This window comes from Crocodylus siamensis, chromosome 8 (assembly GCF_052110815.1).
Source record: "Crocodylus siamensis isolate JL-2025a chromosome 8, ASM5211081v1, whole genome shotgun sequence".
Taxonomy (NCBI): Eukaryota; Metazoa; Chordata; order Crocodylia; family Crocodylidae; genus Crocodylus; species Crocodylus siamensis.
Window position 1 is genome coordinate 78,039,509 of NC_143402.1, and position 114,003 is coordinate 78,153,511.

General features: G+C 62.2%; 10 protein-coding genes across 19 annotated transcripts; 8 read left to right on the forward strand and 2 right to left on the reverse strand.

Annotated features, from left to right (window-relative positions):
* The first annotated feature begins 31,495 nt into the window (after positions 1 to 31,495).
* On the forward strand, positions 31,496 to 35,788 carry RPL38 (ribosomal protein L38). Of its 2 annotated transcripts, none has more exons than XM_090061056.1 (5): positions 31,496 to 31,602; positions 31,771 to 31,807; positions 32,091 to 32,151; positions 34,420 to 34,542; positions 35,698 to 35,788. In XM_090061056.1, the coding sequence occupies exons 1-5, from the start codon at positions 31,511 to 31,513 to the stop codon at positions 35,721 to 35,723; spliced, it is 339 nt and encodes a 112-aa protein (XP_089917182.1). In that variant the 5' UTR covers positions 31,496 to 31,510; the 3' UTR covers positions 35,724 to 35,788. The 2 variants fall into 2 exon arrangements, with proteins under 2 accessions (XP_089917182.1, XP_089917183.1); XM_090061057.1 differs by having other exon boundaries at positions 31,774 to 31,807.
* A 5,193-nt stretch (positions 35,789 to 40,981) lies between these two features.
* On the forward strand, positions 40,982 to 54,177 carry TTYH2 (tweety family member 2). 2 transcript variants are annotated; one of them, XM_090061766.1, is made up of 14 exons: positions 40,982 to 41,332; positions 43,240 to 43,412; positions 46,747 to 46,858; positions 47,723 to 47,943; positions 48,029 to 48,124; positions 48,550 to 48,622; positions 48,930 to 48,999; positions 49,384 to 49,439; positions 49,631 to 49,723; positions 49,922 to 50,014; positions 50,100 to 50,242; positions 50,563 to 50,748; positions 50,922 to 51,000; positions 52,381 to 54,177. In XM_090061766.1, exons 1-14 carry the CDS (start codon positions 41,075 to 41,077, stop codon positions 52,459 to 52,461), a joined length of 1,734 nt encoding a protein of 577 aa, XP_089917892.1. In that variant the 5' UTR covers positions 40,982 to 41,074; the 3' UTR covers positions 52,462 to 54,177. The 2 variants fall into 2 exon arrangements, with proteins under 2 accessions (XP_089917892.1, XP_089917893.1); XM_090061767.1 differs by lacking the exons at positions 40,982 to 41,332; positions 47,723 to 47,943 and having other exon boundaries at positions 43,272 to 43,412.
* A 951-nt stretch (positions 54,178 to 55,128) lies between these two features.
* Positions 55,129 to 66,741, forward strand: DNAI2 (dynein axonemal intermediate chain 2). Of its 3 annotated transcripts, none has more exons than XM_090061763.1 (14): positions 55,135 to 56,881; positions 57,572 to 57,759; positions 58,719 to 58,880; positions 58,975 to 59,096; positions 59,709 to 59,851; positions 61,005 to 61,118; positions 62,205 to 62,344; positions 62,650 to 62,772; positions 63,824 to 64,047; positions 64,432 to 64,567; positions 64,868 to 65,014; positions 65,329 to 65,556; positions 66,122 to 66,163; positions 66,604 to 66,741. In XM_090061763.1, the coding sequence occupies exons 2-14, from the start codon at positions 57,577 to 57,579 to the stop codon at positions 66,607 to 66,609; spliced, it is 1,770 nt and encodes a 589-aa protein (XP_089917889.1). In that variant the 5' UTR covers positions 55,135 to 56,881; positions 57,572 to 57,576; the 3' UTR covers positions 66,610 to 66,741. The 3 variants fall into 3 exon arrangements, with proteins under 3 accessions (XP_089917891.1, XP_089917889.1, XP_089917890.1); XM_090061764.1 differs by lacking the exon at positions 55,135 to 56,881 and adding an exon at positions 56,914 to 57,400; XM_090061765.1 differs by lacking the exon at positions 64,868 to 65,014 and having other exon boundaries at positions 55,129 to 56,881.
* Positions 66,742 to 68,943: 2,202 nt separating this feature from the next.
* Positions 68,944 to 82,022, forward strand: KIF19 (kinesin family member 19). 5 transcript variants are annotated; one of them, XM_090061759.1, is made up of 20 exons: positions 68,944 to 69,079; positions 70,728 to 70,808; positions 72,667 to 72,777; positions 73,266 to 73,353; positions 73,453 to 73,589; positions 74,185 to 74,310; positions 74,472 to 74,666; positions 74,823 to 74,969; positions 75,092 to 75,214; positions 75,954 to 76,128; positions 76,203 to 76,377; positions 76,603 to 76,792; positions 77,491 to 77,731; positions 78,773 to 78,876; positions 79,074 to 79,207; positions 79,425 to 79,530; positions 79,663 to 79,759; positions 80,319 to 80,728; positions 80,943 to 81,102; positions 81,444 to 82,022. In XM_090061759.1, exons 1-20 carry the CDS (start codon positions 69,041 to 69,043, stop codon positions 81,584 to 81,586), a joined length of 2,982 nt encoding a protein of 993 aa, XP_089917885.1. In that variant the 5' UTR covers positions 68,944 to 69,040; the 3' UTR covers positions 81,587 to 82,022. The 5 variants fall into 5 exon arrangements, with proteins under 5 accessions (XP_089917885.1, XP_089917886.1, XP_089917882.1 ...); XM_090061760.1 differs by having other exon boundaries at positions 80,322 to 80,728; XM_090061756.1 differs by lacking the exon at positions 68,944 to 69,079 and having other exon boundaries at positions 70,155 to 70,808.
* Positions 82,023 to 82,863: 841 nt separating this feature from the next.
* BTBD17 (BTB domain containing 17) lies at positions 82,864 to 86,423 on the reverse strand. Its single transcript, XM_090061762.1, has 3 exons — positions 85,260 to 86,423; positions 84,184 to 84,460; positions 82,864 to 84,085 (listed from the first exon to the last, which is right to left on the reverse strand). The coding sequence occupies exons 1-3, from the start codon at positions 85,546 to 85,548 to the stop codon at positions 83,005 to 83,007; spliced, it is 1,647 nt and encodes a 548-aa protein (XP_089917888.1). The 5' UTR covers positions 85,549 to 86,423; the 3' UTR covers positions 82,864 to 83,004.
* A 2,275-nt stretch (positions 86,424 to 88,698) lies between these two features.
* Positions 88,699 to 90,097, forward strand: GPR142 (G protein-coupled receptor 142). The gene is made up of 2 exons (XM_090061768.1): positions 88,699 to 88,900; positions 89,093 to 90,097. Exons 1-2 carry the CDS (start codon positions 88,777 to 88,779, stop codon positions 89,968 to 89,970), a joined length of 1,002 nt encoding a protein of 333 aa, XP_089917894.1. The 5' UTR covers positions 88,699 to 88,776; the 3' UTR covers positions 89,971 to 90,097.
* A 4,438-nt stretch (positions 90,098 to 94,535) lies between these two features.
* Positions 94,536 to 98,027, forward strand: GPRC5C (G protein-coupled receptor class C group 5 member C). Of its 2 annotated transcripts, XM_090061667.1 has the most exons (5): positions 94,536 to 94,671; positions 95,116 to 96,108; positions 96,573 to 96,667; positions 96,797 to 96,943; positions 97,033 to 98,027. In XM_090061667.1, exons 2-5 carry the CDS (start codon positions 95,154 to 95,156, stop codon positions 97,063 to 97,065), a joined length of 1,230 nt encoding a protein of 409 aa, XP_089917793.1. In that variant the 5' UTR covers positions 94,536 to 94,671; positions 95,116 to 95,153; the 3' UTR covers positions 97,066 to 98,027. The 2 variants fall into 2 exon arrangements, with proteins under 2 accessions (XP_089917793.1, XP_089917791.1); XM_090061665.1 differs by lacking the exon at positions 94,536 to 94,671 and having other exon boundaries at positions 95,023 to 96,108.
* A 4,438-nt stretch (positions 98,028 to 102,465) lies between these two features.
* Positions 102,466 to 104,904, reverse strand: CCDC137 (coiled-coil domain containing 137). Its single transcript, XM_090060649.1, has 5 exons — positions 104,669 to 104,904; positions 104,288 to 104,483; positions 103,800 to 103,882; positions 103,451 to 103,524; positions 102,466 to 103,104 (listed from the first exon to the last, which is right to left on the reverse strand). Exons 1-5 carry the CDS (start codon positions 104,865 to 104,867, stop codon positions 102,880 to 102,882), a joined length of 777 nt encoding a protein of 258 aa, XP_089916775.1. The 5' UTR covers positions 104,868 to 104,904; the 3' UTR covers positions 102,466 to 102,879.
* A 114-nt stretch (positions 104,905 to 105,018) lies between these two features.
* OXLD1 (oxidoreductase like domain containing 1) lies at positions 105,019 to 106,055 on the forward strand. The gene is made up of 2 exons (XM_090060650.1): positions 105,019 to 105,096; positions 105,445 to 106,055. The coding sequence occupies exons 1-2, from the start codon at positions 105,043 to 105,045 to the stop codon at positions 105,874 to 105,876; spliced, it is 486 nt and encodes a 161-aa protein (XP_089916776.1). The 5' UTR covers positions 105,019 to 105,042; the 3' UTR covers positions 105,877 to 106,055.
* A 5,558-nt stretch (positions 106,056 to 111,613) lies between these two features.
* Positions 111,614 to 112,948, forward strand: PDE6G (phosphodiesterase 6G). The gene is made up of 3 exons (XM_090060651.1): positions 111,614 to 111,768; positions 112,223 to 112,263; positions 112,654 to 112,948. The coding sequence occupies exons 1-3, from the start codon at positions 111,614 to 111,616 to the stop codon at positions 112,728 to 112,730; spliced, it is 273 nt and encodes a 90-aa protein (XP_089916777.1). The 3' UTR covers positions 112,731 to 112,948.
* Positions 112,949 to 114,003: the final 1,055 nt, after the last annotated feature.

Below are 114,003 nucleotides of genomic sequence, written 5' to 3' on the forward strand. Positions count from 1 at the left end.
GGAAGGGAAGGGAAGGTAGCTCCAGGGGCAGGGTCCAAGCCAGGCACCAGCCTGTCTGCGGGCAGCGTACCAAAACTACGACGGTGCCACGGGAAAGGGCAACAAAGCCCAGGCACCGGGGCACTAGCTGACCTGCAGCTTCTCCAGGGGCCAGACGGTCTGATGGAGACCGAGCACTGATGAGCCGGGTCTCTCCATCTGCTTTGAGCTGGAGGAGAATCGCTCTCAACCAGAGCATCATTCACTACCACCAGTCGGGCTCGCTGTCCCGCTCCACCTCGGCGACACGCGCACACACGCGTGTCAGGACCGCCATTCCTCGGAGACGGTGCCTTCGCTCCCCAGAGGTTGCCTCTCCCCGGCTAGCTCTGACGGAGAGCGAGCGAGCGCCCTCCCGGACACGAGAGCATCGAGGCAGCCGCGGCCGGTAATCGGATTTGTCGCCAGGCCCCACGGCCCGCCTGGCTGCCCCCCTCGCAGCAGCTCCGGGCGACCTGAGTTCACCAGCCGCGGTCCCCAGGTCTCTGAGCGTGGAATCGTAATTACCAGGTTTCATTCGGTCTCTCTCTTCCCTCTCCTCTCGCCTGACTTGAAATGATTTTCCAAGGCAGCCGGCAGCCGGGGAGTACAGCTGCTGCTAAGTTATCCAAACGATTTATCTTAAGATTCATACAGAATTCATGGTGCGGGGAGCCCGGGCAGGGCTGGCTTTTAATATTCATGCCGGTGCCGACGCCGTGTTAATCACGGGGTTTGATCGTTTGCACTTCCCTTAATCGCCCTTACAGTGGGCTCCACTTGGCCTCTCTCCATCCCACGCCCCCGCAGCTCCCCCCAACACCGGGGATCCTTAGACAGCAGACAGGCCCCGGCGGCTTGGTGCCAGGAGATGGGGAGGCCGTCGCAGCCCCACGTGCCACGGTGAGGGGCATCTGCAGAGGCACTTTCCTGCTCCACCCCAGCCCTGCTGCAGTTTGGCCTCCATCCACCCCGCCGGCTCTCCTCCTGCTCCAACACCGGAGCGCCGTGGAGGGGAAGAAAGGGCCTTCAAACACCCTCTCCCTCCGGCCTCATTTGTGCCAGGCTCTTGGAGCCGGCTCAGATCCAGCCACTGCCTTTACAAGCAGCATGTGCTTTCTTGGCAGGACGGCGAGTCCCCGAGCCCCCGCCGGGCGGGAGCGAGAGCCCCGCGGAGCGTGTATTTACATGTCCGCCCATTCATGCATGCAGCATGCATGCACCGTGATCGCTTCACGGCTGGCTGGGTGCTTTTCCACTCCGCTGGCGCGCCGCGCGGAAGAGCCCCCCGCCCTCGCCCCCCAATGGCACCGGAGCTGGGGTCCCCAGGCCCGGGGCCCGACAGCTCTGTTCGTGCTTCGATGCCACGCCGGCTGCCAGGGCTGGGCACAGATGCAGAGCAAGCTCCCAGCTGGCCCAGCACAGGCCGGGTGCAGGAGAGGACAGGTCACTTTGGGATGGGACAAGAGGCTGGATGAGCTGTAGTCAACGCTGGCTTGCTTCAGTAACGAGGAGTTACAGAGGGCATTAATTAAAAGCTCCCAGCGAGCAGCGATGATATTCATGGATTTGCAGCAGGCGCTGGTCTCTGAAGTGGAAAGGACCGTGGAGCCCATCGCTGGAGGGCCAGGGGGTGCTTTCGAGCAGCTTTCTGCAGCTGGGTTGGGTGGGCTGCCCGTTCCCCCGGCTGTTGCCTCTCTGTCCTCAGAGCCTTTCCTTGTGCCCTCGGCCCAGCGCCCTCCAGAAGCAGCCCCGTCCGGCGCCGGAGATCCCATGGAGGACGTGCCCGTTCCTCTCCGCTTTCCTCACCACAGCCGTCAGCGCCTTTCACCGCCGAGGGTTTTGCAAGCATTTGCTGCCATCACCGGGCTCTTCCCATCTCAGCGGCTAGAATCTGCAGCACCGAGACCAGCGCCTTGCCCCAAAACCCTGGACCAGGACCCAGATGCACCTCCTCACGCCGCTGTGCTCCTGCTCCGCTTGAGCATCCCGAAGCAGCCCGTGCTGGGCCCACTCCTTTCGGCCAGGCGGAGATGGGGCTGCCACCCCAGGGCCCCCGAGGGCACTGGAGAGAGGGAGTCTTGCTCTTTAGCTCGCCGGCTGCTTCCCGGGTGGCAGCAAGGCCTGGCGCTTGGCAGGGAGCCCAGGATCAGCTGCTTTCTCCTGTCCTGCTAAATCTTTGCAAACAGCATGAAAAAAAAAAAAATGATTTTCTCCTTGGAAGCGGGAGAGACCGGCGCGGTTCCAGCGGCGCAGCACAGAGAGGCACCGCTGCCCTGCTTGCCCCTGCCCCAGCGTGTCCCCGTCCCCACCGCAACGAGCCGCGGGCTGCCCCGGAGGGGCCGGGTCTCAACCGTCAGCTGGACCCCGGGCTCTCCCCTGCCTCAGAGCCCTGGGCTGGGCTCTCCTTTATGCCAGGACTGTCCCTGGCACGAGTCCGAGCACCTTCCCCCCGGGCAACGGGCATGGCGAGGGGGGCGCTCCCCGGACACCCCCGTGCAGCTCAGGTGCTCGGGGTGGGCACGTCCGGCAAGTTCCCCTGAGCACGCGTGTCTGCAGCACGGCGGCACAGGCGTGTGCCCGCGCGCGCACGTGCGCGTGGCGGAAAGCTCCAGTGCAGACGGCTTCCTCCGCTCCCCCTCACCTCTCTCCCAGCCTCCTGCTGGGACTCAGCCTGCCTCAATCACGGTGACTGGTGTTACCTGTCACCGCCTGTCACTCTGCCTCCCCTCCAACCAGCTGCCACGGCGCGGGGATGGAATAATAAGCAGGTGCTGCGAGACGCTGCAGGGGCTGGCATGTCTGTGGGGCGCTAAGTGGCACCTTCCTCCCTCGCTGCCTCCCCCACGCCTGCTCCTTGCCTCCGCCGGTGCGGGGGGAAGCTGTCAGGCCCCTCTGCCCGGTCCAGCCACAGCACAGAGAGCCCGTGGGCTTTTGCACCGTGCAGCTCGCAGCCTTGCACTGAGGGAGCCGGCTCTGGGTTTGCAATTTGGTGGAAATGTGCGGGTGATGTCTCCTCCGCTCTTCCTAAGGAGCTTCCCTGCCCGCTGGAAGCGTGGCTGCAGACATGGCAGAAGCCTTTGCACCCACCAGGCTCGTCTCCGGCACGCGTGGGCTGATGTGAAACCCCTCCACCAAATGCCCGCGGTTGCAGTACGGGTGCCTGGGGTGCCAGCTTCCCGGGGCTGGCATGGCCAAGGCAAGCCCATTTCTGCACCCACGGGAGCGATGTGGCCAGCGCCACGTTATGCTGCCCCTGGTGCCCAGCTCCATGGCCAGGTGCCACGCGTGGCTGGTCGGGTGTGGCACGAGTCTCCAGCCAAAGTGCCGTGGGAGGCAGCAGGGAGACACAGAGGTCAGCAGACCTGCCCCGTCCTAGAGCCCCGGGCACCTCTGGGTCAGGTCTGTTCCCGCTGGAGGCTGAAACTTGTGTCAGCCTTGGTGCCGAGTCCCTTTTACACGCATGCAGGGTTTGCCTCCGGCCCACGCGCACCCAGGCCCCCGCTGTGCACACCCACGCAGACGAGCTCACTAACGAGCACGAGGCACAGCTGCAACAGCCGGACAAGGCTACGTCACGACCGCCCAGCACCACGGTCTCCTCCCCTCGTCTTGCCTGGCTGCCGACGGCAGCAGAAAATAAAAACCTGCTTCTCATTTTTGGAGCATCCGAGTTTTAATCAGGCTTTTTTTTTTTTTTTTTGGGACCCTGCACTGTCATTGTCCTAATTAGATATACATATTTTGATGAAGGCTTTATGGAAAAAAAGAGGCAGGGGAGCGACTCGGTTGGCACGTGACGTTCCCAGCACCCGGCTCAGCTGCAGACGAGTCAGCCTGGGGAGGGGGGATATTACCATAATCTCCCTCTGCAGAATGACACCAATTTTGACTTGCGCTGCATCTGGTGGCTGGGAGCCAGGTGGCAAGGCAGGTTCCTCTCAGGAGCTGCACCCCCCATGCAGAGCTGTCAGCAGGGCCCAAGCCTTTGCGAGTTAATGCAGCAAGGGGTGAGAGGGGAAACTGAGGCACAGAGCAGGCTCGGTAATGCCCCATTGCCCCATACAACCCAGCCCGCCTCCGGTCTCCACGCACCCATGTGTATCCCTGTCCATGTGGTGCCCTCGGAGTCAGTGTCCTTCAGACCTGGTGAGTAGACAGCAGGGGGCGGGGAGGATATTTTCCGGGTCAGATCCTGCTAATGGGAGTCACAATTCCAGTTCCCCGCACCCCATCCTCATCCAACGGGGGCACTCGAGAAGAACAACCCAGCTGGCCCCCGGGAGCTGGGGGATCAGGCAGCCACGAAACCTGGATTTGAACCCAGCTCCGGGCAGGAGGAACTAGGCACTATTCTCTGACGGCCTATGAGCGTCATAAGTCTGTGTTTCCTGCCCTGAAAGCGGTGTAAAGAAGGAGCAGACACGTGTCATCTAGCTCTACCCTGGGGTAACTTACAGCAACCGGGTGCAGAGTTACCCTGGGGAAAACAGCGGTAAAAAAGGTACACTGGGATAAGTCTTCTTATCCTGGGACAGCCATTGGTGTGATGTGACAAGGCTTCCTTACAGCAGCTATGCCGCGATAGCCACATGTCAGTCCACGCCAGAGCCTGGCCTGTTTTACATCCATGTATAAAACGAGCAGATGTGTTCATGTTCCCACCTGAGATCAGGCTGTATTGTATTAATTTGTGTTGATGCAAACTAAAATACATCGGGATGTGGTTTATTTTGCACCATAATTAGCACGTTTAAATTGCAAAAAAAAACCCCAAAACCCTGTGCATGTAAAGTGTGGTGTAATTAAACCACAAAAAAGCGTAATTTTCGGCACATGTACAAGCGCCCCTAGTGATCTAGTACCCGCATCACAGGAGACAGCCTGTCCCTTCCAGCTGGGTTTGGATAATAATATAAAGAGATGGGCCGGCATAGGGATAAGTGCATTAGAGAGACAGGGGCAGACAGAGTTGGAGGCAGACGGCTGGCACAAACCAGCCCCAGTATTGGCAGGTAGCAAAGGGGTCAGGGACTGAAGGGGTCACGGAGAAGGAGCTAAACTCTCTCTTCTGCTCAATGCTGCCGGGGAGATTTTCACGGCCTCTGCAGCTAACCAGGGGTCCCCGGAGCGATCAGATCAGCCCTGGGCTCCCAGGGCAGCGGTGAGGCAAAGGAAGGAACCAGTGGTGTTTAGGACCTGAACCCGCAACAGAGGCTGGGGATGGTGGTAGGGGCCTGCAAGCAAGCGAGGTGCAGGCGGAGCTTCTCCAACCTGCTTTCGCCCGTCGACCTCTAACGAAGACGAAGCGCTCCAATTCCCCTGCCTGCCCCCGGGAGGCCGAAAGCGTGAGCAGGAGAGATCGTCGCGGCCGGGGTTTATTGGATATGTGCAGGACGCCGTTGCAAGGAGAGGCCAGAAGGCACCTTCCTCATGGAGCTGGAAGGAGGCATCTCTTTATGGTGTCCTTTTGCATGCCTTGCAGATGAGACTTGCACATGTATCACACGCACACGTGCATGCACAGGGGATGAGCAGCCACCCTCAGAAGCACGCCCCTGCACAGAGCCCTGCCTCTCTGCAAATGTACTTCATGGCCCCAGCTCAGCTCCCTTTCTTTGCTCCTGCTCCACCGGAGCTAAGTGGCCCTTGGCAGCTCCCTTCTGAACCACAACCAGAAGCTGTGGAGGGAAGACTGAGGCAGGCAGCGGGGAGGTGGGTCCCGGGTAGTCAGAGGATGAGCCGCTTGCTGGGGGAGATGTGCTGCAGTTGCTCCTTGGGGTCACAGCGGTGCCAGCTGTGCCCGTCTCCAGCCCCAGCTGTGCGAAACATCTGTGCCTGATCCTGCCACGGAAGAAAGGGCTTGCTCATGACTGGTGCCGTCTCCAAAAGGGCCAGGCTTAGCCCCGGGGATTTAAGCTCCAGCTTGTCAGTCTGCTAGCGAGCTGGAGCCAGCAGAAAGCCTGTGTTCGGGGCAGCCCGTGGGGAAATTGTTTCAGAAAGGAACAGGTCTGGGTCCCTGAAGGAAAACCCTGCTCCCTCCTGGAGTCATAGGTGTGGGGGCTCTCACATGCCCCATCCCAGCCCCCCCTTGCTGTCCTGGGGACAGCGAGGACGTTCCCATGCTGAGGCTGCCTTCTTTTGCAGACCTGGCTCAAACCCCCCAGGCCCCAAAGCCTGTCTCCTCTGACAGGGGCACCATTAAAGGGCTTGAGGCCGCCTGCCTTCATGACACTCTCCGAGCCCCCAAGCCGTGGCAACGCCATCAACTATGAGCCTTGGTGCCTGTCGACGCACACAGCCATACATCACCGCACAGCCTCGGCTGCTGCCTGGGAGGTCTGCTCAGCAGGAGGAAGATGCATCTCCGCGGCCATATATCATAGCCGGGGCCCGGCTGGCAGGGAGCAGAGTCCCTATGAGCAGAGCTGCTGGCTTTGCTGCTGAGTTGCACCGTGGGGAGGGAGACAGACACCCCCGGGCACCCCCGAGAGCTCCCTGGTCCAGGGGCAAAGCAGTGCCTACTCTAGAGCAGCATACAGGCTGCTCTACCCCAGCCCCACAAGGCAGCCTGGAGCCTGGCTGCTGGCTCTGACGGTGCTAGACACCCCCCAGGCCCTCGAGCTCTGGTCCAGAGAGGGGTCTGCAATGCCGCGTGGATGCATGGGACCCTAAGAAAGCAAAGCGTGAGAGAGGCTGGGCTGGGCAGGAGCTCCTTTTATCTCTCCAGCTGCAGAAGGGAATCCCAGAGCCGGGCTCCGAGCAGGTTCCTCTGGGGCTGAGCAAGGCAGGCGCTGAAGAGACTTTCCCAGCCGAGCGTGCTGTAATGAAATGCAATTAAGCCGGAGCGCTCTAATCTGCCTTGTTCTCCAGCGCTCTCTCTTGACTTCAAGAGGCGCCTCTTTGGAGAGCCGGCTTTTGTCTCGGTGCCTTTGCAGATCAAGTGTTTGCAGAGCACCTGGCTCCTGATCCCACTTCACCAGCATGTTGGCGCAGGCACACGTGCACACGCGCGCACCAGCTTGCACACTCGTGCTCCTCCTCTGCCCCGTCTCCATCCCCGCCTGGCTTCCAGCAGGCATCCATGGCCCAGCAGATGGCCGGAGAGTGCCAATCGTTTGGTGAAGTGCTCTGCTAATTGCCTTTCCGCCATCCCCTTTACATCCCCCCTTCCCTCCGCACCGGGGCCGGGGGGAGTTATATCGAGGTCGGTCATTTTGCGCCTCCAGGTTGATGGGGTCATAAATCTGCCAGCCGAAGGCTTCCCATCTGGCCTGTTGCAAAGCCAATGGCTCTTGCTGGACCGTGCGTGCCTGCCTGCTTCTGATCCTGCTGCTAGACCCAAGAAGAGCTGGGCCGCATCAACACCCGCCAACTTCGACACCAGTTTCCCAAGCCCTGAGCCCACCCAGGCCCTCCGCACTGCCTTGCTGGGAGCCTGGCACCCAGCAGTGCCACGAGCTATACAGAGCCAGCTCTTGAACCCAGGGCTTGCAAGCTCCATGTGAGAGAGTCCGGGGGAGACACCGGAGACTCGACCATGAGACTTGACTGGCTGGTGTAGGAAGCCGCGGCTGTTGAATTGTCCTTCGATAGCTACCAAGGGAAATTTTAAGTAAGGCTTGAAGAGGTTCCTTCCAGGCCTGCAGGAAGAGAGCACAAGTTGCTGGAAAATCCTGGGCGTGGGCAGCAAGCCTTATATCCTGGGATATTTCAGACCCAGGGGATGGTGAGCCATCAAATGCCTGGACTGCTGGGTTTAGGAGGCCGTGAAATGTCTCACCAGGGGCCAGATGTTACAGATGACTTTGGCCAGCGCTATGGGGGTGCCGGTTCCGGGGTCCCCCCACTGCCTCCCCACGGGGCCTCCTTCCAGGAGGACGAAGTGGCTGAGCAGCTGTGCATGGCCCAGGATGGAGCTGCCAAGTAAAGGTGAGTCCGAACTCTTCCCACCCTCGGCTGGTGGTGTTACCCAGAAACGTTCATTTCTCGGGACCAGAAAGAGCCAGGTGTGGGCGTGCGCATGAGCTCCAGGGGGCAATCAGCGGTCTTGGAGCTGTCTCCCCTTCGCTTAACAAGACTTGATTCTCACTGAGCTCATCCTGCTTCCAGCTTCGGGCCGTGCAAAGAGAAAGCCCCTTGCAGCCGCCAGCTCCCAGCCCCGGCTGCACGGCGTGCCAGCTTCGGCTCAGCGCTGGCAGCCGCCGGCTGACAGCAGCCAGCAGGACCGGGCCTGCCTCCCCTGCTTCCCGTGCTGCTGGTTTCTAAAGCAGGTCGTGCTCTGCTGCTCTCGTGCTGCGCATGCGTTTGCTGAGCAGGATTCCCAGCTGAAGAGAGAGAGCTCTCTACCTGAGCCCGCCAGCCCAGCGGAGCCCACTGTAGGTCTTTCTAGAGCATCTGGAGTATTAATAATCCCCTCTGAGACCCCCACACGGCTCCTCTTCTCCTCCCCTATTTTCCCTGGGTGGCAGAAACTTCCCCAGGTAACTCAGAGCAGAGCTTTGGGTAGCACCTTTTGGCTACTGCCCAGTGCAGTGTCTTCACTACAAAGCCATCTGTCTTCTGCAAGTGGAGCCCCTCCAGGGATCCAGCCGTGGAAGCTGAATAGACCGTGGAGCAAAGAGCAATAGACCGCTGAGCGAAGCAGCCAGCCCAGATGTGCCCTTGCATGCTCACTAGTGGTGCATGTGTGCACACGCGCGCCCACACATACACACACGTACATATATACATGCATGTAGGCATGCAGTGGTACCTGGCTACACCATCTTGATACAGAAATACAGATAGTTGTACATGGTTCATAGGCACTTCGATGTGAGAGAGAGAGAAAGAGAGAGATGCTTTTGATTTAAAAAAATAAGACGAAAAACGAGCCTGGATTGGGTCAATTCGGTTCTAAAATAAGAAATGGAGGAGAAGCGAAGGCAATGAGACCCACAATACCCCCAGCAGACAAAGCCCCTAATAGCCAGAGATTTATAGACAACTGTTGTCATCGTCCTACTTCTTTTCCCTGATTTGGTGGCAGTAATTTGCTAGCAACGAGGGAACCGTGATAGAAAACCTGACTCCCCTGCTCCCCCGGAGAAATGACTTTCCCATTATCTGGTGAGCTGCAGGCTTTGTTCCTGCTGCTGCTGCCTGCATCACTTTTATGCTTAAAGGGATGCTGCGGTATTGATTTTGGTCAGAAGAGGCTGCGGGGGGGATCACAGGGTATTAAATGCCTGTGTGGTCTCAGACAATTTCCTTGCATGGACAATGCGCTTGCATCAGGATGGGGAGAAAGGCTGGGGGGGAGGCCTCTTCCCCCCCACCTGCCCACACTTCCCCTAATCTCTAAGAAGCAACAAGCTCTTCAAAGTTTCCCTTTGCCCGGCTCCCAGCGCCTCTGTCATGTTCAGAGCAAAGCTGACCTCTAAATGCACAAGCTGGAACAAAGCCCGCGGCGCGGCACCAGTCAGCGGCAAGCCTGCCGTCCCTGGGAGATGAAGGCTGACCCGGTCCCACCCCAGTGCAGCGCGCTCCCCAATTACCGCAGCCTCGGTGGCATCAATCAGTGCCGCTCTTCGGTCGCGCCCGAGGCTGTTCTCCCCGCCTGAGGTGCCGTGGCCCCTGCCGTGCCTTGCGGTGGCCTTGGGGGCAGCCTGCGTCTGGCCCCCGGTGACTTTAGGTCCGTCTTGACTCCAGCTGAGCGGGTCAAAGACGGTGCCTGGGAGCCTTCGACAGCTGGCAGGAGGCTGAGCAGGTGGTCTCATGCCAGTCATCGTCTCCCAAATCCCAGCCCAAAAGCTCTGCTGGCTCCCACCGAAACGAGACCCCGGTCTCCCCTTTCCCCTTGCCTTCCCCACCTGGGTTTCTTCCCCATGGATGGTTCTCGCTGCCATGGACCTAGGCACACACTAGGGCCCAGTTGTGCTTATTGTACATTTTATAATTACTGGGTGAAAAAAAGTAATATAGAAGTCTCCTCTTCAGCTGGGAGCCATGAGTTCGTTTGCCACTAAAGGGTTAATCCGGCCCTGCATGGCCCCCCTCTCTCTACACCCCACTATCCGGGTCCCTGCTGAGACCGGCACACTTCATAGCACGCGTGGCACACCCGCACAGCTGCCATCACCCCGTCAGACAGTCAGAGGAGCTGGAGGAGGCCGAGAAGCCGGTGCCGCTTTCATTGGTTTTGCTTTTTTCCCTTGGCTTTTTGTCACTTAGGGGCTTTGTGTGTGTGTGTATTATTATTGGTTTTTAACACCTGCACTGACTTGGCCCAGGTGAAAAAAGCAGGCTGAGCTATTTCATGTCTACAATGAGAGTGAGAAAGAAACCCTGCGCCCGAACATGGCCCGATAATGGAGTATCCGAGTATTAAGTGGCTTATCGGGGAGAATGACACTCCAGATGAAGCCCTCTCAATACAGGCCTCTCGGCACTCCTGGAAACGGTTAAAAAAAATAAATTAAAAAAAGCCACTTCACGGCTAGATCCGGATCTCGGCTTCTCCGGAGACGGGGTGGGGGGCTCTGCTGCCTTCAGGGACGCGATCCTCCCAGCAGAATCCAACCCAGCTCCAGCCCTAATTCAAAATAATATTCAAGTTCTTCAAACAGCTTCTGATGCCTGCGGGGAAAACTGTGAACAGCGTTTATGCTCCTTTTATCGTGGCAAGGGACGGATCCTGACATGCAGGCAGACCCAGGAAAGGGGAATCTGCCCCCCCACAATTTGTTCTCACTTTCGGGGCATTTGCATGAATACAGGGGTCTTTGTTTCAGAGGTTTCAACGGTTCCCCTTACCTTAGAGCCTGAATCTTCCTTTGTCCTCAGCAAATAAAGAAGAAAAGGGAAAGAGACAGAGAAAATATGGTCTAGGCTCAGAGAGTGATTTTTTTTTTCTCCCCAAGTCCTCCGTGAAGCATCAGCTGCTCTTTAAGAATCTCGCTGATGAATGATAGGGCATCCGACTTGACATTAGGAATGAATTGATCGCCTCTTTGCCAGCCTTGCCTGCTAGGGCAGTTGTCTTTGGGGGGGGTGGGGGGAAGAAGGCAGAAAAGAAAAGAGGAGAGAAAGAAAGAAAGACAATATCAAGCGATTGTGAATAGGTTTCAGTCTTGGTAATAATAAACACATTCAGCAAATTGCACTCTCACTTTGGAGCAACTAATCTTGATGCAAAGCCTTTCTTCGCTGCACCAGAGGGGGAAGAAGCACAGTAAACAGGGGGGAAAAAATCAATTTCTAATGCACTTTGTTCATTGAATAGGGGAATCTCAATCCAAACCTGTCCTTTCATGTCTTCTGTTAACTCTGTCAATTTTTCACCTCACCCGCTTTGCCTTCGCTTCCTGGACGAATGCATTTACACAGCAACGAAGGGCCCATAATTTGGGAAGAACAAAACAAGGACTGCCTGGAAACGTTGGCGCCAAGGCAGCCGGCTTTTCTCTCGTGCGGTGGGTGGCTGAATGGAGGCGCTTCCTCCATGTACTCCAGGGGGCCGTGCTTCAAAAAGACAGGAGCAATTTTGGATCTCTCTGTTCGTGTGCAGAGCACCTGCGCTGCAAAAATGACCCCTCTTGAAAGCCTCTCAAGTCGAGTCCCCCCCACAAAAACCAAAACCCCTGGCCACTCTGCAGCACTTAGTCCGAATCCCTGCTCGCGTGGGTTCCTAAATCAGTGGCATCAGTCGGGGAAGCATGCCTAGTGCCAGGAGACTCACCACCACCGCAAGCGTTGGCAGAGAAACCCATCCAGACCTGTGGCACCATTGGCAGACCATGGAGATGTGCCGAGGGAGAAGCAAAGGGAATGGGGAGACGGTATTTCCACTGCCACTCGTACGGCAACTGCAACAGGCTTGGCTAAGTTGAGGGGGGCAATAACTGGAGTCCTTTGCAAAAGAAATTACTCGTGGCATTTCAAAGGCTCCTAAAATAAGCGCAGGGGGAAAAAATCAAACTCCACAACTTTTATTTTTGCAAAAGTAGAGCTGGGGTTGGGGGAGGGGGGTTTTGCCATTTCAAGGGGTTGGAAAGCAGGTGGACAAAGGCTCCAGTTCCCTTCGAGGGAACCTGCTTTGCAACCCCCTGAAATGGTAAAAATAAACCCCCCAAACCCAGCTCTGACCTGGGTAGGGGTCCTCGGGAATTGCCGCTCAGAGGGCGCTTGTACACATGATGAGAGAGGCAGCTTCTGGCGCGTAGAGCACTGCTCTAGTGCCAGCATTGCTGCTTGCACAGTACCACTAATACTGCTAAGGAGGAAGGTGTGCTGCTGTTATCCATTGGCACGAGGAGCCTGAGTCACAGACCGAGCCCGGGCTGTGCTCGGTGCTGTGCAAACCCAGAGCTCTGCAGCCTAAATCAGTCTCGAGGCTTTTGGGACTCTGGCTGGATTATGGAGTTGGTAGGAGCAGGGGGTAGGAGCAGTCTCCCCTGGCTGCCGTCCTACAGTCCCACCTCAAGCACGTTTCCCCCCCGCATCGAGACCAATTGAGGGCTGCGCTATGGACAGGAAGGATGGGGTGAGTTTGCACTGGCAGTGGCAAGCAAAATCTGTCCCCGAGCATTTTCCCTCCAGTGTAGCGTGGCCAGAAAGATCCCAGGTCCCCTGGATGGAAAAAGAGCTTTGCTTTGGCGATAGGCACCGAGGCGGCTCTTGACAAATACGCACTCGCGCACGTGGACATGCGCGCAGACACGTAAAGGAAAGCTTTCTGCGGCTTGCAGTGAATACGAAGATAAGCAGCCATTCGCCTTTCTGTGCCATGGCCCCCTCCCACCACTGGAAAAAAAAATGGCTTGCGACCACATTAAGGATAGTATAATTATGCGTAATAAAAATACGCCTGCCCTTGTGTATGTAAACACAGCTTTGACTGAGTACCCTTTTGCAAACAGCCCTTCTGGCTCGCACGGCGCTACAATAAACCATGCTAAGCATATGGCCTGTTTCCAAGGAGTGAGGGTGACTCTTTCACTCGCGATGCCTGGAAGCAGAAGGCCTGGGAGGCTGCAGAGAGCCTGGCAGATTATCTCTGGCTGCTGTTTAACATTGAATCAGACCTTTGAAGAGGGGAAAAAATAATCACAGGGCCTTTTTTTTTTTTTTGGTGGTTATTTCCCCTCTCTTGCAAAATGCCCTCGGTGCTGCTGCCTCTGATAAGGTGATATTATCTAATCACCGGGGCGACACACGCATTGCACGGGCTGTTAACGCTGCGCTGAGGCTGGCTGTTGCAAATAAAGTCTCAAGTGATGGAGGCTTTTGGACGTCTTCTGGGTTTGCTTTGCACACGCATGCACATGCGTGTGCGCCTTCTGAACACAAGCCGCTCACGTTGGTGAGAACGGCTTTGAGGTCTAGGCTTCTTAACCAACAGGACAGCGCAGGGCTCGCACCTTCAAGAAGGGGCGGGGCTCACACTATTGGGAATGAAACGGGAGGGGCTCGCACTATTGGGAATGAAAGGGGAGGGGCTTGCACTATCCGGGAATCGGAGGGCGGAGCTTGCACAGGCCCCTGTAATGCAGCAAATGGGAGGAGAGCCCTGGTCAGCATCAGCAAGAGCGGGAGGGGAGAGGGAAGCTTCCCGTGAGACGCCTCTGCCTGTTGGAGCGTGAGCCCCCCCTGCCCTCCCTCATCAGCGCAGCTGCCTTGCCTGATTGTTAATTATCCCTCTTCTAACGAGCAAGAAGACCCGCACATGTGCTTGCACCGGCGATTTCCTCTGCCTGGCAATTAGAAGCCTGCTCCCTCCCCGCAAGACCGGAGTTGGGGCCTTCAAGGCACCGGCAGGTTGCGCTTAGAGCTAATCAAGGAGGCCAGTCGCATGTCATGCCCCCCGGTTTCATTGCTGCTCTGCTCTGCAGTCGCCTAGGAAAGCTCATGCGTCAAGCCACAGGGAAGGCTTTTAATATGCCGTTGCACTGCTGCCCTTCGCAGGCGCTGGTGCGGGGAGAAGGGGGCTTCCACCAGGCCGTTGCATGGGGCCGTCTGCTGCCTTCGGCTGGATGGATGCAAGTGGCCTCTTTGCACCACCTGAGGGTCCCTGGGCAGCCCCCAGTGCAGTTTGGGCAAGGACCGCGACCCACTGCCCCCAGCCATGAGTTGGGTGCAGGCCTCTGGCAGCAGCAAGGGATGCCGCGGTCCTCTGCGCCCTGCCTCCGGGTGCCTGGCACTGGCTCCCAGGGCGCTTGTGCATGTAATGCGTTGTTTAGATACACGTCACGAAACGGCGCCAGCGATTACCCACGTGGCTCTGGCTTTGGCTGGCAGGGCCTTGCGGGAGCACATTGAGATTCTGCAGCTGGCTGCGTATTTATCATCATCCCCATGAAAGACATCCAGGGGTGACCAGGCGTTGGAAGGCGTTCAGCAAGTTACCAGCAAACTTAGCGAGCCGGGGAGAGCGGCAGGTTGGAACAGCCGCCACCGTGACTCTCTTCCCCCTCCAAGACCTCCATCTCTCTCTCCCAGTCTCCTTGGAGCAGAGCACGGTGTCCCAGCAAAGGCATATATGGGCTCGGGGGTGCCATGCTGCCAAGAGGCTGGGTGCCCCTGGCTGGTGCAGAGGGTTGTGCTTCAGCCCCGCGCGGGCTGGGGCGCCAGGCGGACAGATGCCTGCGCATGGAGGCGGGAGAAGGGAGCCTGCCGCGGGCAGCGTCATGCTAATCAGAGCTCTTTGCGTGCAGGCAGTGCTAGGCAAACATTAATTAAGCCTCCGGCCCCCTGCGAGCTGGGGAAGCTTTGCAAGATATCCAGGGCCGCTGAGGATTTTGCAGCTGTCTCTGCCACGCTCCATGTATGCTAAGGGCCAGAACTGCCATCCTCCTGCCCCAGAGGTGCAGGCCCCGTTGATCCAGTGCCAGACTTTCAGCAGGTCCCCATTTACAACGCAAAGGCAGGCAGAGGGGATAGCAGCCATGGGAGGGTGGTGGGGCCCCTCCAGCCAGTGCACTGCATCAGCAGGGATCATCATCCTCCAGACCCTGTGTACCAGGCAGATCTGAGGTGCAGAGACAGAGACAGTCAAGATGCTCATGGTCCCAGTGTGGATGCACCACTCCAGGCCAGTTAGAGCCCATAAACTCAGCCTTCGCTGGCGCCAAGGTCTCATATCTCCTGCAGACCCACAGCCAGGCCCAGGAGACACCAGCCTTCAATCACCCCCCTGAAGATGGGCCCAAGTCTCCATGCCAAGCAGAGGGCTTGGGAAGTGTTTGTGACCCAGGAAGGACTGAATCTTGGTCCCCAGAAGCGATTTGCAGAGGCCAAGACTTGACACGTAGGATGCATGAAGGAGGCACGTAGGATGCATGAAGAAGACATAGGATGCATGAAGGAGACACATGGGATGCATGAAGAAGACACGTAGGATGCATGAAGGAGACACAGGGGATGCATGAAGAAGACATAGGATGCATGAAGAAGACACGTAAGATGCATGAAGAAGACATAGGATGCATGAAGGAGACACGTGGGATGCATGAAGGACCTGTTCTCCCCAAGGCAGCAGCTGGAGGGAGGAAGTGCATCGGGGTGTCCCGGCCTTGGCTGAGGTTAACAGCTCTGTGATGGCAGTAGGACCAGCGAGCCTTTGGAACAGCAACCCGGTAGCCAGGGGGTGAATTAAAGATGCTAATTGAATTGCATTAGCGAGCCGGCATCGTGGAGAGGCAGCCAGGGAATGTGTTTGATGTGTGCTAAAAGTCCCAGGCTTCCTTCTTCTCCTTTTTTTTAAATTTAATGCTGGTCGTAAAAGAAATGCTGCCGTCTTTGAGGAGCTAACGACTCGCGTGAATTATTTCTGCTGATTTACACACCCGCTCCAGCTATCGATACTCTCAACGAGGAGCGGACTAATCCTGCCCTGGGTGGGCGCTGGGCGCAGCCCCTCAGAGCTGATCTCAGCTCGGAGGGTGGGAAAGAAACTCCCTGCCTGGACAGAGCTTGTTGTATAGCTGGGTAACAGCAGGGCCTGTCCCCTTAGGAAGGGGCAGGCAGCCCTGTTAAGGACATTCAGGGCTTTTGGGGAACTTATTAAACTCCAGAGGAGAGAGCAAAGAGGAGCTTGCAGAGCAGGAGGTGAAGGGAGGGCATGGCAGTGACCCTCACATCCCCACCTCTGCAGGGCTCTGTACCACCCCTGAAGGCAGGAGAGCGCTCCCAGCAGACGCTGGGCCAGGAACAGGAGCTGAGTCCTTCCAAGTCCCTCCCTGCTGCTTGCCACAGGGGATGTCCCGGGCCCTCGGGACCCTCCGGCTGTCGCGGCTTTGGGGGCACACGAGATACAAGCCACCAGACAGCAGAGAGGGACCTGCCTCTGGAGAAGCCATGGGAAGCGGGGTGAAATCCAGCCTCAGCTTTGAGGAAGGGGACCTGCTGCAGCTCGGTCATGGGCAGGAGAACTCAGGATGTGGCTGAACTGGGGCTGCGGCCAGTTCTCTGCAGACCAGGGGGTCTCGGCAAAGGCCCTCCTTATCCTTCGTGTTCAGGGGCTGCAAATATCATGCTGGCTGGCTGTACACAGGGCTACACTCCCCAGGAGGGGACCCACGCACCTCCTGGAAAGGGCTCGGCGAGTGCTTGTACACAATGTATGGAGAGCAGACGTGGTTTTGGCCACTGGGCCTGAGCTTCTGAGCGTTACGGTCATCAGAGCCGCCCCCAGATCAGACGTCCTGTGCACCCAGGCTGGGGCACCAGTGACCAGGGACTATGGACGCTTGCCATGGGGGAGGACCTCCAACCCCCATTACCTGGGTGGCAGGGACCACAGATATGTCTGCTGCGGGCAGTGGTGGCCTTGGGGTTGTTGGGGCCCTGGGCAAGAGGGTAAATATTAACCCACCACAGTGGTATCGTGGATCTTTTTAATATTCTTTGGGGGAATTAGATAAATAGTCGAGTGTTCAAAGGCAAATAGAGCCACTTCCTTGCAAAAACTTTACTCCCCACAAAGATTTGTTGCAAAATTTTGGAGCTCCTAAAGTGTGGGGCCCCAGGCGGTCACCCAGTTTGCCCTTCCCTAAGGCTGTGGGGTAGAGTGGGGGCAGCTTTTAGAGCAACAGGTCCTGATCCCCATACAGGATCCCCATCCTACCAGGCTCCGGCATCGCCCATCAGCAAGCAGTGGCTTTGCCCACCCATCGCCCCTGGAGATGCATCTCTTCCCACTGCCCCCGCGGGCCGGCAGGTTCCCGTCTCCAGAGGGACAAGCCAGGCTGGGAGTCCTTCAGGGCCCCAGCCACATTCCCGCAGCTGCTGCAATTACAACGGCTTGATAATCAATGGCAACAGATTTTTATGCCTATGCATCAGCGCACGGGCTCGTGCGCTCTCAGCGTGCCTCCATGAGGCTAGTTATGCTCCCTCTGGACGGAGACAATCGATACCGGTTATCGCTGCCCATGCAGAAGACAGAGGGGAAGGGGAAGGAGCTGCCTAGGAAACTCATCCTGGCCGGCCCCCCAGAGCGGGCAGCCGCCATGACTTATTACTTCTTAATAATAGGATTGCGCAAACATTATAAAGTCCTTATTGATCCTCCATCTTTACACCATCTATCATGGGGCAAGGGAGGAGGGGGCGTTATAAATATGCAAAATAAGAGGGCGCTGACCCAAGTAGCCGCAATACACTGCAAAGCCAAGCCCGGTGGTGCAGGATGGGCCTAGCGGTGCCCTTATCCGGGGGGGTGCAGCTCATTTTGAGCAAAGCCTGGCTTGTCAGGCTCCCAGGAGCAGTCTCCACTGCCAGAAGACGGTCTCGTGCCGTGCCCAGCTCACCAGGAGGCACCAGCAAGCCCACAGGGCACTTGTGCCTGCGAGATTTCCACAGCAGTGAGACCAAGGGGACCATAACTGACCGGGCCCCAGCTCCCTCCACCGCTGGCGCAGCTGTGACAGCCGTGACATCCGGTGCCAGCAGCATGAACCCCACGTTGCTCTGCCCTGTGGCTGCAGGGCAGGCTCGGCCGAAGAGCCCTGGGCAGCCACGGCCACCCCGATCCAATCTGCAGCAGCATCTGGTCCCAGCCTGCCACTCCCGCGCCTGAAAGCGAGCCCTAATTAAAAGCAATTTTGGTGTCACATCCTGTTCGCCGCCATATGCCAGAGCCAGTTGCTGCCTCTCACAACTAATAATCCTCTTAGGCTGGGCTCCGCCGCACACCCCGGCTGCTCATTACCTAGCCGTGATGGGGAGCGGAGAGGGGGTCTCCAGGACCGCTCTCTTCCCTTCCCCCTCCCCGCAAACTCAGGGACATTAGTATTCTGCGCCGGCTCCGTAATGGGCACTGTTCATGCCGGTTTGGTTTTATGATTATGCCAAGACGCTGGCTTAATTCTCTGCTGTCTTTCTTCTGCACTGTTGATTTACACTGTTAGTGTTTTAATTATACAATTCAGCGCTCCTTAAAACATGAAAAACTGCACAACTTTTCCAGCAATTAAAAAGCAGCGGAGGAGAGCAGCCCATTGGGGGCCAAGGGAGTAAATCAAGCAATTAAAAAAAATAAAAATCCCGTTCAGGGAAGGGTGGGAGGGAGTCGTGTCCCACCACAACAGTCTCCTCTCCGACCTGGCCCGGCTTCTCCTTCTCGCTGCCTCTTGCCACCGGCAGGATTTGAAGCCTGGAGCCCACCAGTGTGGCATTGCACACCTGCTTGCACGCCTGCTTGCACTTGCAGTCAGCCTTGCAGGTGGGTGCATTAATTCTTGCACATGCAGTCATGTGTGGGGCCCTTGGCTGATGCATTCACTAAGTGAAGTCACACTGCACACAAGAGTCATGCACACTTGCGGCGCGTGTTCAGCCATGTGCTCAGAGGCTCACGCTTGGGTTCATAGCACCGATGTGTCCACTGTGCCCCCTCACCCATGCTTGCTCTCACACCCAGGTTTGCACACGCATTCCCACGCCTGTGCCTTCACGGATACTCCCTCCCTCTCATGGACACTCACGTTCTCATCACGTGGGCACGCAGCTCCGTTGAGCCCTGACACCTGTCTCACCCTCCACGCCTGCCCTCTGCACTTTGCTTTGCTCGCTGGATTTATTTCCCCCCTCTGCACTTTTGCTGATTGCTCAGGTCAGGAGCGTGCCCAGCCTGGAGGAGCTGATGGATTTCCAATGAACGTCTGAGCTGGGAGGGGGGCAAGCCGGGAGCAGGGTCCCCCACCAACACCAGCTGGGGTGTGATGCTAAGCGCAGCCATCCATCATGCCGCCAGCACGAAAGGTCGGCTGTGCCACGCGCGGCTCTGACAGGCCGCGGCCAAATGAAGATCAAGTGCTTGCCCCTGCTGGGAAGGGGGAGAGCCCGGAGAGGCGGGCAGCCACCGTCAGCAGAATCGTGCCCAGGACGGCGCCGCAGCCCAGCTGACAGCATGGTAAATGGGGCGGCCGGCCTGGCGCATCTCAATGAGCAGGGCTGGGGAAGGGGTTTCTGGGGGAGGCTGGCTGGGTTTGCTGGTGCTCAGCTCCAGCATGTTGGCAACAGGGGGAAAAAGCAAGCAGGGGCTTTGCAGGCTGCATCGAGGGGCTGGGGGTCGCTCTGCGAGGCCACGTTGCACGTTTTGCTCCCCCGTGCACGATGCCGGATGCCAAGCGAACCCCCCGCCGTTCTCCTCCGCACCACGCGATGAATCAGCCCCGTCCGGAGGGGAAGGAGCAACCCCAGCAGCTCAGCGCCCCCCTGCATCCCCTGGTTCCCGAGCTGGAAGTCGGGGTGCCTCCGGAGCTGGCGGTTCGGCTGGAGGCGGTTGCTAGGCGACACCAGGTTTCCGACGGAGGCGGCCGCGGCATCTCCATCACTTCGCATCTTGGAGACAGAAGCCGGTGCATCTCTCTCAAAAACGTGCCCCCAGCTCAAGCCCTGGATGGGGTGTGAGGGTGGGGATCCCGCCCTACGGGACACGCCGGATCAGGCCATCGTGCTGGTCCTCTCCGGGTGGAGGCGGCGGCTGGGGGACCCCGGAGACGCTGTGATGTCCCAGCTGCAAGAGGCCGTGGCCTCTGCCCTCGTTGAGCCTGACATCATGTGCGTCCTACGTCCGGGAGCCGAGCGAGGCTGCGTAGCAGGGCTGGGATTTCACGGAAGGGAAGAAGCAGCCCCAGAAGGGGTCACGGCAATGGTAACCCGTGTGCAATGACATGGTCCCTGGAGCTGGCAGCTTGGTCCCCTGCAAGGTCCCGGCCTAATCTTATTAGCCATGATGGGTCTTATTAGCATCATATAGGCCACGTTTGTGGCCACGGACCTTTCCCCCAGATGCCCAATGGTTGGGGGAACAGGGGGAGACCGGGGGCCTGGCTGCACCCAGCACAGGACTGGGTCCTGGAGCGCTGAGGCCCTTTTCTCTCCTTCTCCCCTGGGCTGAGGCCCCTGTCCCCAGGAGATATCGAGGTACGATTGAATCCATCTGAGTTCAGCCCCAGCATCAGGATGGCACAGAGACAACATGGGGCATGACCCCCGCAGTCCCCACCCTTGGGTCTCCCTGCTTCTCTCCATCCTCAGAGGCTCTGCCAGGGGCATCGACGCGGACAGAGCTGCCCCTTGCCCTAGGGACGGGGCTGGCGCCCAGCCGGACAGTCTGTTGGGTGGGCATTTGTGCAGCACCTGGTGCCACGGGGTACAATCATCACCTTCATCTTCATCCTCTCCCTCTGTTTGCCTGAAGGCTGAGAAATCCTGACCTAAAGGAGACTGACCAGCTCTCGGCTGTCTCGAGGCATGGAGGGACAGGCGTGCTTGTGTGCACGTGTGTGTGTGCATGTGTATATGCATCTTGCCGTGCGCCACGCTGGAAAGGGGGCACAAGGCCTCTCTGGTATCCACAGGACACGGCTTCCACCAAGGCTGCTCCAGCCTGGGGAGACCCGATCCCCTGACCTTCCCGCCTCTCCGCAGCCACATTACCTAATGCCAGCCGCATCGTCCTGTCAGTGGTAATTAAAGCAGAGGATAATTAATTGTCTGTCTCCAAAACCACCATCATTGCAAGATCCACAACCAGCAGGCAATTAATCTTGGAAGGACTGAGCACCTGCGGGTGCAAGCACCAAGCCATCCATGGGAGCAGGTCATTCATGTGCTGTGATGCCCCCACAGCCGCCCTGCACCGTGACAGGCTACACCGGGCTGGGCTGGGCTGGGCTGGGCTGGGCTGGGAGACCGAGGGATCTTCCTTTCCAGCCGGGCATTGCCCACAGCTTGAGGTTGCAAGCACCACGTGCCTGAGCTACAAGGTCAGCCAGGTGGGTCGCCCTGAAATGGGGTGGGCAGTGTGGGAGGTCACAGGCCCCTCCATTCCCAGCTGCTTGTCCCAGACAAACCAGTGGGGAGTGAGATGTCCTGGGGGCAGGGAGCTGGAGGCTGGGCACGTGGCACAGGAGGCCCCGTTCCCTTTGCAGCTTCACCCAGGCTGGCTTGGGAAGCAAGCAGCGACCCCCAGCCCAGCACGACAACGAACAAGCGCAGCCCAAACAGTGCCATGCAGAAGCTCATTGCATTAACCCAGGCTGGGCACAGCGGCTCGTGGCCCCCAGGACTGCACAGCTGGGCCACGTGCCCGGCACTGGGGCTCCTTGCAGCCTGTTGGACTCCCTGGAGGCTGGGATTCAGCCCCCACCGGCCCAGCCCTGGCTGGGTCCCCGGAGTCGGAAAGCCGCTGGCCAGGCTAGCAGCCACAGGGCCATGAGACAGCAAAGGCCCCTTGGTCTTATCCATCATGCAAGAAGTCCCAGTCCTTGCTACTGAGCTCTGTTCAATGCCAGAGCCTGAGACCCTGCCACCCCCCGCCCGTCCTCCCCAGCTCCATACATCTGAGCTCTGCCCTGTTTTCTTAGCGGGTCCTGCCTCTCCCCAGCGGGGCTGCTTGGCTGCAGGGGCCCCGTCCTAGCAGCCCCGCGGCTGGCAGAGGGCCTTGTATGCATGCTGCCTGGCCGGGAGCGTGGGTCACCTGGGCATGATCCGTGCCCACGCTGGGCTCTGATGCCACCTCCCTTCTGTGCAGTGAGAGCCGGGGGGGCTGGGAAGGTGCCAGGCAGCACAGGAGGGCTCAGTGCACCTGCTCCTTCCCAGCCTGGCCCCGAGCGGGCTGGGAGCTGGGGCAGGAGGATGTGCCTGGGAGCACAGCGAGATAGCGGGACATCACATCTGGGCAGGAGATCCACCCCGAATTCATCCGCCTCCACCCCAAAAGCACCCGCGTACCACATCCACGCCACGGCAGCGCAGCCCTCCCCATCCACTAACACCCACTGACATCTAGTGGCCAGTCCGGCGCCAGCACGGGCCAGACCAGGGCCGGGACACGTCCATCTGGCCGACTCGGTCAGCGGGAGAGAAGACCCTGGGGTGTCTCATCCCCCGAACCGCCCAATCCCCTCTGCAGTGCAACCCACCCCGCTGTTCTCCCATGCGCAGTCTTCAAGCCGTGACCCCAGCGCTGTCTGAGCATCCCTGCTCGGGGTCCTCCGGCCACAGCCCCTGTCCAGCTCGGACAGGGGCCCGGGAGGGAGCTGTGATCCCACCTTAGCTTTGCTCTCAGAGAGCAGCATCCAGCATGGGATGCACCCCAGCCCAAGCTGCCAGCACCAGCACGGAGACCTTCGTCTGGACCCTTTTCCTAAGCATGCTGCCTAGACCGGCTCACGGCGTTCAGCCAAGGCGCCGTTGCGTAGATGGGGCGGGGGGGATCTCAGAGGGCCTTGCCCAGCTGAGTCAGCATCCTCCTACTAGGCACAGGTGAGGCCGGACTCCCCAGAGGCCACAGACCCTGTCTGTAGCACCCACGGTTTTAAGGACACAAGGGCTAGGGGCAGACATTACACATAAACCGGTTTAAGTGATCAGAAACTGGTTTAAGCCTGTAACAGAACAGATGTTCAGTGCACATACACCAGTCTGAAAAGGGCTGAACCCATTTTGAGATAAACTTGGTTGAATGTAGTATCAGACTTAACTGATTTAAGCCAAACCAGTTTATGCAATGTCTGTCCCAGGGAGTCCGACTCCCACTTAACTGATTTTGGTCAAACTGGTTTATGCAACGTCTGTCCCAGGGGTCCCAATACCAACCAGCCCCGTGTGCGCTGGAGCTTTGTGATCATCACACTGCCGTTCCCCTGGCTCCTGGCCACCAGCCCCAGCCTCCTCTGCAAAGCTTCTGCTCAGTCTCCCTCACTGTTTCATGTCAGACGGGCCTTGATCAGGAGGATGCAAAGCCCCAGCCCAGTGCAAATGCCGCTGTCACGGAGCCTGCCCCCGAGCCATACACGGTGCGTGGCAGAAGACAGCCCTGGGGCCTGGCTCGCCGGCTCCCGTCAATCAGAAGGGCTTGCAGCAGGGAGCACGGCACGTGCGTGAGTATGGACGTGCAGGGCAAGCCCCTGGCACTCCTGGCATTGCAGGGCTCGCCCGGCACAGCCTGCGCTAAGTGACACACGGATCCCACCGGGGCTGGACAGGGGATTGTTTCAGAGCCGGCAGCTCTGAGATGTCAAAGCCACAGCTGCAGCAAGACATTCGCCTGGAGCTAGAGAGCAGCCTGTGATCTCCGGGCATGGCTGGATCCTCCCAGCCAGAGCAAAAGGCCCCACTGGCGTTTGTGCGCCGGGCCCTGAAGCAAATGATTGCCAAGGGGCCAGGGCTGCAGCCAGCCCACGCCGCCCGCGGCACCCAGAACCAGTGCAGGCCCACTGGGGAACTGGTTCCAGCTGCAGCTGCAGGACAGACCTCCAGCGCTGTGCCACTGCAAGGTGCAGTGCCCAGCACCCCAGCCCAAGCTGCCGGCACCAGCACAGGGACCTTTATCTGGACTGTCTTCCTAAGCGTGCTGCCTAGACCGGCTCACGGTGTTCAGCCGAGGTGCCGTTGCGTGGATGCTCGGTCCCTTTGAGCATCAGCGCGTGGATCCAAGCTCATTTCTGCCCAGAGATGAGTCCTGGGCTCTCCTGCCTCTGCTGAGGAATGACACTGGGGCAAGCCAGCACACCCAGTGCCTCGCTGCACCCTCACGCCCCGGGGCAACAGCATCCCCAGACTGCGGGGAACGGTGCTGGGCCCCTGGGACCCACCACTGCCTCCCATGGCAAAAGGGACCGGGCATGGGGGGGTCCTGTTCATCACCTGAGTCCTGCGGTCATGCTCCAGGAGCGTGATATCCAGGGATTTCCAAGGGAACTCTGTAAATTATGTCAAATTGAAACAGCAATTGTGATTTTTTAGATGGGGTGAGTGACGTCTGATACACGGGGCCACGGCTGCAGGGAGAACCAGGGAGCCAGAGCCCCTCTGTGACCCTCCCTGATCACATGCGTGTGCAACACACTCGTCAACTCCCCATGGGCATGCATTGGCCTGCCTGCAGGCCCCTGTGCACTGCAGATGAACACGCGTCCACACCCAGACACACAGCGGGCTCTCTGCCTCCCATGCCCACCTCCCCTGCCTCTGCCCCGTGGCTCCATCCCTGCAGCCTGTGCTCTGATTCAGCCCATTTTATAGCAAACCACCCTCAGCAAGATGATTGCAGTGAGGACAGGATGGGTGCCAAAATCCAGCAAGGGTCAGTGATGGGGGTGACACGGCAAGTCCTACCCCCATCCAGCGCACAAAGGCACCTGCATGGAGCCACTTCGGGGGCTGGCAGGTGGGATGGGGGCTCTCTTTGCTGTCCCTTCCCCTACCCCCAGCCCCAGGCACAGGGATGGGAGTGGCATGTTCCACCTCATCATCAGGAAATTTCCAGGCATTAAAATACAATCAGAGGGATATCCAAGGGAACCGCTCCATAAATTATGTCTAATTGAAACATCAATTATCATTTTTTATGATCCGCAGGCAGGGTGAGCAATGTCTGGCGTGCAAGGCCACGGGTGCAGGGAGAACTAGGCAGCCAGAGCCCCTCTGCAACTCTCCTCCCCCGCAATCACACATGTGTGCAACACACGTATCAATCCCCCACAGGCACACACTGACCTGCCTGCAGGCCCCTGTGCAGATGCAGGAACACACATGCATACCCAGACACACACCTGGGCACACACAAGCACATGCATGGGCCTACAGAGACACATGCACGCTGACACCCCAAGACCTCTCCCCACCCCAGGTTCATGGGACAGGGAGAGGTGGAGACCCAGGGGGCTCCTCCTTGGCTGGCCATAACCTGGAAGCATCTCTGTGGAGCTGTAACTCTTCACCCTCGTTACATGTCATTGTTTAATTGGCTGGCAACAAAAATCCAGTTTTTGCTGGGTTATGTACGTCTCCCCTGTGCACATGCCCGTAATTACTGCAGCGTTGGCAATCTCTTTAATAGTGCCAATCAATCAAGGGGTGTGTGTGTGTGTGTGTCTCCATACATTGCTGCTGGCATGGGTCTGTGCAGAGCTCTAGGCGTGTGCACACATGTATATTCAGCAAGAGCATGTAGTGTGCAGGATGGCACGTCCCTGTGCTCCCCTGGCTGCACTTGTGTCTGCCTCTGCACGTGCAATGCGCGGCAACATACACATGTGCCCTGCAGCACATCTGGGCGTGCCCACTGTTGCGAGCGTATAGGTGTCAGCATTCACAGCACTGCATGTGCGTGTGCGCATGTGCCCGCGAAGGGGCTTGCACTGTGCTCGGAGGTGAACTCCTGTCCCTTCCCGTGTGTAGTGCTGTGCATGTGAGTCCTTTCACATGCGTGTGCGGGAGCAGCCCCAGCGTGCATCTCACTCCCAGGTCCTGCTCTCAGATGCTGTCCCCTGTCACTGGCTCCCTGTAGGACTGAACGGGCATTACCTTCCGGCCATCTCCATGCCCCGGGCTGGGAGCTGACATTGCAGGGGCGAGCCCTCATCTCCCCTGCTCTCAGACTGCTGCTTTCAGGGTCTGGGTCTTTTCCCCAGCAGTCGGGGGCTCTGTGGGGGGATGCAGCCATTCCTGTGGGCACTGCTGGACTTGCCGTCCCTGGCATGGTTGCGTGCAGTTGCTATAGACCCAGTGCTCCAGGGGCTCCTTCCCAATCCCGCATCCCCAAACCAGCTGAGCTCAGCCTGCCCTCCGCCCTCGCTCCCCACGAGCTGGCATTAGATCCCGGTTGCAATTACTGCGGGGTTTATTTATCTATTCCCAGGCTCTGTGGAGGTGGCCGGCACGCTCTTTTCTGAGAGGGGAAGCCATTCCCTTGCAAGAGAGAGAGCCCGTGTGTAATTACCCGATAAGCGAGGTTCTGCGGAGGTAATCGATCCGTGGGAACTGGAGCGCCGCTGCGGGCAGAGATGACGTTAAAGGAATTATCCTCTCTCCTCTGCCACCCACCCCATGCGCTGCAGGAGCTGGGACCCCAGGCCCAGGCCTGGGCAAGGCAAGAGGCCTCCAAGGATGTGGATGAGGCCACATCCTCCCAAAGCATCTGGGCCTCTTGCTCCGCAGCAGTGGAGCCTCTCCAGGGCTCGGCCCTGGTTAGAAGCCGGTGTCTGCACCGGGGCCCAGGCCCTGGGTAGCCCCCTCCAGCACATCCACTCTGCAAGGCTCCATGCAGCAATGACCCTGGCCCTGTATTTGTGGACAGGACTAAGACACAGCGGGGTTGAGGGAGACGATGCCTTGCGGACGGGTGCATGGGAGCACCTTTCCACGGGTGCCTATATTGTAACGGGTGTTTTTCCACTGGTGGGTTAAGGAGGTAATGAACAGTGACTAGAAGGTGTGCGTGTATATATATATATATGACCCTTATATAAATATAAAGACATATCTTTTTACAAAAAAAAAATTAAAAAAGCAAGAAAACCTTGGTTCTGCACTGCATCCCCTGAGCAGCCGGCGACTGTTACGTTCCTCGTTAACGGGGGTGAGATGAGGGTGGCAGTGCTGCAGACACCCAGGTGGGTCCCCTACAGCCCTCCTCATCCCCTCGGGCTCCTGCCTGGAGGCAGAAGTGCAGGGGCCTGGGCAGGGTCGGGTGGCGGCCAGGCGGAGGGGGACCAGGAGAACGAGCCTTGGCACCAGACGGACGCTGGCCTTGGCTGAAGCCAGCCTCCTCCCACCCCAAAGGGCTCGTCTTTGCCCCCCAGCTTGTGGGTGCAGCCAGGCAGGGCAAGGCTGGGCTGCTGCAGACCCTGCCAGGCTCAGCTCCACCCTCGCCATGTTGCAGCCCTCCCGGGTGCGAACCCCGCACCCAGCCCCATGGCCGAGCCGCCCCCAAAGCTGCATTTAAGGGACAGGCCTGTCTGCAAGGCTTTGCGCTGGCCCTCGTGATTTATGAAATGTAATTCTCCCCCTCCTCAGCCCTGCTTCCACTTCCCCTTAGGCCTGTCAGATGTTTATCTCCCTCTTTTTTTCCCCATCTTTAATCTGAGTCCTCCCTCTGGAGAGCCCGGGATGGGCGAGCTCGCAGTGCCGCGCGCTTGAAGGCCCTGACAGCTCCATCGATTTCCTCTCTCTGGCTGCGTCATGCACGATCCCTAGCAGCAGATAGCCGGGCCCCCTGGCCCTCGGGCAGCCGTGAATAGAGCTGAGATGCTCCGTCTCCTCCTTCTCCCCTGCGGGAAGACGGGCTCTGCAGCCGAACCGCCCTGCGCCCGCAGGAACGCAGGTTTCATTCATCTCCACAGGGCCACACGTGGGAAGGGGCTGGGGGTCCCGGTGGGGGCTCAGGCTGAGCCTGACTTGGGGAGCAAGGATGCTATCCAGTGTCTCGGAGCAGGTCAGGGGTGGGAACGGGCAGAGTCTAGGGCTTTGCAGGGGACTCCCGTCCCTCTAGCCCCGAGTGCTGGGGACAGTCTGTGCCGGGTGCCGCAGGCTCCTGGCCAGCTCGAGGCATCTCGCTGTTGCAGTGCCGTGGTCCCGGCCAAGGGGAGGTTGTGCTGCCAGGGTCCAATGTGCCTGCCCCTGCCCCTGCCCCTGCCCCAGCCCAGCCCAGGATACTTCAGTAGCTGGGTCCAGCATTTTGAGTGCTGCTGCCTGGGTTTGGGGGGAGGAAACTGGCTGCCTTGGCCTGGGCTCCCGTCTCACCTCTCCGCACATGCACGTACACCCCCCGCACTCACACACAGACGCACATACACCCCCCATGCACACACGTGCCCCTCTGCACTCACACACACATACTCGCATCCCCATGCATGCACACACCTCTCTGCACTCATATACACATACACGCACTCCCATGCAAACACACACCTCTCTGCACTTACATACACACACATACTCACACCCCCATGCACACACACACACCTGTCTGCACTCACATACACACACTCCCGTGTGCACACACACCCCTCTGTACTCCCATGCACAACCCCCCCTCCCTGCACGCACACTCACATATGCACACGAGATGCCATGCCTCCTGCTTCTCCTCTCCATCCACCCCACTCCCCTCAGAGCCAAGGGCACCTGCTCCGGCCTGGGCGCCTCTGGATTCGGACGTTCCCAGACACCGAATTGGAGAGAGGGAGCTCGCCCCAGCTCACTGCCATGCAAACCCCCTGTCCCCTTGCCCGGAGGAGGGTGCCACCTTTCAGAACAAGGCAGACGGCGCCAGCAAACACCCCCCGGCTGGCACCCCCTGACCCCGGACTCCCAGCCAAGCTGAGCCGGATCCACGACCCAATTCTGCGCCACTGCCTTTGGGAAATGGCCAGCTCCCCTCAAACGCCGGCTCTGCTGCAGTCCCCGCTTGCAGGTGACGGAGATGGGAACGCGGCCGCAGGAGGCAGGGAGCTGTCTGGGCTGGTGCTGTCGGCCCAGGGGGGCAGGTGCTAGCTTCTCCCAGGAGGACACCTGGGAGGAAAGGGAAGGACTTTGCAGGAGTTGTAGAAGCTGAGGCAAAAGCTCTCTCTTGTGGCCAAACATTTCCATTACAGCAGTAACGGGGACAGATTTATTTATTTTTTTTAATGGAAAATTTTTTCCTGTCCCAAGTCAAATCAATTCAAAATCCATGTGAATCATTCAAGAACCATGTGTGGCCCTGCTACTGGCAAGCATCCTCCACCCCCAGCCTGGGGCTTCAGATACATCCAAATCCTTCGGTGGGCATCCTGTGTGCAGGCCCCAGCCTGGAGGCTCGGGATTCAGATGCCCCCGAGTTTCGCCTGCCCTCAGCCGTACAGCCGCAGGAGCAAGCTCGGGAGGAGTCTCCCATTTCCATCGGGTCGGCGTATAGCCGAGATCCTCCCGCTGGAAGTCGGGGACAGATCTGCAGCACTTCTGGGGAGGACCTGGAAAGGATGGCCTGGAGGGGAGCGAGGCTGAGCGCACACCTTCTGCAACCCATAGGGAGGCTGAGGAAAAGTCTGCTTATTTTTGCAGCAGTGAGATAAAGGAGAGCACACAGGTAAGGCAGGAACCCTAACAGAGGGTTGGCCCCCCGCCCTTATTTCCTCCCCCTGGGCTCTCCCTCCCTGCTCCAGCCTTTTAAATTGTCCGGTGTCTGCACCAGGGCCCCCTGCTCAGTGTTTGTACGGTGCCTAGCACAACACAGACGTATCCCCAGGTGCCCCCAGGCACCACCAGTTTATTATTTAGTAACAGCCTATTGGCAACTATAACTATAAACAATCTGTTCCAATGTATTGACCTGTTGTTAAAACTGACACACTTTGTTCTTCATATGTCCCTGCCATCCACAAGTTGAGCCCCTTCCCAGCCCCTGTGGGAAGTATCATCACCCCATTGTACAGACAGAAACACTGAGGCAGAGAAGAAGGGTGCTTTGAGCTGCTTCCAGTGATGCAAGCAGTGACTGAGGAATGGCTTTGAGCCAGGAGAGAGGTAGTTAGTTGTATTTGTCTGCTGTCAAACAGCAGGCAAGTTAGATTTGCATCATACACTCAATCAGAGGTGTATAGGGTAAGCTTTTGTAAGCAGAGAGCATAGCAAAACCCTCCACTTAGGAAACTTTATGCTACGCGGCTCTGATGCCCTTAGCCTATAAGGTGCAAATCTACCCTGGCTTCCAACCAGGACTTTCCAACCTTGTGTGGGTCTTTCCTCGCTGTGTCTCAGCACTGGGACACATTGACAGGCGCTGTGCAAGCCAGCAAGTGTGACACAACGTTCCTGGAGAGCAGAAATAACCTCACCCCTCAATAGGGTTGCCAACTTGGTTTGAGTCTATTCCGGGAGGTTTCATCCCATGACATAATGACATTAATTAGCCATTGGGTGCGTCTACATGAGACACTAATGGAGCAGTAGCCTAATAACACGGTGCAGCAGTGTGCAGGGTGAAACCCATGCTAATAAGCTACTGTGCCAGTATTAGGCTACTGTGCAGTTAGTGTCCGTAAAACCCCATGGGCCAGCAGCACCGGTTACTGTGCATTGGTTATGCAAGTACTAAGCTTCATGCGCCTTAACTATGGCAGAAAGGTTCTTTGGGTAGATGCGATCTCTTCTATTAGACCCACTAAATAGTTGGGGAAATTGTTCTTTGCAAGCTTTCAGGCACAAACGCTCTTCTTCAGCCATAGAGAGAGTCTGCTGGTGTTTGTGGGCTCTCCTAGTTACCACCTATAACTATGGCGTGTTAACGACAGTGTAGACGCGCCCATTACATGAGTATTTTAAAAGCCCACTGGACAGCGGTACAAATCAGTTTCAACACTGAAGATTTATTTTAATGAATGCCCTAGCATAGATCTCCCTGGTGACTCTCAGCCGCCTCCTGGAGATTCAGCTCTCACTCCTGGAGACTCCAGGGTTGGCAACTCTACCCCTAAAGGGGCCTGGGGCGCAGGGCAGCACCAGCAAAACCAGCCTCAAGGGCAACAGCAATGCCACCCCTGCCCGGCTGGGGCGGGCTCCCACTTTCTTTATCATTGGGAACTGCCATGCTCATCACCAGGGATCCTGGTTTTCTCTGATAAAAAAATCTCCAATCTTCGATTTAAAAAAAATAACCCCAAATCTACCTATTTCCATGATTAAAAATGAAACACCATTACGTATATATAGAGGATATATATATATAGAGAGAGGAATATAGAGATATCTATATAGATGTAACTATATGTTTATATATATCTACATACCTATATCTACAATGTAACTCTATATATAGCTATATACATATCTATATAGATAGATATATTTATAGGTATCTACATAACTATACAGATATAACTACGGACATCTATATTTACAGATATAGATCTATAAAGAGGAGGTTAGATGAGCATCTGACTGGGGCCATCTGAATCCAGCACTCTTTCCTGCCTGTGAATCCCTTCCGACCCTAACATCTATGAATCGATAAATATAGAGCTATATTAGGGGGGGTTCACTTTTATCATGGAAAGATGTGCATTTGAGGCTACGTTTTTTAAACCGAAAATTGGGGCTGTTTTTAATCAAACAAGCCCAGCACCCCCAACCCCCTCCACCTCCCGCCTAGGACCCGCCACTGCGCAAGCGCAGGGCTGAGAACGCCTTCCCACGCTAGGTGTCCGTAGCGACCGCCGGCGGGTTAAGTGCCCGGATGCGGAAGTACGTGCCCTCTTCTGCCATCTACGCTGCGGCTGCTCGTGTGAGTGCCGGCGGGAGCACGGGGCGTATCCACCGGCATCCTCGGTGGGGATGAGCCGTGGAGCTGGAGGAGGGGGCGGAGGACGTGGGGCGGGCGGCGGAGAGCCGGGCGGGAGCCCTATGGAGCGGCGGCTGGAAGCGGGAGGAGAGTTCGGGGGCTCGAAATACGCTCCCCCCTCCCCTGGTGACGCCATCTTGGTTTCTCTTCCCCAGCAGGTCACAGCCGCCCGGAGCCCGGCCCGTCACTATGGTAACTAGTTGGGGGGCTGGTGGGGGGAGTCATGGGGTGCGCAGTGTGGGGACCACTTCCGGGTCAGGGGGTGCTGGGGTCCTGTCTGGGCATCTAGGGCCATAGAGACGTGGGAGCTGCAGGGGCACGTGGGTAACAGGTGTGGAAAGCAGCCTTTCGATGGGGGGTCCTGGGCTGTAGGGTGGCCAGGAGTGAAGGGCAGTCGCTGTCGTGGGGGGGAGGAGTGGGGCTCTTTTGCCTTGAGGAAGAACAGGTCCCGAACGCTTTTCTCCTTTGCTTTCAGCCTCGAAAAATTGAAGAGATCAAAGACTTCCTGCTGACAGCCAGGAGGAAAGACGCCAAGTGTGAGTGATGCTGCAGCTCTTGAGAGGACTTGCCCCAGCAGAGGCTGCAGAGAACAAGTGCATTCCCCTGCCACCCTTGTGGGTTGGCCCCCAAGGGTGCTGGCTTCAGTGTCTGGCAGGAGCCCCAGCTTTCAGGGTTTGGCATGAATGGTGCTGCTCTGCCCACATACAACTGCGTGGTTGCACCCACGTGTGCAGTGCTCGCCGGGACTGCTGCACATACACCAGCAGGAGTTGTATGGAGCATCCCATTGGCTGACAAATAGCTCTGTCCTGGTCCCAGCGGGGGAACCCAACCCTGATTTTGGGTGTGAGTATGGTTCTGTGCTGCCAGCCCCATGTAAATGAGCTCTGGGGCATTTCTGGTGTGAGTGTGTGGGGCAATAGCGCATATAGTGAAGAGAGGCTGTTCCCTTATGCTCCACGTAGTGATTTCGCAGCGGGTCAGTTGTAAGCTCGACTGCTCGGCTTTGTCAGCAAGCTGAGAGTGTGAGTCGAGCCCACTGCTTGCGGCGGTCTGGCTCGGATATGGCTCTCCAGGCTAACCCAAATGCTTGTTTGAAGGAAAGCCAGAGGGCTGCGAGCTCTTTGCCGAGGACACGTGTAGCCTTTAGGATGTGCACTCTTAAAAACGGAGTTGCTTTTATCATGTTGTTCACTTGCAGGAATCAATGTCAACAGCGCGGTGTGATTGCTGCTGCTTTCTGGTTTGGGGTTGGGTGGATAGCGAAGGATAAAAGTAATTCACAAATGTGGCTTTACCTTCCATCGAAGCTTTAAGTGTTGCAGGCAGGGTTTGGGTTTTTTAACTGCTAACTGGATTGCACTTTGTCTGAATTTTGCTGTCTTAAGTGCCACCTGTAGCTGTAAGACGATTGTAATTGGAGAAAATTTACATTTCTCCTCATCTTACGTGTGTCCAGTGCTGTGAGTGTTGTGCATCTTGGCATAGTCAGAGGAGAGAAGTATCTTAATAGGAAGATGAAGTGTGTTTGTACCACCACTGGTGCTGGGCAGGGGGTGGGCATAGTACTTGAAATGCCTTCAAAGCTGACAGTATCTTTTGGGGAAAAAAGCACATCTTTGCTTTCAGCCCATTCTGAGTTTTCTGAAGCTCCACCAGACAGCTGAATGGCTTGGACCATCCAGGCTCCCAGGCAGGAAGCTGAGATCTGCCGTGGTCTGAAGGAGTAATCTAGCTAAGCTGGTCGCAGTGTAGATTTAAAGCATCCCCCGTGTCCTTGCAGGGCTCCAGGGGCCGCATGTAAAACATGCTTAAAGCTCTAGCACTATTATTGATGTGCAGGGGAGCTCGTAACAGTAAATACGCCTTCCCAACCCAGTTGTTGTCCTCCACTGGGATTTGTGGCATCATAAATTGCGGCTATTTGTTAGTGTAAGTTTGGCGTTGAAGAGAAAATTGCCTGAAATATATGGCTGTTGTTTCAGTGCAAGCCTCTTGCGGATAAGCCCAGCGAGTGGCTTTGGCTGCAGCCTTTGCTATCCGCAGGTGTCTTTGTGGTGCAGTGGGGTAGGGTCATAAGGGTGAGATGAGGCTTAAATTCTGATCTGCCCTAGTACATAGATCATAGAAATTAAGGGCTGCAAGGGACCTCAAAAGATCATCAAGTCCAACCCCTCTGCTCTGGACAGGAATACTGTTGAATTCAGATGATCTCAGCAAGGTGTCTGTCCAGTCTCTGAAGACTTCCAGGGTTGGAGACTCTTGTCACCGCCTTGGGAAGTCTAGTCCAGATTCTGGTCACTCTTACTGTAACAAAGTTCTGCCATCCAACATGAACCATCTTCTAGCAGTTTATGGCCATTGCTCCTTGTCCTCCCCTGGGGCGCCCTAGTGAGCAGTTTTTCTCCCAGCTCCCGATACTCACCGCTTACATACAGTATTACTGTATGTAATTACACCCCTTACATACTTTGTATTACTTACAGACAACCACCAAGTCCTCCCTCAGTCTTGTCTTCCCCAGGCTGAACAATCCCAGATCCCTTCGTAATCTTTCTTTATAAAGTTTGTCCTCCAGGCCCTTAATCAGTCTTGTGGCCCTTCTCTGTACCCTTTCAAGGTTCTCCAAGTCTCTTCTGAAGTGTGGCGCCCAGAACTGGTCACAGTAGTCCAGTACTGGTATTGCTGGGGTATCACTTCCTTGCCCCTGAATGATGGGGAAGGGAGGCCTGGTTAAAGGCTGCCTCGGAGTATGTGCGCGTGTTACCCCAGTGATGAAAAACCTCAATTTCTTCCCACTGCAGCCGTCAAGATCAAGAAGAATAAGGACAATGTGAAGTTCAAGGTGCGTTGCAGCCGGTACCTGTACACCCTGGTTATCACAGACAAAGAGAAGGCTGAGAAGCTCAAGCAGTCCCTGCCCCCAGGTAACTAAGGCTGAGGGAGTACCATACTCTTTAAGAGAAGAATGTGGGAAGGAGTTTGCTCTGTGGCAGCTGAATCAAGGGTGTCTTTCAGTGAGGCTCTGGAGGACTTTGCTGGGGCTGGGGAGAATACGGCTTGAAGCTCTCCGTGATCAATGCTAGCACCTTCCTGGGCTGATGAAGTTGCCCAGGAGCATGGGTGGGCTGTCAGGCAGTGTTAGTGTGGAGCTTGTAATGGGTGGCTTCTTAGTCACTCCCCTGCTCTTATGCATCCATAGGTTGTGAGCATTCAAAGCACTCCCAGTCATGAAGTGTTCCCTGCCACAGCCTGTTGTCGTAGCTGCTTACTGCTACATCATCCAGTATCCCTGACACCTTGTGAACCTGCTGCTCCAGCCCATCTTCCTGGAAAGTTCTCCAGGGCAAAGAGCTATGGGTCTACAGTTAGCCAAAGAGCAATGCTGTTGGGGGTGTCCTTGTCACGGTATCGTAGAAAAGCAGGTCTGGCAGGGCAGGGCACTGAAGAGACTATTTTGTCTGGGTCCTTGCTTGGGGCAGGAGCAGCCAGCCTCAAACTGATCTTGAAGACCTGGGACCCTGTGTGCGGCTAGAAGCAGTGCACTGAGCTGCAACCTTGCCCAGTAGGGAGCAGCAGCAGCCTCCCCTTCCCTCTTGGTAGGAAGGAGGTCTCAAAATGATGGAGGAGGATCTGAGGAGGAGCATGATTTCCTTCTTGACCCAGCCTGTGCCCTGCCCTGAGATGTTGCTTAGCAGTGGAGCTGTAGAGAGCATTGAAATACCCTTGGCTTGACAACAGAATCAGCACTGAGTGTCACAGGCCTGGGGCTGCACATTGGGCAGGGGGTGGTACATAGACCTGTCTCTTATGGCCAGGGAACAGAGATGGATGTACAGTGCCCTGGAGCCAGTACTGCTGCATTGAATGCTATTTGTGGGTGTGCGGCTGCAGTCTTTGTGACCCTGGAATCTTGAGAAGATGGAGAAACCCACTCCCGTCCTCACTCTGGACTGCTAATAGCCTCAGCAGCCTGCCTCCAGGGTGCAGGGTACTGTTCCTTTCGCAGCCAGCCAGGCAGCAGTAATGAGAGCTGAATTTGTCCCTTGAGCGTCTCACCCTTTCCCTCTCCCCCTCTGCAGGTCTGGCTGTGAAGGAGCTGAAGTGAACTGGATGCGCCCGGCCTTTTCATATGTGTTAATTAAAAAAAAAAAAAAAAAAAAGCAAACTCTTCTTGCATGTCAGGCTGGTCTTTCTTGCCAGATGCCTGAACGATAGCTATACTCCTGTCCTCTACCCTGCTACCAATGGCATGGCACATTATGGCTCCCTGGAGTCTTCCTGGCCTGTGGTTCTGCAAAGTGGCAGCAGCAGTGGAAGAGCTGGTATTGCAGGGCTGCTGACCCAAGAGGCATGGGTCAGACTGGCGTGGCCCCTCTGTCCAGTCAGATGACGTTCTGATCTGCTGCCATGTGTCTTGGGACTTGCTGTTCAGTAGAGCGGTGGTCTCCAAAGTGGCGTGCGCAAGACGATCCATTGGGCTGTGGAAAGAAAATATTAGAACTTCTATTTATATAGTGGGGGTGCGTGCTCAAAAATTTTTTACTGATAGGGGTGCACGATCAAAAACATTTAGACACCACTGCAGTAGAGCATCCTAGTGGGCCTAGCTTCTGCATCCCACCTGGCAGGTGTGGTGGAAACAAATAGGAATGGGGAAGGTAGTTGAGCTACTGACTTGGGTTCTGCTAGGACTAGTTACGCTCCCTCCTAGTCAGATTGCACCTTTACTAGCCACAGGCTCTGCACGCCTGTGTGGAGGGGAGGGAAGCGTGACTGCCCAGGCCCCTACTATAGATCAGTGGGAAGTATGTGGCAGGCCGATGTTTGGCCTGGCCATGCAGCAGTAGGGTCCCAGTCTGCAAGCTGGGTGCTGCTGCAGCACTGCTTCAGTAGTCCCAGTTGTCTCACCCATTTGGAGGCTAACTGCTCCTTAGAAAGCAGCATATAAAGGACCTACAGCTCCATGAAACTTGAGCCAAGGTCCTTCTGCATCACAGGTAACATTCTGCCTTAACACGGCACTAAGCACAGGGACAAAGCCTGCAGACCCACTTACCCTGTACCTAGCTCTGTCTTAGAGCTGCAATCCTGCTTTTGGTGGTGAGAGGTGGATCTGAACAGGAGAAGCATCTGGGCACAGTCCTGCCCACCTGCCTCATGCAGACAGGCAATCTCTCAACATCCCTGTACAGCTGATGGCATGGCCAAGTAATGGAAGTGTCTGGGACTCGGAAGCAGGACACCAGCAAGAGCAAAGTGAGCAGGGATTTTCAGGGTCACAACTCAGCAAGGTGCCTCCAGTCCCCTGCTAAGCAAAGTTTAGAAGAAGAAAGCAGATATGCTAGCAAGGTCTGTGTTGAGGGGCTTTTAAACAAAGGTCCTGTAAGTAGTAGCACCTGCCCTGGGCTGAGCCCCACCTGTCATGGAGGGAGTACAAACATGTCCATGTTCAGCCAGCAAAGCCTCTTCATCTGTGCTGGTCTGGTTCCAGGCAAACAGGCAACAGAGCCCAGTCAAGTAGCTCTGCTGCCCTGGAGAGTCCCCTGCAGCAGTGAAGTAGCTGTGCCATGCTGGTACTAGGTTTGGTCAAGCCACCGAACCTCGTGTAATGTGATCTACAGGTCAGCTTTGAGCTTCTCATCTCCCACCCACATGTTGCCTTGCAGCAAGGAGGATTGCAGGGTGCTTATCACAGCCAGTGCTGCAGCTGCTGGGGCTTGGACATCGTTCCTGACATGGAATCAGCTGGGCATCGATTGGCAGCACTGGGCAAACCCTGTGTGCAGCACACAAGCGTACATGGCAGTAATGCACATAATAGCACACAACTGGGGCAGGTAACGGAGAGCTGTGCTTTCCTCTTAACAGCCCTGCTTCAAGAGTTGGCTGCATCCATATCTGCAGAGGCCTGGCTATATCCTTCCCTACTCAGCACATAATTAACCAACATGGGCTGGTTTGAGAGGCCCTAAACAGGTGTTTTTCAAAGAGCAGTAAGCGAGCACAAGAGGCATGCATGCACTTGCTAGGGGCAGGAGGGGCAGAGCTCTGCCATTAGACCTTTCTGTCCTGCTTGGCTGTTCACTAAGTACAGAAGCTGCATCTAGATGATTGGCACAAATTGAGCGCAGATCTCAGGCTGTCCCAAGCTTCTGCTCAACCTCTGCGCTAAATCTGTACGCAAGTAAAAGTCTTCTGAAAGCTTTCCTCTGTAAAGGCCGGGAGCATTCCCAAGGAGGGCAGGGATGGAATCGTTCTTTTCCTGGAAGATTTTTGTAGTGGAACAATTGCAAACCACCCCAACTCCACAACCGGTGGCCTTTCCCCGGCTTGGATATGGATGCAGCTCCCTGCGTCTCCAGCTGGAGGGCTGGGTATTAATCATGTGTGCTTGAAAGGGGAGCTATAAAGAAGCAACTCCATGAGGGAGACCAGTATTTCATGGAGGATTTACAGTGACACTAAACCACTAGAGAAGCGTCCGTCTGGTGAGCCCCTGAGAAATGATGCATGGGACATCGTTATAGTCGCTATGCAAATGCAATGCGCTGTTTGAAATAGCCCAGCCCAGGGGATGCTGCTCATCAGGGTCCCTCAATGAACCATCTCGTTAGACCGCACTGGGGGAGCAGGGGCCCTTCGGCTGGGCTGGCGCTGGCCTGCCTTCCACTGGCAGCTTTGAAGGATGGTGTTGTGGCACCGCTGATTCATTACATCAGCCCCGAGGCCATGACATCATGCGGTAAAAGCTAGGAATTTACGGGCTCTGTTAGGCAGTGGCGCAGGAAGCAATAAAAGCTGTGCAAGGCTCCGTGGTCCCCTGTGATTCATAGAGGAGGGGAAGGGGAAAGAGTTATGGGGCTGGGTTGGTTTCTTGGGAGCCGTTACAGGGTCATTCCTGCCTGGGGGTTCTGGAGATCTCGGCCTCGCTCTGCAAACCTGCTGTGGGCCCAAGAGCATCAACTCTTCCTTAAGCCCCGGCTCCTCTCCGTGGGGCTAGGTCCCTTCCAGGATGAGGGACAGGCGGCCGCCCATGGGGGCAGCACCTTGGCATGGTCAGCAGCAGGCGGTGGTGCGGCTGTCTTAAGCGGTGCCCTGGGGTCTTCTTACCCGGGTGAGTGTCAGGTTGCAGGAAGAGGTTGAGATGTGACCCTATCGGTCAACAAACTGGAATCGAGTGCGTGCTCAGCAGGGAGACCCGCGCACAGCTGGGATGTGGAGATGCAGTGGGGATCCCTGGCTATCCCACACTCTCTCAGTCCTATGGTGCGTAGAGGGGGGATGTTGCTTTTTTTCCACCCAGCTCCAGCCTCAGCTTTGGAGGAGCAGGTGATGCCTGGGGTGAAGCAGAGACAGTCTCTTCTAGCTCAAAGGCCTCCTGCAAAGCCATCCTACCTTGTGCCAAGCATGCAGCAGATGAGGGTCTCTCCCCTTAAATCTGCCCCTCTGACATGCATGCCCCAAATGTTGCTTGTCGTCCTTGAGCTGAACCAAAAACGTGTCCTCGCCCAGTTCACTCCTCTCCCCTTGCTTCAAGGCTTGGTGCTCTAGCCACGGGGACTCTAGTCTGCAGCACCTTTTGGCCTGGTATCTGGAGCCAGTCTTTATCCTTTGGGCATGGTGTTACCTGGGGGACCAAGCCTCCAGCCAAGCTGTTGGCAATAAGCCATAAGCCTGCAGCAAAGCACGTGCTTAAACCCATGTCTGCAGCTGTCGCTCTAGCCAGCGGGCCAGCCCTCCCTTGTCGGGGTCTGTGTCCTGCTGCGCTCCCTGGGCTTTGAGCTCTGCAGATGAGCAGGGCATCACAAGCTGCTGCGGCTCCCAGCCTGGCAGGCCTCGTCGGGCTGGAATTCCCCCTCCCTGAATGCCAGGATCCTGGGACCCCTTGCAAGGGGTGGCTGAGCCTGGGCAGGGCAATAAGGAGCTGGCTTGGTCCGATTTCACTCCTTTGCTGGATCATTGCCCTCACAGGAGACGTGTCCTTTGTTTAATCAGCCAGTTGCCTAAGCAGTCCCATTTGGATCTGCAGTCGGAGGCCTTCCCCCAGGAGGGTGCTAGGTAAGTGCCCGCTGGCAGAGGACAGGATAGCAGGGAGCGTCTCTGTCACCTGGCCAGGGGAAGCGAAACCCCTGCCTCTGCAGCTCCTGCTGGGTTCACACGACTTCCAGGACTAGCTGCTCCCTTGGAGAGCTGGGGGTCAGGGGGGACTGCCCCTGCCCTGGCCTGCTCTGCAGAGCCCAGCCAGCCAGGTCAGGAGCAGGGTGTCCCTGCCCCGCATAGCTGGAAGCTGCCCTGTCTGACCCTCCCGAGACAAGCTGAGGCAGGGCTTGAGAAGAGGAACTTGCTGCTGTCTGTGCACCAAGCCGTTGGAGCAGGGACCGAGGGTTGGGAGGCCAGACACCAGCACCGCTTGGCTCACGGACGCCCTGCCCCAAGGGACCATGCAGCCAGAAAGGGGCTGGAAATGCCTCTTTCCTCCTTTTTAACCCCACTTGCTCCTTGCTGCAAGGCAGCATGTGGGGTTAAAAAAGTGGGGTGAGGGAGTGTGTGAGGGTCTCCACCCCCAGCATTGAAAGCAAACCCAGCACACTTCCTCTTTCCCACACATGCCTGTTAGTCACGGTAGCAGCAGCCCGCAGAAGATCGGAGCAGCCTGACTCTCGCTTCCTCCTGCCCCACAAGGTCCGTGTCCCAGCTCGGGGTTGTCGTGGCCCCGGGAGTGCTTATCTGGCCTTGCGGCCTCCAGGTGCGTCTCCGTGCTACCTGCCTGGCCAGGCTGAGTGACTTGCCCAGGGCCACACAGAGCACCAGTGGTAGAGCAGGGCTGTAAATGCAGGTCTCCCTGCTCCCAGGCTCAGCCCCTGGATCTTCCGCCACAGACTCAGCTTCGGGGACCGCCTGGCCTGCCTCTCCCTGCAGTCCTCTGTGTTCCCGAGGACAGGCTGGCCTTCCCGGGGTTCACCCCTTTCTAGCTGGCCGGCACACGGTGCAGAAGCAGGCCCTGTCTGCTACCAGCTTGCACGCCGCTGGGACGACGGAGGGGCTCCCAGATCACGTCTCGCGCCCCGCGCCAGCCTGAAGACAGAAGGCGCCGGGGCGGGGAAAGAAGCAGCCTCTCACGGCAGCCGCCGGCGGGCCCTGAGCTTGACGGGCCCGGCTGGGCGGCGAAGGACGGCTGCGAGCCGCGTGCGGAAAGCCAGCAGGCAGCGGGTCTGGCTCCGCCGAGGCCGTGGCGGGACGCGCCGGGGGGGCTCGGTCTCCGGGTTAACCGCGGCTGCACGGCGCTGTGGCGCGGGGGGCGGGGGCGCTTTCTCCCGGTTGCACGGCGGCTCGGGGGGGTCCGGGAGTCGTGGCCCGCCTGCCAGGCCTGCACCCCCGCCTGCGCCTCGCGACGGAGGCACTGCACCCGGCCCGGGGGCGGGCAGCCCGCAGGCCGGGCCGCGAGAGCCCGCGGGGATGCAGCGGCCCCCGCGGGGCCACGAGGGCGGGGCGGGGCGGGGCCGGCGCCGCGGAGGGGCGGGGCCGGCGCGGCTGAGGGGAGCTGAGGGAGCGGCGGCGGCGGCGGCGGCAGCGGCGGGCCGAGCGATGCCGGGCGGGCGCGCCGAGTACGTGTCGCCGTGGTGGGCGGCCTGGCTGCACGGCTTCCCGCACCTGAGCCTGCGCCTGCAGCCCGTGCCCGCCGCCTTCCGCCCGCGGGACCCCGACTACCAGCAGGTGGGCCCCTCCCCCGCCCGGCGAGCGCCCGGGCCTGCGTCGCGCGGGAGCGGAGCTCGCGGGGCCCGGGCCGGCCGGTCGAGCGGAGCCGTTGCTGTGGGGTAACGTCCTGCCCCTCGCCACTTCCCGCGGCTCCGCGGCCCGCCCCGCCCGGCGCTGGCGGACGGGGTGGCGGTGGGCTCACGGGAGAGCGGCCCTTGCGGGGACACGATCCCCCCCAGCCCCGCCCTGCTTGGTGCCCTGCACCCCGGGAGCCTGGGGGATGCAGAGCCCGCTGGCAGCCGTAGGCAGGATCCTTCCTTCGAGCGGGCTCTCCGGCCCCGTGCCCTGCCCGGTGCGGTGCCCGTGGCACCGGCTTGGGGTCAGCTCATTCGGCTTTTATCTGCCTTCGGCGTTGCCTGCTGAGGCTGGGAGGAAGGAAACAATTGGCCACAAAAAGCTTCCTGCGCGGGGGTGTTGATCATCTCTGCTGGGGCCGGGAGCCCGGTGGTGCCCCCACTTCCCTGGCAGCTCCTTCCCCCACCTGTGCCACAGCCCCGCTGAAATGCAGCCGCCTCTGGGCTGGCACAGAGCAACTGGAAGCAGAGGGAGCGGGATGACCTGGGGCCTGGTGTGTCCTTAGGGCCCCTCCGCTCTCCCCCGGTGCCCCCCAGCAGCAGGAGCCCGTCCGGCCCTCGCCCCATCCACGTCTGTACCCCGGGCAGAGGTCCTGGCCCTCCCCGCCATGGCTCCCGGGCTGTCTGAGCTCCCAGGGAGGGGGGTCCTGGAGGCGCTAACGAGCCTGTCTCCACGTTAGCCACAGCCCGACTTGCCCCCTCTCTGCCCTGCCAGCTGCCGAGGCCAGGCAGGTCCTGCCCAGGGCTTGGGATGGGCAGCCGAACCCCGGGGTTTCCTCCTTGCACACGTGCTGGGCCGCTGCCCGCTGGGGCTTCACTTTCGCACCCCCACCCACGCCGCCTGGGGAGACCCCGCTTGCCGGCAGCTGCCCCTCGTGACCGGGGCGTGAGTCCCATCACATGGGGGCACCCGGGCTGGCGCCACGGTGGGAGAGGGGAGCGCGGGGCCTGAGGCTGTGGGGACAAAGGGGGCTTTATTGCAGTGGGGCAGGGGCCGGCTTCCCCCTCAGAGCCCTGCTGCCGGGGCCAGGGGCGAGGTGCACCGGGTTCGGTTGATCTCCTCCTCTCGCCCTTTGGTACTGCGCAGTCAGCGCTCTCCTGTCCCCGGCAGGGCAATAAAGGCTGGGATTGACCCTGGCAATGGGTAGTGCAAGCAGCCGTTGGGAAGGAGCCGGCCCTCTGACTCACCCTCAGCAGGCAGTCAGGCTCCCAGCCCGCAGGACCGAGGCGTTGCTGAGCCAGGTGCTCCTGGGGCACCCGGGGCTCGGATGAGACCCCTTTGCAGCGCGAGAGCTGCGGCAGAGCGGGGGGGGTGCAGGAGCCTCGTACCCGCTGGTCCTGCCCGGCTCGGTCACAGTGCCCAGCGCCCAGCGCCCAGGGCTCTCACCGCACTCGCTTCACGGGGGCACGCCGTGCTGCAAAGGTCACTGGGGAATAGAGGGGCCCTGTTGTTGTAGACGCAAATCAGTGTCCTCCCTGCAGCTGGCTGGGGCCCTGCAGTGGCCCCGGGCTCCCTAGGATCCCCTCCCAGCAGTGGGTGGCCTGGGGCTCGTCCCATCCTGGGCTCCACGTCATCTCTGCTCGGAGCCCCCTGCCCCTGCCTGCTCCGGGTGCGGGGCCCCCTGGTCCTCCTGCCCTGGCACGGATGGAGAGGGGGGCGCTGGGCTGCATGTAGCCCTGCCAGGCCCCACCGTTTTGGGGTCTGCAGCCAAGGGCTTGCCCCCGGGAGCCCAGATCGCTGCAGTCCCAGCCCACGCCTCGGCACTGACTCGGGCCTCTCTTCCCGCGCAGTCGCTGCTGTTCCTGGGCCTGGTGGCAGCCATCTGCCTCGGCCTCAACCTCCTCTTCCTCACCATCTACCTGATCTGCCTGTGCTGCTGCAAGAGGGGCGAGGGCACCGAGACCAAGCAACCCAGCTCCTGCTGCGTCACTTGGACTGCCGTCATCGCCGGCCTCATCTGCTGGTGAGTGCCTGGCCTAGACCGGGGCGTGGGAGCTGGGTGGATGTGGGGGTTGACCTGCTTCAAGGGGGCAGCGTGTGGCTCAGGACGGCACTGCTTTGTATGCATGCACCTGCACTTGTGCACCCAGAGGTTTCACAACTGTCACCCACCTCGTGACAGTCGTGGGCTGGCAGGCTCCTTTGCTACAGAGGAATTGCTTTGGTCTTCTGTGGGGGCACGGCCCCCTGCCTCGGATCTCTATGGCGCGTCTTGACCACCCGTGCGGCAGCAGGACCCGGTCCCCTGCTTCGCCTGCGTTAGGTTTGGGTGTTCTGCCACGCGGTCGTGCCAGGCTTGACTGTGTAGATGTCCTGTGAGCTTAGACCAGTGATTCTCAACCAGGAGCTTTGAGATCCTTAGGGGTACCACAGGACAGTGCCAGCACGATTCACAAGACAAACCCGGAGGTTTCAAACAGGAGCCCGTAGTGGTAGGAACGCACCGACTGGTTGTGGTCTTCCCGAGGTCTTTGCATGGAAGAATCGCTGTAGTCATCTCCTATCGTCAAAAAACGAAGGAAAATTAAGAGCTCACGTTTTCCGAGGGGCATCTTGAGTCTAAAGTGGTTGAGAACCACTGGCTTGGACAAAAGGAATCAGAACATGGAAGAGGTGATATCTTTTCTTAGACCAACTAGATATTTGCAAACACATTCTTTTAGTTATGTACAAGCTTTCGGGCACACTTGCCCTTCATCAGGCATGGCGGGGGAGCAGAGATTGCAAAAGTTCTCCTAGGTAGAAATGAAATGGGTTTGTCTGGGATGGTTTGGACAGGGCTGACCCTGCCTCGGGCAGAGGGTTGGACTAGATGTGACCTCCACTTCTAGCCCTGCTGCCCTAGGAGCCTGTGTAGATATGAAGCAAGTGCAAGCTGCATGGTCCAAGGGGCCTGGGATCTGCCCGGGGAGCCATCCTGGTTGCTTTATCAGCCTGGAAGCTGACAGCTCCTGGCTCAGCAAACAGGGTGATGGTGGGGCCAAAGGGCTCCTGTGCCCTGAAGCAGTTGCAGCCCCTCGGACCCTTTGCTGCAAGCCAGGAGCAAAGCCTGGGGCTGGCACCTTTGTCCTGCACTGTTGCAACAGGCCCGTGGCTGGTGCACGCGGTGCTGGCGTGGCTCAGACACCTGGGTTCGTTGCTGCCTACCCCAGCCCTGCCCTACAACCTAGGTCGCTCCCTCGCCCTCTCCGTGTCCACCTGGGATGTGGGGCTGTGAGCTCCTGGCAGAGACAGGCTGAAGTGTCTTTTCCAGGGTAGAGGAGCAGAGCCAGGCCAGGATTTGGTGGAGGCGGCCAGCCCAAGCCAGGCCTTGCTGGGCCCTGTAAGCAGGATTTGTGACCAGGCCACCGCACATGTGAACTGCAGCGATGAGATCTGGTGCTCTGGCAGCTTAGGCAGCAATCGCCTTTGGAGGGAGCGATCTTGGGAGCCGCCGGGCCCTTCCCCCTTCCCTCCTGCATCCTCAGCCCCCCTACTCCACAAGTTTGCCCCCCCGGGCACGGCTAATTTGGGCATTGGGGAGCTGGAATTCCTAATCCCAGGCCCTGGAGCAGATGGTGGCTGCAGCACTGCATAGCTGGCTGCCCAGGAGCCCTGGATGAGGGTCCCCACGCCACAGAGAGGGGCCAGGCTATGCTCCAGGGTCTTGCTCCGTCCGGGGCATCCCACTGTGCTGGCACTGCCAGCTGGGGGGATGGTGTGCTCTGGGCAGTAGGGCCATGGTCCTGCTGGGAGACGTGCCCCTCTGTTTGCCTCGGTGGGGCCCATGCTTGGGAGGTGGGGAAGGGAGCTCCCAGCCAGGACCCCGGTGCAGCCCTGAGCTCCCAGCACCCGTCTGCTGTAGGGCTCGGGGGCTGGGCAGGGCCCCCTCCTTGCAGGGGAGGTGCCGGAGCCAGTGCCGTCTGCATGTCTCCCCCAAGCAGCTGGTGTTAGCCCAAGCCCTCATAGCCAGATGCAGGGCAGTCGTCCATCCCCACACAGCTGCTCGAGGGGGCGGGGGGGACCCCAGGGGCTGCTAATGGCCTTGGCGTGGTGCAGGCAGGCTAGAGCGCGTCTCCTGCGGCCGAGACAGACTGCTCAGTGTCCGGTCATAAATATGCCATAATGAGGAGGCGAAGGCCTCCGATTAGCCCGGCGTGCTCTTCCCATGACTGCCCCCCTCCCCACACGGCCGCACGTGACTTCCCGGGCTCTGCTGCTCATCAGCAACTGCAGCTGCAATCCTGCCCCAGTGCAGGGGCCTGGAGGGAGTCCCTGCCCCTGGCGCGGGCCTAGGACCCTCCGGGGTCATGGGCAGCGCCGTGTCCTGCAGCCAGGCACCGGAGGTCACGTGTAGTCACTGCACATGTGGGCGGATTCCAGGTTGGGGGTGCCAGCCTGGGGGGTGCCTGTGCAGCTGTGCCAGGCCTAGGGTCCTGGACCAGACAGCACCGGTTGCAGAACCGAAGCTGCCATTGCCGGTACCAGGATCTGAACCCACCACCTAGTGGGCATGATCTCCTGGCTGTGGGGGTGTCTGGCTGGGCCCTGTGACTGCAGGGGGAACCAGGGGCCCCAGGAGGGGAGCACCCTGCCCCCCCACAGCACCCTGATCCGGGGTCTCCAGGCACTGACACCACCCAGGGGAGAGGTGGAGCTCGGGAGGCAAAGGGCCTGGCAGGAGGTCGCCCAGTGCATCAGTGGCAGAGCTGGGCTGGAACCCAGGCGTCTGGGAGGGGGGGCGTTTTTGAGACGGCCCCATCCCACAAACCAGGCAGCACAGAGGTCTGGAGCCCCCCAGCTGGGGTGACACGGGGGCTGGAGGGGGGACCGGGCAGAGTCCAGCTCGTTCCCCCACCACCAGGGGATTAAGCACGGAGCAGGTTTAATCGGGAGCTGCGCTGCTGCGATCCTCGTAATCTGCTTTGCCAGCCTAGCAGCCTCAGCCCCCAGCGCTCACGGGCATCGCACACTGCAGGCATCTGGCTCCCGGCTGCTCTCAGCCCCAGCTGTTGCAGGGGTGCTGCAAGAGCTCCCCCAAACCCTGGCACAGCTGGAAGCCGCATGCCCCCAGCAGAGACCAAGCCAGGGCTCCTGGGCACCGTGCCCAGCTCTGCTCCTGGCTGCTGCATCTGCCTGGTCTAGTCCTGAGCTGGGCAGCGGGGACCCCAGGACCTGGAGAGAGGATGGCTCTGGGGCTGGTGCCCATGGGGAAACCAGTGTGCCAAGGCAGGACTGGGCAAGGGGCTGGCGGCTGGCAGGGGAGGGGTCTCCCAGGGGCAAGCCTGGCCAAACCACAGTGTTTCTCTTGCCCGCAGCGCTGCCATCGGCATCGGCTTCTACGGGAACAGCGAGACCAACGATGGCGTCTCCCAGCTGCTCTATGCCCTGGATAATGCCAACCACACGCTGTCTGGCATCGACTCACTGGTGAGAGCCCCCCACCATCACAGGGGCCCATTGCCTTGGAAGATTGGGGCCTGCCAGGACAGGGCAGGGGCATGCCTTGATCTCAAGCCTCGTGCCTGGCGGCACCGCTGGCCAGCCGGCCTCTCTGGGGCTGTCAGCCGCGGAGCACAGAACGGGCCTTTGTGCCGCCTGCCGGGGAAGAGCTGCAGCCCCCGCCCCCAGGCCGTGGGCTCTTTCCGGGCAGCCTCCGCCGGAAGCGGCATCTCTGCAGAGGGATGGGTCTGGTGCATGGCAGCCCCCACGCTGGACAGTGCCCGGCTCTGCAAGGAGCCTGGTGATGTGCCCGGACAGGCATTTCCTCCGCTGCCCACACGGCTGGGCCGGACAACAGCTCGCTGTGATGCCCATGCCCTTGGGGGCCGGTCCGGGCACTGGGTGCTTCGTCACCCTCTTGGCACAGAGCAGCAGTAGCCCGTGCAATGCAGATGCCTGTCCCAGGTGGGCATGGCACTGCCCTGGTGCTGCCTGCTGCGCAAGTCTCAGCTCACAGGCTGTGGGTGGCTGCAGCCCCCTCCCTTCTCCGGAGCCCGTTGGAGGCGTGTTGCCAGAGCATGACGGCATTGCCTCTCTCCCTCCATCTGTTGGGGACATGCTGCCGCCTCAAGGTGCTCCTTGACCCTGGGGCCTGCTGGCTTTCTCCTCTGGGGTGAGTGCAGCCTCTGCCATGAGCAGCTTGGTAGCCATGGGACTGCCAGAGGCATCATTCCCCTGGGTGCTGCAGAGTCCAGCCGGGGATGGATGCCTGGAGCTCGTAGCGTGAGATGGCGTAGGGCTGCAAAGTTGCTGGGCGTTGCAAGGCTAGTGGCTCATGCCCAGTCTCGGCAGATCTCCGGGACCACGCTGCACATGAAGGTGGGGCTGGAGCAGCACCTGGCTCTCCTGCGGGAGATCTTCACCCCCCGGGGCGACTACCTGCAGACACTGAAGTTCATGCAGCAGATGGCTGGCAACATCGTGCTGCAGCTCTCGGGGCTGCCCGTCTGGCAGGGCGTGAGCCACGACCTCTCTGCAACCGCCGGCCAGATCAGCTTCGTGGAGTACTACCGGTGAGCAGGGCTGGGGCAGCCGTGAGCTGCTTGTGACTGGCTGAGCGCAGGGGCTCATGGCTACATCCTCCCTGTCTCTGTGCAGGTGGCTGTCCTACCTTTTGCTCTTCATCCTGGACCTGATCATCTGCCTCCTGGCCTGCCTGGGGCTTGCCAAGCGCTCCCGCTGCCTGCTGACAGCGTGAGTACCGCCTGCCTGGACGAGGCGTGGGCTCTGCCCGGTGCACCTCTGCCCAGGCAGCTTGCACCTTCCTGCCAGCGGGGTGGGACTGGCACCCCCCCTGCCCAGGGCAGCTATTGCCTCTGGGCTAGGGGGCTTTGCTGGGGCGCACAGACAGCTGATTTGCACCAACGCCCGTGGTGATGCTTTGGGAGATGTGCCATCCCCCATGGGGCTGACCAGGGGCTCTGGGGGAGGGAAGGCGGATGAAGCCTGGTGCCGTGGTTGCCTGCTGTGCTTGACCTGCTTGGCAGGGGGACCCACGTGCCCCAGGGGTGGTCTTGGACCTCAGAGCTGGCGATGAGCAGAGGGTTGGGACCCCCAGGGGTAGCCCTGTCTGGTGCCCTGGGCAGCAGCAGGTCTCAGCCCCAAGGATTTCACCCTAGGATGCTGTGCTGCGGGCTCATGACACTCGTTCTCAGCTGGGCCTCCATGGCTGTGGACACCTCTGCAGCCGTGGTAAGTGAGTGGGGATGCAGCCGCTGTCGGTCTGTCCATGGAGAGCAGGGGCTCCCTGCTTACTGCCAGCTCTGGAGTGCGGCAGCAGCAGAGAATGGGGGCCTGTCCCTTGGCTTCACCCTCCTGCCCTGGCCCTTGGGTCCCTGGAGAGCAGGGCAGGTCTCAGAGCCTGCATGCATGCCCACTGCAGCCACCCGGCCTCCCTCTGCCCCTCACCTGCCCTTCCTCAGCTGTGCCCCTGCTCCCAGACTGAGCTCCCCGCCAGCACCTGGCTCTACTCTGAGCCTGCACTGTCCGGCCTTTGCAGGGCACCAGTGACTTCTGCGTGGCCCCAGACCAGTTCATCATGAACCAGACACAGAGCGAGCTGAGTGCAGGTAGGGCACCACCTGCGTCACATCGGGAGTGTGTCCATATGGCCCCTGTGCAGCCGGTGCCATTGCAGCAGCATGGCCATGGGTCTCATGGCTAGATAGGGTGGAGCTCTGCCCTCTGTGGGGGAGCCAGACCTGCCCCTTCCACTCCGTTGTCCAAGCTGTGCTGGAGATGCTGCCGGTCCCCTCCATACGGGCTTCTTGACTGTGTCCCCTGTTCTGGGGCTGTCGTGCTCGCTTGGTGTCAGGGCTGGGCTGCTTGCACTCGCCCCCGTGGCTGCATGAGCCCAGCAGACTCTGCAGGGAGCCATGGCCCAGCTGTGGGGGCTGGGAGCACTGGCTGCATGGGGCAGGGTGGAGGGTCTCTGACCTGTCTTTGCCTTGCAGAAGTGGTCCACTACTACCTGTACTGCAGCCAGAGCCTCAGCAACCCCTTCCAGCAGGTACAGCCTCCCCCCATGCTGGCGTCCCGCAGGCTGGGCAGGAAAGAGCCCCCTCCGGGCCCTGGGAGAAGGGCAAGAGTGCATTGCCTGTGGGTGGAGGGGGTGACACAGCCTGGGGACTGGGGCTAGGGGGTCTTCCCTGCCTGGAGAGGCAGTGAGTGGGAACAGAGCTGTCTGGGCTTCACTTGCAGGCTCTGACCATCTACCAGCGCTCACTCACCACCATGCAGATCCAGGTGCAGGGGTTGCTACAGTTCGCTGTGCCCATTTTCCCCACTGCCAAGGTAAGGCAAGGCACGGGGTTGCACACGCAGGTGGAAATGCAGCTGCGCTGGGGCCACCTGGGGCACGGGGGGGGGGTGGGACACGGATGTGGGTCGAATCCTGCACCTGTGGCTGGAACAGCTGCAGAGCCCTGTATTGCTGCCAGCTGTGAGCGGTTACCGCCGAGCCTCTGCCCTGACCCCCACTCTCTGCTGCAGAAAGAGCTGCTGGGAATCCAGCAGCTGCTGAACTCTTCCGAGACTAGCCTGCATCAGCTGACAGCCATGCTGGACTGCCGGGGCTTGCACAAGGTGAGGAGCTGCCCGAGTGCCTTGCTGGGCGGGGGGTGATGCCTCCAGCTGGTGCATAAGCTGGCGCGGTCTCTCCTGGCTGCAGGACTACCTGGATGCACTGATGGGCATCTGCTATGACGGGATTGAGGGCTTGCTCTACCTGGCCCTTTTCTCCCTCCTGGCCGCCATGTCCTTCTCCACCATCATCTGTGCCACTCCACGAGCATGGAAGCACTTCACTAGCAGGTGAGTCCTGTGGCCAGGCTGGCCAGGTCCGGCCTAGGAGGATGGGTGCCTGCAGACATGGCACAGCAAGTGCTCTGCTCTGCCATGTAACTGCTCTTAACCTCCAAGTCACCACGAAGAAGCCAGTGGTGCCAGGCACCTGGAAACAACAGGGAAAGTAGATCCCCATACTCCCGATATCTAGCCCAGCCCCACATGCCCAGTGAGATGGGGTGAGGGCCAGTTTCCACAGCCCTGCACCAGCCGTGGTCCTGGGGCTCGTACCCCGCTGTCTGGGTGTAGGTCTGGATCTGACAGCCCTTTCCCCTGTTCCCTTGCAGGGACCGGGACTATGATGACATCGATGAGGAGGACCCCTTCAACCCACAGGCCCGCCGCATCGCTACCCACCACCCCGCCCGTGGGCAGCTCCGCAGCTTCTGTAGCTATAGCAGCAGCCTGGGCAGCCAGACCAGCCTGCACCCGCCTGCCCAGACCATCTCCAACGCCCCCGTCTCCGAGTACATGTAAGGCTGTGCCCTGCTGCCAGAATCCGTGCCTGGCCCCAGCTCAGGATCGATGCCTAGTGACACCTGCAGCATCTGGACCCAGCTTGGCCTCCAAGGGCCCTGATCCTGGAGGGAGGCAGGCTGGACTCATTGCTGCTGGCCTCACATGCCCCTTTCCCATCTTCCCACAGGAACCAGGCAGCCCTCTTTGGCGGGAACCCACGCTACGAGAACGTCCCACTGATCGGCAGGGGCTCTCCTCCCCCGACGGTACGGTGGGCCTCCGAGGCCAAGTCCTTCTTGTGATGGGACCTTCTTGGGAAGCTTCTGCTCTGTCGGAGGCCAGAGCTGGTGCCGGTGGCTCAGGAGCAGCTCCTGTCCCCGCCTCGCCTGTCCTGGGACACTGGTGGGACACAGCCCCTCCGGGCCTCCCAGCCCGTCTGCAACTGGGTCTGGATCACACAGGCTCCAGGCCTGAGAGAGGAGGCTCAGGACAGAGTAGGTCCCTTAGCCCCAGCTCCCACCTTCAGCAAGTCATGCCGAGACACCGGTGGCTGCATTCGACCAGGTCGAGAGGTGCCACCATTGAAAAGGCCTAGCCTGTGCCTGTCAAGTGGGTTAATACGCTTTCTGGCTAACCCAGGTGCTTCTGGGAAGGGGCCAGGGCATCCAAACCTCTGGGGCACAGTGGCCACGTGGCCTCGCTTACTTTGGGGGTTTGTGGCTCTTCCGAGATGCTTGCTTTGACCGTGTTTCATTCTCACCAATGCCCCCTGCATGCCTGCATGACGTCCTCTGCACGCCCGCTGCCTGCTAACGTTTGCTTTGTTTCTTGCATCGATGATTGCGGAGCTAAGTTGCCTGTTGAGTGTAAGTCCTCTTGGGGGGAGAGGTGGTTTGTTTTCCTCTTTTCCTGTTTGTTTGGAGTCTGGTCCCCCGACACCTGTCCTCCCCGCTGTCCCTGGCTGCCTGCGCGTGATTCCTTTTGCTTTACTTGGAGCAAAACCACGAAGCCATCAAATGAAAGGGCCCTGGAGCAGGGATGCTGCGTCTCTGCCCCAGCCCTGGCGTCTGACTCCCATCTGGGGTGGGGGAAAGAGATGCCAGACCCCTCGTGCATTGGGTGTCTAGAAGTGCAGCTAGGACAGGACTGACTGTGACGAGAGGAAGAGGCTGATGGAGCTCTTTGGCTCCCAAAGGATTTGAAGGTCCCGTCTCTGGGCAGCTGAACGTGCTGCAGAGCGAAAGGTTTAAATGCTGATTTTTCCTTCATTTCCCTGCCGAGGCTGGAGCTTGGGAGGATCCGATGCCCTGGGAAGCAGCTGCTATAATTGCTTGGAGACCGTTGGGGGGCTTGAGCCTTGGGTGAGGGGGTTGTTGTGGCTTAATGAAGGGAAGGAGAAGCTGCGTTCCCTAATGGGAAGGATTTGCAGCATGCAAGTCTTGCCGCAGGCGGAATAGACCTGCGAGGCGAGGCCGCAGGTGCACACGTAGGATCCAGTTCCTCTCCGGCGTGGTGTTTGGCTGGGAGGGGAGTAACTTCCGAGGGGCTCAGCACTGAGACACGCTCCCATGGAGTGACTAGGCTGGCGGGTGGGCATCTCCACTCTCGAGCACGCGCCTAACGAGCGTGTCTCTCCTTCCCTGCAGTACTCCCCCAGCATGCGTGCCACGTACCTCTCCGTCAACGACGACCATGCCCGGCGTTACACCCCCGAGTTCCCGGCGTAGCGCCCGGCCCCCCAGCGGTGCTGCGGGAGGAGAAACGCGGGTGGCGTTCCGGTCATGGCGGCTGGGGACACGGCGACACCTCTCCATGGCCAAGAGCAGGGACGGAAGCGCCCAGGATGGTCCCGGCAGACGGCTCCTGGGAAGATCACTCCTGCCTCTGCTCAGTCTTCCTCTCTGAAGCGCACACGGGATACCCCGCAACCTCCATCTCCAGCCCAGACTTCCCTCCTGCCCTGGGCCTGATCCACACCCCCTCCCCAGAGCGAGGTGAGGCGGCAGCCGACACATGGATGCAGCCCCCTGCCCTCCTTGCGCTGTCGTGGGCATTGCTGCAAGCTGGAGGATGGATGCAGCTTTGCCCTTGGTTCCTCCATGCTTCCTTCTGGTGCTGGATGGGGCTCTCTCCGGTCCACGGGGCCTTCAGCAGTCTTCCTCCCTGCTGCCAGCGCAGTACGAATGACCAGACCGGCACACTGTCCACGTCACAGCCACTGTAGCAACACGGTACCAACCACTAGTGACCCTGGCTCCATCCCGGAGCCCCCGCAGCTGGACTCTCATGATCCTGTGTCCGTAGGTCCCATGCATACGACCACCCCTTCCTTGCAGTCCTTTTGCCAGTGGAATAAGCCGCGAAATCGCCAGCCCCAGCTGGGATGGTCTCAGGTATTACAGAGGCTGCGGACTACGTTTATTTCATCTTTTCTTTTTCGCTTGCATTGATTCCCTTCTTCCCTTGGTGGTTTTAACTCCTATCCAAAGAACAGGCACAAATGGCACATGTCTTTGGCCTTTTTAGAAGGTTTTTAGTTGCGCGTGTTTTACATGAGGCTGTTAGCTGGTGGATAACTCTTGGGATTGTTGGGTGGGTTTTTTAGCACTTATTTTTGTTGCAAAGAGCTGCCTGGAGCGTTAGATCTAGGGAAAAGCTGCATTCAACCCCTGAGAGGGGTTTGGGTGGGGGAGACGGCATGCAGCCAGGCACTTTTCTCCTGCCAGCAATAGCAGGGGATGGCAGCTACTCGGATATCACTGTGACCTGGCTCTCGGCTGCGGTGGAAAGGAGGGGGAGATGAGCAAGCTGGTGCTGCTTCAGAGACGGGCTACTTCTCCGAGACCTGGCTAGGTGCACAGTGCTACCCACGGAGGGCTACAGGAGACGGCAGCCCCGGCGCAGGGGAGCTGTGAACAGGGGCAGGCTTGCAGCGGAGCTGCAGCTAGCAAAGATTTCAAGGCCTCGGGTGTCTCCCTTCCAAGAGAAAGCCTCGGTTCCTCCTTTGCTGGCTTCTGCTCCTCGGCAGGGTGGGGGAGGCTCCTCACCAGCCCTGGCACGGGGGTGGATTGGGACCCAAAGAAGTGATTTTCCTACGGCCCGGGCTGAGCTTGGCTCTCCTTGTAGCTCCCTTCACAGCACAACAGGAGCTGGGTTGAACTCCAGTCTGCTCCCAAAATCTCCTGCAGCCACCTCCTGGGCCCAAGCGGGGGGCAAGGGCTCCTGGTACCCAAGCACAAAAAAACAGAGACCATGCGGAGCCGGAGCCAGACCTGGCTTTGGTCTGCCTGGCAAGGCCCATGTTAGGAGACCCCTGCCCTCCCCCCGCTCTTCAGACCCTCGTGTTGGGCTAACAGTGCTAAAACCAGGCAGGCTCCTTTCCCAGGCACCACGGGAAGGTTTTATTACTTGACAGCCGGGACTCACCGTGGCTTTTAAAGCACTTGTACATATCTTGTACAATAGCGTCGTTTGTACGTCCCTGTTCAATGCCACTAGAGTTAGGAGCCGGGCGGGACAATTACCCCGGGGTTGGGTTTTTTGGGGGGGTTTGTTTTCTTTTTTTTTTGCTTTTAATGTTCCAGTGTAACGATGCTGATAGCAGAGATGTTTTTAATGCATGTGGACTAACCTCATCCGGAGCCCCATCGCAAAGGCGTGGGAGCCCCGTCTGATTTGTATGTACCCTCTGGGATGAAGACAATAAACACTTGTATTAAATCTCCACCTCCTGTTGCTCTTGTGTGGTTTTTACCCCCGGCTGAAGCCATGGCTTGCTGGAAAGGGCCTGGGCTGCATGTTTAGGGCCTGTCAGAGCATACCATGCCAACCCTGCTCTCGGGATTTGATCCCTCTTAAGGCTCCAAAGGTCACTTGCTACCATGTCCCCTTTGTGACTGCATGGCCCAGATTTCGAGAACTGCTCACAAATAAGGAGGGGGATTATTTCAATATCCCCGTGGCACCTGGGCTCTGCAAGGCAGCTATGGTTCAGCAGGCCTGGCCTCAGAGCCGGCTTCCTGCCAGCAGGGCGTGCACCTGAAAATTGGCTTTTGCAAACTGTCCAGCTAGCAGAGAGGTTTTCCAAAACACCTGCAGGGAGCACAAAAAGCAGAGTGTAAACAGATCTTGGAGACCTTTCCACACTACTTTTTCCAGCTTTCCTCTCATTAGGTGGCTCTGGGAACGAGGATCTGTGCAGGGAGCAGGATGCAGGCGTGCCTGTTCAGTTTACAGAGCAGTGCCACCCCCTGGCACAAGCGGTCCATGCAGTGGATGGTCTGTGCAAACAGTCCATGCAAGCAGTCTGTGCAATGGATGGTCTGTGCAAACGGTCTGTGCAATGGATGCACAAGGTATTTTCACGTGCTTGAGATGGGAAACACCCCGGCCAGCCCCCCAACACTCAGCCCCAGTTCAGATCCTGTTCAGAGTCTGTCTGCGTGCTGCCATGCTAATCGCTTTCTTATTATTTTTAATTGGCTTGCCCAATAAAGCAAGGGATGCTGGTGCTTGGGTTTTTAAGGTCACAATTGCCTTCAGTGCCTGCAATTACTAGCAAAGCTGTTTGGATTTGCGAATGGCCAAGGCGCTGGCTTTTTTTATTGTGGCTGCAAGATGTGGGGTAAGCGGCGGCGCGCCCAAGATGCAGCTGGCAGCGTGTTGCAGGGTGTCGAGGCCTGCTGTGTCCCTGCTCCGCGGCGCACATGCTTGAAGTGTGGCTGGTGGGAGGAAAGGGTCCTGGGGAGGAAACACCTGTGTTTGCCTTGGAAAGGAAGAGAGCACCAGCTCCTTGGGCAGGGACAGTGGAGGTTGGCCATGTGGCCTCAGCCCCCAGACTGCTGGGCAGGAGCTGGCACTAGATGCCCTGAAAGACGGGACGAGGCCCCCCAATGCCCGCGTCCAAAGGAAACTGCCCACATCTTCACCAAGGGCCTGAAGCAAGAATCGCCTCCTTGGCCAGAGCTCGAAAAGCCTGTAGGAACGATGGGGGTAGGACGTGCGTCTGATCCTTCTTGAAGTGCTGCTGCTTTGCAGCTCTGAGACCTGGCACCGAAGGTCCATCTCGTGCTGGCCCCGTAGGTCTGTCTTGCCCAGGCCCTGCCTTGCTCTGGAGCAGGAGAGGGAATGGGACCAGCATTTTCCACCCCTGCTCCTCTCTCCCTGCAGCTTCCAGCCGTGCGTCCCCCGCCAGTGGATTTCCCATCTCCAGCAGGGGCCAAGAGGAGGTCCCATCCGGCACCTTCCAGCCCGGGCGCACCCTGCACAGGCGCCCTTGTGCGAATGGGCTGCGTTGGCAAGTGTCCACGTGCGAGGGGCAGGAGCTTTTTCTGTTGCATAAAATGCAAGGGGCTGGGGGCATTGCTCTGGCCAGGAAGTTTCAGCTAGACGGAGGCTCCAGGGGCGGGTGCCACCTCCGCCCCGGCCGGAGCTAGGGGTTGGCAGCTGGAGCTGCCAGGGTCCGGGAAGAGGCCGGTGTTGTGTGTCCCGCGCCCCCCCGCGCGCGGCCTGCGTGTGCCTTCGCCCCGCGCCGCGGCGGCGTCTGGAAATAGGTCGAAGGGAGATCGTAGCCGTTCTGATAGTGAACGGGCCGCTTAGCCCCGCTGGCAGCGCCGGCAGGCGGGTCACTCCGCGCTGCAATCAATCATTAATACCCGCCTGCGGCCGAGCCGCGTTTTCCACCGGGGGTTTTCCTTTTAACGGCGTGTCCTGTGTTTGCAAGGAGCAGGCGGCGGGACGAGACGGGCTCCCCGGCGCGGCGCAGAGCCGCTGGCTGCCACCGCAACGGCGCGCGGGGTGCCTGGGCTCCGGAGACGCTGCGGGCAGGGCCCCGGCCGGGGTGCACAGGGCACGCGCGTGCACGCCTGGGTCGCTGTGCACGCTCTGCGTCCGGCTCGGGGTCAGGGCTGCCCGAAGCACCCCCGCGGCGGGCCTGATCCTGCCCGCTGCAGCCAGGCGCGAGGAGCCGGCAGTGCCCCGAGGCCCGCAGCGCTGCCCCGCCCGGCCGCCAGGGGCCGCCCTGCCCCGGCCCGCCCAGGCGGCGGCGGAAGAGGCGCGGCGGTCACGTGACCGGTCCCGGGCGGTTGCTGGGCAACGAGTGGACGCGGCTCCCGGCGGCTGGACGCGGGGCTGCCCCTCCCCCCCAGGGTAAGGGGGGCCGCCCCCCGGGCGCCTGCGTCCCTTGCACCCTGTGCGTGCAGCCCCGGGCGCCCGGGGTCCGCATCGCTGCCGTGCTGGGCGCTGCCCGGACTCCTGGGTCCCACGCCCCTGCGCAGGGCCGGGCACGGGCTCCGGCGAGCCGGGTGGCACTGGGCTCTGGGACAGGGCCAGGACAGCCCAGCCTCCGCCTCTCGCCCACCCGTGCCGAGACAGCCCCGCCCTGGGAAGGCCCGGGACTTCGCCGTGGTGCTGGACGGCTCAGTGCATCCCACCCCCGGGCTGCTCCTGCTCGCACGCTGTGGCCGCCCAAACTGGGAACCGTCACGCTGGGCCCCAGGGGTTGGGATACCAGGACGAGAAGTGTCAGGAGCCTTATCATGAAGCTGTCCCAGCTTCACACTGGGGTCACTGCATCCGTGCTGGCGGCTGGAGCGTGAGACCAGTGGGAGAGGCACGGAGAGGCGTCGCTCTGCGAGGCCAGAGGTTTGGGCAGGGCAGTTTGCAGAGGTAGGAAAGCCCCGTGAGCCATCCATGCCCGGTTGCCTCATTCTCCGGCTGATGTGCGCTCATCCCTGCCAACACCGGAGCGATGGGCTCAGGCGGGCGGCGTCCGCACAGGTGCAGTGAAATCCTGCAGGAGCAGAAACCCCAAAGTGCCTCTTTCTCCCCTGCCCCCAGGCGCCATGGAGATCGTCTACGTGTACGTGAAGAAGCGCAGCGAGTTCGGGCGCCCCTGCAACTTCTCGGACCGGCCGGCTGAGACCAACGTGGACATCCTGCCGGACCCCAGCCTGGCCGCCAACTTCATCGAGAGGGACCCTGTGGACATGAGCGTGCAATGCACCAGTAACATGTCCGAGCACGAGGTGGGTCGGAGCTGGGGTTTGGATAAAGGGGTGCAAATGGTGCCGTGCATCCTCACACAGACCACAGCACTTGCTTTTTTTCCAGGTGAAAAGAAACTAGATGCTTTACCAATAGGCTCAGGGCTTAGAGCTGTATTATGCAATGTACGATTGAACCAAAAACAAATCTAACTTGCTCAGAAGGCACGGACATTTTCTACATCATTCTACACCTGTATTTAAAAACACAATGCGCAAGGCAAAAAATACCCAAAAGATGTTGTTTCTTGAGTCGCACAGTCCTTCACATGAAGTGTTCATCTTCCAGCTCCATAAAACAAGACCAAGCCTTCTTGAGCATCTTCACTGCTTCCCTGAAAGCTATTTCCACAGTTTTATGAAAGCCACCCGCTGCACTTTTCTGAAAGTTAATATTTTAGCTAGAGTTAAGAGCAGTCTGCAGGGCTGTGAGAGAGGAGCTGTGTTACTGGGAGCAGCCAGCAGACAGCCAAATGGCAGAAGAAAGAGTAGCTTGATTAATGGAGTGTGAAGACCATTAAGAAAGGAGAGAGGGTCATTCACACCCATGGAAAGAAGAGGTTAAAAGGGGTCAGGCAGATGATTGTGAGCCATGAAGTCAAGTGACACCTCGCCTGCATAGAAATGCCACTGCAGCTGCTGGCCGGGTTGTTTTAAGCTCTGGATGGAGCAGGAACCAAGGCGAGGTGATGGCACCACTACATCCCCCCTGGATCCACACTGGCTAGGGCCAGCTGGGCCAGTTTGCAATGGCACAGCTGCTGGGATTGCTAAGGGGAGTGTGTCTCTGCAGAGTGAGGGTCACCAGGCATCCCCTGGAAACTGTGCAGGGCCTGGGATCGTCAATGAAGTAACCACCAGACCCACCGGGTTTAGTCCCAGAGCGGTTCTGGAAGACCCCAGCCTTTGACCCGTGTCTCTTTGTCCATGTGACACTTCAGGTGAACACGGAGCGGTTCGAGATGGAAGCGCGGGGCGTGAACCATGTAGAGGGCGGCTGGCCCAAGGACGTGAACGCGCTGGAGATGGAGCAGACCATTCGCTTCCGCAAGAAGGTGGAGAAGGACGAGAACTACATCAACACCATCATCCACCTGGGCAGTGTAAGGCCCCGGCCCCCTCTCCCCAGTCCCGTCCCGCTCTCCGGAGCCTTCCCGGGTGCCATCTCGCAGCCGCTTTCTGTCACTTCCCTCGCAGCTGATGGAGCACTGCATCAAGCAGAACAATGCCATCAACATCTACGAGGAGTACTTCGAGGAGGAGCAGCTTTCAGAGGTGGAAGACGAGCCGCCCTCAGCCAAAACCATCAACGTCTTCAGGTAACAGCGGCTGGGGGCTTCTCACAGTGCTCCCACACACTGGGGCTCGGTGCATTGTGAGACAGTCGCTTTTTGCATACAGCACACCCCAGAATATGCCCTGCACCTTGCTTTTGAAAGGCAGCGTGAAGTGGGGAACAAGATTATTCCTTGTAACAGAGTGTCAGCAGCTAGGGAGCAGAGCTCATTGCTTTTCTCCCTCTGGGTGGTGGCAGAAATGGCTCTTACCATAGCTCTTGCATCTATTTATCCTCCAGTTTCCCTCAGCTGGTGTTTGGAGGTGCTTTGTATGTGAGAAAATATGGTATCATTCATTCCTCATGCCTCTGAGGGCTCCTTTTCCATTAGTAGGGCAGGAGGATGGGAAATGTCAGGGCTGCTTCAGTAACGTAATCGGATTCTTTGAAATGTGTAACTGGAAGGACTGATTAGCTCATCAGCCCTTCCCCCATTCAGCCCAGCCCAGAGGGGGTTTCTTTCCTGCAACCGGTCCTCCTGGGTTTCCAGTCTGGTGTATTTTGGGCTCCTGGTGCTTCCTGTGGGAGAGCCGCTGCAGCCCCAGGCACGGCAGAGCCATTAACAAGTCACCGTCTTTGTGTTCCTCCCACAAAGGGACCCCAATAGCATCAAGAGGACGGCCACCCACCTCTCGTGGCACCCTGATGCCGGCAAGAAACTGGCCGTGGCTTACTCCTGCCTGGAGTTCCAGCAGAGCGCCACAAACATGAGCCTCGACTCCTACATCTGGGACCTGGGTAAGGAGGGCACAGCTGGCAGCACTCGCCCCTGGCATCCTCCAGCAGATGACAGTTCACCCTCCCCATGCTCCTGAAGAGCAGCACGTGTCCTGCTTGAGTCAGAGAGCAGGAGACAAAGGGGGAAATGGAGCCAAGAGCAGAGAAGAAGCAGTGAAATCCCAGCGTGGGCATCCCCAGACATAGCTCCTGCCAGCGGCACATGGAGCTTTCCCGCTGAGCCTGGCTGCAACCTTCAAACGCCTTGGGCTGTCCAAGGGGTTTATCTGCTGGGTGTTTGGAAGCACTGCAAGGCCTCGGTTGGGAGCACTGGGCTGCTCCTGCACCTGCTTATGGCAGTTACAGGCCTCTCTAACAAGCCCAGACACAAGCCCACCTTTCAGTCCTCCAGCAACGGAGGTGCTGGTTCCTCACGGCCCCCTGCTCAAGCACCAAATCCCCTGTCATTACAAGGTCCTTCCTCATTCCCAGCCTGACTCCACTTTGTTGCATCTTGAGCCTGCTGCATGCGTGGGCTCACAGCAGGCCTGCTTAGGCTGCAACCTGTTCTCCAGCCCCCTCTTCTCCACTTCTCCCAGCCTTTCTGTGGGCTTTGGAGAGCTCTGACTGTTTCTGTTGCTCTCCTCTGGCTGCTCTTGCAGCTGAGGACTCTCCCAGGTGTGTTGTATTTAGGACTGAAAAACAGGAGAGTGCAGGAGAGACAGGGACAGCAGGAACTTCCACCTTAACACCATTCTTGCTGCCATCCCATGCTCTCCTCTGGCAGCATGGCACAGCCTTTGCCCTGCAGAAGTGAGCTGCCTCTTTCCATGCCCACTCACCTTTGCAGCCCCGAGTCCCCAGCATAGAAAAGCTCTGTTGGCAGACATAGAAAACAACCATTCAGTGCAGCAGAGCTGTGCTGACACATGTCCTTTCAAGCACATCTCTGAGGCCAGGGCACTTCAGCTTGGTATGTCAAGTGGTTTGAGCTGGATGCAATGTAGCATGACACTAGGGCAGGTGGGGCATGCAGGCCCCTGGCCTGTTGTAGCACAGACTCTGGGGCTGGAAACTGGGCAGATGTTGCCCCTCATCATTGCTGGCTGCTGCCTTCGCTTCCCTCCCAGGCCTCATTCAGATGTCACCTTCTCTTTTTCTTTCTTCCCCGTAGAAAGCCCCAACAAACCGGACCTGGTTCTCAAGCCCTCATCCCCACTCGTGTGCCTGGAGTACAACCCCAAGGACTCACACATCCTGGTCGGAGGCTGCTACAATGGGCAGATCGGTAAGAAGGCGGGCAAGATGCACAACCAGGCACTCATTGTAGCAGTGCCAGCACCACTCAGCCCCCAGCACCTACCCCTTGATGTCTCCCACGCATGAGCAAAGCAGGGCTCAGCACGGTGGAGCGTGCATGTGACATGGACAGGACAAACGGGACTGCCCCCAGCACATGTCACCATCACTTGTGTCAGCCAGCGTCTTCCCTTGTCTTTGGGAGATGCTGCCTGGGCTGAATCTGCCCTGTGTTTTCCATTGCCCCCAAAAAACGTTCTTCTCTCAGGACATAGCCAGAGCTGCCCCTGGGTTTGCAAACAGACCCAGCACTCTGCCACAGCCCTGTGCACACCTGGGTGTATCAGATGGCAGCCGGCGTGTCGTGTTCCCTTTGTTACTCGCTGTAGAAAGTGTGACGGTGTCTAGAGAGCAGGGATAATTGCTGCCATTTCATTTGCCAGGTGGTTTCAGCTCTGTGGGGCTGACCATTTTGCAAGCCCTGCTCTGCCAACTCCCGTTCAGGTTCCCTGACTCACTGTGCCACACGAGCCTCTGGCTGTAATGAAGTGGGGTCTACGTTTCGTTGCCCAGCTCTGCTGGGACACGCACTGTAGGCCAGTGCTCCACAGTGGAGGGAAGAGATGATTTCAGCTTGTCCTTCCCTGTGCTCTGGCAGGCACCCAGAGCCATCACAGCCAATTGCCTAATTAGAGATGAGCAGGGGGGGCTCGCACTCGCTTCTGCGTCCAGGGAGAATCAGCTTGGCTTCCTTGTCTTTGCTGAAACAAAGACAGCCCCAAATGTGTCCTGCCCTGACGCTGCAGGCTCCAGTTGAGCTCTGCAGCCTCTGGTGGTCTGGGATACAAAGGGGTGGCAGCTTTCCCATCCCAGGTTGCTTGGTCTCAGTTGTGAAGGGCACTGGTACAAGTAGCAGCCAGGCCGCCACGGTGAAACGTGACAGGGAACCATGACTCTCGGGAGCTCGGAGGTGCCAAAACAAGAGCGAGACATTCACTAGCTTCTTCCAGGGAGCTACAAGCCACAGAGCAGTAGCCCTCCAGAGCCTGCCCCAAGAGTCCCCATCCCTTTGCAGCCTACTGGGACACGCGGAAAGGCGGGCAGCCCGTGGAGCTGTCCACAGTGGAGTTCAGCCACCGGGACCCCGTGTACGGCGCAATCTGGCTGCAGTCCAAGACGGGCACCGACTGCTTCTCTGCCTCCACCGATGGGCAGGTAAAAGGCTGGCTGGGGGCATCCACCTGTTGCCGGCACCGTGATGTCACCACGCCTGACATGACCTCGCTGCCAGTCTTGGGCTAGGGGAGCTAGGGTGGGACAGGCTGGCATGCAGTCTGGCTGCACTCGGCTCAGAGCCAGACACTTGGCATACCCTGCCAGACTGCCTGGCTGGGCAGGGGTCTTCCTGTGTCCCAGCTGATCCCCTGGTGATGGGTCTAGTTCAGCTGCACCCTGCACAGCAAGTGCACCACATCCCAGGTAAGAAGAGTGCCCACTCCGGTGTCTCCCACCCCTGCCAGGTCCTGTGGTGGGACATCCGGAAGCTCACTGAGCCCACCGAGACACTGGTGATGGATATCAGCCGGAAGGGCCTGCTGGAGAACGCCCTGGGCGCCGTCTCGCTGGAGTTTGAGCCCACCATGGTGAGTGCCTCTCCCCACATGCTGGCAGCGCTGCAGCTGCTGTCCTCGGGAAAATCCAAGCATCCAGGGCAAATGGGGCCTGGAGCACTTGTATGAGACCAAGGGGAAGAGTTACCATGTGGAGGGATCCTTTGGGGCCTGGCATGAATGGTAGCCAGGCCAATACAGGGGAAGGACACCAGGCAGGTCCAGCAGGCAGCCAAGGTGTTTCCTGTGTGTGTCCGTAGCCCTCAAACTGCTGCCTGAGCTAAGACGCAGGGGCTTCCTGGATTGAGCCAGGGTGCCAGGATGGGAGGCTGCACCATGAGTGCATGCCCAGACCCTCCCACGGGGCATCTCAAAGGAAGTGGGCCACAGTCTATACACACATATACACAGAGGCAATTTCCTGCTAGGACCTGGCACTTAAGACCCAACGGTAACAAGCTGGGGATGTATTTGTTTCCATGCACTCTGGCAGAGGGTCTCTGAGCCACCTGTAATGATAACGATGTGTGATTCTTGTTTCCCAGCTGAGCAAGGCTGGGAAGACTCTGAGGGCTCCTGGGAGGTCTGCGATGTGCAGAGCTTGCAAAGGGGGCAATACGGACCCCTCCCACAGCAAAACCAAGCAGGGCTGGGAGCGCAGGCTTGTGTGGCACCGCCCAGTGGCTGTAGCAGTAGCCCTGGCAGAGTGCAGTGCTGCTCCTGGGCACAGCTCTGCAGGGCAAGGCTGATGTACCCTTGCTCTCAGGCCCTGGAAGCATGGCAGGGAGATGCTGTTTTGGGCCAGCTCAGCTGATCCCCAGCCCCCAGAAAGCGGAGGTTGGTTTGCTCCCTAGACACTTCCTCTCGCCAGCCACCCGTGGCCCCCACCAGCTCTCAGCGCTCTGTCCTCCCGGTGCCTGGGCAGGAAGTTTGTATGGAGAGCTCGTGCAGAAGCTGCTCAGTGCCAGGCCTGCCCTGCATGCAGCTAAAAGGGAACGGGCCTCTCTGCTTCTAACCACCCTCCGTGAGCTGCTCCCATGCCCCTCAAACAGCCCCGTAACCTCCACGCTCTCCCTCGCCACAGCCAACCAAGTTCATGGTGGGGACGGAGCAAGGTGTGGTGATCACCTGCAACCGCAAGGCCAAGACACCGCCCGAGAAGATCGTCGGCACCTACAGCGGGCACCACGGCCCCGTCTACGCCCTGGCGCGGAACCCCTTCTACCCCAAGAACTTCCTGACCGTCGGCGACTGGACCGCGCGCATCTGGTCTGAGGACAGCCGGGAATCCTCCATCATGTGGACCAAGTAGGCGGTGGGGCGTGTGCTCTTGCTGGGGGGTTACAAGCCCTGCAGGGAAGGAGAAGCACAGGGTCCCTGTGCCTTCAGGCATCACAGGAGCCAGGTATCCCCTGTAGACTTCCTCAGCATTGCCCTTCATAGTCTGGTGATGAGAGGCAGCCTGCAGCGCCCAGCAGCCCCGAAGGCCTCTGAGACCCAGGGCTGCTTTAAAAGCCCGAGATTGTGTTGCTGGCACCTTGCTGCTCCCATGCAACCCCCCTCTTGACACCCTTGGCCTCAACCCTGGTGAGCACAAAGGCTTCCTGCCTGTTGTGCCTTCAGCCCGGGGTCTCAAGCCCTGGGGGCACGGCGCAGAAGCGCTCTCCTGAGCCGCGGCGGGTCTGCTGGCAGGTATCACATGTCCTACCTAACAAGTGGGTGCTGGAGCACCATCCGCCCAGCTGTCTTCTTCACCACCAAGATGGATGGGACGCTGGATATCTGGGACTTCTTGTTCAAGCAAAATGACCCCTCTCTCAGCCTCAAGGTGGGCCACAGCCCCTTCATGCAGCTTCCCCACCAAGCTATCGTACTCTGTCCTGCCTGGGTGAGACACACGAGTCAAGGAGGAAGCAGGGCCCCCAGCCCCTCGCACGCCCGTCACCACCACCTCAGGGAAGCACACAGCTCTGGGGGTGCAGGGCTGGTGCTTTAAACACATCCACTGCCAGGACTTGTCTCCATATGAGACATAGGGACTGGGCCGGCTCCTGGCAGCACGGCAGCTGCCCCAAGAGCCGGGCAGGCCTGGTGTGAGCATCTAGCCAGTGAGCTCCCCCATCCCCAGGTCTGTGACGAGCCCCTCTTCAGCCTGCGCCTGCAGGACAACGGGCGCTTCATCGGCTGCGGCTCCCAGCTGGGCACCGTCACGCTGCTGGAGATTTCCTCGGGGTTTTGCACCCTGCAGAAGAACGAGAAGACCCTGGCCACTGCCGTGAGTGCCTGGCATGTGGCAGGGCACAGTCAGCTGGGGTGGGGCTATGGCTCCATGCCACCCTTGGAGGGTTTTTCTGTAGGAGCCTGCTGGATACCAGGCCACATCCACGCACCCCGGTTGCCCCCTTTGAGCCATTTGCAAACCATGTTGATGCAAAGCAGACAGCTCCATGGCGAGGGGCTTTGGGGGCACAGCTGGCACCAAGCCACCCTGGCTGTGTACGGCTGCATGCCTGGATCTCCGGGGCGCTCTACCTTGGGGTGCCCTTGCTCGGGGCCTGGGCATCTGAGTCCCACTTCTGTGCCGCCCAGATGTTCGAGCGCGAGACAAAGCGGGAGAAGATCCTGGAGGCGCGGCACCGCGAGATGCGGCTAAAGGAGCGCACCAGGTCGGAGGGCAAGGAGGAGGCGGCCAAGGAGGATGGGCCGTCCGAGAACCACGAGGAGCTGCTGGCCCAGGTGCAGAAGGAGTTCTTTGAGATCATCGACGCCGAGCGCCGGCGGAGGGAGCAGGGCAGCGCCAAGGGACCCACCACCCAGGTAGCACCGGGCTGCTGGGCCCCCTTTACCCTCTCTTAGGGCCATGCCCCTCTACCCTGGTTCCTCTGGTGATTGACTGGCATGGGCTGGGGTCTGTGCTGCCCACCCATGCCCCCAGGAGCTGAGACCAGCTGTATAAAGCCATCATGCTCCATCAGCCCCAGCGACGTGGTACTCTCCTGTCCTCTCCAGGGGGGTAGCTTGGAGTAGTGGGGTCCTTCTGCCCCCCTGAAAATGATGCCCAGGGGAGCCAGCTGCAACCTGGCTGGATGGGCCCCACCAGGTTTCCCAGGGCCACAGGTGCAGGACTGCGGTGCTGGGGCTGCTCTGCAGAAAGCCCCTCTGCTCCCAGCAGGGCAGTCCCAGCCTCACTAACACCCCTCAGCCTGTGCCCCCAGGCACCCCACGGGCACTAGAGTCTGGGAGCAGCTCCGCTCTCTGAAGCCCACGTCACAGCCAAGGCCGCCGTGCCTCGGGGCCCACCTCAGGCACAAGCCATGCAGAGGGGCGAGCGTCTCTGTGTCCCTGGGAGCTGGGCTGTGACGCTCTCCCTGTCCTTTTTCAGGAGGAAGACGAAGAGGAGGAGGGCAAGGAGGACCTCTACAAGGTGAGGGGACCCTCTGGCTGGCACAGACAGCACCTCCTCACCCCACCTGGCCCCCAGGGGCAAGGGGGATCTCAGTGTCCCCATTTCCCTGGCTTCTCACTCCTATGTTCCCGCATGACCCTCACAGCGCAGTAGAGGCGAGGGCCGTCCATGCCGCAGCCTGAGGACTCATTCACCCCCCAGGAGAGGGGACTGTATTTGAGCCCCGGCCCCGGCATGGCGGGGTAGAAGGGCCTGGTGGGGTCTGTGCTGACTTGGGGTCGGGGGTCTGCATCCAGCTCTTGATTCCCAATGGTTTCCCCTGCGGAAAAAACGCTCGCTCCCCAAGCAGCCACTGCATGGGAGCCTTGGGGAGGTGCATTGAGGTCCCGTGTGCTGCCCAGTCCCCCGGGTCTGGGGGAGGGCAGGGCCCCACGCCCCCTCCTGCTCTCTCTCCACAGGACTGAGCATGGAGCGCAGGGACCCGCAGGCCGCATGTGGACACCAAGGCTGCCCCCTTCTTCGTGGAACAGATGGAAATAATAAACAGGGCTGTGCCCAACCCCATGTCGCTGCTCTGGTCCCATGGGCACTCGGGATCCATCCATCTGGCTGGAAGCGGAGGCCAGGGACCTGCTGCTGGCTGTGACCTGGAGTCCTGCTCTGCCCTGCCTGTCTGTGCCCTTGCCACCTCCTGCAGCTCCTGTCGAGCCCAGGCATGCGCTGGGGAGCTCCAAGGGGGGCACTGAATGCCCTGCCTGTGCCCACAGAGGGGAATCCAGCTCCCACCCTCCAGACTGCTTTTAGGATGGCTGCAGCCCCTTCTTATCTGCCAGTTCTCAGCTGTGTAAATGCATCCGGGGCCCTTATCGCTAGCAGTGCGCCCGGCTGCTCACAGCAGGTGAATTATTAATGGCACTGATAGCCTGGTGGCAGCCCCACACAGCTGTGCTGCAGGGCGGGCTGGGTGCGACAGGTGGGCAATGCTAAACCATCTGGAGCCTTCCCGTTGGGACCAAACCACGCCAGGCATCTCCTGGGGGGCTTCCCCCCTACCTCCTGCATCCCTCCCCGCTCTCATCCTGTTCAGTGTTTGCAGGGAGACGGGGCCAAGCGCCCCTCTCCTTTGTTCCAGAGAGCTCCCAAGGCTGCTGAGATGCTGCTCTGGGTGCCCATGCAATAGTGGCTGTCAAGCCCAGGGTCCACCCCACGGTGCCCCCTGCACATGCCCAGCACTGAGCACACAGGGTAGTTTGCCAAGTGACCCATGGCACAGCTGAGCACTGGGTGTCTGGCGCTGGTCAGAGCAACATGGGCACGCTAGCAGCCCCCTTGCCCAGGCTGAGGCTGGAATCCCAGCCGCTGCCTCCCTGCAGCCAGCACTGGGGTCACCGAGTCTCCCCTGGTGAGCAGGGGGTTTATGCTGTGATGCATGGCTGGATTCTGGACCCGCCCTGGCATGGGGGGCTTCTGCAGGAAGCACCATGCACGAAAAGCCTGGCAGGCAATGGCAGGCAGAGCGGGGCTGTGCCCCCCCTGCCTCGCAGGGCAAGGGTGAGTAGCAGTTGGGGGGCACATGGACCTGTCTAGGGATCTCCCTGCCAGGGGAATCCCTGGGCACCAGGGGGGCAGGAGCACATGCCAGGGCTCAGGGGCAAGAGCGGGGTGGGCAGCCAGGCCCAGCTGCACACATGTGCCTGCTGCACAGGCACACATAGGCACATACACACCTGCACACGCAGGCACATACGCATACCTGCTGAACAGGCATACACATAGGCAAGTACCCACATGCCTGCTGCACACATAGGCAGATAGGCACACAACACCTGCATGCACACACGCCTGCTGCACACATGCACGTGCAGGCACGTACACATACACCTGCTTCACATAAGCACATACACACTTGCTACACACACTGGCACATACCTACATGCTTGCTACACATGCAGGCACATGCCCACATACCTGTTGCATGCACAGACAGACCTGCTGCACATGTACACATAGGCACATATCCATGTGCCTGCTGATCATGTAGGCACATATGCACAATTCTGTTGTATGCACATGTGGCTGCCGCACACACAGGCACATACTGACACACCTGCTGAAGATGGACACATAGACACACACACAGACACGCTACACACATATGCACACGCCTCCTGCACAGGCACATGCCAACACCCCGGTGCATACATGCACACACGTGTTCCTGATGCACGCACATGCACACACACCTACACAAGACACGCATGCCACCTCATCTGCTACCTGTGCAGATGCTCCTCCTGTATGAACACACATGCATACACACGCAGACACACCTGCTGCACATGCGTATGCGCACGCTCTCCTGCTCCACCTGCTACAGAGCAGCTCCCCCTCCCCATCAGCCCCCCTCTCCCCGGCCTTCCCACACCCGCCTGCCCAGCAGAGAACAATGCGCTGGAGGCCGGGAGAGGGCGGCTGAGCCCTGGCACACACACACACACACACAGAGCGGTTGTATCACCAGGAGCCGGCTGCCTGGCGGTTGTTGTGTACAGTTTGAGGATCTCCAGGGTACTGGCAGCCGGGACAGGCGGCAGTGAGGCAGAGACAGGCTCGTTTCCTTACCAGCCTCGGGCCCGGGGAGGGCAGTGCCAGCAGGGCAATGCCTCCCCCCGTTTCCTGCTGGCTCCGCTAGCCCCGTGGGGCGCAGGAAGCAGGCACAGCCCCATGCCCACGGATGGGGGGCAGCTGGCGGGCCATGAGCCTGCTTTGGGCAGGGCTCAAGTGCATCCAGGGTGTTTGGGAAACAGCTGATGCCAGGACGAGCGCAGCCTGGCAGAGCCATGCAGGTGGCATCGACCGCCCGTCCCCACTAGACCACATAGCACCGGCCGGACCATGAAGGACACGGGGGACTCCAAGGACCAGCAGCTCACTGTGAGTCTGGCCTCGGCAGGGCCATTGGGGGTGCGGGCAGGCGCTGCCAGGGCAGGCTGGCACATGCGGGTACCGGAGAGCAGAGCAGCCCCCTTCCCAGCAGGGACTTTGCTCCCTGATTGCTAAGCACCGGGTGGGAGCTGCCCCAGCCCTGTCTGCACTGGGCTCAGGGAGGTGCCCAAGTCCCTGGCACCGGGGGGCTCCATCAGGGCCATCCCCTGCCGGCTTCCCTAGTGCCTAATGACCCGTGCCCTCATCCCCAGGGTCTGGGGGCTCGGCTGATAGCGGCTTTGTCTGTCGAAATGGGGGTGGGGGAGCAGGTGAGCAGGGCAGAGGGGGGCTGCGCCTGGGTAGTTGTACAGCAAATGGAGCCATGTGTGCACTGAGAAGTGTGCAGGCATAACTGCATGCGCACTGTATGCACAGTATAGCGTGTGTATCTGTATGTACAGCATAGCGCATATGTGTAACTACATGGTGGGCAAGGGGAACTGTATGCACAGTGTAATGTGTGTAACTGTGTTCAGTGTAGTGTGTGTAACTGTACAACATTCGTGTAACTGTGCAGTATGTGTAACTACTGTACAGCGTTTGCGTAACTACTGTATAGTGCATGTGTAACTATAGTGTGTGTGCGTAACTGTACTGTAGAGTGTGTATGTAACAAGTGGATAGCATGTGTGTAACTGTGTACTGTATAATGCATGTGTAAGTACTGTAGTGTGTGTGTGACTATATTGTATAGTGTGTATGTAACTATAGCGTGTAACTGTACTGCAGTGTGTTTGTAACTGTGTAGTGTACAGTGTGTGTAACCCTGTACTGCATAGTGCATGTACAACTAGTGTGTGTGTGTGGAACTGGACTAGTGTGTGAGTAACTGTACTGCAGCGTCTGTGTGTATAACTGTATAGTATAGTGCGTATGTAACTAAAGTGTGTGTGTAACTGTGTACTGCATAGTGCATGTGTAACTAGTGTGTCTGTGTGTAACTGTGTACTATATTGTGTGTGTGTGTGTGTGTGTGTGTGGCTTGCATGGTTTGTACGACCTGTATGCAACTGTGCACTTGTGTATGAGTGTAACAGCGCACCGTGGCCTGCACGCGTGCATGCGAAGCACAAAGTCCTTCTCTCGCTTCCTGCCTGTTTGGCCCCCGAGCTGTGGCAGACCCCCTAGGCCCAGACCCAGTCGCCCCCGGGACTCTTCTGCTCGTGGCAGCAGGGAAACTGGGCTCTGCATGGCCCCAGGTCCCGCCGCACACCCGTGCATCACGGAGGGCACGTCCGCACACTGGGGGAGTGCTGCAGCTGGCCTCCTGCCGCCGAGCTGGGCCCAGCTTGCTCCCCAAGGTGCCCGCAGGTGCCAGGAAGGTTTCTATTTGCGAGGCGTCCCCGGGGCCTGCGGGTCACACTCACGCCTGATGTCTCAGCCTGGCACTTTGCTGGCTGAAGCCTGCCTCTGCGGTGCATGGGCACAGGGGTCACAAGCTAGCCGTGGCCTGGGGAGAGCCACGAGGCAAGTGTGCCAGGGCTATGCCTGCTGCGCCAGGGTGGGACGTGGGACGGCCCGATGTGCGCGCGATGCCCACCGCAGTAAGCGGTCCAGTGCCCGCCGAGGCTCCCCGCTGGTCCCCACTGTCTTCCAGGTAGCCCTACGGATCCGGCCGATCAGCGTGGCCGAGCTGGAGGAGGGCGCCACACTCATTGCACACCGGGTGGATGAGCAGGTAGGGCCCCCCTCCAAGACCCAGCGGGGATGGGAAGCATCCGGTGGCACGGGATGGAGGTGCCCAGATGGGCGCCTGGCTCCAGGGCTGCAGCGAGGGGCAGGGGCTGCACCCTGCCCTCCCCTTTCCCAGCATCTCCTTCCAAGCACGAGGCCTAGAGACTCGCTGGGGCTCCCAGTGCCGAGGGTGCAGCTCCAGGATCAGGGCCTCTGCTTTGGGCCTGACCTGGCATCCCTCGGCTGGGTCAGGCCCAAAGCAGGGGCCTCCATCCTGGAGCCAGGATCCTGGGCAGGGGGTGTCTCCTCTACCCTGGAGTGGGAGGCTAGGGTCTCCGGGGTAGAGGGGCACCGGCTGCAGCCCAGGCAGGATCGGTGCATGCAGCTGTGCCCATCCTGCCCAGCTCTGGGGGGGCCGTGCCCCTGGTGCTGCGGCCCGCAGGACAATGCTATCGCCACGGTGCACTGGCGTGGTTTCTCAGAGCACCTCGTTGCCATGGCAAGGGCTGCACGCAAGGCGGGGGGCGGTCAGCGGACGTCGGCACTGGCTCAGCTGCAAAACTGACCTCCCCCTCCAGTGCCAGGGGGTCAACCCTGCCTCCCCTCCGCCGCAGCGAGGTTCTGCCCATCCTACCTCGACTTCCCCACACTGCTCCGGGGGCCCGGCTCTGCCAGACAGCCCAGGGGGCCTCAGTCACCTCCCTTAGCCCCTCCAGGCTCTGCTGGCACCGTGGGGGAGCAATGATGGGGTGCCCAAGCCTTGATGCCACCGTAACGGGCACCAGCGAGGAGAGAGAGGAGGGGAGGGCATGCCCAGCCCAGGCGCCCCCAGCTCATGGGCATCCGGGCAGCTTTTGCTGCAGGCGGTGGAAGGATGGTCCGGCTTCCTTGGCACGGAGCACAAAGGCCTCGTTAATACCGGCCTGGGAACAATGTCCCGATTCAGGAGCACAATGAGAGACCCACCCCCCCGCGCACCTGGGCAGCCGAGGCACCTGGGCACGGCCGGTTCACTCGGGCTGGCAGCCAGCACAACCGCGTGTCCTCAGCCCTGCACCTCCCCATCAGCACAGGGGGCCCTGCTTAGCTCACCCCCGGTCCATAGGTCCAGCTCCCTCCGGCAGGCTCCCAGCACCCCATCCCCACCAAGGGGAAAGTGAGTCAGGCATGCAAGGCCTGTATCTCTAACAGCCATCCCGCCACTACCTTGGCGACCCTCCCAGGATGGGGCAGGGAGCCCTTTGTGCACCCACTTCTTCGCCCCAGGTCTGCCAGGCTGGGTGCCAGCATGCGTTAACCTCCGGGACTCCCTGCAGCAGGATGGCTGGGGCACAACTTGGGATGGAGGAGCTGCAGGTGCATTGCAAGGTGTAGGCAGAGGTCTCAGTTCCCGTGCCGGCCCCAGGCTGTCTGCCCTGTGGTGGGGCACTGGCCGCCGAGATGCCCAGAGAGGGGGTAGACCCTGAGCTTGCCCCCCTAGCTGCACCCCAGATGTGGCGCTGGGCTGCATCCAGGGCACTGTCGCCAGCTTTGTTCCTTCCCGGCTCTGAAACCCAAGCCGGGCTCCTCTCCGCTCGCTCGCCGGGAACCCGATCCCCAGCCCGCGGCGCCCGAGGTGGCACCAGCCCGGCTGCGGCTGGCAGGGTTTCTTTGTGGGGGCAAGAGGTCGAGGGCCCAGGGGCCCAGCTCTGCCCTCTCGCCTGGGGGCTCCTCGCTGCCGGGCTCCTGGCTCGTCACGGAGGAGTGGGTACGATCCCCAGGCAAGAGGGTCAAAGGGGGCCGGCTGTGCTGCCCGCGCAGGCCTGGCTGGTGCCCCCAGGGTGGCAGGAGATGCCCCGACCCACGTGCCCGCCCACCCGCAGGTGGTGGTGCTGATGGACCCCATGGAAGACCCCGACGACATCCTGCGCGCCAACCGCTCCCGCGAGAAGTCCTACGTCTTTGACGTGGCTTTAGACTTCACGGCCACCCAGGTGAGCACGGAGCGGGCGGCATCCCCCGGGCCTGGCCGCACCGTCTGCCGTCTGCGTGCAACAGCTGGTGCCCCGGGAGAGGGGGGAGGCTGGGCCAGCCTGGCTCCGGTGTCAGCAGCTCCGTTTCATGCTAAGTGAAACCAAAGTAGCTGCCCCCCCACCCCACCCACGCCCCAGCGGCTTCTCCGCTCCCCCCACCGGCCTGTCTTGTCCCTCAAAGCCCCAGGAGGCAGAGACCTCCCTTTTCAGCAAGTGCAGCCAGCTCTGGGGAGCTGTGTCTGCCCTGGGTGCTCCGGGAAGGACTGCCCAGCTGCGTGTCAGCAGCACCATACTGCTCCCCACCAGGGGAGATTCCCCCCAGCACCCCTGGGCTGTGGGTGCATGCTGTGCCCAGCGGGTCCCAGCCTGGGCTCCCAGGCCTGGGCGGAGGAGGATGAGCAGGGGGCAGAGAGCAATACGCTGTCCCCACCCCAATCTCCCACCCTCAGGAGGTCGTGTATCGCGCCACCACCAAGGGCCTCATCGAGGGCGTCATCTCCGGCTACAATGCCACCGTCTTCGCCTACGGCCCCACTGGTAAGAGCTGAGCAGCCACGGCCAGGGGGTCTCACCCTGCGCCCACCCTGCTGCCCCGCAGGGCCCTGACTCCCTGCCCTGCCCTGCCCTGCCCACCAGGCTGCGGGAAGACGTACACGATGCTGGGCACGGACCTGGAGCCGGGCATCTACGTGCGCACCCTCAACGACCTGTTTCGCGCCATCGAGGAGACCAGTGATGACATGGAGTACGAGGTCTCCATGTCCTACCTCGAGGTAGGGCCCGGGGCAGCAGGAAAGGGGTAGAGGGGTGCCTAACCCAGCAGCCCGGGAAGGGCACGGGGTGGACGTAGCTCCTGGCTCCTTTCCTTGGATGGAGGCAGCAGCCAAGCACAAAATAGAGTAGGTCCTACAGGAACTCCCGGGTCCATCTGGGGGCTGCGGATCAGGAGCGAGGGGCACCGGCAAAGCAAATCCCCCCAGCCTGGAGCACGTGGGGGCACACACCGGGCATGCATGTGCCTGGCGGCCGTGCAAAGAGCTTGGACTTGGCTCCCGGACGCCTGGGTTCGGTCGGCTGGAGAGTCGCCTGGCAACGCGGGGCCTCTGCTTCGCGGTATTGACACAGGCAGGCAGCACCGGGAGGAGGCGGCGGAGCCGGGCAACCACGGGATGGGTGGGAGAGCCCACGTGGTCGTGCCCGTGGGTCCCCCCGAGCATCGGGGCTACCAGCACCTGGGAGAGGCAGGGCAGTGCATGGTTTAGGGGTACCGTGGCTGTGCTCCCCATGCCAGCTGGCCCCGGGTAGCTGCCAGCGCGGAGGGCGGCTCTCTGCACCCCCCTGACTCCTCGCCTCTTCCTGCCCTGGCAGATCTACAACGAGATGATCCGGGACCTGCTGAACCCGGCGCTGGGCTACCTGGACCTGCGGGAGGACTCCAAGGGCATCATCCAGGTGGCCGGCATCACTGAGGTCTCCACCATCAACGCCAAGGAGGTGGGCACGGCACGGCCCTAGCAGGTCCCGGTGTCACCTCCTGTGGTCTCCATCACCATCCTGCTGGGTCTTGTAGGTGGCACCATAACAGCCAAGCCCCCGGTGCCGGGCACAGGGGGGACAGGCGTGCAAAGCTGACGTGCCCCCTTGGCCACCCGCAGGTCATGCAGCTGCTGACGAAGGGCAATAAGCAGCGGACGCAGGAGCCCACGGCCGCCAACCTCACCTCGTCACGCTCCCACGCCGTGCTGCAGGTCACCGTCCGCCAGAAGAGCCGCGTCCGCAACGTGCTGCAGGAGATCCGCCTCGGCCGCCTCTTCATGATCGACCTGGCCGGCTCTGAGCGGGCCTCGCAGGTACGGGACCCGTGCCCCAGGGTCTCAGTGCTGCATGGGGGGCCAGGCCCAGCTGCCCCGTGGCACTGCAGAGGGAGGGTCCAAGGTCGATCCTGAGGCAGGGGCAGGGGCACGGGGCAGGGGGGTGCCTCACGAGGTCCCTGCCGCCCTCCGCAGACGCAGAACCGGGGCCAGCGGATGAAGGAGGGCGCCCACATCAACCGCTCGCTGCTGGCGCTGGGCAACTGCATCAATGCCCTGAGCGACAGGGCGGGCGCCAAGTACGTCAACTACCGCGACAGCAAGCTCACCCGCCTGCTCAAGGTACGGCACAGGGGCCTCGTGAGCTGGGAAGCCCCACGCTGGGAAGCAGGCAGGTCCCTCTGACCCGCGGTGCCCGGGGTGGGGAGGTGGCCCGTGGACTCCCCCATCCTCTCCCTCGCCAGGACTCGCTGGGGGGCAACAGCCGCACGGTGATGATCGCGCACATCAGCCCGGCCAGCACCGCCTTCGAGGAGTCGCGCAGCACCCTCACCTACGCCGACCGCGCCAAGAACATCCGCACCACGGTACAGCCACGGCCCTGCCCGGGGCGCGCCTCCAACCCACGCCCCAAGGGGCAGGGGCACAGGGCATACCTGTGAGCATACCTGGCTGCATGGGTGGGTCTAGGATTGTGAAAAGGGTGTGCAAATGGCACGGTGCCTCCTCCCGTGCAACACAGCACACCTCTTTCTCCAGTTCAGCTAACTTTACTTGCATGCCTGGGGGCCGGCATGAGATTATTTCGTTTAACTCTGGGAACATCCACTCATTTACTAAGTTATACATAAAGTTTAAAAGAAAACCCATAACCAACTAGGCAAACATAGTCCAAGGGTGCTGTGTCATTAGTCCTACAGTCGTTATTGTTAAACATACATCTCTTATTCAGCCCGAGTGTCTCGGCAGCCCCCAGTACTTCACTGTCCGTTGTTTCTAATACGACCACACCTGAGTTAAGGTTTGCTGCTAGAGGTAAAGCAGCCGGCGGGGCTGTGAAATAGCAGAGACTAGGTCAGGAATGGGTAACACAGCGCAGCTGCAGAAGAAAGGAGAGTTTCTGATCAATGAGAAGGACAGGAGGTCGTTAACGCCTTTGCAGAAGAGAGATTAGCAGGAATTGGGAGATGATGATAAGCCATGAAGTCAACTGAATTACAAAGGCCGCTGCCTGCCCACCCCCAGGGTTTAGTGATTGTGGGGAGTGGGCCTGGAAGCGGGGTGCGACCACGTCACGACCCAACCCCGGCCCTTCTGCCCCCCCAGGTGAAGAGGAACCTACTAAACGTCTCATACCACATCGCTCAGTACACCAGCATCATCTCCGACCTGCGCCGCGAGATCCAACGCCTCAAAGGCAAGATTGACCAGCAGGGCTCCCGCCCGGCCCTCACCCCTGCCCCTGGCCCGCCCGACCACGGCAACATCCGCCACATCCAAGGTACGGGGTCTGGCGGTGGTCCTGGTGGTCTGGGGTGCGCGCCGGCCCTGATGCCCCTCTCTGCCACCCCGCAGCCGAGGTGCAGCTGCACAGCTCCCAGTGCCCGCGGAGGGAGACGGAGCAGATGCAGGCACAGCTGGTGGGCACCTTCCAGGAGCAGATGGACGTGCGACGCCACCTCCTGACGCTGGACAACGCCTGCACAGAGGTGCAGCTGGAGAGCTCCCGCCACCTGCTCACCGTGGCCGAGTAAGTGGAGACGGAGACAGGCCGCTCCATATACCCCAGCCCCAGGGCTTCGGTTCGTGCCCAGCTCTGCCTGGGCAGCTGGGGTTTGGCTTGGTTTCTGCATGCGCCGTGGCACAGGGGCAGCGTGCTGCCCCCCTACGCAGTGCCCTTTGCTAGCGGGGTGGGTGCTGCAGGGGGGTACAGCCCCAGGTTAATGCCCTCCGTCCTTGGGGTGCGTGGCTGCAGCTGGGAGCAGGAGAAGACGCGGCGTGCCCAGAAGCGGCGGGGAGAGCGGCGGAAGGAGACGCGGGGCAAGGACGAGAGCGAGAAGGACTCGGACACAGGGGACGACCAGTCTGACGCGCCTGAGGTGGCCGCGGCCCGTGAGGCCATCGCTACGCTGCTGGGCGAGCAGAAGAAGCTGCACAAGCAGAAGGTGCCGATGCTACGGGCAGCTGCTTGAGGCCTGCGTCTCCAGCCACAGAAGCAGAAGTCGCACACGCACATGCACATGCACACACACACATGTACACAGCCACTTCATGTGTGCGTGCACACACACAGCCGCTGCACGTGCAGATACGTGTGTGTGCACAGAGCCACCGCATGCACATGCACACACACACGCTCAGCTGTTGCATGTGTGCATACACACGCGTGCACACACGCAGTCACTGCTCACACGCACACAGCCATTGCACTTGCACACATGCATCCCCCTATACAGCCACTGCATGTGAGCGCACACACCCCCTGCATTCAAGTATGCATGCACACGTGTGTGCACGCACGCACACGCAGTCACTGCATCTGCGCACACACTTGGACACCTGCATACAGCCATTGCACATGTGAGCACACACCCACTGCACATGCACATGTACACACACACACATGCAGTCTCTCTTCATTCAGCAGGGGCATCAGACCCGAGTCAGAAATGACCCAGGGATGGTTGCTGGGGCAGGGCAGGGCAGGGGGCCCTGGCAGGACTAGGAGGAGGGGAAGCAGGGGCTGGGCTCTGGGTGTGGGCAGGGGGCATGGGCAAGGGCCATGGCCAGGACAGGGGCACAGGCCAGGCCACGAGGCCCCCCCAGCAGTCCGTGGCTGGAGGTGACCCGGTGCCATGCGCAGGGGGAGCTGGAGCGGCGGCTGCGGGAGCTGCAGCAGCGGGGCCGGCGGCTGGAGGAGGCGCTGCCACGGCCCGTGGGCGCAGAAGAGCAGCGCGAGGCGCTGGGGCTGCTGTGCCACGTGCGCCAGCTGGAGGCAGAGAGCACGGCCCTGCAATTGCACCGGGACGACGCGGCGCAACGCTTCGAGCAGCATCGTCGCCTCTGCCACCAGATCATCCGCCAGCAGCGCCAGCTCATCTGTGGTATGCGCTCATCCCCACACCTCCGGCACTGGTGCAGAGGGGCTGCCGCATGGCGGGGCATGGCCAGGCCCTGTCGTAGCTGTCACACTGCAACATGAGTTGGCTATGTGATGCCATTAGCATGTCAAGGTGGGATCTGTTTTAACCCTCATGTGACGACATGAGTTGGCCACATGACACTATTGGCCTGTCGAGGTGGGATCTGTTCGTGACCATCGTGTCACGACATGGGTTGTCTGTGTGACGCCTGATGTCTCATGGCATGAGTGTGTCTCAGTGGGATCTATTCGGGACAGCTGTATCGTGATATGAGATGGCTGTGTGACACTCGGTGGGTCATAGCATGACGATGGCGTGTTCCAGCAGGATCCATTTGGGACAAGCCTCTCCTTGGCATGTCTCAGTATGGCGTTGGCATGTTCCAGCAGGATGGGTTTGTGCCGGCCATGTCGTGACATGCATTGTCCATGTGACACTGGATGTGCTGTGGGCTTGTCTCTATTTGGGTCACGTGATTAAACTGTGGCAGTGTCCAGATGCCCTGGCATGAGGCACGTCTGTCCTACTGTGTCACAACCAGATGAACCTTTGTCACCGCACACAACTGTCGTGGCACAGGGTCCATGACATGACACAATCCTCCCAGGGTGCCTGCAATGAGGCTAGGTCCCAGTGCGACGTCATGCCGTGATCTCACAGCCTGTGTCACCGTGTGCTGTGATGACATGGGGAGGCCCCATCCCGACTCGGTCCTGCAGTGCCAGGCTGTGCCACCGTATTACGGCTTACATCAGCACGTCATGGTGCCATGACATCACACCACAATGCAGTGACATCACATCATGCCACGCCAGCCCCCCAGCACCGGGCAGGGCACAAACCCACTTAGATGGTGCTGTGGAGGGTGGGGGTGGGCAGCAGGAGCCGGGGCGAGCCCAGCCTGGCACAACCCCCTGCCCCGGGCACTGTCCCAAGGGCTGGGAGCCGGCAGGGCTCCTGGGGCACCTCTGTGGGCCCGTGACCCCCACGCTGTCCCGACAGAGTACCACCTGTCGGTGCCACGGCACCTGGAAGAGCTGTATGAGATCTACATGCGGGAGCTGGAGGAGGCCGGCTTGGACCGCGTGGCCAGCAAGACCCTCAAGGTACCTGCAGCGGCAGGGGGGCTTTCCACTCACGTGCCCAGGACCGCCCGGGAGGGGACAGGGGCTCCACGTGGGGCACAGGGGGTATCCGGCTGCTGCACGTCCCTGGGCTGGGATGGCCTGGCGTGGTGAGGGCTGTCTGGCTCCCAAAGCACCTGGGCTGGGCTTACCCCCAGCAAGACATGTCTCTGTCCAAGCTCCCCCAGCTCCCAGCGGGCGACGGCGTGCTGGACTCAGACCAGGAGAGCGTGAGGACGCTGGGCTCGGAGCCCCTGGCGCTGCGGGACTCCCGCAGGAGCACCCTGCCCCCGCTGGTTGGCGAGGCAGAGAGGTAGGGGCTTCGTGCTGGGGTGCTGGGGGGGACCTGGCCACGGGGCTTCATCCATGGGGCTTGGCCCACCCATATCACTGGGGCCGGAGAGCCACAGCAGTGGGTCCAAGGCAGTGCCGGGGCTGCTAGCACCTTTGAGCTCTGCACGCATGTGCGCGCCCATGTCTGCATGCGTGCACATGTGAGGTGGGCGTCCACAACCCTTTCCCCTCGCCAGTGACCCAGCCCAGATGTTCAAGGCCAGCCCGCGGGCACAGCTGCTCAAGAGCTCGGCCGTGCAGACGCCGCCCCCCATCCACGTCAACGGCCTGGTGACCCAGGAGGTGAGCGTGGCCGCGGGAGCTGGGTGGCACCTAGGGCCAGGACTCCTGGGCCCGGCTGGGAGCATCCACAGTCCATGCAGGCTGCCTCCACCATGGCGCTGGGCACACACACACCTGTGTTTCTGCCCCCAGTGCCCGCCCCGGGACAGCCTGGTGAGCCTGGGCAGCCAGCGCACCTCCTCCCCGGACAGCGGCGAGCTCTGCACCGACTTCGCCCTTGCGCACAGAGGTACTGCCCGCCCCGGCAGGACCTGGGCACCCAGGGGAACGGGGTGAGGGCCAAACTAGGGTCCCAGGGGGGCTGGGTGCGATCAAGGCCCCATGCACCTGCAAGGGATGCTGCCACACCGGTTGGCCACACGCAAGTGGATGCACACAGTTGCTGCAGCATCGCCTGAGGACACGTGAGCATGTACACGCCCCAGCATGCACGTGTGCCCTAGCACCTGCTGCTCCGTGCAGGTCATGGACACCTTTGGCAGCCGCTGTGATATCATCACACGTGTGCATGTGCTGTCACATGCGAGCATGCCTTTGCACACTCGTTCACATGCATTGCTGCCTCTCATGTACACAGGGTATGCAGTGCCTGTGCTCTCCTGCCCTGCCGAGGTGCCCCGTCCCTCCCACGGGGCAGCTGCCCAGGGCACTAGGTTCATGCCAGGAGCATTGGGGTTTGCAGCCTCCGGCGGGTCCAGGAGGGTCTCTGTGCTCACGTCCAGATCTGGCATCCCCTCCCAGCAGGGGAGAACCCATCCCTGCTCCCCTTACCCCCATGTCCCTGGCAGCAGAGCGCAAGGAGATCCTGAGTGGCACCAAGAGCATCGCGGTAAAGGCTGCCCGGCGCCGCTCCCGGGCCCTGGAGTGTGACCGCCTGCCCCTGCTGGAGCCGGCCAAGGAGCCAAGCAGCCTGTCGCTGCACTCGCTAAGCGAGAGCGAAGACCCCCTGTCCCCCGCCACCCCCCTGGGCCACCGGGCACCGAGCCCCAGCCTGCCACACGCCGCCAGCGAGGACAACCTGTCCAGCAGCACCGGGGAAGCGGGCTCGCGGGCTGGTGGCACACTCCCCAACCGCTCGCCCAGGCCCTGGCTCCGGGCGCACAAGAAGGGCAGCAAGAAGCTGGAGAGGCGGGAGGAGTCGCTGGATGCCAAGCGGAGGAAGCGGCGGTCCCGGTCTTTCGAGGTCACCGGCCACGGGGTATGTGTGGCTTAGGCACAGTGCCCGCTCCTGGCAGCGTCGGCCCCAGTGCCCAGGGCGGGGGGAGGGGAGGTTGAACCAGGGGTGGCAGGGACGCTCGTGTGCATGCTGGCATAAGTGTGCCCATGGCCTGGCCCGGGACCCTGGTACTGCGCTGGGTGCAAGGGTGGAGGTGCTGGAGCCGCCTGCGGTGATGCATCATGTCCCCCCACAGCTCTCTGGCCTGAAAAGCGACGTGCCGCGTTGCAGACCCCTGGAGACCAGCTCCGAGCGCCGGCTGCTGGGAGGCAGCCAGCTGGCACCGCCCGCCCGGGCGCCCAGCAAAGCCCCGCTGCACCTGGCCAAGGTGCGGCTGCCGCAGAGCCAGCCCCCAGGTGAGCGGCGGGGGGCATCGGGCACGCACCACTGGGCATTGGTGCCTGGTCCGGTTCCAGGGACAGGGAGTCGGGTCCATGCAGGCTGGATGCGTGTGCATGGCGCTGGGGCTGGCACTAAAGCCCCCTGCCCACCCAGCCTGGGCAGAGGGACTTTCCTTCCCTGGCGTGGCCGAGGCAGAGGCCGCAAGGACCCTGCTGCACCCACTAGCTGCATTGCACCTTCCCTGGCCCGGGTGCCCTGTCCTCTGCCCCGCCATGGGCCAGGGAGGGGAGAGGGCTGGGTGCTGGAGCAGAGCAGAGGTCCCGCTTCTCAGCGCTCCTGGTGGCTGTTCCCCCAGGTCCCGGGGACTCGCCCGCACTCCTCCTGGCCCTGCCCCACCCCGGCGGCTTGAAGAAAGGCCCCGCCACCGGCCAGCGCGCCAGGCCCGGCTGCATCGCGGGGAACGCTGGCAGCAAGGACGGCCGGAGCCGCGGATACTGAGGGGCTGAGCCCAGCTGGAACAGCCCAGGTTTCGCTGCCCCACAGTGCTGGGAAGCTCAGGGCCACCCCCCGCTGTGGGGTTCGTACAGGGCCTGGGGCACCCGGGGAGGACAGGGGTTGAAATCAGGCTCTCCTGCACTGGGGAATCCTGCCTGCCAAGGGGTCACAGGACCCGTGGCATTTGGGGTGTCTGCAGACTCCCACCCCATTGACCGGGGGCTTCTGCATTTCCAAGCAGCTGCTCTGGCCATGACTCACGTTGCCAAACTCCTGGCTGGACTGGGGCCCAATCCTGACCCTTTTGCAGCCGGCTGGAGCTGCGGTGCCCAGGATTGGGAACCCCCGGGGGCAGGGCGCAGGGCACGGAGGCAGCACCGCGGTTTGCTTTGCTCGGTCAGGCTGCATTAAACACCGTGGCCGAGAGCCCGGGATGGCACCTCATTGCTTTGTCCTTTGCGGGGGGCGGGTAGGGGTCAATGCCAAGGCTGGGGGGGCAAAGCGATGGAGTCTGTCCCTCTGCTCTGCCGCCGACTGGCCCTGCAGCCCTGGACACGTCACTTAGCCCTGCTGGCTCCCTGGGGTTGGGGTTTGGGGGGGCTGCCTCCACACCTACCTCTTCCCGGCTGTGCCCAAAGCCGCGGGGGCGCGTGGCAGGCGTGCGCAGCAGCAGGCGGCACATGGCGCGTGCCCGCAGGCACGCCCCAGCTGCTTTACCCGAGCCGGGCTCCTGCCAGCAGCGCAGACACGGCAGCCGGGAGCCCAGCAGGGCCTGGCACCGGCACACAGCTCTGGGCTCGTGGCTCTCTGGCCAGCTGGCCAACATGCCCGGCTTTCGGGAGGAAGCAAAACAAGAAGGCACCAGCACCGCAGAGGACACGTTTCCTGCTTTTATTCAGGAGCTGCCGTGGGGTGGCCATGGTCAGCACCGGGAGTCTGGCTGGCAGGGGCGGCTAGTGTCACCGTGCCAGGGCTTGGGGCAGTTGGGCACCCCCGCAGCACCCCGGGCTGCCGTTACTGGTGCTCGCACACCCAGCGGGCACGCACCTGCCCGGCAGCACGGATGCCCCACCTGGATCCCAGCCTCCGGCACAGGGAGTGGGTGCTCCTAGCACCCGCCGGCCACAGCTGGACCCAGGAGCTGGGGCCACAGTCACGGGGGGGCAGCCAAGGCGAAGCCAACCCGCGCGGCCGCCCAGCTCGGACAGGGGTCACGGTCAGAAGGGGCCCGGGCAGCGGGGGCAGCTGGGTGCGGGGCTTCTTCCTCTGCCCGTATCGCCCCCTCCCCGCCCCCCGAGAGCCTGGGGGCCGGGTCACGGGCACCGTCCCAGAGACTATCTCGAACACACCTCTATCTAGAAGGGAAAAGCCCCGGGAATTGCCCCCGCCCCAAATCCGGAGCATGGGGCCCGTCCGCCCGGCTACTTCTTGGCCTTGATGAGGGAGTGGTAGACGGGCTTGACCACGATGTGGAGGTGCAGCGCGTTGTCGATGAGGTACTCGGAGGCGCGCTTCTGCAGGTCGGCGTGGGCCAGGAAGTCGGGCACCTCGTCCGTGCTCTGGTGGAAGCTGTAGACGTGCTTGACGAAGACGCGGCCCTGCTGCCGCACGCCCACCAGCACCGTCTTCTGGAAGCTGACGCCGGCGAAGTCGGAGCTGGACATGGCCGGCGTGATCACCAGGCGGGGACGCCCGTCCTCCAGCCGGGCGGCGGGCAGCGCCCCGGGCACGGCGTCGGCGTACACGGGCCGCAGGCTGACGGGCAGCCAGCGCGGGGAGAAGAGCACGTTCCAGGTGACCCTCTTGCCGGCGTCGTGGCTGCTGGGGCCCAGCTGGGTCTGGAAGCTGGTGCTGCGGTCGTCCCGCGCCGGGTTGCTGATGACCCAGGGCGAGCCCCAGGCGGGCGCCAGGTAGTTGCGGGGCAGGAACATGCTGCAGTTGACGTCGAAGTACTTGGCAAAGTGCAGCGGGGAGGCGGCGTGGAACTGGAAGGCCTGGAAGAGCAGGTCCTGCACGGCGGCGCGGTGCCGCAGCATGGCGGGCGACTGCACCTGCAGCTGGAAGAGGTGGCTGGGCGCGATCATGGGGTAGCGGATGGCGCGCAGGGCCCGCTCGGCCACGCGGGCCTCGGGCTGCCGGCGGGCCAGCCACGCCTCCACGGCGCCGTACAGCTCCAGCTCGCTGTGCAGCACCAGGTCGGAGCGCTCCAGCAGCAGCAGCAGCAGCTCGGCGCTCACCGTGGCCCACTCGGCGCTGCCCAGCACGGCCGACAGGTTCCAGGCCAGGAACTGGAGGCAGCTCTCCTGCAGCCCCGCGTCGCCCACGCGCGTGGCGTAGTGGTACCAGCCCACCACGTGGCCCTGGCTCGACTCACTGGCCAGGTGGCTCCGCATGTACTCGGCCACGCCGCGCTGCAGGCTCGCCACGCCGTACTTGCTGGCCAGCCGGTGCAGCGGGATGGCCTGGTGCAGCTGCAGCGACACCTCCCCGCAGTACAGGTACCTGCGGGCCACGGGCCGGCGTGTCAGGAGCCTGCGGGCACCCGCCACTGCCCACCCTCGGGGCTCTGAGCACCCCCGCGGCCCCCGCCAGCCCCGGACCTGAGGAACCTGTCGAAGAGGGCGGCGCTGTCGGGCGGCTCGTCCAGCGTGAGGACGGAGCGGTTGTGCAGCAGCCCGTCGAGCACGTCGCTCTGCAGGGCCAGCAGCAGCTGGTGCGCGTGGAAGACCTGGACCTCGTCGCTGCCGGCCGGGCGCACCCGCAGCACCGCGTCGCTCCCGTTGCCCCGCTGCAGCAGCCCCTGCAGCCGCTGCAGCAGCGCCGGCGCGTGGTTGATGGTGGCCGCCGCCGTGTCCGCCCCGAGCTCCGCGCGCTGGGCTGCGGGGCAGGAGCGGAGCCGTGGGGCGCGTGCCAGGACGGCCTGGCAACGGGCGCGTGGCCCCGTGGCCAGGGAGGGTCGGCGGAGCGGGGCGAGTATGTGGCCTGGCTCGAGCTACGGCCCTGGGCTCGGTGCCGGCTGTACGGCGAGCTGGGAGCACCAGGGCGGGCATGGTCCAGGCCTCTTCTCGGTGTCTTCCCGGGGACCTCGGCCTCCCGCCCAGCCCCAGCGCGCAGAGCCCGGGGCCCGTCCCCGCGCAGCTCCGGGCATGGCACGGCCTCGCCAGCTCCCTGAAGGGGACCCGCGCCGGAGCCAAGTCTCGCTTCTCGCCTCCTCCGGCCACGGGGGCTGAAAGCCCAGCCTGTTCTTGCAGGGCCCCTCGTGCCGCAGCCGAGACAAAGGGACAACCGGAAGGACAAACCCCCCCTCTGCCCGCTGCAGCCTCGAGGACGGAGGACTCGGCTGGCAGAGCAAGCGCCCAGCGCACAACTGCCAGCCGGCGCCCGCTTCTTGCAGCCGCGGAGCAGGGACTGCGTCGGGCCCGGGACTAGGGGCATCCCCGTGCAAGCAGGCGGTGAGTCCGGCCTGCCAGGGCTCCTCTCTGGGCGTGAGCTGGGTTTGCCACCGCCCGGCGAGTTGCTCCAGCCGAGCCCAGCAGAAAGTTGCAGGGTCCGGGCGCATCTCCTGGTCCTGCCTGGTCGCGGCTGAGCTGCACAGACGGCGCCACGCCGGCCCGCGGCACGACTGGGTGCCAGGAGCCCGCTGACCCTGCCTGGGGGAGCCCAGGGGCACCCTTACCTGCGTGCACGGTGAGCAAGAGCAGCAGGACGGCGGCACCGCAGCAGCGCCGGCGCCAGGGAGCACCGGGCCAGCCCCCCGGCATCCTGGCCATGGCAGGGCGGCGACGGGGGACTGGGAGCGACCGAGCCGCGGGCCCCTTTATGCCGGGCCCCGACCCTCCCAGCCGGGCTCCCGGCTCCGCGCCATTGATTGGTGGAAACTGACAACAGCCGTTGCTACGGGAACGGTTCAGAGGGTGCATTGATTTCTTCCCGGCTTTGTGGCACTCTCGCACCCGCCGGCGCATCGGCCCGGGGACGTCCGGACCCCCCTGCGCCCACTCCGGCGCCCCTTCTGCAGGGGCCTCGGCTCCATCCTTCTCCGACCTCGGCAGCGTGGGGGTCAGCCCCGCGCGTCTCGGCCTCTCCCGTGCATTCCCCTCCACGGAGTCTCCATGCACTGCCAGCTTGCTCGCACGCCACTCTTCTTGCTCTGCCAGGCTTGCACTAGCACGTAGGGCTGCTGCAGACCACGCGCCTGGTGCCCTGGAGGTTACTGCAGCCCCGAAGGGCCAGAAACAGCCCCTGCCGTGGGTCAGGGCCTCCACGCACACTGCCACCGCCAGCCAAGTCCGCGAGCCCGGGCGGCTGGGGTGGGTGGATTCAGGCCTGACGGCACCGCTGGCGGGCCTGAATCCACCCGCCCCAGGGCCACCCAGGGGCACTGGAGCATGGTGCTTTGCTCCACATCCCTGCAGCCAGCAGGGTCGTGACCTCTGGTGATCCCCAAACCAGGCGGCCAGGTGCCCCCTGCTCCCCACCAGCCCATCTGTGCAGGGTGCAGGCAGGGAGCCTGCTGATCGGGGGGGGCCGGGCACATCGGGCGCCAGGACCTGCCCCGTGCCCACCACGGTAGGGCAGACCGGGATCCTGCACGGGCAGGGCCGTGGCCGGGGAGGGGGACCTGCCGTGTCTGTTCCCCTATCCCGCCCCCAAGCGCTGCTGGGGCGGGCGCGGCGACCTTCAGCGGGCACCGTGCCGGGTATCGAGTAGCTGTCGGGGCTGACGGGATCCGAGCTGGCAGCCGCTGGCTCGGGGCTGGGTGGGCGCGGGCCTCCCCCCGCTGGCAGCCTGCCAGCTGTTTCTGGGGATCGGTAACAGGAGCTAATGGCATCCTGGCCCGGCTAGTGCAGCCCCCCCGTGCGGAGCAGGGACAATGGCCTCGCTGGCCCAGATTCCCCCAGCGCCAGCCAAGAGCTCCCCCCATTCCCAGGCTGGGCTGCGGCCCTGCCCCTGCCTGTCCTTGTGACCCCCCCGACCCCCAGCATCCATGCACCCGTGCAGAGCTGGCTCGGGGCCGGGGCGAGGGGGGCTGCCGTGCTCCACCCCAAGCCAGCTGCATCTACAGGCAAGGGCATCCGAGACCCCCAGGGCTGGGAGTCACGTGTGGGCGTTGCAAGCAGGGCGCCAGAGTGGTGTCACATGAAGAGGCCACTGGGCTGCAGCAAGGAAGAAGGAGGTCTGGGCTCTGCCACAGCCTCCCTGGGTGCCCCTGGGTGAGTCACTTTGCCCAGCATGGGCAGGGTGGTGAGGAGCTGGGCACTAGCAGGGTATCCGGGGTCTCCATTTCGGCCAAGGGCCTGAAGCCTCCAGAGTCGCAATCCCAGCTGCCAGTCAGCCAGGAAACCATGGCCGCAGGCGGCAGCGCCTGCCAGGAGCCTGAGCGGGGCGAGCAGGCAGGTCCAGGGGACACAGCCGCTGCTGGAGGCTCCCGGTGCCCCTCCAAAGGCTCTCGGGGCTGCTGGATGCCTGCCCTGCTCTGCCCCAGGAGACGGGCCTGCGCCGGGGGCTTCGGCACCCCATGCGCCCGTGTTTGGGATCCAGCGGGGTCTAGACCCTGGGGTCCAGATCTGGGGCACCAGCAAACGCTGCCCGCCTGGGATGCTGGGCAAGGGGGGCATGCCCAAAGTCAGCGCGCCCTGCTCTGGGGGGGAAGCTGATGCTGGCACCCCTCAGGGGACTGGCCCCAGCTTACCCCACGGCCCAGCCCCGACATGGTTAATGGCTCCGGCGCCAGCTGGGCTGCGTGGCTGCCCGCCCGCCCGATGCGCGGAGCGGGGGCCGCGCGGACCCCGGCCCTTCCAGATGGCCGCCTGCTCGCACGAGCGCGCTGCCCGCGCACTATCTGCGCTGGAGCTCCCCGCACGCTCGGGTGAGCAAACAGCCCGGGCGGGCATTCCTGCATCGCCGGGGCGCCCGCCCCAGCCCGCTAATGGCTCGGCCCCGCATCTGCCCACGGCTGATTTAACCGCCGGCCTGGAAAACAACAGCTTGCCGGGGCCGGCGTGAGGGCAGAGCACTGGGGGGGCGTCCGCCGGGGGACCAGGCCAGCTGCCGCCCCACGGCCGTGCAAAGGCCAGAGGGCCAGAAGCGGAGGCAGGAGACGGCAGGCCCCAGGCCAGGGTGCAGGCCCCCACCTCTCGACCAGCCCGCCTGGTCCCAGGAGCTGGGTGAGCACAGGGACAAGAGCACGGCCCCCAGCCCCTTGCAAGAGCTCCTGGCTGCGGGCCCGACCGGCTCGGACCGGGGCCGGCGGGGCGAGGCCAGGGCCGGGTGCTGGGGCCCGGAGCTGAGTGCCGTGGCAGCAGGCTCGTGGCACCGCCGTGGGGCTCCCGCGTGCCCGAGCTGGGACAGGGTAGATGCCTTGTGGCTGCTGGTCGCCTTCCCTTGCGCCGCCCCGGGAAGCCGGCGTGGGCCAGACCGAGCCGAGCGCAGGAGGCACCTGCACCGGAGCCAGGGGGTGGCCCGGGCACGGGGCTGGGAGGGCCCGGCTGCCCCGGGCTCGGGTGCCGCGTGTCAGGGGCACCGTCGCCACCAGCCAGGCCCCCCCCCGTCTCCCCCCAGCTCTCAGCGGCTGGCCAGGCCTTCGGCGGAGCTCCTCTCCCCCGCCCGGCCCCCTTCGGCCAGCCCTCCCCCGGCTGGGCTGGGCTGGGCTGGTTGCTCCGCACAGCCCGCACCTGCCCGCGGACCAGGCACGAGGCGCTGGCTCCGGCTCCGCGACGCGGGGAGGCACCGGGACCGGGGAGCCTGAGGGGACCCCGGTAAGAGCCCCCCCAGGCAGGGGACCTGGGGCGGGGCGGCAGGATCCACCGGGCTGGGGCGCCCGGCTGTCCCCGTAGCTCTCCCTGCCCGCCTGGGCGTCCACGCAGCCCTCATCCACCCCAGACTTACCAGTCTGCCTACCCACATGCACCCCCCTTCCACTTCTCGATGCCCACCTGCCAGCCTCTGTCCGTCCCCTCTACACCCTTTACCCATCCCCTCGTCCGTCTGTCCCTACCTACAGTCCCTGTCCGCTCCCCGCGTTCCGTCCGTCTGTCCCTGTATGCACCCGCCGTGGCCCCCTGCCCGTCCAGCTGCCCCTGCGTGCACCCCCCCCACGCGCCCCGGCTCCCACACGCCTCGGGCCCACACCAGCAGCGGTGCCCCTGTCCTGGGCTCTGACTCCACTCCGTCCCCAGCGCCGCGGCTGCTCCATGCTGCTCCAGGATGGTGCCGGGCCCAACAGCACCGCGCCGGCGGGCGAGGAGCGGTCTCCCTGCGTGGTGGGCATCGTCCCCATCGTGTACTACAGCGTCCTGCTGGCCCTGGGGCTGCCAGGTAGGTGGGACGGGGCTGGGGGGTCTCCACACGCTGGCACAGCCCTTGCTGCCTGCCCGGAGCTGGCCCGGGGCGCCCCGCTCCCAGCCCACTGCACCCGGCATGAGGCTGGCAGCCTCCGGGACCGGCCCGGGGGCTGAGGTGTCCCCAAATGCGGCAGCGCCTTCCCAGCCGGCTCTGCTTTGCCCCCAGCCAACGTCCTGACAGCGGCTGCCCTGTCCCGCCTGGCCGCCCACACCAAGAAGTCGTCGTACTGGCACCTGCTGGCGCTGACGGCCTCGGACATCCTGGCCCAGGTGCTCATCGTCTTCGTGGGCTTCATCCTGCAGACGGGCATCCTGGGCCGGGCGGTGCCGGCGGCCGCGGTGCACGCCGTCACGGCGCTGGAGTTCGCGGCCAGCCACGCCTCCGTCTGGGTGGCCGTGCTGCTGGCCGTCGACCGCTACGTGGCCCTGTGCCACCCGCTGCGCCACCGCGCCCTGTGCCACCCTGCCCGCAGCCGCCGCCTCATCGCCGCCGTCTTCACCGTGGCGCTGGCCACCGGCGTCCCCTTCTACTGGTGGCTGGACGTGTGGCGCGACGCCGACCCTCCCACCGCCCTGGACCGCGCGCTCAAGTGGCTGCACTGCGTGGCCATCTACTTCCTGCCATGCGGCATCTTCCTGGCCACCACCTCGGCCATCGCGTGCCGGCTTCGGCGGGCGCCGGGGCCACGCCGGGCCCGGGGCCGGGACCGGGCCGGGGCCCTCCTGCTGGCGGTCACCAGCGTCTTCGCCCTGCTGTGGGCGCCGCGCACGGCCGTCATGCTGTGCCACCTCTACGTGGCCTCTGTGCGCCGCGACTGGCGGGTGCACCTGGCGCTGGACGTGGCCAACATGGTGGCCCTGCTCAACACGGCCCTCAACGGCCTGCTCTACTGCTGCGTCAGCCGCACCTTCCGCCGCGCCGTGGCCGAGGTGCTGCGCTCCGCCCGGCCCCGCCGCGCCGCCGGCCGCGCTCCCCGGCACGGGGGCTCCCCGCCGCCCCCCGCACTCAAGGCGCTGGGGCTGCTGCGTGGCACGCCCCTGTGAGGCCGCAGCCAGGCCACGGCCACGGCCACGGCCCGGGCCGCCGGGGGCGAGTGCAGCGTGCCCGGGCCTGGAAGCCCTCCGTGACAGGAGCGCAGGTGGCCTGGCCACGAGCCGCCAGCGCCCGTCCTGCCCCCAATAAACCCGGGTCCCGGCCAGACACGCTCTCCAGCCTCGCTCTTTGCACGCAAGCCAGGCGCGGGTCCCTGCTCTCTCCACCCGAGCATGCAGCGGGGCTGGGATTTCTCCCGGCTCGCCGATCTCCCCGGCTGCCACGGGGCGGCAGGAGAGGGGCGGCCACGGCACCACCGGGCCGGGAGCCAGGCTGAGCCCTGCCCGCCAGCCCCCCCCCGCCCCGCAGACGTGTTGCACCCCAGAAGCAGCTGCATCATTTCCCGAACGGAAATCCTGCTTCCTCCTGTGCTCTGTCCCCGCTTGGCTTCGCCGCCCCTGCACTACGCAGGCTCGGCGGGCAGGGAGCAGAGCCCCGAGGGGCCGCAGCCGCAGCCAGCTGGCCACGGGCGGTCAGCGCCCAGCGAGGCAGCTGCGCGCTCCCAGCCCAAGCCACAGCTGGACAAAGGCCCCTGTATCCCAGGCTGTTTTCCCAAGCAGGCGGGGGCACCGCGCCAGCCACAGCCCTGCCTGGCGGGCCAGGGTGTAAACGTAGCAGTGGCCGGAGGGCTGGCAGCCCCTCACACCTGCTTCTTAAGCGGGGAAAGGGCTTGGGGTGCCTTGAAGGGGGGTTCTTGCTGTGGGGGCTGGTGCTGTGACGGGGGTAGGGGGGCAGTTTGGTCGGGCTTGGCTGCTGCCTGCCCCCGGTTCACAAGCTGCCAAGACCCCCACCCTCAGCAGCCCCCGTGCTGATTTGTTGCTGCCTCAGTTTTCCCTTCTGCACTGGGGAGGTGCTCTACCGTCAGCAGAGCAAGAGCCGTGCCTGGGGAGCATAATGGGGAGAGCTCATTGACCCCAGCCTGCGGCACTTCCTTCAGTCCACACGTGGGTGCCGCTCCAGCCAGCTCTCCACTGGGCTATGGTGACTCCTCAGGCTCCCATCCCCCTGGCATCAGGGCACCCCACAGTCTGCAGCGTATCATCCCTGTAGAGCCACAGCTGGGAGGGAGGGCTAAGTGATGTGACCAAGGCCCCCGTGGGCTGTCTGTAGCAGAGAACAAAGCACAGCAGGGTCTCCAGCAGCCGGGGGGGAGGCTTCCCCCCCTGCCCTGAGGGAGGCTGAAGCACAGGACCCAGGTGCCCTTGCTAGGCGCCCATCCTTGTACTCTGCTATGGAGGGGGAGAGAGGACCTGGAGAAGGGGACGTCGCTGTCAGCGCCCGTTCCTGGGAGCCTCCCTCTGGGGCACGGTGCAGCGGGGGTGGCTGGGCTGCCTTTCAAGCCCCTGCCCCCTCCCTGCGGCTCAGCCGGCCACCCCAGGCGCTCTGCCCCACTTACTAATTCCTCCGTAAGGTCCTTAGCGTAATCCCCCGGTCCAGACCAGGCCTCCCGCACTAATGCCCCATAACCCGCCCGTCTTGGCCCTGGCACCCGCTCACAACCACGAGCCGCTGTAGCCACTGGTGCCTTTGCTGGGCTGGGACACCGGGGTCCAAGCCGGCTGCAGCAGCTGGGGTGGCAGTGCCAGCTCTGCTAGCCTGCTCCCTTGCACCAGCTGGGACTGGCTGCACTGGTGCCAGCAGCCACCCAAGTCCCCTGGGGTCACTGGGCAGGCTGGCAGCCCACGGGGCTTTGCTCCATGGGGGCGAGGTCCCCGGCTGGACCTGGAGCAGCAGAGCCAGCCCCACGGTCGGGTATCAAAGTCCTGCCTGCCCTGGGCACCAGCTCCTCCTAGGCCTTCCTGGAACCGGGCAATGCCTGGCATCCCAGCCAGGACAAGCCCCATGCACAGCCAGGCCTTGGGGTCCCGAGCTGGGGGCTTCCCCAGACCCGGCCTCCCCTCGATGCCGCGTGCTCCAGGCTTGCCAACCACCGCAGCAGACTGTGCCGAAAAACATGCGCCACGCTGGGGTAGACCCCGAGACCGTGGAGCACAACCTCAGGAGACTCGGGGCAGTGGATGAAGCCAGCTTCAGCCCACGGACGCTTGCGCTGTGCGTATATGAAGCCTGTAAGGTCCCAATGTGCCCTGCCTTAGACTCGAGGCGCATTTGATCGACTCCGGGCCCCCCTCAGAAAACGCCAGCTCCAAGCTTTCCCCTGGTTTTGACTCCAGGAAAATGCCAGGAGGACTCAGCACGCAACCGGTAGCACATTTTAAATGGCGCGTGCCTGCTGGACGTCTCAGGGTTCATCTCGTGCGCACTGTTTGCACACCTTGCAGGGCCGGCGTGGCGTGGCAGGGCACCCCAAGCACACTTGGAAGAGACTTGTGCACCCCCGGCTGCCGCGGGCTGAGAATCGCTGTGCTAAGGCTGAGGCTCCGAGCTGCGGGGGGCTCCAACGGCAGCCTGGAAATGGCTGAGACTGTGGCCTGGAAACGAGCCAGCGTCTCCCATTTTGCAGCCAAGCGGAGCCTGATGACACGGCAGAGCAGAGCCGGGCCGGCAGTCCCCACGCTTGAAGGAAACGGCACAACTTCCCCGACAAGCAGGTGAGTGAGGCTCTGCATATGCAGAATTGCTCCTCCCATGATCCCACACCCTCTGCCACTGTCCTCCCGTGTGGCCTTGGTCACGTCACTTTGCTTCCGCCTTCCCCTCCCTAGAGCCGGCACGGGTTGTGGAAGTATTTTGCCCCTCTAGACAGCGGGGCCTTCGCGGTGCTTGGTGGTGGCTGCAATTCAAATATTTGCTCCTAATGAGCACTGTGATTTTTGCCGGCTTCCTGGGTTGTGTTTTTAATTCGTACAGCGGGGAAACAGAGCATCTGCAAAACACCCAGCAAGAGCCCAGGCTGTGGGCAGCACCAGCTCCTGCAGGATCGGTGCCAACGCTGGAAGCTGTAGCCCTGAGAGGCACGGACGAGGCCCAGAGACGCCTCCTCTTCGTTTCCAGGCCAAATCTCGCAGCCTCCCGGGCAAGGTGAGCCTTTCTGCCAGCTTCACACAGACAAAGGGATTGTTCCCACAACAATGGAGCCCGGAGCCGAGCCAGGAACCCGCCGGCCGGGGGCTACAGGCCCGTGCTAGGTGCCCCGAGGGGTGGGTTTAGAGCAGGGGACCCATCTTTTCTGCACCCCTGCCAAGAGGTGGGAAGGGGGGTGTATTTCTTTTCTGGCCCTGGCCTCGCACGGATTTTCCTTGTCACATCAAATAACGCAGGAGCACCGAGGGGTCGGGTTTGCACGCTGCAGCTGGCTGGAGATGGGAGACCCCGGAGATCCTGGCCTCTTAGGGCTTGGGAGAAGCAGAGCGGGCACGGGGGAGCCCATGGGCAGCGGGAAGCCGGAGCAGTGGGCAGCGGCCTGCGAAGGGGGCTGCAGCCGCGGGAGGAGCGGGCAATGGGCCCCGTGTCGCGTGAAGCCCTGAGTCGGCCCCTGAGAAAATAACCCAGCTCCGGGCTGGGGAAGGAAACCGTGGAGGAAGCTGTGCGGCCTGGCCTCTCACACTCGCCAGCCCCGGGTGATGGGTCAGCACTTTGTGCCGGCGGCGGAGGGAGGGGGCAGGCGCCGGAGGTGGGGGGTTGGCTCCCAAAGCCCCTCAGCTGCCCCCAGGGGTTGCAGGCAGGGCTGGGAACCCCGGTGCCTGTCGCTGCTGGATCTCGCCATCCAGCCCAAATCCCCAGTGCGATCAGTCAATCCGGTCCGGCCGGCTGGGCCCTGCCCCGAGCGCCCTGCGACACCCCCACCCACATGGGGAAACGGGGGGGGGCGTGAATCCTGGGCTGCATCCGTGCACGTGTGCGTGTGCATCTGTGTGCACACCTGGGAGCCTCCCTGGGGCCCGGCTCCCGCGCCCCTCCCGGCTTGGGCGCCGTGGCCTTTGCAGCTCTGCCTGAAAGCAAACCCGTGGCAAGGAAGACGGCGGTGGGGGTGGCGCCGTGGCCTGAACGCAGCACAGCGCCGGAGATTAGGGGATGGCACGGGGTCTGGCTGCACAAACAGGCTCAGGGGAACGGATTACGGGGGAAGGGGCAGTGGGTGCCGCTCCGTTTTAACCCTTGCCCGGCCCCGCTGCCCCCGGCTCTGCCCCCCCTTCCCCTGGAGCTGCCCGGGTTTTAGTTCATGGCTTGGGCTGAGCTTTTCCGCGTGCCTCTCCGAGTGGCTCCCGCTCCCGCTCCCGCAGTAGCGATGCCAGAGGCTCCGGGTCCCCTGGCAGGTGCCCAGACTGCAGCCCCGCGGGGCCCCCGGCCTGGGTGGCCGTGGCCTCCCGGGAGCCGCCAGTCCCATCCCCGGGGCGGAGCAGGCCTGGCCAAACCTGTCCGGCCTGTCTGGAAGCAGGGAGAGACCTGCCCCGAGCCCCGCAGGAGCGGCGGTGGAGGGGGCCGGGGCCGGGGCCGCCCTGCTCCCGCCTGGGGTGGGGGCTGCAGAGGGGGGCCCCAGGAGCACGGGGGTGCTGGGCCGAGACCTGGCAGCGCGCCGGCAGAGCGGGGTGCAGCGCGGCCCGCGCCGCGGGGCAGGACACGCACAGCGGGGCGGCCGCCCCCTCCCCCCGCAACGCCCCCCGCGCGCTGAGGGCGGGGCGGGGCGGGGCCGCACCTGGGCGGGCGGAGCCGGCGGCAGCGGGATGCGAGCGGCCGCGGCCCGCGGGCAGGTGAGCGCCCGGGCGGGGGCTCCGCGGGAGCAGGGGCGCGGGCCGCGAGGCAGGCTGCCGGGCCCTCCCGGTGGGTCAGCCGGCCGCGGGCCGGGGCTCGCGCCTCCTGCGGGCGCCTCTGCCGGCTGCGGTGGCCCGGGCGGGCCGGGACCCGGGGGCGCCCCCGTGCCCGGGGCTCGCACGTGCTGGGAGGCGGGCGCCGCGCCCGCGGAGACGCCGGGGGCGCCCGGCCCGTTGCCGCCTCGGCGCGGGCCCGGGGGCTGCGCAGGGCTCCCGCCGAGCGCGCGGCTTCAGCGCCCGCGGCAGCGGGGGAGGAGGAAGGGGAGCGGGCTCTCGCCGCCTCCTGCGGGGCCCGCGCTTGTCCCGCCCGGCAGCGCCCTCGAGCCCGGGAGCCGGGCGGGCGCTGCGGAGCCCTGGGACGCCCACCTCTCCCTTCCCTCCCAGCACGTGAGGCTCGCGGCCCCGCGCGCCGAGCACCGGCGATGGCGGCCCCGGCCCCGGCCCCGGCGGGCTGCGGCGGGGCGCTGGCGCCGCTGTACTTCGCTCTGTGCGACCTGTCGGCGCCCTGGGGCGTGGCGGTGGAAGCCGCGGCCAGCCTGGGCATCGTGACCAGCTTCGTGCTCGCCATCGTGCTGGTGGCCAGCCTGCCCTTCGCCCAGGACCCCCGCAAGCGGAGCCTGGTGGGCACCCAGGTCGTCTTCCTGCTGGGCACCCTCGGGCTCTTCTGCTTGGCCTTCGCCTTCGTGGTCGGCCGGGATTTCTCCACCTGCGCCGCCCGGCGCTTCCTCTTCGGCGTGCTCTTCGCCGCCTGCTTCTCCTGCCTGCTGGCTCACGCGCTCAGCCTCAACCTGCTGGCGCGGCGCAACCGGGCGCCGCGGGGCTGGGCCACCTTCGCGGTGGCCGTGGCGCTGGCGGCCGTGGAGGCCATCATCAACGCCGAGTGGCTGCTCATCACGGTGGCGAGGAACGGGGGTGCCGCCCCGGACCCCTGCGCCGTGGCCAACGAGGACTTCGTGCTGGCGCTGCTCTACGTCATGCTGCTGCTGCTGGCCGCCTTCGTGGCGGCCTGGCCCCCGCTCTGCGGCCGCCACGCGCACTGGAGGAAGCACGCGGTCTTCATCCTCCTCACCGCCGCCCTCTCGGCGGCCGTCTGGCTGGTCTGGATCGTCATGTACGTCTACGGCAACCGGCAGCGCGGCACGCCGGGCTGGGACGACCCCACGCTGGCCGTGGCCCTGGTCGCCAACGCCGGCGTCTTCCTCCTGCTCTACGCCATCCCCGAGGTGACGCACGTGACGCGCCCGGGCCCCGAGCAGGCCTACGAGGACGACGGGTACCCGACGCGGGGCGTGGGCTACGAGACCATCCTCAAGGAGCACAAGGCTCAGAGCATGTTTGTGGAGAACAAGGCTTTCTCCATGGACGAGCCCGCCTCAGGTAGGAGCCGAGGGGCTGGGGTCGGTGCTGCCCCTCCCGCTGTGCCCGGGGGCAGGTTTTGCGGTGCTGGTTCACCCAGCCGCCCCGCGCCTGCCCCCAGCCCGATGCGCGGGCGGCGCAGCCCGACCTCGCCGCTGCCGGGGGCGACGAAGCCCGCGGGGAGGACGAGCGGGGCCGCGGGAAGGTCCCCAGCTGCTGCTGGATGAGTCAGCTCGTTAGAGCCTGTTTGCTTTGTTGGACAATTAACGGTGCCTGCTGCGGGGGTGCAGCCAAAGCCAGGGAGAGGCTGCTGCCAGGGCAGAGACGCCCTTGGTGTGGCCCAGCCCCGAGGGGTCTTGCGGGGCAGGGCGCCGGTCTGCCCTGCGGCTGGGCATTCGCCCGCCGCGTAGGTCCAAGCGCGGCGCTGGCTCCTGACCCTCGGGCCTGCCACGGGCCACGCTCAGCGCCGCGTCTTCTCTCTGCAGCCAAGAAACCCGTGTCCCCGTACAGCGGCTACAACGGGCAGCTCCTGACGAGCGTGTACCAGCCCACCGAGATGGCTCTGATGCACAAGGGGCCGGTGAGTGAATCCCACCCCGGGGCAGGTGGGGGTTTCTGGTGTGATGGAGGCGCGGCAGGCTGTGCCAGGGCGGGGGGGCGTTGTGGGCACGGGGGTCCCTGCTCACGCCCGCCTCTGTCCCGCCGGCAGCCCGAGAGCCCCTACGATGTCATCCTGCCCCGTGCCACGGCCAACAGCCTGGCCATGGGCAGCGCCAACTCCACCCTGCGCGCCGAGGACGTCTACGCCGCCCAGGCCCGGCAGGCCGCGGGCCCCAAGGACGGCAGGGGCCAGCAGGTCTGTGACGATGGGGCGGGAGGCCAGGAGCCGGGCACTTCTGGCTCTGATCTTTGCCCCCTGTCCTGACCCCTCTCCCTCTGCCACAGACGCAGTCCCCGTACGGCAAGGGCAGGTGGTAGCGGCCCGCGCCCCGAATCCTGCAGTGCCGCCCGCCCGTGCCTCTGCGGCGGGGCTGCCGCGCCGCGCCTTCCCCCTTGCCCCCCGCAGCCGTGCTGGGGTCAACGCCAGAGTGCCCGGCAGGGCTGAAACTGAGACAGAGCCAGCCTGGGGGGAGCCCGGAGACCTCGTACCCCCACCAGCCTGGCGCCCGCCCCTGCGGAGACTGCCCAGAGCCCGTCCTGGACACGAACGGCCTTCCCACCGGGCTCGCCCCGGGTCAGCAACATCTGTAGACTGCTCTGCCGGGCATCTGGACCCCAGCAACTGCCCCTGAGCCCCCCCAGCAGGGACCCGCGGGCTCGAGGGCAGAGCTGCTCCGAGGAAGGACTCCAGGATCTGTCGGTGCCTTCGCGGGGCTGAGCCGGGGGCCGCCCGGGCAGCCCTCCCCTCTCTGTCCTAGGACCCGCCGGGTCCCCCGACTCCCCTGTGCCAAGCCCCGTGCCATGCTGAGGCAGGCACAAGGCAGCGTCCTTAGTCAGGCCTAGGAGCCCCGCCACCGCCCGCTGCCTTCTGTGCCTCAGTTTCCCCCTCTTGCCAAGCGGAGCTAACAGCACCAAGCTCCCCGTCCCAGCTCGCTCCCCGCCGGGGGAGAAAAAGCACCGTCCTAGCGCAAGGAGGCCTAGTGCCCCACACGGCCCCGCAGCCTTTCTCTGCGGTCGCAGCGTTCAGTGCCTTCCTGCCGGGGCTCCTGCTGTCCCGGCAATTTGGTTTTTTTAAGCTGTATCTGCAAGCATGTCTGTCCCCGGGGCAGCCCCCACCCCCGGCCAGCTCCGATGCCCGGGGCCATCCACAGGTGTGTGAAGGGCCACGGGGACAAGCAGGGACTGGGGTGGGGGCTGTTATCTCCTCCCTGCGGGGGGCTTTCGGCTTTCTCTTTTTTTAGGGCAGACTCCATGTGTAATAAAGCAGCCGGGTTTTTTTCTTTGCGGCTCTGTGTCTTCCCTGCCTGCTCGGGGAGCGCTGTGAGCTGGGCACGGAGCAGACAGGCCACCCCTCTCCCGGGGTTATTGGCTGCAAACCCCATCAAGCTTCCTGCCCCCCGGTAGGGCGACGCTGCCTGGCCATCCCTGCCCCGAGAGCCAGGCGCCATCTGATCCCAGCCCTCTGCTTCTTTTTGGGGGGCTCTTAAGGCTCCTCCGTCCCTCCAGCCTCTTCCCCTTCCCCGCCCCCAGGCTCTGCCTGGCGCGGTCAGCCCGGCCGAGACCCATCGGTTCTGGGTCTGGAGGGACGGACGGGCTGAGACCTAGCAAACTCGCTGCACTCAGCCCCCCGAGCGCTCGCGGAGCCAGCAGCCTGGGCCCTGTGTGGCTGCGGGGCAAAGATACGCCAAGGTCGGGCACCGTCTCTGCCCGGATTGTCTTTCCCCCTCTGCAGTGATTTTTTTTTTTTTTTTTTTTCTTTTTCTTTTTCCCCTGCCAGGCAGGAAGCCTGCGGCCGGCGCCATGAATTATTGAGTGCCTCCAGCTCCAGCGCGGGAGCCAGGTGACCTCTTCCTCCTTGAGAGCAGAGGGAGGAGGTGTGGGGGCTGCGCCAGCCCGAGACGGGGTGTCTGCCCCTGGGCTCGGAGGGGAGCCTGGGGGCCCGTTCCCTGGGGCTGGGCGCCTGGGTCCTTCCCTTGTTCTTTGCTGGTTCCTGTTTCCCAGACTCTTGGTGGGTCCAGCTACCAGGCCCGGACGGGGGTGATTTCCCTGCAAGCTGGCTGCTCTCTGCCCCAGGGTTACTGAGTAACCCACCGGGAAGCTGGCACCGAGGAGATAAGAGCTGGGAACTGGAGCAAGCAGGGCTGGGCCAGGCAGAGATCAGTCTGTAGCAGGCGGGTGCCAGGATCGGGGCCGCTGGGGGCAGCCGTGTTGGTCCGCCCCGTGCTGCCAGCCCTTTGCTGGCAGCTCGTTGCCCCATGGGGCTTGCCCCCCATGCCTGATTCTCAGGGCACCAAGGCCCGGAGAGCCCTGGCTGCCCTGACATCTGCTCAGCCCTCCGGGCCAAAGGGGCCAAAGTCCAGCCCGGCTGGGATGTGTACCCTGTGCCAGGCTGGGCATCACCACCTTATCTCCCATGTGCGTGGGAACAGGCTCCCCTGGGGACTCTGCCCTGCCCCTGCTTGCGTTCGTCTCCCCTGTGCCTCCCAGCCCGGCAGGAGCCGCGCGGCCGCAAGTGGCTTCCTGGACACCTCGTGATGCCAAGTCCAGCGGCTCAGCCCTGCTGCTCTGGGGTCAGGGGGACGGTGCGCCATTAACAGCCGAGTAGCCAGGCGGGACCTGCCTGCTCCGGTTCCCAAGGACACGGCCGCTGCCCCTGAGCGCGGCATTGGAGGCGCTGGCCCTGGGCCCTGCCAGGCGCACCGTATCTAGGCAATAGCCCCGTGTCTAATCTCCTTGGGCTTTGTAAACAAGCAGCTGCCCTTTCGCTCGGCTGAGCGTGGGCACGGGAGGGGTGGGGGGGGCCTCAGCCCAGCAGCTGCCCGGGGTTTGCGGCGCTGTGGCCCTGCAGGGCAGGAGCCCAGGATCTGGGGCCACATGTTGGTCCCGCTAGCTCGCCACACCATCTGGCACGTGGCACTGCCCAGGGGCAGGGCGACCATGCTGTGGTGCAAGTTGCAAGGCAGCGTGAGTAGCCAGGGCACGGTGCCGACGGGGGCAGGCTGGGGTGGGTTCCAGCTCCTCGTGCTCCTACCTGCCGGGGTGGAGTATCCCCTGCCCCGGCCTGGTGCCCGTGCATTGCCCTGCTGCCCTTGGGCCCTGGGCACTGCCAGCATCTCCCCTGGGCGTGGGCACAAGCAACGTGGCTCCCTTCCCTCCTGGCAGCCCAAGGTCTCCAGCTCCTCCAGCCCGGCCCGGCCTGAGGGAAAGGGACCAGCCATGGAGCTGTCCCCTGCCCAGCTGGGCACAGCCCTTCACAACCACAACCTGGAGCTGGGCCTTGAGGTGTGAGGGACGCCAGCCTGCCCCGTGGCTCCCAGCCCTTCCCCACCTCTCAGGCCAGGCCGGAGCAGTGCTCCAGCCAGGCAAAGCAGGGCAGGGCTGGGCACCGGCTGCCGACAGGAGCTCTTTGTGCAAGCCCGGTGCTCGCTCAGCGTGGTGGCGGGGCCGGCTGAACAGCGCTGCCTTTGTCCTCGGCGGCAGGTGAAGCAAAGTGGCTTCCCCAGGCTCCCCCTGCAAGCGCGGGCGCCCGCGCTGGAATCTGCCGGGGGGGACCAGGGTGGGCCAGGCCTCGCCGCCGGCTTGAGAGCTTTGCAGAACGAAAGCGGTGTCATCCCACCCCACTGCAACAGCTCGGTGGCCACACACGCAGCCATGCACCTGTGCACCTGGGGGCACAAAGGAAAGGAGTGCCTGCACCCACATCCCAGCTGCTGGTCTGGGAATGTGTGCATGGGCATGGGTGTCTGCAGGGCCTGCTGGGATACCCCAGGGCAGGGGCTCAGGGCTGCATGAGCCGTGTACCTTGGGGCCGTGGGTCACAGGCCCAGGGTACCGAGTGGGACAGAGACCTCCCCTGTTGAAGCTCAGGTGTGGAAAGGGCCTGCAGGTGAGAGGGCTGGGTGCATGATCCTACCTGGGCTGGGCTCTGCCCACTCCCCACACCTGGCAGGAGGCTTGCAGGGAGCTCCAGGTAAGTGGCAGCACCTGGGGCAAGCTGCCACCCTGGGCAAAGCAGGTCCCTCCAGGCTGTGCTGGTGCAAACACAGAGGCTGATGTGGGGGCTCTGGACAGGGGCGAGGGGCCTGGTCTCATGGCAGAGAGGAAGAAACCAGCTGCCAGCAGAGCAGCTCCCTGCCGTGGGCAGAAGGGACCCCTGGACAGCCGAGGACGTGTGGAGGTGGGTGCTACGGCTGTGTCCACGCCATTCCTATGCCAGCTGCAGCTGGAGGAGCCCTGGACCACTCCTCCCGGGGGGACCGCGTCCACACCAGTCACTCCTGCCCGAGCTAAGGGGAGGCTCTGGCTGATCTGCCTTATACCAGGGCAGGCTGGTTGGGAAGCACTGGCCTGTGCTGGCTTCACGGTGGACGAGCACCGGGGTTGGGGGATGGTAGGCAGGTGTGCACTGGCCTGCAGTGCTGAGTGGGCTGCACAGCCCCTGCCCAGGGCACTGCTCCCCCGCCCCGACCTGTCTGCTATGAGGCTGATGGGAAGATAGAGCGGGAGGAGGTTATCACCCCCTGAAAGCCTGGAGCTGGGGCAGGCAGCGGCTCAGTGACTCCTGCACCCAGGCAAATGCTGGGGGTTGTGGTGGGGGTGCAGCTGGGGCTCAGGCCCAGGGAGCTGCAGACCCCACAGCAGAGCTAAAACCAGGTCCCCCAGCTGCAGCAGCAGCCTGGCAGGCCAAGGGCCCCACACACCAGCTGCTCCCAGCCCAGGTTGTCCTTCCTCCTGCAGTGCGGAGGGTGGGTGTCACCTTACCACTCCACAAACAGCTGCTGTGAAAGGAGCCCTGTGTGCCCGTGCGAGAAGGGGCAGGCTCTGGGGTTTGCCAGGGCTGGAAATCTCTCCGTCACCTCCCTGCCGGGGCCGGGCTTCCAAATCCTGGGATGGGGCCCACGCTCCCAGCAGGACCGAGCCCAGACCAAGACAGGCTGAACAGAGCAGGCAGGGGCAGTGCAGAACCCATGCCAATGTGTCTCGGTATCTATGGTGGGGGGACGGTAAATGATCCAGGCCCCAGTCCCTACCAGGCCCATGGCTTGGAGCTGAGAGCTTGGTCAGTGCAGGGCAACTACCAGTGCCTGGCCAGTGCAGGGCAACTACCAGTGCCTGGCCTGTGCTCAGCACAGGGGGATGGAGCCTGTCAAGGCTGCCCCAGAGCAGCTCAGGCAGGGACTAAGCTGCACCCAGCAGGCTGCCCTTGTGTGCCAGGCCCCACTGCCCATTGCTCTTGGTGGAGTGGAGGGGAGAAAAGGGCTAGGACACAGCAAAAACTACTGCTAAACCAGAGATGATCTGGGGCCAAAGACTGCAGCAGCAGACCCCGGGGCCTGTGCAGCTGGGTCCCCAGGTCGAGCCTCTCTGTACCTCCCTGCGAGTGGAAGTAGCTGCCTGGCACTGGTGCCAAGGCAGAGCCACAGGCTGCAATACAGCTAGGGTGGGAGCTCAGCCGTACCCCAGGGTCTGCAGCCCGCCCCGGAGCTGCACAGGGAAGCTGAGCACAGCCCCCAGCCACGCATCCGAGCCAGCAGCATCCCCTTCTCCTGCAGGCCCGGGTGCCAGCTACAGCTATGGGTGCAATGCCCACTGGTGCAACGTCCCAGTGTCAGCCTGTGCCTGGAGCCTGGCCCTGGCCACAGCGGGTGCAAGCTGCCACCTGCTGGCACGAGGGACGCAGGACAGTTGAAGCTGGTTGTAGGGGAGAGGACGAGACACTGCTGTTGATGTCTTTATTCCAGCCAGTAGACGCAGCCAGGAACTTTCGAGGGGGCCTGGAGCTCCCAGCCCTGGCTCCAGGCTGTCACCAAGAGACCAGCTCCCAGGGCATCACTTCTCCACCAGCAGGTTCCCATGCCCCAGTAGTGACAGACCCCTGGCAGGGCCGGCTCCCAGCAGGAGACAGGCAGTGAGGGTCCCACTGCCCAGCTCGGCACAGGTATGGGGGGCTCTAGTCATTGCTGAGCTCAGCTCTGTGCCCAAATGTCCCTTAGCTTCCCCTCAAGCAAGCGGCTGCTGCTGCCACCCAGCTCCAGGCTGCAAGGAACAAGCAAACTCAGGGCCATGGTGACCCCCCGTTTTGCCCCCTTTAGTCCCCTCCCAGCTCTGTCTGAGACAGTGGAGCCCCAAGGCTCATAGCAGGCTCTTCTGTGTGCCCTTGCCAGGGCGGCTGGGAGATGGCTCCAGCTGCTGCTGCTGCTGCTTGAGTTTCTTCATGCGCCGGTAGGCCAAAACAACCCTCTCCCTCTCCTCCTCCAAGATGCGCTGGCGTGCCAGGGACATAGGGGCAGGTTTGGACGCGGGGGGCACGTGTCCAGGGCCCAGCAGAGACATCAGCAGGAGCTGCTTTTGACCAGCCTGTAGGGAAGATTAGCCAGGACTTAAGGCCCATTAAGGGATAACAGGTTCGAGTCTGCAGGGACAGACCCTGGCAATTAAGACACCAGGAACCCAGTCACCCAGGGCAGGGGCATCCCAACCCCCACAGCAAGCAGGTGACCCCAAAACCCAGAAGGGATGTGGCAGCCTCCTGCCTCTTAGATCCTGCCTGGAGGCCTGACTTGGGGCAGCAGGGAGGGGGCTGTAGGCTGGGGTAGCAGGGCAGGACCAGGAAGTATCAACAGTCAGGAGTCGGAGAACTGCAGATTGATACCGAGGGTCCTGACCAAGCTGGGCTGAAAAGTCAGGTGTGGACACAGCTCACCTTGTCAGTGCTCTTCCGGGGCCTGGCTGTGAGCACCGGGGGCTGCAGAGCCACCTCCCCAAACTTCACAGGGTCTGTGGGGCAGAGGGGAGAAGGCAGGTGTCACTCGAGGTATCGAACAGCCAGAGCTCCCAACCTCTCACCCCACCCAGCACCGCGGCACTGGTGATCCGTGCCCCAAAGCCCCGTAGCGCCTGGACACCTACGGCAATGGCTTCCCTCCATTCTGAAATGCATCCGCTCCTCAGGGGAGAGCCTGGACCCTGCATCCTTGGGGGCCAGCATGAGAACATGGGGCCCGGTTCTCTTCCCTGCCTGACCCACCCCACCCCAGCCTGGTGCTAGCTACCTTGGAGCAGGGCCCGCTCCAGCGTCACTGCCTTCTTCTCCGCTTTCTTCTTCCGAACTTTATCCAGCCTCTTGTTCCAGAACCTGCAGACACAGGGGGAGGCAGAGCCAGGTCCGAGTTAGGGATGCTCGGTGCTCTGCCCCCAGCAGCCCGGGGCGAGGTGCTGCTGGGTTTTAGTGCCCAGGAGAGCTGGTTCAGCACAGTGCAGTGGGGGCCCACGACTGGTTCTGGGAACGGTGGGCTGGGTGCAGACTTGGGAGCCTGCCCCAGGGTAGGGGAAAGCTGGGTGATTTGGCCCCTTGGCAACCCGCTGCTTTTATCCTTTCCTTTCCATGCTCCAGGATGCAAAAGAGTTAGTATACAACCCCCCCCCCGCCCCCGGGGTGACGGCCGGAGCCAGCACATGGTCCCTGCCGCACGGGGCAATACATCGTCCTGGGCCTGCCCGCCCCAGCCCTTGCCCGGGTGGCGAGCACTGCCGGACGTACTCCTTCTTCCGGGCAGACTTCTCCGGGGCTGGCTCCTGCTTCTCGGGCTCGCGCTGCAGCTGGTTCTGGGTGAGGAACAGCACATGCTGCGCCTCCTGCTCCATGCGCCGCACGAACGCCGCCTCCGGCTCCCGCTTGCGCCGCTTGAACTTGGGCACCACGATGTCATCCTGGGCCGCCGGCTTCGGCTTCCTCTCTATGGGGCGCAGGGGGAGGCGATGCCCACGCTGTCCCGCCGGAGGCAGGGCCAAGGCGGAGACCCAGGACCCCTCCACCCCCGTTCCCGAGGCTCCTGGAGAAGCGGGGGGATAACCGCCCGGCTCCGCTCCATTCCAGGGACGGGGGGCACCGGGCTGCGGGTCCCGGCCCCGGCCCTGTTACCTGCCCGCCGCCGCCTCCTGCCCTGCCGGCTCCGCATCAGCTCCCGGCTCCGCAGCAGCTCGCGCAGGCGGTAGGGCACGTCCTGCTGCTCCGTCCGCCCCGGCGGCAGGTCTCGGCCCCGCGGCGCCCGGCACGGAGCGGGGGCAGGGGGTTGGGAGCGGGCCCCCCCTGGGCCCGGCGCCGCCGGCCGCTTCCCCATGGCGGCGCCCACCCACGTGCCGGCCGCACGCGACACTTCCTGCTGCCCTCTGACCCCGCCGCCTCCATTGGCCAGCCTCGCGCGGAGCCCCGCCCCCGGCCTAGTTCCTCCACTCCCATTGGTTCTCTGCTGCGCGGAAGTGGCGTTGCGATTGGCCGCCGCCGCCAGGGTCGGGATGTTGCTGTGGGGGGCTGCTGAGTGCTGCCGGCGCCTGACTGCCGGGACCCAGGCAAGGGCAGGGGCAGGGGCAGGGGGCAAAAGGCAAAGGGCAAAGGTTAAAGGCTGCCTGGGCGAAAGGGGCCCTGGGGGCAAAGGTTAAAGGTCGCCTGGGGGAAGGGATGTTGGGAGCGGGCGCAGTTTGGGGCAGGGGCGCTGGGGGGGCAAAGGTCAGGGGGGTCTAGGCAGGGGGTGGGGGGCACTGGGGTACTTTTGGGGGGCTGTCGTTGGCTGGGGGTGGGCTGAAAAGTCAGCTGGGGGGCTCGGGGTCATGTCCTGGCGTCAAGACTGGGGTGGGGTCTGGGGCTAGCTGGGCAGGGGTCCTGCCCGCCCATCATTCCCGGTGTGCTTCCCCCCACAGGGATGCTGGCAGCGCTGCAGAGGCGCCCCCCTGGCCCTGGGGCTCTCTGCCGGGCAGCAGGTCCTGCCCCCGTGCCCTGGCTCCCGTAGCCTCCGGCGGTGCCCGGCCAGCCCGGCCAAGGCCGACCCCACGGATGCCCCCGGCCGCAGCCCCCAGGCGGCGGGCGAGGCAGAGCCCTGCCCCCGGGAAGCCTCGGCACCCGGGAAGGATGGGGCCAGCCCTTTCTCGGTGCCCCCCACACTGCTCCCGCCCACGAACTGCTGCATGAGCGGGTGCCACAACTGCGTGTGGCTGGCCTACGTGGAGGAGCTGCTGCAGCACTACCGGGACGGCGGGGAGCAGGCCCTCGCCGCCGTGGAGCGACACATCCAGGACGAGAACATCAAGGCGGTGCTGAAGATGGAGATCAGCCTCCGCATGAAGAAGGACTGATGCCCTGGTGCCGCCTCGAGGACCCTCCTTCTGCCCGCGGGCGACCCAAGGCCGCCCCTGCCCCTGCTCCTGCTCAGATGGACTCAGGAGGGGCTCGGGGCTCTGCACACCAGTGGGTTATTTATTTATTTATTCACTTGGCTCGGTGCAGATGAGGCGGGAATAAATCCTGACCCGTGCATGCAGCCTCTCTGCGTTCCCAGTGCCTGGCACGGCAGGTCCCTGCTCATGGTTGGGGCATCTGGGCGCTGCCATGGTATGTCTTGCCTTGCCTGTGCTAGCTTCGTGTCGCGGCTGGGTATCCAGAGAGCTGGCGGTTTGGTGCCCTGAGCTCCTGGGCTCTCTGGGGGGTCGTGCCTACCTCCAGAGTCCTCAGCGGGCGATGAGCGTAGAGATTCTTGCATCTGTGAGGCACGTGCCCAATCCATCCACGTCTGGGCTGCTCTGGGGGTCACACAACACAGCCCAGGGGCATGTAAGGCCTGCAGGGCCGTGCCCCCACATGGTCTCTCCCCAGCACGCCAGGCCTAGCCTGGCCCTTCCCTGCAACTCGCGTCCCTCTGGGGCTGGCATTTCAGGTGCTGCAGTTCTTTCCTCCCTGCTTGCTAACCGTTGCTGTGTGGATGCTGCCCGCCTCTGGTACAGGCTGGAAAAGCCGTGCCCAGCCCCCCAGCGGGTCTGAGGGCAGCTGTGCGATGGCTAATGAACTCGTTCCCCAGCTCCCGCCCCAGCTTGGGACCTGTCCTGTGAGGCCGGGGTCATTATGGAGCGGCGTTTGGTAGCAGGTCTTGGGACAGCCTCGGTAATGAGCAGGGCTGCCGGGACCCCCAGCTCAGCCAGCTCGACTGCAAACATTCCTGCCTGGGGCTGAGCCTCTCTGCTGTAGTTGAGCTAAGGATAATTAGTGGAGAGGCCTGGAGTTCAATTAAAATGTGCCCAGCTTAGGCCTGTTATAATGGCTTTAGTGCAAGGGGATTAAGGGGAAAGCTCAAAGAAGGCAACCCAGCGGCAGACCGGGAGAGCGTGGGGCACCCAGTCCAGGACACCCAAGGCACATCACCAAGGACTCTGAGCCTGGTTAAGAGCTGCTGGGACCTGCAGGACTCACCGCTGCTTACAGAATTGGGCCCCACCCCAGCCACAGTTGGTCAGGAGGAGGCCGCTGCATTGAGGAGCCTGCCAGAGCCCAGATGCTTGGTGATGTCCCTGCTGCTCGAGGTGGCACAGCAGGTAAGGCCCCGGGGGCAAGACATGGGCTGGCATCGTGCACCCAGATCTACGTGTTGTGGCTCACACGTGATTTGCTCTCCAGGGCACAGGCTGTCCATGTGCAGAGCAGAATCCAGTCAGTACCGGGTATGGAGGCCACCTCGTGACCAAATAGCCAGGAGCGGGGCTGTGACATGCCCAAAGCAGAGTGGGGCAGGTGTGCTGAATGCTCCTTTCTGTTGGGCCTGCATACAGGGCATTTTGCCTCCCTTCCCAGATGTCTCTGCCTTGACTTAACAAGCGCCTGATGACAAGGGAGCCGTGGCCAGGGCAATTTGAGAAGCAGCTGGTGGGGCCCCAATAGCTGTGTGGGATGCATGCTGGGGTGCCCTCCCTGTACCCCAGGGGCTGCAAGACCTGGCCCAGGCTCCCCATCCAAGCAGACTCAATGCAGTCCACTCCAGGTGCCTGGTTGCCAGCACGTGCAGTTTGCAAGTGAAAGGAGGCTTGGAAATGCCCTGAGCCCAGGGCAAAGCTGAGGCCCTTTGGGACGGCATTTTGGCCCATAAAGCCCCCAGTAAAGCAGACAGCAGCTGGTGTGATGACGCTGTGGCAACCCCCTCTGGTGCACATGCACGGCCCCCTCCCCCTGGCCACGCACATATCATTGCAGAGGACGTCAGATTACCCCTTTCAAAAAGAAGGGTCATAATCCTATTACGCGGGAGCAGGATAAATCCTTGGGCCCCCTGGACCCATCCAGAGTGTCTATAGGGCTCCAGGCCATCGCAGTCAGCGAGCGTGGACTGGAGCGCTGGCCCTCCACGAGCTGCTAGTCCTGTGAACCAGCTGGCCAGGGTGAGTACCCCCCTGCGAGGGCAGTGCCCCGAACGCGGCAGTTCTCAGCTCCCAGCGTCTGCTGTCTGTCCACTTTGGCTGCCCTCGTGTCACCCACAGGTGGGGGCAGCTGTGTTTCCTCCTGGGCGCAGGGGGCTAGGACTTGACACTGGGCTTTAGGGTGAGTTCGGCAGGGTGAAGCCATTGGGACTCGGAGGCGTAATCCCGTGGGCTGTGGGGGGTGCCTGGTATAGCACGGCAGGAGCCCCTAGGCTGCCTCGGTTCCCTTTCCCCTTGCTGAGGGCTGCGGGGTATCAACCTCCCACCACCCTGTGTTGCCACACTGGGCCCTGCACAAAAGCCACCTCCAAATCCTTGGGATAGTGGAAAACTCGGCTGGGCTCTGCCAAGCTGTTGCCTGCCTCGGGGCACCGTGGGGGGTAGGTGCCCCATTACCAGGGTGGGTAGTAAGGGTCCAAACTTCATGTTTCTGCGCGTTTTCTTTTCAATTCCCCTGCCCTGGAACTGGCGTTTCCACCTCCATCTCCAGGGGCGCTGTGGCAGGGGGTCCTGGGAGGGGAGCCCTTGCCAAGGGACAGGTTGGCTATCAGTGGAGGGTCCCCCAGGCGTGCATGGTGGTGGTGGGAGCAGGGGAAATGGTTTTCTGCGGGACATGCCAAGAGATCCCATCCCCTTGGGATCGCCAAGCACACGTTTGTTAGCCTTGCTGGGAAGGGATGCAGGGATCCTCCACCCTGGGGCTGACCCAGCCGGCTGCCTGAGTGCTGCCAGTCCCGGGACACGGGGAAGTGGGAAGAGAAGCCCTGACTTGTGGTGCCTGTAGCCCCCTGGGCCGGAGTTGTTGCCCACCTGGGGGTTTAAAGGCAAGAGAGACGCCTGCTGATGCAGATGAGCAGCGCGCCCTTGAGCCAGGAGAGTGGTGGGGGACAGGGCAGATGACATTGCACCCAATCCTGACCTGGACACAGGTCACAGCGTTCCCGCTGGGATGACGCACGCGCTGGATGCTAAGCGCGGGGGCCTTGTGGCTCTTCTTGCTGTTGCCCAGTGACCTCATGGGCCTGTGCAGGGCATTAGGCACCGTGCGGGTGTCCGGCCTGAGCGTAAGAGCCCTGAGGAGCTTAGTGCCTAAAGACACGGGACGGACAGGATCAGTGCAGGGGGGAGGTGGCCTCTGAGCCATGGGTGTCAGCTTCTGCCCCCAAGGTCACCTTCACCCCATCCGTCCCTGGGCTTAGCAGCTAGCAAGGGGCCTGGCAGGCAGGGAGGGGCAGCACTGGGGGAGAAGGGTGGCCACGTGCATGGGTGCGGGGTGGAGGCTCGTGGGGGCTGGGGACCGGCGCAGGGCCCTTACTGGGAGCTGAGCAGGTAACAGTGCTTGGTTCGGGGCCGTGTGGGAGAAGACTGCGAGGGGGAATTGCGCTGGGTGCAGAGAACTTGCACCGCGGCTGAAACGAGATGGCTTTTGCCCCGTCTCTGCCTTCCCTGGGACTCATTTCAGTGTTAGCAGGGACACCTTTCCTAACAGGACCCCTGCGTCAAGGGCAAGGCAATGTTTCAACCTCCCCGTGGTTTCCCCTCCGTGTTTCCTAGCCGAGAAGCTGCCCCAAGCTTGCAGCTCCTGGCTACCTGGAGACACCTCTGGGGCTGTCCTGCCTGGAAGGCTCCTCCCTTGCAGACGTGCTGGGGTTTGCACCCGGGATGAGGGTCTCGGCTGGGAAAGTTTGGCTTTTCTCCCCTGTGGCAGGTCCCGGGGGGTGGGGGATGTGGTGCTGTCAGGACAGATGGCAAGAGAACGTGTGGTGTTCCCCCCCCACCCCCCAGGTGCACCAGGCTGGGGCTGTGTAGAGCCAGCACGTGGCCTGTCCATGCACTGGTGGGGGCAGGCCTGCATTTGGGGTAGGGCAGGGCTGGTGGTTGTAACCCTGGGGGATGGTCTCTGCCTCGTGATCTCTGGGCAGCTGCAGCCTGGCAGCTTATGCTTTCCCTCTCCCTGCGGGTGCCTGCGCTCCCAGGAGCTGGGCTGTTTAGTGTGCAGAAGAGAAGACTGAGGGGGATTTGATAGTAGCCTTCAACTCCCTGCAGGGGGGCTGCAAAGAGGATGGAGGTGGGCTGTTCTCAGTGGGGGCAGATGACAGAAGGAGCAATGGGCTCAAGTTGCAGGAAGGGAAGTTGAGGTTGGGTATTAGGAGGGCAGTAAAGCACTGGAACACGCTCCCCAGAAAGGGGGTGGCATCTCCATCCTTGGAAGTGTTGATAAAGCCTTGGCTGGGATGATGTAGTTAGGGCTGGTCCTGCTTCGAGCAGGAGGTTGGACTAGATGTGACCTCCTGGGGTCCCTTCAGCCCTCATTTTCTAGGATTCAATGACTCCCACCCAGCTCCTGCTCTCTGGCTGCTCATTATGGAAAGGCTTTTCCCTGGGATTGGCTTTAAATCTGCTACTTTCACTGACCGGTTTCCCCTCGTGCCACACAAGCCGATAAGCGAGGTGACCTCCTGGCATCTTTCTGCTGCCGCCTCCTGGTTGCTCACTCGGCTGTGGGGAAGTCCAGCTGCCCGGGCACCGGGCCGGGAGCCTGTGTTGCCGCCCCTCGGGGCAGGGGCAGAGTCGTTTGTGCTCCGGAGCTGGGCTCCCTGCCCAAGGAGGAGAAATGCAGAGGGCAGCATCGGTGGGGGAGGTCTGTGCATTACCTGTTGCACTTTGGAAGTCAGAGGGATGCCAGGCTCGCCCACCCGTGGCTGCAGGGGCGACCGGGGAGCACGGACCCCGGGGCCTGGCACACCAGGGAGTGAGGCTCTGGTTTGCCCTTGACCTCACGTGGCTCGCAGGTGTTGGCAACAAGCTGGGGTCCATGTGATCTGCCACGCACGTGGCCCGGTCTGGTCCTGTGGGGCACTTAGAGCACCTCGTGCTCAGCAGACCTCCACGTGCTGCTGATCCATTCAGCCCCCTCCCGCTCTCAGGCAGGGTAAAGTAGTCGGAGCCCCTGGGATGCAGCTGCCCCGGGTGTCCGGCAGGCTCTGAACCCTGGCTGGGGGGCAGGGGGAAGCAGCCAGTATTTGTAAGCAAATGGTTTTGGGGTGGAAGAAGCTTGAGGCTGCAGCCCCAGGTTGGTCCGTGGATGCCCTTCAGTGCCTTTGCGGTAATGAGATTAGCGCATCTGAGCTGGGCTAATTCCAAGGTTGCAGGCACTTCCCTTCAGCACCGCAGCAGGGGCAGGTCCCTGTCCCACAGCTAGACGCAGAGCCTCCAGCGCACGGGCACGGAGGGTCTCGTTACCATGCGCTGACACCGGCGCCTGGTCCAAGCAATTCGGGGGCTCCTATTCGGGCTGCACCTCTTAGCATAGCCATGGGGGGGTTGGTGTGGGGACCAGAAAGCACAGCTGTAGCCACAGGGCAAACGAGGCTGCTGCATGGCAGGACTACAGCCCTGCTGCATGCCTCATCCATGCCCAGCCTTGCAGCCCCAACGTGGCACTCAGCCCTCTTCTAGCAGGGGCCGTGGTTGAGCCAGCGAAGCCCAGGCTGACCCAGGAGGGCAGCACGCAGCCCCCATGCAGCGAATTCCCTGTGCCCGCAGGTGTGACCAGCCGAGCTGCATCTGAGGAGAAGCTACAACCTGGAGCCAGGGTGACCACGCCAGCCGCCAACTGCCCGCCGCAGCCATGAGCCTGGAGCCGCCCAAGCTGGAGTACAAGGAGTTCAAATCAGCCACCAGGGTGACTGGCGGGCCAGCCACCCCCAGAAAAGGGCCCCCCAAATTCAAGCAGAGGCAAACCAGGCAGTTCAAGAGCAAACCGCCCAAGAAGGGAGTCCAGGGGTAAGTGTGTGAGGGGCTGAGCTCTGTTATAACAGGGGTTTGGGGGACCTTGGGGTGCAGAACATCCCAGCAGACAGAGCATGCCAGGACCTGCCAGGCTAGGATGCTTGCCCGAGTTGGCATCCGAGCCATGCGCACCCCTCCGCAGCACTGCCCTAGCAGCCAGGACCCATTCATCACTGCATCATCAAGTGCCCTGCCCTACCACCCCCCCGGGGACAAGGGTGCGTACACAGGGCAAGCCAGAGCAGGGATGCGCAGGGAGGTGCGGCCAGCTCAGGGGTGGGCAGGGCAGATTGACATCCCAGGGAGACCGCTGGCAGTGCTCAGGCTCTCTGCCTTGCACCCTCACGGCAGTGCTAGGGGACTCGAGCAGCGGTGGCTGCTGGGCTGGGGCAGAGGTGAGGGAGCTCCCGGGCTGGAGAGATGAATGCGTCCCTGTGTTTGCCTGCAGGTTCGGTGACGACATCCCTGGCATGGAAGGACTGGGCACAGGTACTGAGCCGTGGGACCCGGGGATGGTGTGGGAACACGGGAGAGCGGTGCTAGCTTGTGGCAGGCACTGGGCCAACCCCTCTCTCCCTCAAGCCCCGCTAGCACTTGTCAGTCATGGGCAGCAGCATGCTGTGCTGTCCAGCCCCTCTCCTCTGCTCTGCCTTTTTGAGCTGAGACTGGGGACTCCCTGCCTCATTCCCCGCGGCAATACCAGTGTGCCCAGACCCCATCCTGCCCCTGATCCCCCTCTCTCTGAAGAGGCAAACACTCCTACAGGGCTTTAAAGGGCACTGGAGGAAGCACGGGTGCCAGGGTGCTGGTGTGAGCAACGTGCATGATGCCCTGGCGGCCTGCAATCTCTCACCGGCATTCTCGTTCCTTCCCTTCCAGATATCACTGTGATCTGCCCCTGGGAAGCCTTCAGTCACCTGGAGCTCCACGAGCTGGCTCAATACGGCATCATCTAGGCAGCGCTCTGGGCGCAGGGCGTGCACCTCTTTTTCTTCCCCCACCCTGCCACCCACATAGATCACGGCCTTGGCTATGTAGGTAGAGGGAGCTGTGTCTGCACTGCAGCTGCACCGTAGCCGGAGGAGCTAACCCCAGGCTTGTAGCGAACGAGCCCTGTCCCCCAGGCTTGTAGTGATCAGAGCGGTCGGCATTAAACTCGGGACGATCAGTAGGACCCGCGTCGTGTCTGTGTCTCTCTTGCCAGCTCTGCCCTACGCCAGACCCCTTAGCACTGGGTTCCCATGACATGAGCCCCTTCCCTAAGTCTCGCCCTCCAGGCGTTGGAGTTCCCTACCCTCAAGGCCAGTCTCCAGAGCAGGGCCCTCCTGCACACTCAGCTCCCTGGAGCCAAGAGCCACACAGGCTGGACCCAGCCACTCCCTGGGGACATCAGAGCAGCTCACGAGGCAGGTTTATGGTGTGGTGCTGCTTGCCAGAAGCTGCTTCAGGACAGAAATCATCCCCTTGCCCCACTTGTGCCCCAAGTTAATGGAACCTGTCCCCCCCGAGGCTGCTTCCCTAGCACTTCCCATCCCCGAGCATGTCTCAAGCTCTGGGCGTGCAGCAGTGCTTGAATGCAGCCAGCTCCAGGGAAGGAGAGAAAAAAATATCGCCCTTGACCTGCTGCAACCAGCTGCTGGGCTCTCTCATGCAAGGGTGCTGGGTATAATTTAAGCCTGTGCCTTTTAGGAGAACAAAAAAGAGTCTGGGAAGGCGAGTGCTTGGAGCTGTGGTTCTGAAAAAGCTATTTGCACCTGGGGGGAAAGAGGGAAAGAGCAGCTGATCTCCATGCATAAGCAGTACTGCTGGTCCACGGACAGCCAGTGCCGGGGCAGTCCTGGACTCAAAGCCCAACAGTCTGGGCATGCCCAAGGTGGGGGAGTTACTGCCACAACCCTGGACTGCCCTTCTGGGTAAAGGTGACCTTGCTGGGGGCTGCACCAGGGCAGGGCTGAGTGGCTGGGGGCAAAGTGCTACAGCATCAGCCCCTCTCTAAAGTCTGGCCGTGCTCGCGACAGCTTGTTTTGAGGCCTGAGACAGGAGCCAGGCCAGCAGAGCTAGTGCATTTGGGACTGCTCTTGGGTCCCCAGACAGCAGGGCAAAGAGGGGCCCATGTTGTGGTCAGGGAATGAGGGAGTCAGCCCCACTCTCCCTATAGAGGCAGCATAGCTGTTCCCTCAAACAGCGGAAGCCTCAGCCCTCAGGCATTTAAGCACCCCCATCCACCAC

Bases quoted from the DNA above. Each gene is read 5' to 3' on its own strand.
- RPL38 (XM_090061056.1), top strand. From the start codon at position 31,511: ATGCGGAAGTACGTGCCCTCTTCTGCCATCTACGCTGCGGCTGCTCGT. The intron at 31,603-31,770 runs GTGGGGATGAGC...TCTCTTCCCCAG, and splicing joins CGTATCCACCGGCATCCTCG to CAGGTCACAGCCGCCCGGAG. The intron at 34,543-35,697 runs GTAACTAAGGCT...CCCCCTCTGCAG, and splicing joins CAAGCAGTCCCTGCCCCCAG to GTCTGGCTGTGAAGGAGCTG.
- TTYH2 (XM_090061766.1), top strand. From the start codon at position 41,075: ATGCAGCGGCCCCCGCGGGGCCACGAGGGCGGGGCGGGGCGGGGCCGG. The intron at 41,333-43,239 runs GTGGGCCCCTCC...CTTCCCGCGCAG, and splicing joins GGGACCCCGACTACCAGCAG to TCGCTGCTGTTCCTGGGCCT. The intron at 49,000-49,383 runs GTAGGGCACCAC...TTTGCCTTGCAG, and splicing joins ACAGAGCGAGCTGAGTGCAG to AAGTGGTCCACTACTACCTG.
- DNAI2 (XM_090061763.1), top strand. From the start codon at position 57,577: ATGGAGATCGTCTACGTGTACGTGAAGAAGCGCAGCGAGTTCGGGCGC. The intron at 61,119-62,204 runs GTAAGAAGGCGG...ATCCCTTTGCAG, and splicing joins CTGCTACAATGGGCAGATCG to CCTACTGGGACACGCGGAAA. The intron at 65,015-65,328 runs GTGAGTGCCTGG...TGTGCCGCCCAG, and splicing joins AGAAGACCCTGGCCACTGCC to ATGTTCGAGCGCGAGACAAA.
- KIF19 (XM_090061756.1), top strand. From the start codon at position 70,155: ATGAGTGTAACAGCGCACCGTGGCCTGCACGCGTGCATGCGAAGCACA. The intron at 76,793-77,490 runs GTGCCGATGCTA...TGCCATGCGCAG, and splicing joins AGAAGCTGCACAAGCAGAAG to GGGGAGCTGGAGCGGCGGCT. The intron at 77,732-78,772 runs GTATGCGCTCAT...CTGTCCCGACAG, and splicing joins GCAGCGCCAGCTCATCTGTG to AGTACCACCTGTCGGTGCCA.
- BTBD17 (XM_090061762.1), bottom strand. From the start codon at position 85,548: ATGCGCCGGCGGGTGCGAGAGTGCCACAAAGCCGGGAAGAAATCAATG. The intron at 84,461-85,259 runs GTAAGGGTGCCC...CCTGCCCCGCAG, and splicing joins CTTGCTCACCGTGCACGCAG to CCCAGCGCGCGGAGCTCGGG. The intron at 84,086-84,183 runs GTCCGGGGCTGG...CGTGGCCCGCAG, and splicing joins CTCTTCGACAGGTTCCTCAG to GTACCTGTACTGCGGGGAGG.
- GPR142 (XM_090061768.1), top strand. From the start codon at position 88,777: ATGCTGCTCCAGGATGGTGCCGGGCCCAACAGCACCGCGCCGGCGGGC. The intron at 88,901-89,092 runs GTAGGTGGGACG...CTTTGCCCCCAG, and splicing joins GCTGGCCCTGGGGCTGCCAG to CCAACGTCCTGACAGCGGCT.
- GPRC5C (XM_090061667.1), top strand. From the start codon at position 95,154: ATGGCGGCCCCGGCCCCGGCCCCGGCGGGCTGCGGCGGGGCGCTGGCG. The intron at 96,668-96,796 runs GTGAGTGAATCC...TCCCGCCGGCAG, and splicing joins CTCTGATGCACAAGGGGCCG to CCCGAGAGCCCCTACGATGT. The intron at 96,944-97,032 runs GTCTGTGACGAT...CCTCTGCCACAG, and splicing joins AGGACGGCAGGGGCCAGCAG to ACGCAGTCCCCGTACGGCAA.
- CCDC137 (XM_090060649.1), bottom strand. From the start codon at position 104,867: ATGGGGAAGCGGCCGGCGGCGCCGGGCCCAGGGGGGGCCCGCTCCCAA. The intron at 104,484-104,668 runs GTAACAGGGCCG...TGCGCCCCATAG, and splicing joins CAGGAGGCGGCGGCGGGCAG to AGAGGAAGCCGAAGCCGGCG. The intron at 103,105-103,450 runs GTGAGCTGTGTC...TCTTCCCTACAG, and splicing joins CCCGGAAGAGCACTGACAAG to GCTGGTCAAAAGCAGCTCCT.
- OXLD1 (XM_090060650.1), top strand. From the start codon at position 105,043: ATGTTGCTGTGGGGGGCTGCTGAGTGCTGCCGGCGCCTGACTGCCGGG. The intron at 105,097-105,444 runs GCAAGGGCAGGG...TTCCCCCCACAG, and splicing joins GCCTGACTGCCGGGACCCAG to GGATGCTGGCAGCGCTGCAG.
- PDE6G (XM_090060651.1), top strand. From the start codon at position 111,614: ATGAGCCTGGAGCCGCCCAAGCTGGAGTACAAGGAGTTCAAATCAGCC. The intron at 111,769-112,222 runs GTAAGTGTGTGA...GTTTGCCTGCAG, and splicing joins CCCAAGAAGGGAGTCCAGGG to GTTCGGTGACGACATCCCTG. The intron at 112,264-112,653 runs GTACTGAGCCGT...CTTCCCTTCCAG, and splicing joins CATGGAAGGACTGGGCACAG to ATATCACTGTGATCTGCCCC.